This window comes from Rhamphochromis sp. 'chilingali' (genome assembly GCF_963969265.1).
Source record: "Rhamphochromis sp. 'chilingali' genome assembly, chromosome: 21".
Taxonomy (NCBI): domain Eukaryota; kingdom Metazoa; phylum Chordata; class Actinopteri; order Cichliformes; family Cichlidae; genus Rhamphochromis; species Rhamphochromis sp. 'chilingali'.
In genome coordinates this window covers 22327997-22440404 of record NC_137949.1, presented here as the reverse complement: position 1 = coordinate 22440404, position 112408 = coordinate 22327997, and the positions used below count along the sequence as shown (strand labels likewise).

At 38.0% G+C, this 112408-nt stretch overlaps 4 protein-coding genes, 1 long non-coding RNA gene and 11 gene segments (V, D, J or C); 10 read left to right on the top strand and 6 right to left on the bottom strand.

Moving 5' to 3' along the window:
* Positions 1-1969: 1969 nt before the first annotated feature.
* LOC308389453 (receptor expression-enhancing protein 5) lies at positions 1970-10160 on the bottom strand. 2 transcript variants are annotated; one of them, XM_080870871.1, is made up of 6 exons: positions 10033-10160; positions 9804-9936; positions 5649-5742; positions 3503-3641; positions 2819-3009; positions 1970-2613 (listed from the first exon to the last, which is right to left on the bottom strand). In XM_080870871.1, exons 2-6 carry the CDS (start codon positions 9916-9918, stop codon positions 2607-2609), a joined length of 546 nt encoding a protein of 181 aa, XP_080726997.1. In that variant the 5' UTR covers positions 9919-9936; positions 10033-10160; the 3' UTR covers positions 1970-2606. The 2 variants fall into 2 exon arrangements, with proteins under 2 accessions (XP_080726997.1, XP_080726996.1); XM_080870870.1 differs by having other exon boundaries at positions 2841-3009.
* A 5239-nt stretch (positions 10161-15399) lies between these two features.
* Positions 15400-15878, top strand: LOC308390098 (Ig kappa chain V region 3381-like). The segment is given in 2 exons: positions 15400-15448; positions 15568-15878.
* A 1850-nt stretch (positions 15879-17728) lies between these two features.
* On the bottom strand, positions 17729-19322 carry LOC308390097 (immunoglobulin lambda constant 6-like). The segment is given in 2 exons: positions 19286-19322; positions 17729-18051 (listed from the first exon to the last, which is right to left on the bottom strand).
* Positions 19321-19796, top strand: LOC308390096 (Ig kappa chain V-III region VH-like). The segment is given in 2 exons: positions 19321-19372; positions 19465-19796.
* Positions 19797-21469: 1673 nt separating this feature from the next.
* On the top strand, positions 21470-31906 carry slc1a8b (solute carrier family 1 member 8b; the record flags this gene model as incomplete). The annotated part of the gene is made up of 11 exons (XM_080870714.1): positions 21470-21634; positions 22940-23019; positions 23349-23564; positions 27529-27571; positions 27694-27907; positions 28831-28930; positions 29841-30074; positions 30227-30421; positions 30538-30672; positions 30767-30896; positions 31760-31906. The coding sequence occupies 11 exons, from the start codon at positions 21470-21472 to the stop codon at positions 31904-31906; spliced, it is 1659 nt and encodes a 552-aa protein (XP_080726840.1).
* Positions 31907-36132: 4226 nt separating this feature from the next.
* elavl1a (ELAV like RNA binding protein 1a) lies at positions 36133-43128 on the bottom strand. 6 transcript variants are annotated; one of them, XM_080870720.1, is made up of 8 exons: positions 42976-43060; positions 40974-41033; positions 40185-40232; positions 39281-39461; positions 38724-38827; positions 37977-38139; positions 37595-37820; positions 36133-37439 (listed from the first exon to the last, which is right to left on the bottom strand). In XM_080870720.1, the coding sequence occupies exons 4-8, from the start codon at positions 39447-39449 to the stop codon at positions 37115-37117; spliced, it is 987 nt and encodes a 328-aa protein (XP_080726846.1). In that variant the 5' UTR covers positions 39450-39461; positions 40185-40232; positions 40974-41033; positions 42976-43060; the 3' UTR covers positions 36133-37114. The 6 variants fall into 6 exon arrangements, with proteins under 6 accessions (XP_080726846.1, XP_080726841.1, XP_080726842.1 ...); XM_080870715.1 differs by lacking the exon at positions 40185-40232 and having other exon boundaries at positions 39281-39473; positions 42976-43128; XM_080870716.1 differs by lacking the exon at positions 40185-40232 and having other exon boundaries at positions 37986-38139; positions 39281-39473; positions 42976-43128.
* A 722-nt stretch (positions 43129-43850) lies between these two features.
* tspan37 (tetraspanin 37) lies at positions 43851-51356 on the bottom strand. The gene is made up of 7 exons (XM_080870721.1): positions 50963-51356; positions 47742-47933; positions 47579-47653; positions 47354-47452; positions 46719-46871; positions 46533-46616; positions 43851-45464 (listed from the first exon to the last, which is right to left on the bottom strand). The coding sequence occupies exons 1-7, from the start codon at positions 51023-51025 to the stop codon at positions 45387-45389; spliced, it is 744 nt and encodes a 247-aa protein (XP_080726847.1). The 5' UTR covers positions 51026-51356; the 3' UTR covers positions 43851-45386.
* A 1938-nt stretch (positions 51357-53294) lies between these two features.
* On the bottom strand, positions 53295-53770 carry LOC308390095 (immunoglobulin lambda variable 3-25-like). The segment is given in 2 exons: positions 53719-53770; positions 53295-53626 (listed from the first exon to the last, which is right to left on the bottom strand).
* LOC308390094 (immunoglobulin lambda constant 2-like) lies at positions 53769-55446 on the top strand. The segment is given in 2 exons: positions 53769-53805; positions 55124-55446.
* A 4497-nt stretch (positions 55447-59943) lies between these two features.
* On the top strand, positions 59944-61621 carry LOC308390093 (immunoglobulin lambda constant 2-like). The segment is given in 2 exons: positions 59944-59980; positions 61299-61621.
* Positions 61622-66026: 4405 nt separating this feature from the next.
* On the top strand, positions 66027-67704 carry LOC308390092 (Ig lambda chain C region-like). The segment is given in 2 exons: positions 66027-66063; positions 67382-67704.
* A 6093-nt stretch (positions 67705-73797) lies between these two features.
* LOC308390091 (putative non-functional immunoglobulin kappa variable 6D-41) lies at positions 73798-74282 on the bottom strand. The segment is given in 2 exons: positions 74231-74282; positions 73798-74138 (listed from the first exon to the last, which is right to left on the bottom strand).
* On the top strand, positions 74281-75958 carry LOC308390090 (Ig lambda chain C region-like). The segment is given in 2 exons: positions 74281-74317; positions 75636-75958.
* A 7971-nt stretch (positions 75959-83929) lies between these two features.
* Positions 83930-86132, top strand: LOC308390089 (immunoglobulin lambda constant 1-like). The segment is given in 2 exons: positions 83930-83987; positions 85810-86132.
* Positions 86133-96299: 10167 nt separating this feature from the next.
* LOC308389762 lies at positions 96300-102915 on the top strand. Its single transcript, XR_013970326.1, has 4 exons — positions 96300-96424; positions 98135-98167; positions 102209-102368; positions 102588-102915. It is a non-coding gene; the product is annotated as an uncharacterized lncRNA (long non-coding RNA).
* Positions 102916-105533: 2618 nt separating this feature from the next.
* LOC308390088 (Ig kappa chain C region, B allele-like) lies at positions 105534-105845 on the top strand. The segment is given in 1 exon: positions 105534-105845.
* Positions 105846-112408: the final 6563 nt, after the last annotated feature.

Genomic DNA, 112408 nt, shown 5'->3' with positions numbered 1-112408 from the left:
TGTGGCATTTCCCGTTGACTTGGGGCCGCATAAATGAAAAACTGCAGACTGCTGAAGTCCTGAGATGGAAATTGCAAGATGAAAAATGTCAGACTCGTTGGATTTATTAGGCCAGGGTTTTCATTTAATATTTGGCTGGCATCGACACAAAGAATCCTTAACATAAGCTAACATTTAACATAAGCTATGCAAAGATTACATCCAAATCAGTCCTGTATCACTTAGAGCAAAGGTATGTGAAGCTGGCATATTAAGTCAGTGATGTTATAGAGCTAGCTGTAATGGAATCAAATATATTTAAAGTGACACAGAAAGATTTTAATGAAAAAGAAAATCCTGCGTTCGATGCCGTTTCAGCACCACGGACAGAGACCCCTTTGTGTTTCAGCACCGTGGAGAGCGCCGTGAACGTATGAATGCAGTAGACTGGTGTGTATAATACAAAGCTAACCAGAGCGTGGAGAATGGAAAAATGAATGACGTGATGACAAACACGCATCGATATAACAGTAAGTCTAAATAAATCATCAACCCATGTCAATATCCGCTTGACAGTGTCAGGTAACATCACAGCTAAGTGTGAATAAGCATCTACTTCACGGTAATATAGGTCCAAGGCCAAGTCAGACCAAGCCTTGTTTTGAGCTGTGGTGTCTGTACGTGACGGTCTCGCTGTATGACTCACCAACTCCATCTGCAAGGTCTTGTCTTTGTCCCCCTCTGTCGGTAAGAAGGGGAACTACAGATGCTTTGGGAGAGCGGGGAGAAGCAGATCCATACGTGCGTGGTTCTTTCAAGCAGCATCGATTGGGGAGAGGAGATAATGAGGAAAACACCAGGGAGGAGGAGGAGGAGGTGGTTTAAACAGAAGACAAGACCAAACCAAAAAACTAAAACAAGACTTCAAAACAATCAGACCTGCCTACAAGTGTGTGAAGATGTTGACATTTATGGCACATTTTCATTAGTACTTTCTACCTGTATGCAGCAATGCAAACAGGAGTAAGTTAGTATAGCAGTAAGCGAAAGCTTTAACCTTCTAGTGGAGCTACGTGACAAATAATTCACATTTATGATTTTTTTGCGAAAACACAAAGGTGGTTGAGAAAGATTCGTGAATGTACAACACATGCTTTGTCTCCTTCCGTTTAGCTCTTCTTCCACTGTCCTAAGCCATTACAGCCCTCACACTCAATAAAAAGCCTTTTCTCAAACCACACAGCAACAAAGTGCAATAACCGGTGTCTGGGTCCCATTTCTGTTAAATCAATAACCCATCGGCTGAGGGACTACACAACAACAAAACACCCAACAGGCACATCTTCACAGGAGCCATTTCCAGATGGGTTCCTTCCTTTCTCCCTGAGGTGGAGTGTGGCCACCGCACTGGCTCCATCCACCATTTCCAAAGAATTATATCCAGCGCACAATCACAAAGGAACTCCCATTCAGAGCTCCTCAAGCGTGAATAAAAAGGAAAACACAAATTATTGCATGGGTGGTTTGGCTATCTGAAAGCTGGTAAATGTACTACAGGGGACAGGTCAAAAGATCAAGTAATAAAAAGACTGTGACAGTGGTATTTTCCCTGCAACAAACCCTAAAATAAAAACATTAAATAACATTTTATGTGACCTCTGATCTGAAATTACACTATAAGTTATTATACACAAATGAGAAACTGGTAAACATGTGTAAATCTTAGGTAGGTATACGCCAGTTTTAAAATTACTGCAGATAAAATTCTATATTAAAAAAAGATATATACTGCTGTAAAGACCAAAATCCTCACCGGGTACAGATCCAGTGGCACAATTTCCTTGATTCACTACCTCTGCTAAAAAAAATAAATAAAATAAAATTCACTGTTGCGTGAATGTTGCAATCCAGAACAAATAAAATCCCATTTGGCACTATGTGAAGTGATTGGAAAAGGGATTCTCAAAGAAACAGATAGTAAAGACAGACGCAGGGGTCCAGTTTTATTGCTTCATCATTACAAGGTGATAAATTAAGACATCAAAAAACATAGAAGTCAAGTTAAAGACTGAGAACCTTCATAACAAGCTTTAAATTCTGCTTTGCACAAACAAAAATAAAGCTTGTAAAAGCAAGAAGACATCAATGACCCAAGTGTTCCAGTTTTGATTGTGAATTTTAAAAAAAAAGAGAAAAAAAGAACACATCTTAGGGTAACCTGCTTTTATAACTATACTGTTATTCAACCTTGGTTTTCTGTCACTAGTGGCTCAGTTAGACAACACTGCCGACATGCCCACAGAGTACTTGAAGGTATAAAACTGTATTTTTCTTTTATGTTAACATATTTTGTCACACTAAAACAAACAAAAAGAAAAGCTCACAAAACAGGTCACAGTTTCACCGATTGCCTTAGCAGTACCAACAGGAGTAAACTGATGTAGAAGTAAAAACGGCTTTATTTATTTTAGAAGTGTGACACTTCCATGATGTGAAGAGAGGATGGAAACCAGTCACCAGAGTGTCATAGAAGGAGGAGTAGGACAATCCAATAGTGAAATCACATATTTCCTGTCACTCAGCTTTCCCATGTTTCTTACTGGTCCTTTTCGTGGTTGAGGGCCCGGTTAACAGCTGATGAAAAATACAGGGAAGGACAAAACAGAACAGAAAAAAAAAAAAACCAATAATATTTTATAGAAAATACATGAAAAATATAAGACTGCTGTATATGAGGATATATTCTGACAGTGTGAAACTGTGTGGTCATGCACAAGTTTGTCTGGTGTATTAATGTGTTGCTGCGATACATGCAGAGTATAAACGTGGCTGTACTTGCATGTACACTGTGAAGGGCTCACCCTCCTTTGTGACGGTCTCAGTTATGTTCTTAGCCTTGGCACTCAGATCGCTGACCATACTCTCCATGGTGGCCTGGTGTTTCAGAAAAAATGGTCTGATCACGCGCTTGTACAGGATTTCGGAGCCGTTCCACGTTACTGGAGCCATACACCATATGAGGAACAAACACTGTAAAAAGAGCAAATTTTCTGTTATAATAAAAGGGAGAGCTATACATTTTATGAATATAATATAATGAAATGATAATGAAGGGTTATACATTTGTTGATTGAAGTTCAATCAACAAATGTATACTGGGATTAAGGTTTTCAATATAAACATAGTGTTTTAATGAAGGTGAGCCAAAATCGTCATAACAATAAGACCACAGTGTTTCATCAGTATGGTGGCTTTTTGTTTCCATGATGTCATATTATTATTGTTATTATTTTTTTTGGTAAAAGCATTTCTGCATAGTGCAGTCTTTATTTAGCAGTTACACAAAATATCCACAAGAGGGTGGTGTTGGCTACTGTAAAAGAAAAGCCATCTGCCCTTATGTAATTCAAGACAGTATGACTATCTATGGCATGACAGTGTGAGCAGACTTGGGCCAGTGTCAGCTGCATACAGTGATAATGTCCAATATAACCACAAAAACCATATTAAAATGTCAGCCTACCTTGCCAGCATAGTAAAAGGGGAACCAGAAGAGGAAGATGTCAGAGAAGAACTCAACAACGCTGAAGAGTCCGTAAACAACCCAGTAGGTGAGCCACTGTGTGTCATCCTCCTTAATATTGCTCTCGATGGCCTTAATACTGAATGGAGAGGAGAACAAGAGACTGATGAGGTCATGACATCCATGGTACATTAACATTAAAAGTCTAAACTCTAAACCTGATAAGATGATATTATGCGAATGTGACAATTAGCAGCACTGTACAACAAGAAATTCACGAAAGGAGAGGGTCAATATTCTGCAAAGCTACATGAACTATAGGGGAAAAAACCCCAAAACATTTAGAGACACTGTCTCAAGTTGCCCTTTCCCAAACACAGAGCTGGAGATGAATTCACTACTGGAAGCAGCTTCATTTAGTCCAGAATGCTGCCAGAAGCAGAAGGTACATACGATGACCACTTGAAAACCACAAATTCAACTATTATCTGTGCTTCTCTCCCATCAGTGCAAATCACTGCACATCACTTTGTATTAGAGAGCTGATAAAGACTGTTTAACTCAAATCAAATCAAATCAAATCAAATCACTTTTATTGTCACATCACATGTGCAGGTACATTGGTACAGCACATGTGAGTGAACTCCATCAGACATTTACGTTCTTACATGCAGCTCTGTTAGTTTCTACAAACATTTGTGGCTGTAGTACAGGTGGTCTCATGGGGACATGCATGATGTGATTTGGTGAGCTGAAAGTTGGTCAACAGTATGAATATCAGAATTTATGCCAATATGTACACTGAATGAGTTACTGCCCACCGTATCATCCCACACCAAAATTCTTCTATGTAAAAATAAATTCTTTAGCAAAGTTAGACAAACCTATTTTCCAATGTAGCCTTTTTTAGTAAAGCTTTTTCTTTTCCCGCATTATTGTCTTATTGAGCTTCAGTTACACAAAGAAACAATCCTGTAGGAAAGAAAATCAGATAGAAAAACCTAATTTTACAGCCAGTAAGAAGTAAAGAAATTACAATGCCCCATACATGCTTCAACATAGACACAAGCATGCAAGCAATGCATGTTTACACTGATTTAATCTAACCCAGCCATCAGCGTCGCCTGCAGAACAGCAACCGGTGCCTTATGCGCTGGTCATGAATCAAACATTTCATTTGGGGTTTAAATGTTTGATTTTTGGGTGGGGGGAAATGTTACGATTCGATGTTGTCAGTGTTTTGTTGTAGGCGTGACTGTTATGTGTTTCCTGTTTTACTTTGAAGGTCTGTCTTATCTCAGTGTGTTCAGTTAACGCTTCCTTGTCTCGTCAGTTCTGATTTGCCCCAGCTGTGTTTCCCTCCTGTTGTCCATTCCCTGATTGCTCCCTCTATGTATTTAAGTAAAAAGTAAGTAAGTAAAATTTATTTATATAGCGCTTTTCACAGATAAAAATCACAAAGTGCTTTACGACACAGAAAATGGGAATATAAAAACAATATAACAGTAAATAAAACAATGTAAAACAATAAAACTATAAAAACAGCATAAGAAGAAATTAATCAAATGCTTTTCTAAATAAAAATTTAAGCCCTGTGTTTCAGTTTGTCAAGGTCGCGATCTCCCCCGTGTTGTAAATAGTTGTCGTATATAGATGTAAATAGTTGTCGATACTTTTTCTCACTGCAGCAGCTTAGTAGGCGTGAGAAGCCATTTTTCCTTGAGAGCAGGGAGTGTGGGGGCATTTCTCCTTATTTTTCTTTTTCTTATGTTGCACGCCAGTTTTCCCTGGGCTGGGGTGTAACACTTTTCATAATAACACTGAAAGAATAGGAAATGGTCAGCAATCTCTAAAAGTCTGTTAAATACAAGAGGCAAAATAGACTTTTGTCATGTTCTTTTTTTCATGTAACGGCAGGTAAAGCACTAGTCTTATCAAGGATATTTAATGATTAACAATGCAGCATGCCACTAAAACACATCAGTAACACAGATATAAACTGGTATTATCAGACTGACTACCTTGAAAAAGCCATAATTAGTATTAGTAATAGCAGTCTTGGGTTGGGCTGACATTGAACTTTGGATTCTAAAAGAAGTGTTCATATATTAGAGTGGACATTTTTTTGAACAGATGTCATACATACGAGAAATATGCTGGATAGACAAATCCAATCAGGTTGCAGAGTAGTGAGGCTCCATATCCAAACAGAAGATATATCGCAACAAAACTCAGGAATCCTGCAGAGAGAGAAACACGAGAGGCGGCAGTGAGCTGAGAGCAGACGGCGCGACAGGGAGGGGAGTGTGAGGTTATCCAGTTACTTTACAAACACTTCTAATGTCAAGCTACATTACTGTGTGTCTCACAGCAGGATATGAGGAAAACAGTACCAGGATCAGGAGGAGCACTGAACACACACCAAACACTGATATTAATGCAGCCAAAACAAGAGTGGATTTTTTTAAAATACATTTCAAAGCTCATTAAGCCACATGAAAGTATAAACTTCAAGCCTACACACCTCAGGCATGATAGACTCCACAACACCACAGGTTTTATGCAACTTAAAATAATATGTTTATGATAGTGTGTAGTATGTGAAACTACAATTCAATCACTATCTTAAAAACATGACTTCCCAATTCAGTGTGTATACTTTGTGTCTAAGGAAACAGACTGACTTTGAGTGGAAATGACTCAAGTTCCTTATTTATTGACTGGCACGAAATTACTCTCTGCCATGCTAAAAAGTAAATACGGTATATGGATAATATAATATGGTCTAGAACACAGCATTAAGGCATGATATAGCCATGAATAAAGATAATAAACATGTAACTGAAAAACCAGAAATACTACAGAACTGCCAACTGGTAACTTTGAATTCAATTAACAAACAGCAGATACACACTACAGTTTAGCATGCAAAGGTTTACCTACCAATTTCTGTCACATACTCAAGATTTTCCCAATAATATTTCTTCAGCTTTTTTAACACTGAGTTTTAAATAACATCTTATCAAAATTTCGTAGGAACTCTATTCATGTAAACCTGAAAAAACAAGCCAAGTGGGGTCACCTCTCATCCCTGTAACATATTTATATGTGCACTTGCAATATTTTTAATCATAAAAATATTTGCTACCACAAAATTGTCAAGAAAACAAACGAGGAATATTGGGACACTGCTTGTAGCCCAGTTACTGCTTACTAAATACATTAATAATACTATATCCCTGCTACGGATCTCTGCGGGGATGAACGGGTGGTAGCTTTCAGAGGCAGGTGGAGTTTCCAGCAATGCAGAGTTGATTAACACACAGAGAGTCAGTATAAAATGTAACTAAGGTGACTCCGTTGCGAGTTGATGTAAAACAGAACAAAAACAAATATTGTGTAATCTCCAAGGTACTGTAGATGTCAGTACTTCAATATACTATTAAAATTTATGCAAAACTCAACTGTTCATTTAAATTCAGCTAATATAAAAGGTCATATATTATCAAAAGCACTAAAAGCATATGATCCTGTTGTAACCATTGCCTGCTCTTTACATCTCATTTGTTTGTCACAGCTCATATACAAATATCTGTGCTGATCCCAGCCTATCCAGCTCACGCCCTGTCTCTCTCTCTCTCCCTAATGAAGACCAAACTGGAAGAACCGGTTGACAGCGAAGACCCCAGGCTAGGTTACAGACAATGGCCAGTGTAAATAAACACACCAGCTGCAGCACAAAGCACTAACAGCATATGGTAATTTTCAAACCAATGTGCCATCAATAAAGAAAATGCTTTTTTTCCCCACTAGATTTTGACAGCTTACATAGAGTCATTACTTCATAACCCTGAAATGTAGTAGTTAAGAAACTGGATAAATAATGAAACCACAACTGTTTGATTTTTATTATAGCAGTAAATAATAGGACGAAGAAACTCATGGATTTCTCTTAGACCATGATTGTGTATCTATATTCATTAACATCTTTGTTGTGGAACAACTGAAAATGTGCACAGAAGTCATTACATAGATGTGTGATCTTGTGATGAATGACTCAAAAGTCTTTTTTACATAATTTTTGAAGGTCAGCTAAAAATCCAGTTTGACTTAATTTCAAATGATGACAAAGACCCATTGTTATGAGTACAGTGGGTGAGGGGTGGAAGTTGACTTTAAAAATGTGACGTTTATGCACAACTACTAACACCCAGTCAACTGGCTGCACACAGCTGACTTGAGGCATCTCTACTCCAGTCAGCACATTAGTATTCACACTTCAGAGTGTTGCAGGAGTCAGCATGAACTTGAGATGTCTCTCAGCTAAACAGCACACAGTTGCAAAGCTTGGTTCTTGAACTAGCTCAGATCAAAGTGAAGTCCAGTACATTAAAGTGAGCAATCAGAAAAGAATTTATTGTACTCAAGTGTTTTTCAGTGTACAACACATTTTTACCCCAAAATGTGGACGTAATATCAAGTAAGCATTATAACGGCACTTACAAATTGGCCAGATGCTAAGCAGATATTTCTGCAAACAGGACAGGGCATGGTATAATTTGGCTGCTCTGTACGGTTCTATTAATTAATTATAGGGTAGAGACAGGTAGAAGTGTTTACATACAGTCCAGAGTATTTGTTTTGCAATTCAGTCTGCTGGAGGGTGTGGGAAAACAAAACAAAACATGGATGTACTTGCATGTAGATCTAAAACAGAAAGACTGACTGACAGCAACTGTCTGTGCAAGCGGTTGTTTTATCAATCTTTTGAGAGCAACTGTGTAACTGGAATCATTCTGAAGTACTTGAGATAGACGGTGTTCAACATCAAGTTGAGTACAAAATCGCCTTACTTATACTACTGGCTTTTTGCGCACACACACACACACACACACACATATATATATATTATATATATATATATATATATATATAATATATATATATATATATATATATATATATGAAAATATAAGCCCATACAACAACAGCAGGCATGCCCAACATGGTTCTTACTAAGGCTTACTGCCATGTGTTTAATGCTTAACCACTTCCAGTAAAACCCAAAAAAGTCTACAAAAAAAGCTTGTGCTTAATATCTCATTTGATTGCAACGTTTGGCTTTTCTATGCTACACGTGTGTATAGATGTGAAATGTTGCGTCTAATTTTTTTTTTTTTTTTACATTAATGAAAAAGTATGACATGTTTTGTTTTGTGTATACACATATATAAAAGCCATAGTTCTTTTGAAGGATCCTTCCCAAAATATGTAGTATTTGTTACATAAAAATAAATCTGCTGATGAAATATTGGTGATAGAGATTTTTAAACCTTCAATTATCAACATTAGTCACCAAATGTACTTTTTTAAAGTCATCTTTGTATTTTTACTTATGTTGGAGTACTGTTTGTTAGAACTTCTTATCTTTGCCTGTATTCAGGTTTTAGTATGTAGTATTCAAACAACGCACTTCACATACAGTACTAAAGATTCTCATCCTTTGCGACCTTGAAATTGGTTATCCTGAAGGCATGCCATTGTTCTGCCATGAACAGACAACCGTTTTTGATCAATTGAGAGTAAAGACAGTGAGTTTGAATGTAGGTCACCCTGGTGTTTCCTGTAGCTGAGTGGCATCCTAAGCACAACCTTGCCTGAGGTGTCTGACATTTATTGACTTTAACTGTGCAAACTGACTACAAAGTAGCGTCAAAACAAAACTGCTAAGGAGTATGGGGCGCTGTTTGCAATAAAGGAGTGGATCTGTTTGCAGCTGTATAACCAGTCACCCTAGAATCTCCCTCCATTTCTGACCCTGGATATTTCAGGACATGATAAAAATACCCCTGAGATCAGCTGGTGGTGGATCTCAAATATTAGAAGCAGTTCATTCAGCAGCAACGCTTCGAAATAGATTTGTGTGTGTACATATAGGTGTGTGTGTGTTTGTACTTTTAAACCAGGTCAAACGCAGTAGTGAAGCATTAGGGCCTGAGCTGGATGAACTTTGGTATTCTTGCATGAGAGAGAAATAAAATGAGCAAGCTAACAGAGAGAGGGAGGATATGAAACATCTACTACTCACGAACACTGCAACCACAACTGTGTGCCAGTTTCCGTTTGAGTGACAGCTTACCAGCTAAAAAGCTAACGTTGGCATACTTGTTTAACACGAATATTGTGCCAAGTATTGGAGGAGAGGGGTAACTCCTAAGCAAAAGTTAATAAACACCTCCAGTGTTTTAAAGTACATTTGTGTAGCTAGCTGTTCGTTTATTCTCGTGAGCTGTTAACATACCCAAGGCGATATACTCTCTCTTCACTCCCGTTTTTTGCTCCAGTGTTGCCAACTGATCAGTCACAAAGTTCTTCTCATGGAGCAGAGTCACGAAGCGCTCCTTAAAGTGACTCATTTTCGGGCCTTCCCGAGCCTGCGACCGAAACAAAACCGTACAGAAGACAAAACAAATGTTACATGACCCCAAATTCGAGGAGTTTACAAGAAAACGGGCGGTTTACTTACTAACCTTTGCTTGATAACTTGCCCAAAAACTTGCCGCTGTGAGGGTGTCCGATGACTCCACCGGGCTGTGGTGGCAGAGGGGAGGAGCCTGGATGTGTCTGACCAATCACAAAGCTCGACTGACAAAAGCTGGCCGCTACAGTTGATGAAATAAACGGTTTGTGCTGCCCACGTTTGAAGAAGCTCAGTCATTTGGAGGTCCAGGAAACATTGCTAGTCTGTTGGGCCGTTAGTGAGTTAATAATCTGTTAAATTATGTGACCCCATCTTTATATTTTCTTTTTCCTATGTATGAAAGTTGCTAATATGTAAGGAATGTTTATTCTCTGAATGTGTAATATATGGTGCATTTTGTTTAAATGTTAATTTTACTAATAAAAAAAAGAAGTCTGTTGAGCCGCTATCATCCTTAAAATGCTTTAATTTCCCCACACATCCACTTCTGCAGTTACACCGGATGAATTTAATATTTGACTTACAAGGCTTGACTGTTTACTAAGTTTTATCAGTGTGTATCCATGCACACTAATAAACAGTGTTGGGAAGGTTACTTTTAAAATGTATTCCACTACAGATTACAAAATACATGCCCCAAAATGTATTTTGTAACGTATTCCGTTACGTTACTCAATGAGAGAAACGTATTCTGAATACTTTAGATTACTTAATATATTATCATGCTTTTTACAACTACATGACTGTACTATTGCTGTGTGATTTATTACTATTACTGAAGGTCCGCGGCTCCGAACCGTAGTAAAGGGACCTCTGGCTAATATGTCAGGTTTGTGTCCGGCTCATAGCTGAAAACTAGCTTTACCTTGTTGTCTGGGTCAACTTTGCTAGCGAGAGACAGAGAGAGGCGTTGAAAGGCTGCTCCAACGGAACTTATTGTTTCGGAGGAAAACACAAACACGGTGTACAGTCGAGTCTTAATAGCTTACTTACAACTGGGCTCGTCAGGCACTCTTTTTGGCTGCAGTGGTTATTATTATATTTACATGGTTCCAGCTCCCGTTTCTGCTCAATGACAGCTCTACTTTTCCACTCTCCTTTTTCTCACAGACACATAACGGGTATGGCAGTCCATTCTCCCTGCAGCACGGACTACACTGCCCACATTCTTTAGGGCTATGCCTGTAGCATTCTGCCTATTAGCTTAGCACAACAACAACAACAACAACAACAACAACAACCACAAAAAGGCCTCTCTCACCCAGGAAACACACAGTTGCAGAGAGGGCAAGCGTCACCCTGTAACCATGGTAACCGTAACGCTGCCTCCTGGAACAACAGAACATCACAGCTGTCAAACAAAACCCAAACAGTCCTGACCCGCCACAACATGAAACAGGAAAAATACCGCTGTGTAATCCATTTATTTCAACAAAGTAACTGTATTCTAAATACCACCTTTTTAAACGGTAACTGTAACGGAGTACAGTTACTCATATTTTGTATTTTAAATACGTAACGGCGATACATGTATTCCGTTACTCCCCAACACTGCTAATAAACGTACTAATTCTCGATCGTAGCGGCCTATGACTTTAACTGTTGTTTGGACAGTACACTTGTCCAGGCAGGTAAGAATTTTTAAGAAAAACCTGGGAAATCTGCATGAGGTGTTTACATTTCTATCAGAAAACGTCTCTCTGTTTCTAACCAGAATATACTAAAAAGCTGTATACATGTATAAAAAGTTCTTGCAATGTAAGAAAGAGTAAGGCCAGTCACTGTCAGTGGTAGCAGTGAAGTTGCCCTTCAACTGAAAGCAAATACAAACACATTTTCTCAGAAGAGGTTTTATTGAAACAAAAAGAAACACATACTCTTGTGTCACCAGTGCACATTAAAGGAATGTTAATTACACATAAGCATATATTACATAGATGTGCACTCTTCAAACAATTTATTAGGTACATCTTGGTAATGCTGGGCTGGACCGCTTTTTGCCTTCAGCATTGCCTTAATTCTTTGTGAATTAGATTCAAAAAGGTGCTGGAAACATTCCTTAGAGATTTTTCTTCATATTGGCATGATAACATCACACAGTTGCGCTCACGTTTTCATTCAAACTTTGACCACGTGGCAAAGGTGCTCTTCTGGACTGAGATCTGGTGATTGGGGAGGTCATTTGAATACAGCCCCCCGCCCAGTCTCCTACTGCGCAATTTCTGTGAAAAATGTAGCCTCAGTTTAAAGTTCTTAGCTGAGAGGAGTGACACCCAGTGTGGTCATCTGACGCTGTAGCCCATCTGCATCAAGGTCTGATGTGTTTTTAGTTCAGAGATGCTCTTTTGCATACCTTGTTTATAACAAGTGGTCACTGTTTCCCTCTCAGCTCGAAGTACTCTGTTGTACCTAATAAAGTGGTTGCTGAATCTTGCTAGCATGACTTTACTGGACTACACAGTAATTGGTGCTATGTTCTCAGTTTGTATATTTTTTTTGTGTGTTTTCTGATGCATATAGTTGCATAATTGTGTCATTTCAAGGTTTTTATTCAGTAATCACAGAGATGAAGTGATGTACTAGCCTTTTGCAAGGATGAGTCAGTTAAAATGCCTTAACGGTTTTTAAAACTGCATTAAGAACAGTAAGAGTGATGCTCCTGATGTGAGAATTACACCAAAGTGATTGAGAACAACTTTAATATCTCAGTGTTGACTCTTGATTCCAGTAGCTTATGACAATAAAAGTTGTATGTAGAGTGTACTTGTCTAGGCAGGTCTTGATTCTTAGGAAAAAGGGTGTTTATGCAACATTGAAATCTTGTGATTTCAATGTTGGCAACCAAGATATATTAAAAACCTGCAATAAGCTGTTGAAGTGAAAGAAAACTTTTAAAAAGCGTTTGAAACTTTTATATAATAAAAACCAGTCGTGTTTTTTATAAAAGAAAATAATTATTGTAACAGTGGAAGTAGCCACTGCCTGCAGCCTCGCAGCTTTACATTTGTGTAACAAAAACCACCTCACCCATGGATTTCTGTGTGTTTACAAGGTGAGTCACAGCAATCTGAGTAGACAAAACCTTACAGCAAACAACCAAAGTACAAAACAAATATTGTTCAGGACATATAACTCAGATCTTTCTAAACTGCTCGTTAATCCAATACAGAGAATGGTCTGAAAAACAGAAAGTGTCAGTGAGCGGTAACGGGTGAAAATACCTTGTTCATCTCATGGTCATTGGAGAATGAGTACCTTGACCTGATAGGAAGGCAACAGCACCTCAAATAGGCATTTGTTACAAACAAGGTATGCAAAAGAAGACCTATGAACGCACATGGCACAGATGGGCTACAGCAGCAGAAGACCTAGCTCTTTATTAAGTCTGCCATTTGCCAGCTAATAAAGTCTGTCGGGCGAGTCCTGCATTTGGGTCCACTGCCTGGCACACAGTACTTCATGATACCTTCAGTCATCACATCTCAGTCGAGTAGAGCAACTTTGGGATGTGACTGAAGAGGAAATTTGAATGAGGAGCTTAAAAATCTGCATTACACTTTTGAGAACTGCTTTAAGTGAGAAACTGTAAAACAGTCATTAGATAATACAAATAACCAGCCAAAAATAATAACAGATTCATTACACACCATTTCAAATACTTCACAAAATGTAAATAAAAGAACAGTTTTCACAAATTGTAACACAGGTCTTTCCGAACTCTGCTTGTTTCAGTTCTACAAAAATAATAAAGATGTGGGGACCAACATATGCCAAGAAAATATCACTCGTATCATTATTGTACATCACTGGCACTGGTTGAACTGTTGATACAAGCCAGTGTGGAACTGTGCTTTCATGTGTGTATGTCAAATTCTGACCAAACTATCCGAATATCACAGGAGAAATCGAGACTTATTATACCAGCAAACATTTTCCAATCCTATTTTGTTTAGTTTTGGTGAATTATAGTTTGTTACCTGTTCTTACCTGACAGGAGATGCATCCTGTGTGGCCTTCCACTGCTGCAGTCTATCTGGTTCAAGGTTTGAAGGTTCGCTTCCGCATTACTTAGTTGTAATGAATGATTATTTGAATTATTGTTGCTTTCCTATCCTATTCTCCTTTGAACTCTGGTATCAAAAAACTCCCAAAAAAACATGCAAATAAAGAAAACAAACACATTGATACTGCCTTCCTTGGGCATTTTCTCTTTTTCAGATCATAAGATGATTGTCTGTAAACCCTAGAAATTTCTTTGTGGGAAACAGAACAAACAGCTGGCACAAACAACTGTGTCAAATTCAAAGTCACTTAAATCACCTGATTTAACTGCTGCTCAGTTTGAAGTTCAGCAGATCATCTTGAACATGACTACGTGCCTAAATACAGTGAGTAGCTGCCATCATTGTGTCTTGAGAGATTTGTGTTATGCTGTGGCATCCAGTGTACTTAATAAAATGGCCAGTGCTTTTTTGAATTCTGTTCATATGGGTTTTCATTGCATGTGCAAAAATATAGTCCAACATGGTTACAAAAATTTCATTTGAAATTGCTGTTCCTGATCTTTGTCTCCGTCTTCATCTTCATCATTTCTTTCAAATGGTTTCCATCTATTTCTGGATCCACCTTCAGCTCAGATTTGCCTTTACTCTGAACTCACTCACATTAGTTTCATCACATCAGTAGCAACAAAATGCAACAATTTTAGAGATGTTTGTTCAAGAAATAATGGTTATCAATAATGATTGATAAGCTGTGTTGAAATTCTGCCTTCAGTGGTTATCATTATACATCACAATGGGAAAACTACAAAAAATGTGTTTGGCTGCAAGAGAAGATGTTCAGAGTTTTGCAGAAAAGTTTTACCAACCAGTTTCTTGACTCATTAAATTTGGTTTATAGAATGAGATGTAATACTGGGATTTTGACATGATATTAATGACTAATGGTAATCTAGGAGCCACTGAAAACTCATACATGAACATTTAAAGCTTGGAACACTGTTGTTGCGATACAATCTTGGTCTCTGCAGTGTTTCTAACGTCACGGATGAAGCACCAAGATTAACTGATACACATGATCATGGACATTTACCAAGAGTTGTTGTGAATTTGGATTGTCAGCAGAGGGCAGTCTGCGACTATCTATGGTTGAAAAGACCTTCCTTGGCTTCCTTGGGTAATCTTGCAAAGATAAGAAAGCCACAGGCATGGAAGTGGGAAGTCACATTTCTGCATATTCAGTCCACAGGGATATGCGGAGTTATCTTACACCCCCCTCTCTCAGTTTCACAGGGACAGATGTGCCCAAATGCATTTTGCATGATTTTATGCATCACTGATCTTTGGAGTTTAAGTTCTCCTTTCAATGAGAGTCTGAACTGTTTTCATGCACTCACACTGAAAACTGCATCAAGATGATGTTGATAGCAACTCTGACTCTCGTGTTGGGTTTTCTAATGCAAGGTGAGAATTTCTAAACATTTATTAACTTTTTCATTTAAATGTTTTAGTTTTATCGTAATCTTCGCTGGTGATTATCAAGGTTTTTTTTAAATCAGATTTAATTTTGTTTATCATTTCAGATTCCTTGGCCAATAAATTTCTTACTCAGGCTGATAAATCCAAACCTGTCAGTCTTGGTGGGACTGTGACCATCAGCGCCACAGGAAGTTCAGATATTGGTGCTGATCTCAGTTGGTACCTTCAGAAACCTGGACAGCCTCCCAAACTTCTTATATATCAAGCATCAACTCGCTCCTCAGGAACTCCGTCTCGATTCAGTGGCAGTAGATCTGGTTCTCAGTACACTTTAACCATCAGTGGGTTTCAGGCTGAAGATGCTGGAGATTATTACTGTATGGGTGTGCATACTGGTGGAGTATGCGCACAGTGATTTAGAGCTGCACAAAAACCTCCTTCAGTCTGAGTGAAGGCTGCAGGTGCAGAGTGCAGTGAAGAGACTGTGATGAGAATAACCGGTCCACTGAACACAACAATAGAGTCATCAAACACATACACAAAATAAAAGTTTATAATAAGAAGTTTTAACATAAAAATGTATATCATTTAATCAAGCCCCGGCTTGGACAGTCTCGGTCGTTGTGTCCTTGGGCAAGACACTTCACCCGTTGCCTACTGGTGGTGGTCAGAGGGCCCGGTGGCGCCAGTGTCCGGCAGCCTCGCCTCTGTCAGTGCGCCCCAGGGTGGCTGTGGCTACATTGTAGCTTGCCATCACCAGTGTGTGAATGTGTGTGTGAATGGGTGGATGACAGGTTGTGTAAAGCGCTTTGGGGTCCTTAGGGACTAGAAAAGCGCTATACAAATACAGGCCATTTACCATTTACCATTTATCTTTTCTAAAACATGGCTGCTGCGATGGATGCATTGATAGAAAAAAATATTACATCCCCATAATTTTCCCCTACCGCTATTGTAAGTATAATATAATGAACATGTTAATCTTTATCTTTAACTCTGTTGCGCAAAAGTATGAGATTCACAATGCAGCATAAGGTTTAATAATTAAACATAAAAGCTCTATTGCAAAACTAACTAAATACAAACACAGTGTTTTATTGTACTTTTATTTCATGCTGTAAGTTACATTCTTTATTATCAGAGATGGGCAGTAACGCGTTACAAGTAACGCGTTACTATAATCCGATTACTTTTTTCAAGTAGCAAGTAAAGTAAGGGATTACTATTGCAAAAACCGTAATTAGATTACCGTTACTTTCCCGTAGGAACGCTGCGTTACTGCAACCGTGATTTTTTGCGAGAATGTCTCATGACAGTGAGTAAGCAAGTGCGACGTTCGTGACAACAGCTGTGTGCAGATCAACAATGGATCATATATGGAATGCAGGAGAGAGTATGAGCATGCAGCGTTTAAAGCGTGGAAGTACTGACCTTACTTTGAGTTTGATTCCATAAAAAGTGACAAAAACATTCGTGTCCGTTGTGCGTGGGAAGAAAACTTCTTTTTACAGCGAAAAAACCCCCTAAACTTCCAAGCAAGCACGTAATGGGAAACTCAGAGAAACTCGCGGATTCTTCCACTGACCGCTGCGGCACACCTGCACCAGGGTAAACCTCCGCCTACCGCAGTCCTGCTTTACAGGTGAAAATAGAGCAAAATGACCGCTGAGTATTTGACTTTATTTATTTTCTGCTGTGTTTTACTTGCATCTATTTGAAAGACTGAGTGTAAACACAAAAAAATATTTTATTTTATGTGCTGGAATGTGCAGAAAATAGGTTTAAATAGGTTTAAAACAAATTTCTTCCAGTCAGAGAATGTTGCATATAATTAAATTTTTGCTTGATGCATAAAGTTAAAAGATTAAAACTGATAAAACAAGTTTTAAAAAGAGACTTTTCCATTTGATTACATTTTGTATGATGGATTATGCAGAAAAAGTAGAATTGGGCTGAAAGATCTATCGCTTTATCACCTCTTCAGGTTGTAAATCGTGTTTTTAAAAAGTAACTAAGTAATTAATTACTTTTGAAAATAAGTAATCAGTAAAGTAACGGGATTACTTTTTTGGGGAGGTAATCAGTAATTAGTTACTGATTACTTTTTTCAAGTAACTTGACCAACACTGCTTATTATAGTGGGCAAGAAGCAGAACATGAATATGAACATTTCTCGAAAGATCAAACATAGTTTTACAGACACACTGGAACAGAGATCTGTAGATTCGAAAACATCATTTGTAGACAGGAAGTGTTGCTGAAGCTCTACTCTGAGCAGTGGTCAGGGTCCAGGGTTTGAGTGACGGGGCTCTGTCCACTCAGACTGGCCTCACAGCTAACTGAGCCCGCCTTCCTCCACTGGTCTGCAGAGAGGCTCAGGGTGCTGCTCCAGCTGTAACGACCATCTGTCCCCAAGACCTCCAGGCTGTTTGACAGCCCTGAAGATGGGCTACAGCCCCCCACCTTCCAGCCCAGCTTCCAACCTGAGGGGAACCCTCCAGTGGCCAGACACACCAGAGTGGCACTGCTTTTCTTCTCCTCCTCTTTAGAAGGAGGGAGGACAGTCAGGGTGGGCCTCAACACACCCACTGGAGGAGACAGCGCAGAGAGAGGAGAGAGTCAAAAAGGTGAAGAAACTTTGAAAGGCAGTTATATGGTAATCTATTCCTATATCTATTGAATAATACTTCAAAGTGAATAACTCATCTCTGTGATAATGTTCCTACATATAAATGAACCAAGCTGAAACACTCATGTGAACAGTCAAATCTTTGTCATCTGTTTCTTTCACTTCCTTTAAAACTACATTTAAAGTTAATGAGCCATGAACACCAAGATGATCTGCAGTTACTCTAAAAAAATCACTTTTTTAATTTGGCAAAACTACGGATCACATTTTAAATCTAAAAATAAGCAGATATTGAAATAATGAGCTAAAATATTACAGCTGCTCTTCTGCAGTGTTACATTTTTAATTTATTAGTTTATTTTGACTTTTCTAAATATTTTTAAAAAATATAAAGTATGATGAAAATAGATAATTGTTCATTGATTCAATGAATTTAACTGCAGCTTGGAAAGAATACGTTTTTTTCTCATTTTGTGACATCAGCATTTTTTCAATTTAACCTTAATTATTAGCAACATACAAAAATCTAAAGTTCATTAATTAGTATTATTATTAGTATATGTAGTATTATTAATACTACATGTTTTGCAAAGTAAAAGTTTTTGGTACTTACAGTTAACGATGAGTTTGGTTCCTCTGCCAAAAGTGTACCACAGTGATACAAACTCACTAAGTGGCCACACAAAAACCGCCTGCACTCAGAACAAGTATCTAAGCACTTAGAAAATGTCTGCTACCCCAATACTTAATCTAAACGGCTACATTTATGCTAGTTTTAATCTAAAATGCTTTAAAAAGAACAAAATAATTTTCCTACAAATAAAGATAATATCTTGACAATCTACAAACTGGAAATAGAAACAATTACTGTCTTTGTAACAGAGCATCTAACAAAATGCTTCTCAATACTGACTACTAACAAAGCAAATTTAAAGTAAAGTAAAAAAAAAATCACAATTTTCTATACTTTAGATTTCATACTAATCACACTCAAAATAAAACGTATCAATTGCAGCTATGGAACCTTAGTTGCAATCCCAATGTAAATATTTTCTTCAGTTGTTTCACGTTGCCTTCAGTGTGTTGAGAGCAGAGAAATCATTTCCATAGAGAGGAGGCTTTGCATCATCAGCTGATCCTCCAGAGAACTGAGAAGGTTTATAGTCCTGTGACTTCAACACTGCAGGACTCACATCTGTCAGTCAACACAGCAGAAAGCACAACCACCATGACTCTCATCACCATCCTCATCTGGACGCTGACCTGCTGCTGTTTTACAGGTTCATTCACTCAGCAACATTTCAAACATGATGTGCTGCTTTTTCTCTCATTGATTTCTGCTGATAAATGAATGATTTGTTTCTGTCTGCAGGATGCAGCGGTCAGGTGACTGTGACTCAACCTCCAGTACTGACATCTACTCCTGGATCCACTGTCACTCTGACCTGTAGGACCAGCCAAGCTGTTGCTAGCTGTCGTGATGGTCTGTGTATGTACTGGTATCAACAGAAATCTGGACAGACCACAAAGCTCCTAATTCGACATGTGAGCATAAGACATTCAGAAACACCAACTCGATTTAGTGGCAGTGGAAGCAGCTCTGACTTCTCTATGACCATCAGTGGAGTTCAGGCTGAAGATGCAGCAGTTTACTACTGTAAGAGTATCCATGTAATAAACAGTGCTGATGTGTTCACACAGTGATTTGTAGCTGTACAAAAACCTCCCTCAGTCAGACTGCAGAGACTGCAGCTGCTGAAGAGGAAGAAACTCTGACACAGACCCCTGAACACAGAGCTGGCAGTAACCTCACTAAGTATACATTTCTTATTTAAAGATACATTAAATTAAATATTTGATTCTGATCACCTGAAATATATATAAATATATATATATATAAAATAAAATTGTTTCTAGATGATACAGTGGTGACAGCTAACAAAGCAACAAATTCATACACAAACACTAGGGGTGGTTTGCTATTCGCTTCACTTATAAGAGGTTTTACACCCAAGCTGAGGTTTTAGCACTGATGGTTCTGTAAATATTTAAATAAAATTATATTTTTAATAAGAATAATAGTTATTGTTTGTTAATGTTTGTGTATGATGCATTTGAAAGTAATTTGGGGCTTTTGGCTGGAGGATTAAGATTTAAAAGCAGAGATAAATAGATAAGTAGTAAGTATTTGTTTGCTGTTTGTTCCATCCACTAATCTTACTGCGTGCATTGTCCAAGGATTAAATGCTATTGGACTGGTTAAAGGTAATGTAGGAAGACATTGTTAGAATGCTCAGTGTCAAATTTGGATCTCTTTCCAGGTCAGTGTGGACTAAAAGGATTAGCAGACATCAACAAAAAGCATTAAAACAGCATGCAAACAGCACACTACAACAGACAGCTGGTAGCTCAGAGTACTCAGCTGTATTGATCACTAGTTTCCCGCTGCATAAGACAATACTTTATATTTTTCCTTTAAATTCTTTATATGATCAATCTGGTGTCACTAGCTATAAATTTAATTCTGCTTGAATAACAGTGTAGATTGTAGTGTGTAAACCATGCTAGTGTGAGAGTGGTCATCTTTTCCTTCACAGCCTGCAGGGTTAAAGTTCATGCCTTCAACTACAAACTAATTTGAGCTTCTTTTTGTACCAAGATGGTATTATTTACTAGTTTAAGTGACAAATCATGACATTAAAGCTACCCAGTGTATGTCCAGACCTGTTAATCAGTTTTACGTCATAGCTGAATAGTGAGCGCTGATGCTGGCGTCATGCCTTTGGCCTTGCCTCTGGTAATCCTGCCAGGACAGGTCATTCCTCAGTCTAATAAAAAAGTTTCATGAGTAGAAATCTTTGCTGTATTATTTAAAAGAGACCTTGCGATTAATTTATAAAACCTTCCTGTAATTCTTACATTGTGCTTCTCAGCAAGTACAATATAACTAATTAATTACATACATGTGAGTAAACATGCACTCAAGAGCTTAAGTTGCAGATGACAAAGTGCATGAAGGTGCATTTGTGAATGGGATGACTTGGACACAGGTAGTAATAACTCATAATGAGCTTACCTTTAGCCTCTTTAATAAGCCTGAGTGTCTCTAAAGGAGACTTTGTTTGCATGGGATAGGGATAATCCTTTTAGACACTGCTTTACCAGGAACAAGTCAGCCAACGTTTCCTCCTTCAGACTGGATGAGCTCCTCAGAGTTAAACAGGACCCACATTTCTTCAGGTACACCTGCTCTCCTCTGCCGTGGATCTCGAGAGATACATACCGACAATTCTCACTCATCAAGAGATTCGGATATCTGCTGCCAGCGACGGGGGTGGGGGGGGATTTGCTGGGATACAGACTGAGCCTGAATCAGGATGGAATGTCTGCAGAAGTCATTAGAAAATATAGTGTCTCTGAAAGTCAGGGCGTACGTGAAGGACTACTGCAAGAGGAATGGTCTGCTGACACTCTCGGTCTTTGCGGTAGTGACCGGCTGTGTGCTTGGATTTATACTCCGGTCATTCAACCTCTCCACACAGGTATGAATTAATGGATGAATGTATGAATAGAGAGAAAATCAAACTAAGACAAAGTGACTCACTTAGGCTCTAACAGACATTCGTTACATTAGAATGTTGTCCAGAATATGTACAAATTAGTTAGGATAACTCCAGTTAGGATAAAAGGAATAGGCAATGAGTACTCCTGACATGTTGACATGTCTGCACTGAGGCTGTAGATAAGGTCCGTTATGCAATAATGAGAAAGAACACAGACACAGACAATCAGTTCAGAGGTAAGAGGAGAAGATAAGCATAAACAACTGAACAACTGTAAAAATTTTAAATATCAATACTGGATTATATGCAACTTTGTGTATGTGAAATAACCCAGGATTCAATCAGTTTTATGGAGTTTATGAAATGTTATTGGTTTGATTCACCAAAAGAAAGAAAAATTAATCTGTTTCCTTTCAAATACAGTGGTATAAAGAAATAACTTGTCCATTATTTGAGCCTCATAATATAAAATAAACAATAAACACAATTTCCAGATTCAATAAGTTTAGTTTGTTTCCCAGGAGTAGTTGAAAATGAATGAATTAGTCTGTCATTCCATACTGAATTTCTCTCAATGTTTTGTTTTTTTCCAGCCTGTATTTATGATTTTATTTCCATGTGTAGCAATGTCTCATTCAAGGTTACAGACTACAACCATGAAGTCACTGTGATGTAAGACGCTCTTAAACTGAGAAGCTTATGTGTCCAGTGTGGATCCTCAATGTAATCTTGTCTAGTAGCAGGAATGCTCTAAAAGTACATTTTTATTTCCATCCAATGATCAGTGAAAGAATCTGTGAAACACAAGCATAATACTAACTTTCTTTATTATTAAGAATTTAATATTAATCAAAATTACTACATGTGACTTATGCAAGAGCAGAGTTTGGATGTTCTCTCTGCTCAGAGAGTTACTCTGACCTCCTCCCACAGTCCAAAGCCATCCACGTTAGATTAACTAAATTAATTTTAAAACCTAAATGTAATTTATTGGTGATTCTAAGATTGGGTTAAGTCTGGATACGATAGTGTGTGGTTTCCTTTTTTCTGTGTGTTGACCATCTAATGAGGTAGCAACCTGTCCAGTGTCTACCCCTAACCTGACTACACTACACTACAACAGGTGACATATTCTGTACATACTTCTTGTAAATAATGATTTTTTTTAACTGTATTGAGCTCATTGCAGCCCCCCCCCCCAAACCCCCCCCCCCCCAAAAAAAAAAAAACAAACAAACAAAAAAAAAAACAAGTCCAAAGCTTAACTGTTCCTGTCTTTAACAGGCCAAGATCTACTTCTCATTCCCCGGAGAACTGCTGATGAGGATGTTGAAGATGTTGATTCTCCCACTTATCACCTCCAGGTAAACGATAGCTTTGATTTTTAAATCAAATATATATTTGAAGGAAATATTTTTACAGAATTTAGAGGTGTGGAATGTCCTGGTCACAAAGATTAATGGTACAGTCATTCAAGAGCTGAGATGCTGGCTTTGAATTTGGTCTGGGACATGTGTTGGATGTCATATTTCCTATTGCTCCACTTCAGTTTGAACACCACCAGTTAAATGTCACTACATCTATTGAAAATCTGCAGCCTTAGAAAAACAAACAACTAATTCAAATCTACTTCAGTTCCAGTCTTTCGTAAAGCCAACATCCATAATCACACCTCTTCTACTTTCCTATCCAGTCTTATGTCTGGCCTGTCAGCCATGGACACCAAGGCAAGCGGTCGTCTGGGAGTCCTGACCATCACTTATTACCTGTGGACGACCTTCATTGCTGTCATCGTTGGTATCGTGCTGGTTATCATCGTTCACCCAGGGACCGGCTCTGAAAAAGACAGTCACCATTCACATTCAGGGCCTGTTATGACCTCCGCTGATGCTCTGCTGGACCTCATCAGGTTAACATTCACACAGAAACAAAAGATTTCAGTCTTTCATCTATTCACACTACTATTCATAGCAAACCATGCCATATCTGGCGTTCAAACATATCATCTCTACAATGGCACCAGAGATTATCTAACGAATTATAAGATTTTTCACTGAATCAGGACATTTTAAAATGCTGATGCTGCTGGATGAAAGCTAGCAGTTGTGTCAGCAGGATGTGCTTGGCAAAAAATAAATAAATAAATAAATAAAAATAAAAAATGGCAAATTACTCAGCAGCAATCTGAATCTAAATTGTATATTGTTGCAGTGAACATTAACAGAGATGCAAACTCTGTATATAATTACTTTTTCAGCAAGCTTTCTCTCTTATATATATATATATATATATATATATATATATATATATATATATATAAAAACACCCAGCACGCCCCTGCGGGCGGTTTATCCTTCAAGCTCGGGTCCTCTACCAGAGGCCTGGGAGCTTGAGGGTCCTGCGCAGTATCTTAGCTGTTCCCAGGACTGCGCTCTTCTGGACAGAGATCTCCGATGTTGTTCCTGGGATCTGCTGGAGCCACTCGCCTAGCTTGGGAGTCACCGCACCTAGTGCTCCGATTACCACGGGGACCACCGTTACCTTCACCCTCCACATCCTCTCGAGCTCTTCTCTGAGCCCTTGGTATTTCTCCAGCTTCTCGTGTTCCTTCTTCCTGATATTGCTGTCATTCGGAACCGCTACATCGATCACTACGGCCGTCTTCTTCTGTTTGTCTACCACCACTATGTCCGGTTGGTTAGCCACCACCATTTTGTCTGTCTGTATCTGGAAGTCCCACAGGATCTTAGCTCGGTCATTCTCCACCACCCTTGGGGGCATCTCCCATTTTGACCTCGGGACTTCCAGGTTATACTCGGCACAGATGTTCCTGTACACTATGCCGGCCACTTGGTTATGGCGTTCCATGTATGCCTTGCCTGCTAGCATCTTGCACCCTGCTGTTATGTGCTGGATTGTCTCTGGGGCATCTTTACACAGCCTGCACCTGGGGTCTTGCCTGGTGTGATAGACCCCAGCCTCTATGGATCTTGTGCTCAGAGCTTGTTCTTGTGCTGCCATGATTAGTGCCTCTGTGCTGTCTTTCAGTCCAGCTTTGTCCAGCCACTGGTAGGATTTCTGGATATCAGCCACCTCCTCTATCTGCCGGTGGTACATACCGTGCAGGGGCCTGTCCTTCCATGATGGTTCCTCGTCTCCCTCCTCTTTCTTGGGTTTCTGCTGCCTGAGGTATTCACTGAGCACTCGGTCAGTTGGGGCCATCTTCCTAATGTATTCTTGGATGTTCCTTGTCTCATCCTGGACTGTGGTGCTGACACTCACCAGTCCCCGGCCCCCTTCCTTCCGCTTAGCGTACAGCCTCAGGGTGCTGGACTTGGGGTGAAACCCTCCATGCATGGTAAGGAGCTTTCTTGTCTTTATGTCAGTGGCTTCTATCTCCTCCTTTGGCCAGCCTATTACCCCAGCAGGGTACCTGATCACGGGCAGGGCGTACGTGTTGATGGCCCGGATCTTGTTCTTACCATTCAGCTGACTCCTCAGGACTTGCCTGACCCTCTGCAGGTACTTGGTGGTTGCAGCTTTTCTAGCGGCCTCTTCATGGTTCCCATTCGCCTGTGGGATCCCCAAGTACTTGTAACTGTCCTCTATGTCTGCAATGTTGCCTTCTGGTAGTTCAATCCCCTCAGTTCTGACTACCTTCCCTCTCTTTGTTACCATCCGACTACACTTCTCCAGTCCGAACGACATTCCAATGTCATTGCTGTATAGCCTGGTAGTGTGGGTCAGTGAATCGATGTCTCGTTCACTCTTGGCATACAGCTTGATGTCATCCATGTACAGGAGGTGGCTGACAACTGCTCCGTTCTGTAGTCGGTATCCGTAGCCAGTCTTGTTAATGATCTCACTGAGGGGGTTCAGGCCTATGCAGAACAGCAGTGGGGACAGAGCATCTCCTTGGTAGATCCCACACTTGATGGTGACTTGTGCTATGGGCTTGGAGTTGGCCTCTAGTGTTGTACGCCACATCCCCATTGAGTATATATATATATATATATATATATATATATATATATATATATATATATATATATATATATATATATATATATATATGTGTGTGTGTGTGTGTTTTAATAGAGCATTTCACAAGATCAGCTCTTAGAGCTCCCGGTAAAGTGATCTCTCTTATATCTGTTTCATATTCCTTAATTAATCTCAAACTAAAATAAATAAATACACAAATAAGTAGAAAACGACTTAATTTGGTATTATTTGGAAAATCATATTTCTCACAAGCAGTACTTTATTAATATGCAGAAAAACCCTCATTCAGGTTTGGTCAATCACAAAATCTCCTCAGATAGGTTAGATTTCCAGAAAGACATGAGAGCTTTGCAGAAATCTGTATTCATCAAAACATTAATTTACATTTGATATTAAACTGTTTCTGGCAACAGTGGAGGGATTTTTAACACAGAATTTAAATGATAAGCTTTAACATCATCCTTTAAAATCCTTGTAGCATTGTTGCAATGTCACTACCCTTGCAGCAGCTTGACTAAGAATAGGGAAAGAGTTAACTGTGACTCTTTAAGCTGACACTTTCTCAGAAGATCCTACTGCAGAGTCACTTTGTTAGATTGAACCTGTACTCCTGTACAGGCTCAGGCTTATTGAAGGGCCATTCATGTCAAAGATCCGCTTATTCTTAAATGAGATTAAACTGGAGAGCTGTGGTGAGGTGCGCATTTCAGTCGTCTTATGTGTTTGGTGCCAGTGTCACTGACGCAGGTTGAATAAAAACAGTCTGATGATGCTGGCTCTACCTGTTCAGCTTCCATCAACCTTAACATGTGAAACTCTCTGTGCTGTTATACTGTGTGAAAACGTAACCTGTGTTTTTCTCACTATTCTTATAAAAACTCATTAAATCTAGGAAACTATTTTACTTTAATGAGTTCGGCCACTGGAGACATTTACGGTATATGATGACATATGAGTACAAGTAGTGGGCTAAATAAATATCCGCTATGTAAAACTTATTATTGTAAGAATAAATGGAAGTATCAAAAGTTAACATACTCCAGAAGCAAGAGAATTGAGAAATGGCAGTACTGTTCAAGCCACTCGAGGTGCTTTTTATATTCTACTGGCTCATTTTAAAGTTGATCTATTTTACAAAATGATGCAAAATATGCAATTTCATTTTTAGTACTAGCAGTTAGATTCACCATCTACAAGAACTTCCTACTGTAAACAAAAGTGAGACTGTGTTTTATTTATAAGGTTTACAGTATAATTGCTGGTTAATCATTGATGTTATTATAACAAAGTCTAAATGTTCAATAACTGAACACCATGACACTTTTTAATTGATGATTTGAGCCTAATTATTTACATACCCATTGCATATTTTTACATTTTAAGCTTCTGAAGATTTCTACTGTGAAAAACTGTATTTGTGCATCCCAATAGTTATACTGAAAAAATACTAACAATTTGTTTTTAATATGTTTTTCACCCTCAAAACCATCACAAACAGTACATACTTTCTTCAAACATAAGATTAAAATATTTAAAAACTCAAAAAAGCTGTCTCACCACACACATTTAGTATCTAGCTTTTCATGCTATTTACCAGTAGATGCATAAATGAGGCCAGTTGTAAAAGAATTATAGAAAATCACCTGCGGCAAGCTTTTTTCTTTTACCCGAGCAATCCAAGCACTTCTCATCCGTGCTTATTTGGTGTCTAACACAACCCATTATTGTTTTTAAGGTCAACAATAAGTGCTGACCATCATTTCAGAATCTGTCACACACAAGTAAATGATCTAGCTGCCATCAGTTGAACTGTATATCATCCTACACATGTGATCATATGGCTTCTTTCTTTTTATTGTACATTGCAGGAACATGATCCCATCAAACCTGATTGAAGCAACTTTTCAGCAGGTGAGTCGACAACATGGAGTTACTGATTGAGAACTGCGCAATATTATTCAAATTTCAAATATTCAAATTTCAAGATGCCCGTAGTAAAAGATCTATATGGTTGTTCTTTCATTTCGTGCCAGTACCGGACAGATTTGGTACCCATTGTACAGAACAATGACGCAAAAGTGTCTCAGGCCAACTATGTATACGTCATGCCCGATTACCACAACCCTCGCCTGGGTCATCCAGTCTTCCTGGAGATCACCCCTGCACCTGACATCAAGTATAAGATTGTCCCAAGTACAAGCAAAGGCATGAATGTATTGGGGATTGTCATCTTCTCAGCTACAATGGGTAAGACAATCACCATTCAACTTTAATGTTTTATATAACAATAACCATGGGATTTTAAAATAAGCCAGCCTATTCAAGCTCATAAATAAGTTACATGCTGACCATGCAAATGCATAGATACATTATTGCATTGGTTATATTACAGGACATAACAACTTTTGCACTGGCAGGCTGTCTCATGCCATCTCTCCACATGTCTCCATTTCAAAAGTGATAAACTAATGACTTTTGATATCAGAAGCAATGTCTCTATTATCAGCATAATGTGCTTAAAGTTTCAAAAGTAAATGTGATGATGCATTGGCCGATGTCATATATGCAGAGAAAGTAAAATTACTTTACACAGTTCAGTTGTATAGTTCTCTCTATAAAGGAAAATAAGTTATGGGAAGTTTAATACAACAGTAAAAAAGAAATAAAAAAGGATGTGTTGAACAAGTAAATTATATCCACTAAGTGCATAATATTGGATCTGAACATCTGAAAGGGCACAAGAAGGTGTGGTTTTAAAAAAAATTCTTTATTTTGCAATGTGGCACAAGCAAAAGATTTTGTAGACTAGTTTTAATTTGCAGCAATGCATTGTGGTATTTATGTTTTTTACAACTTTGTCTGAAAAGTACTGAAGTTCTGATCATAATATTGAATACCTGAAGTGGAATTCAAAAGTACAGTATTTTCTAATTGAAATATTGTACTCTCACAGATCATGGAGACTCACTAAAAGGAGCTAAAAATTTGAGATTTATTAGCAATGTCAGCAAAGCAAGAGCTGCTCTGCCTTATAGCTTATTTATATGACTAACCAACTAACTACTATGCAGTTAGTTAAATTTTGTAAAGTCTTTTTTTCTTTATCGGGATAAGAAGGTTGCACCACAACTATTAACAAACAACTGTGCGACTGTGTTATCTGTTCTCAGGTCTGCTGCTGGGGAAAATGGGGGAACGTGGCACACCACTCGTCAATGTGTGCCAGTGCATCAACGAGTGTGTCATGAAGATCATCAATGCTGCTATGTGGTAAGGCTGCACTCTCTCTGTCTCCCTGTTTCTTTTTCTGTCACACACACAGATACACGCTACTGTATCACGCACATGCATCCAATAAAAGACAGACTACACAAAGTTCACACAGCAGAGCCAGATTAGATCCAAAAATAGATCTCATGGCGATTCGAGGAAAACTCAGTGGTGTATCTAAAGTGACCTCAAAGCTTCTCATTGGACATGAGTTGACACTTGAAATACAGTTATATGAATGGAGCAAAGAGGACTCTTTCTATGAGGGCCCGGTGGCGCCAGTGTCCGGCAGCCTCGCCTCTGTCAGTGCGCCCCAGGGTGGCTGTGGCTACGATGTAGCTTGCCATCACCAGTGTGTGAATGTGTGTGTGAATGGGTGGATGACTGGATGTGTAAAGCGCTTTGGGGTCCTTAGGGACTAGAAAAGCGCTATACAAATACAGGCCATTTACCATTTACCATTCTATATAAAATTAGTGCTACAAACTCATAGGTAAATACATCAGGCAACTCACAGGCACCATGCATGTACGTCAGAAAAAAACTTGGAACTTCAAAGACTGATTGTATCCATGTGTACAATATGTGATTTTGAACATGTAAAGTCACGTCTATGAGCTTCAGCCTGCTGCTATAACAGCTGGCACTCTTCTGATGCCTGGCAGCATACAACATGGGATTTACTCCCATTCAGACAGAAGAGCATTAGTGAGGTCAGCAAACTGATGCTGGATCACAGTTGATGTCTCAAATAATCCCAGTGGAGTTGTTTGGGGTTAAGGTCAGGATGGAAATCCTTTCCTGTAGGGACACACACTCAGAAAGAAACAAAAAAACTTTCATATATTTTCAGGAGTCAACGTGGTAAGAAAATGAATGTAATTCATGTTCTATCTTCTCTTCTTTGAAGGTATTTTCCCTTCGGCATTGTGTTCCTGGTGGCAGGAAAGATCCTGGACATGCACGACCCAGCCCATCTGGGGGAGAAGCTGGGCATGTACTTCATCACTGTCCTGTGTGGTCTCTTCGTGCATGGCCTCATCCTGCTGCCTCTCTTTTATTTCTTCTTTACCCGCAAAAATCCATTCACCTTCATCAGAGGGCTGCTGCAGGCTCTTGTCATTGCACTAGCTACATCTTCAAGGTAAGAGAAAACAGACATTTTTATGTGTTATATCCCACCAATGTAGATCTTTCTACATTTCTAACTAGGACATTTTACCAGTCCTTGGTTCAGATTGAAGTCTGCTGACTAACCTGACATCCTTTTATATCCTCTGATTTCTTTCGTTGCAGCTCAGCCACGCTGCCAATCACTATGAAGTGTCTCCTGGAGAACTGTGGAGTTGACCGGCAAATTGCTCGATTTGTGCTTCCAGTGGGAGCCACTATCAACATGGATGGAACAGCCCTGTATGAAGCAGTGGCAGCCATCTTCATAGCTCAAGTCAACGAGTATGACTTGGACTTTGGCCAGCTGGTCACTATCAGGTGAGAATAAATACTGAGAACAGATGCTCCCCTGAGAAGTTCCTTGTGTTGAAAATCTGTTTCCCTTTTTTTTTTTTTTTTCTGTTTCCCTAACATCTTTTCCTCTGTCTCATCAGTATAACAGCAACCGCAGCCAGCATTGGAGCAGCTGGGATACCTCAAGCGGGTTTGGTTACAATGGTGATTGTCCTGACCTCTGTGGGTTTACCACCTGCTGACATCTCCTTGATTGTAGCCATTGACTGGGTGCTGTAAGTCCCACAAAAGTTATTATCTTTAAGTAAGTCTTAGTATTTAGCTAAATTGGTCAATTTGTGATGAACTTTTCCCCTCTCATTTCATCAGTGATCGATTCAGGACAATGATCAATGTTCTGGGTGATGCCTTAGCTGCTGGGATTATGGCTCATATATGCAAGAAGGACTTTGATAAATCAGCAACCGCTGCTTCTACTGCTGTAGCCAATAAAGAACGGGTAAGGACTGTTTCTGTTAGTATATATCAAAGTTCACATAAATGAAAGATTTCAAAAATTCTCCCAAAATCCAATCCTGTATATAGTTAATGAACTAGAAACAAGAGTCTGCAACCTCAGTTTGCAGGTATTTATCCTTAAATAATAACAACAACAATTTGTATAGCACTTTTAAAAACACAGAGTTACAAAGTGCAGTTTAAATAAAGCCACATATTGATGATATGTGTACATGTTTAAACATACATACAGACACATAATCAGCCATACTGACATACATTCATTCCAACATACACACATACATGCAAATAGTTGCAAACTATGGCCAACAATGAAGGGGGAAAGATTAAGCAAACAAAAAAATCGAGTTTTCAGCAATCGTTTGAAAGAAATAACAGAGTCAGCTGATCTGATTGACTGAGAAATCTGGTTCAGTTTGGACGGAATAAACAATGATCACCTCTGGTTTTAAAATCAGAGCCTGGAACAGTTAGGAGACCCCGTTAGACAATTGGAGAGGCCGGCCACATGATAAGGTCTTAGAAGCTCTGGTATATAAGCAGTTCTGCTGAGGACAGAAGGCCCACCCACCTGCTGTTCATCCCTTTGTTTATGAGGGGCAGCCAATTAAGAGAAAGTGAGCTTTAAAGAGCTGGAGAAGCGGCTGGTGCTAAACCACCTGCCCTTCAGTAGAGAAACCTTGGTCCATAAGTACCTAGGTAAGGTACATGCTGTAATTATTTTGAACTACAAATCAAATATAATGTCAAACTTGGCAATGGGAAATGAAAACACATCAGTCCTCCCCAACACCTCCTACCTTTGAACTAACTGTAGACCTACCGCTGTCATCTTCCCTACAGAGAGACACAGTAATCTCCTTTGGCAATCAGAGCGTGGCACTGTCTGATGCTCCGCTGATCACACATCGCTGCGATTATGTGTTTGAAGTGGATGGAGACAACGTGCTGGAGAAACCCGTGCCCTGCTACAACCTCTGTCAAGTCTGAGACACTTTTACACGATGCCTTCTACAGCACGTAGATGCACCTACAAAGGCACTAACGGAGGCTCTAAAAGTTCACTCAAAGCCTGTGCCATGCAGAAACCTGTACTACTTGATACAATGTACAAAACAGCATGTCTCTATTCAGCTTTGCATGTAGAGAGATGTGAGGAGATGCATTTTATTAAATCTTGAATGCCACATTGTCTGAATGCACTTGCAGACAGGAACATACGTCACGATGACATGCATTGGATGGAGATCAGTGTTTATCAGTTCCAGGGGGACAATTAAAATCCACAGTAGACCCGTCATAATGAAACATGACTGCAGTTTTAACTTAAGTCTAGGTTTTGAAATGCCTTAACGTTGCCTCATTTTTGACAATAATGCTGAGACCTTGAAAGACTTGAATGTTATAAGGAGCTAATAGACAAAGAGCAACAGAACAGGGGCTTTCTCTCTGTTAGACAAGGTGTTTATGCATAAATATTAAAGCAAAATTAAGAAATATACCAACATATCCCTAGCAAATGAAAATTATAGCATAATCTGTGTTTTTATACCACTGCTTTTAATTTTGTGTTCATTTCTAATAAAAACCTGCTACATACCAGTGCTGTGAAAGTTTTTATTTTAATAATTAACCTCAGAGACTATTGAGCTTAAGTATATGCAGTGCTCATGATACATGCTGGATTATACTTGGCAAGGTAAAAAGAAAGTATAGCATCTGTCAGTTATAAGGTTTTTACATAATCTGGTCCTTCAGGAGATCTTAAAATTCTTTGAATACAACCTCTGATGAACAACAACATGGCATATTACAGTGTTATTAAACCAAAATTAAACCAAAATGCAGAAGCAGTGTGTGAAAAACTAAGTGCACCCAGTGATTCAACAGCTTGCATAACCACCTTAAGTAGCAATGACTTAAAAAAATTGTTATGTATGAATTTATGTGCTCAACTTTCCTTTTTTCCCCTTTTTCCTAAGACAAATAAATAAATTCTGTACACTTAGCTTGAAATTTAGTTGGATTTTATAGAATATTTCATGCAAGAAAGTTGACAAGCACAAAATAATTGATCAAAGCTGTCATGATATTTAGGGCAAGATTTAGTAAGTTTCTAGAAAACCTCTGTTGTCTACAAAAAGGCCAATTGTTAGTTTTGTGACTGAAAGCTCCCTCTGGGGTAATTAGCATTGAATGATCCAACAGTGCACTGATTTATGTACAAAGATGCAGTCACTTGAAAAAATTACTGGTACAGGGCAGCAAAAATTAGTGGCTCAGGAGCACAACTTAGGTCTTAAAAATAAAAAAGTATAATCAAAGGCCAGGGATTAATCCCACACTCTAAACACATTAACAGTTGGATTTTGACAGACATCCCCACATTGATGGGCAGCAACAATTGCTTCTAAGATCATTGTAAGATCATTGCTGAGGTCTTTCCTCTGTGGCAACATGAATACCCCAAGACCAGCAATTTGTCAAAACTTTGTACAGAGCTGCTTACCGTCTTAGTTCCTGTGGAAGCAGTAAGGATGCGCTTTCAATTTTCCACAAACACCATTTCAGCATTTTGGTTTAATTTTTATTATTTAAATAACAAAAAGACAAAGACAATGCTTTACGTTTTGGTAATTCGAATTCAAAATGGACCATATCCATCCAAACCAAGGCCTGGGGAGTAAAAACGTAAAATAAAACCACCATTTCTGGCATTCTTCTAGCTGGTTGTTGTTCAGGATGAGCCCATGCACTGTCTTGTATGCTGGTCATCCTGTACCATATTTCACTGCCAAGAAAAGTTTTCACTTCAAGCTTTCAAACATCATCGCTCACAAGTGCGAGTTCTTCTGAAAAGGATGCGAGTCTCAAAACAGAAAAAGGGTCCTGCTTGAAATGACAATTTGCTACAACTTAGCTATTTATATCTGAATAAAAGAGTTTTTAGCATTCCAAAGTCACTAAAAACAGAATAGCCAGACTGGTTTCAATTTTCTCTTTCCTTTCCAAGCCATTTTGAAGAAGCTGTTTTTTTTTGTTTGTTTTTTTTTGTTTTAAATATGTGTAGGTGTCTGAAATTGTATATTCATATTCTACTTTAGAAAACTCAATTTTTGGCTTTAATTTTAAAGTTGAAGGAAAACTGAGACAAAGAGCTGCAGAAAAAATAAGCTTCAGGATAGACTCTGCTCACTGTCCCCACCATCTGGTTGCAGAAGGTTCCAACTCCGATCTACATGTCAAGTCTACTATTAAATCACATCTCCAGATTTCCAAGAATGTGCAACAATACTGTCATATCACAGCAACACTAACTTCAGTAACATGTACATAAAAGTGCAAGTGCACATCTACTCATCTTTTTTCAAGAGAATCACGTAGATCAAATCCACAACAAGCTTCTAAATACACATTTAATTTTCCTTTAATTTTTTTTTTTTTTAAAGCCACCATGTTTTTATTGAAATGTTAGAAGACATTTAACGGACTTCAGCTTAGTGTCAAAAGTGTTCAAAACCAAGAAAACAAAACAATCCATTAAAAACACTGCAATAAGTATCAAGTATGACCACAAACACTGTCAAATAAATAAATGCGCCTCCTCTGATGTAAAATACACTATTTCCTCTTATAAATTAAGGCGGAATGCAGTTTATTTTCACTGCCCCTTAAACGCACTTGCACCTTTCATGCAAACCAAACTAGACTGCCAACATAACTACACAGTAACGTCAATAGAAAATTTTAATATATTTTTAAAAAAAAACCCAAAATGACAGTCGATGACTATAACAAATGTCTATTACCTGCACTGAGCAAGTCATGAAATATTGCACAAAGTTAAGGATCCTGACACAATAATAACAACATGGAGATACTAAATCAAGATGCACAATAAGACCAAAGTTTCAAGCTCACAATGTGAGCATTCCTTTATGATGGGCCAGACAATTTTAACTATATTCTCAAGTGTCAGCTGAATTATTGCTGGGGAGGGAGAAAAACAGTTTTAAAACAGAATCTGAAAAATTTTGAACAAGTTTTGTAGCCAAGTATATTCTTAGAAATACATCTCCAAGTGTTATGCTTTTTAACTCCTGCTGAGCTTGAATCAGAACAACTGCAGCACCGATGCTAACGGCATTTTTAAAGAAACATACACAAAGGTGGACATAGTTCTTTTCTAACTGGGTGAGTCTTTTACTAATAGGTGAACAAAGCCATGTGGTAAAAAGTAATCTCCATTAAAGATCAAAGCAGTGCGTTTGGTTTTAAAAGCCTAAATCTTTGACACTTCTAGTTAAAATATGGAAACTAGCTTGTGTACAATCACTAGTTTCATTAGATACCTACACTGACAAGTGGACAATTTAGTGTGAATACAAAACTAACAGCCAGATATTAAAAGCAGCTTCATACAGCCAGATGTCTATTGATGATACTGAAATCGGATTAACTACAGGCAGCAAAACTATCAGCAGTGCCAACAGACTGATTCAGTTTGCTGTTCTTCTGCAGTTAAACTTGTGTCATGTTTCAAAAATCATTGTGGAAAACATCTAACAGATGCTTACTTGCCTTAAAATATCGGTTTTGTTTAAGTAGCATCAAATCCTCTCAACCTACATTGGTCCATAAGTTGTTAACATCTCAAAAGTGTAAAAGCTTCCAGTGAAGAAACTTTTGCTTGATAAGTGTTAGGAGCGCTCTAAATTTGCTACCGAGGGAAATAAAACAAAACTGAAAAACAATTCTAAAAGGGTAAATAAAATAAAAAAATCAAACAAACAAACCAAACAAAACTTGCAGCAAAACAAAATAAAATTTAATGGTTTATGTTCAAAGGGAAACAAGCAAAACAAAAGAAAGGAAGAAAATTAAATCTAAACTGAAATCCATAACAAAGGCCATTCGAGATAAGCACTCGTTAAAACAAGTTTGTAACTTAATACGGTAACAAAACTGTATGAATCTACAAAGAAATATAATCAAAAGAAAATAAACTCAAAAGGAAAAGGAAAAAAACAAAACAAAAATCAACAGATCAGCAAACAGCTAGTGGCATTGCTCTCAGTAAGAATCAGTATTATGTGTAAATAATTAGTACCTCATCAAAAGAACAAAAGAAAAAAATTAATAACTAGAGCTCAGCTGATACCTGTAAATCTCAGCTTAATCACAGAGGTTTTAAGTATCTGCAGATTATGGTGAACAAAAAAAAAAAAAAAACCCAAACATTGGCCAATGAGAATCCAGTATCAGTTGGGCTCCAAAATATTTATCTTGAACATCTGCTTAGAAAAACTCTTGCGAGGTTATCAGTATCTCTCCCTGCCTTTGGTCCATTTTAATTTGTGACTCACTGACTGGGGTTCATTTGCAACTCGCATCAAACAACTTATAATTAAAGACACTTTACATATGGATAACAAAACAAACATTTCCCTTCTAGGGCTCACTGTTTCTTTTAAGAACTCTTAAACCTGCCTGGAAGGTATACAGAAGTAATAGATTACCATCAAAAAGACTGATATACAGAGCAACCTAAAGCTGGCTGGCTAAAAGTGCTATGCTCTTAGACTGACTTGTAGTAGTGAGTAGTTAAAAGGTCTACTGGATGTCCACTGTATGATCGTTTAAGGCATCTATTTCTACTTGTGATGAGGAACCAGGACAGAGCACTGCTCTTCCGCAGTAAAACTGTCTCATTAAAAGGGGGAGGGCAGTCTTTAACCCTATCTTTACACCAAATCATTCATTGAAAAGTTCACACTTGGGATCTTTTACAATGTTCTGATTTGTTTGTTTTTAGTGCACTGCTAAGAATCATTGGTTTGCCTCCTTTATGCAGTTCCTACAGCTTTACATGCAACACATATAGACAGGATTTTAGTTTTTGAGATAAGTTTCACAAAAAAATGTTGGTGGTAATTTGGGATTTTAGCCTCTCCATCCACTCCAAATTAAAATTGAGTGTCCTTGAACCCCAAACAAACAACAATGGAGAAAAGAAAAGAAAACCTTAGACACTTTTGAGACAATTACAAAGGTGCAGAAGAGTGAACATGTCACTTAACTCTGAATATGATGAAACTGAAACTGGTGTGTCTAACATTGAAAACTTAAGCTTTCTGCAATAAAAGCCTGACATGGGTTACTTCCCGCTTTCTTCTACACCTGATTGTCCGGCTTATTCTACTTGTGGCCCTTGCTGGTCTTAAAGGACACTTGCAGTATCTTGTCTCCAAGCCGGTAGCCATTCAGGCTGGCGATGGCCATGGCGGCCTCCTCGTAGTTTGTCATGGTAACGAAGCCGAAGCCTTTGCACTTGTTGGTGTTGAAATCTCGGATGACCTTGACATTCGTCACGGCACCAAAGGGACCGAACATCTGCCACAGGATGCTCTCGTCTGCGTCCTGGCCTAGGTTGTATATAAAGATGCACCAGCCAGAGGTGGAGTTTCCAGGGACACTGACGCCTCCCATGCTGCTCATGTGATCGACACCCATGGGAGAAAACCTGAAAGTGAGAGTATTTAGCATACTTGCTGTTACTAAGAATGATAACGTGACTGATTATTGTTTTTTTTTCTTAGATAATCAATGAAATATAAAAATGGTAGCATTTCAAGCATCAGCACCATTCAGTTTATATGTATGTAGCTCTTCCCTCACCTAAACCGCTGTGCCTGGTGGTGTAAGGGTCCTCCAAAGCGTCGGGATTGGTTGTGGTAGAGCTGAGAGAGGAGCTGTGTGTTCTTCACCTGGTTTGGGTTGGCTGCAAATTTTACTGTGATTGGCTCCGAGGCTCCTGGTGGCTTTTGACCATTTAGGTTTTTGACAGCCTCCTCCGCTTCTGCACGCTTGTCAAAACGGATAAAAGCAACTCCACGGGATGAACCTAGGTTTGAGAGAGCAGCTGTAACCACCTACTCCGATACAAGCCGCATGAACTGCATTTAGCTACGTAGCAGTAACTGATATCACTTTGTAAAAACAAACTGTTTATTTAATTTCAACAAAATTTTTGGAAAAAAAAAGCAAGGAAGCCATTCACCTTGCGTACCTGTACCTTGATCAACAAGTACCCGGGAATTTATGATATGCCCGTAACGTGAGAACATGTCCTCCACGTCCTTCTGGGCCATGTTCTTGGGAAGTCCGCTGATGTACAGGTTAGCATCCTTTATTGTGTCCGAGCTGGGCCGTGCATATGACACCTGACGACAGGAAGCAACAAACGCCTGATTAAAACTCTGATATGCATGCAGAAATTGAAAAAGAATTGCCAAAGTAAAACATCTAAACAGTAGTTTGATTGAACAGAGATTAATATAGCAGTGGTTTGGTCATATTTATACATCTTTTTATTCAGCTGAACACTGCTGTGTCTGTCCATCAGAAAGCAACATTTTGGATTAAAAAACTACAAAATAATCTGGTTGTTTTAGACATCAAGTTTTTGGTCTGAGTAAAAAAAAAAAATAAAACAAAAATGGGTGAGGGGGAGGATCAGAAGCAACAGAACATTACAGTGATAAAAAAAGAAATCAAATTGATCATTTTGAAAATTAAATACATTTAATACACTTACTGTGACAGAATGTGTCAAATAAAATAAGTTGAATTAAAGTCAAACACCAGAGACTTATAAGATAGGGCAGTAAGTGAGCGTTAAAAGCAGTATTTCTTTCCTCGGGCTGATATGTACTAGCTAGATAGCGGACAGCACAAGAGCCACAGCAAAGTTAAATGACATAACATCTTTGCTTTGAGAATTGTAGAACACCTTATTGCACGTTACCTTGATAGTTTTGGACTGTAGCCTTAGTCCATTCAGTGTACTGATAGCTCTTTCTGCATCACTAGGGTTAAGATAGTTAACAAATCCGTACCCTAAACTGTGGCCTAGAGAAAAAAAAGGAAAACAATAAAATAAAACAAAAAAACGTTTTATAGTTCAAAAAAATCTGCAAACAAATAAATATTAAAAATAAAAACAAATCTCAAACATTGCATGCTAGAATAAACAATTAAACAGGGCTGGGCTGGTTGGAATCAATAAAACAAGGCTATGATAATCAAAAATGTTCAGGAAACTACTTCCCAGCGTGGGCAGGAAATAAATTTGGGAGATCTCTCAAATAAAAGTTACAGAATCACTGAGGGCAGAAAACAGGCCATTAATAAACAGCGTCCAAATAAATAAAATTATTATAAGACAAATCTCCACCTCGACATGGTCTGGCAATGCCACAGCATGTATTTTTGGCCAAGTCTAACAGGAATCCTTTTCTATTTAATCCAAGATCTTGTTTGGATCTGATCTGACATGATTTATTGCTTCAAAACTTTGCATACCTGCAACTTTGTCTCTTATTAGCTTGGCAGACTCCACCTCCCCAATGCTGCTGAAGAGGCTCCGCAGCTCATCCTGCGTCATGTTCTGAGGGAGGTAGTTCACGATCAGGTTGGTCTTGGCATCCTTCCCCTCATCCCCTCCCATGTGGTCTTCATAACCGTTCGACATGTCATACACCTCCTGCAAGTCAGCCAGGTGGGCCGAAAACACAAAACAAGGTAAGCACGTTGGGTAGAACAGAACTGCTGCTGAAACCGATTTAATTACTTACAGAAGACGGTCATTTGGAAGTTTACCCCAGGCCGTTAACTGCAAGTACGTGACCTGTAGTAACCTTTAGATTTTGAACTATTTATTAAACAAAATGATGTAGTAAAAATTAGTAATAATAGTGGGCATACTGGACAGTTTTGATAGTTACTAGAATTAAAGAAAAAAAAAAGGTTTGCACCAAATGAACAAAAAGCTCCTGTACAAGATCCAGATGCCTCCTTTTCAACTATACGGTTAATAAGAAAAGGAGGTCATGCCAAGTAAAATCTGATTATTGTAGTCAACACGGTAATCTTAGTTATCCATCACTTATCCATCTACCGGACTTAAAACATGTGTCTTTTTCAGAAGATTTATTTGAAGTTTAATTATCCATCATTCAAAGTCCATGACTCTTATAACGTGGCAATTTTTGACCATAAAGCCTGTCACCTAAAGAGAAATAGTGGTCCCTGTTTGCCTAAAGCAAACTTGTCTCAGGTGATCTGCATGGCAGCCACAGGCTGAGTGACAGCACACAGCAGACCAGGTTCCCACAAGAGAGTATGAAAAGAAATGTGATTTTTCTTGTTTGTTTCTGTAATCATCGGAAGCCGAAACTGTAATAGAAAGCAAATGCCAAATACCTACCAAACAACTTTTCAACTTTCCTGTGTGTGATTCACTTTATATCCCAGTCTGTCAAGTACAGTAGAGACACCAATTGTTAGGTGCAAAAGAGACTTTGAATTCACACTTTAGTTCCCTTAACTTCATTAATCCTGGGACTTTCTGGTCAAAAAGGCCAAGACCATTCATACTGCTTGTAAGTGTCTAGAAAGGATAGTAAATACTGGAATACAATTAAGTCATAATCCCAAATATATTAGACAAAGATGTGAATGGATGTAAACTTTACCTATGTCAAAGCAGTGATTTACACTAAGCTAACATGAATATGCACATTTTAAAAACATAACAAAGCTGGTACCTAACGTTAATCCTCATGATTATGTCTAACACGAATTATCTGCAATGTGGTCTTATGACACATTTGATAGGACTAACATTATTTTAGATGACTAGAAAATGTCTTAAAATTATTTTTTTAAAATACCAATTCAATTGTTGTTTTCACAGCCCGCACTACAGAATACACTAGTTGAAGACTGAAATGCGATTGGGCCAAGAGTCAATATTTCAGCTACATAATATTGTTTGTGTGTCTGGCTGATAACTTTTGATTATTTGCTTGAATTGCAGTGTGCCTTTTGGATTTTTATTATCTTTTACAAACTTGTTACGCTGTTACTATATAACAGCCAACTTGCTTTAAGTTGTAATTGATGCCATTAATATGTTGTACACTGACCATACTGCCAAACAATATGGTCAGATACTACAGTACTCACTGAAATGAAAGCTGACATTCGTACTCACTTTCATATACTTAATGTGTCCTCGACGAACTGCCATGAAGACACTTCACTGCTCCTGAAGCTACGCGGAGAAAAAACAAATATCAAACAACGTCAGGGCAACTCAACAAGCAAATAACATGCAATAATAATACTAAGTACAATAATCCTTTCTGTCATCGTTGTATTTTTACTCAGTTGTATATAGTATTTGTATTCTATTTTTTATCTTATTGTATATTTATTTTATTTTATTCTACTGTATATAGTATTTTATTTTATTCTATTCTGTACAGTTGTGTACTGTATTTATTCTTATTGTATTCTAATTTTTGCCTCATAACTTTTGCACTGTCCACTTCCTGCTGTGACAAAACAAATTTCCCACGTGTGGGACTAATAAAGGTTATCTTATCTTATCTTAAACCTACAATCTGATCAAGATGACATTAAGATGCAGCACATCTTATAATACAGAACCTTGTATTGGACATTAAAGCTCTACAAATTCCTTGAAAAATCATGCTACCAGATTGTCTATAATGCTTTAAAGGAGGCAGCTCTCCCAGCTTAAATGCTCTCCTGTTTACTTTGTTTCTCACATGGGGCGCCTATGAATGAAGTCACAAACTGGACTGGTATGCACATTGTGTAAAGAGACCATAAAAAGTGCAATTAATTTTACATTAAATGCATCTCTCTCTCTCATATCTATCTATCTATATGATAGATATAGTTTAGCAGTAAAGTTATTCTTAGTTAGTGTATTGTCTGTCTTGTCTTAATGTTGGTTTAAAATGGAGCACTGTAACAAAAAATAATTTCCCCCAGGGATCAATAAAGTATTCTGATTCTGATTCTGATTGATTAAACATTGGGTCTCACAAAATGGGCATACATGGAGGTCACCAGCCAATCCCACTCTTATCTCCTGTGAAACACATCTTTTATAGGAAACGGATAGATAACTTTTGGATCAAATTTTATTTTCCTAACATAACCTCCAAATAAAACCAAACTATTGTGAGAACAGAAATGGTTTGTTGACTCTGCAAAGACAGGGGTAAGGGAATACAACCCCCCCCCCCCCCCCCCCCCCAAAAAAAAACCAACTATTCACCACATAACAACTTAAAGAGTCCAGACAAGCCGAACTGCCGTGCAAGATAAATCGTTTTAGAGCAGTTGCTGAATATTAACTGTTAAAGCATGGAAAGTTTCAATTAAAGACGCTCTTACATCTTTTCAATGAACACAAGTAATCCTGATGAAAAACTGGGCTAGCGCACTAGTATTTTTTTTTCCATATTATCCAGTCGGATATGGAGCGGAGCTGATGTAGCAGCAGCGTTAGATCAGAATTTGAATGTGCAATATTTGAATGAACAGCTTCCAAGAACAAGGGAACTGCGAGCTACTGTGCTCACTATTTAACGCGGCTAAAATAAAATAAAAAAAGCACTATTGAGAAATCTTAGATTAATTTCTACAGTGACTCCGCTTTAATACTGCACTTTTGTTTTAAACACACGGGTGAACAACACATCGACTCGCGAGCTCAAAATCTAAATCGGAAACGTGCACGGGCCCGGCTAGCAAAATTTTATAGCATTAGCAAACTAGTGAGCTGCATACTCCACGCTTTTCTGTGCTTACAATGATTACGATGACAAATGTGTACATCGGGATTAGCAAACAGAAGGTAAATTTCTTATTCTAACTTAAATGTTATAAGGGTCCGTAATAGGTCGCAATGTGAAAAGTAAAGTGACACCGACGCCGGATAGCTAACACAAAGCACCGCTGCCCCATTTTTGAGAGCGTCACATGAATGCTTTTCTGTCCCTGTGCCGAAACCCCAGCGGCCTGCTAACAGGCCACAGAGGCTAACGCTAGCCAACAGCTATACAGGCCGCGAAAGCGGCATGGCAGTCATTTGCCTTTGACAAACCTTTGCACGTCGAAATATCGAAGCAAAGGCTAGACGACTCCGTGGAAGCATTTGTTACCATGAAAGCTCTTACCAGCTTTTAAGTGGTGCTTTTTGCTGTTTCTGCTCCCTTCGCCTATTTCTTTTCTTCTTGGCAACGTCCACTTCCCTCCAAGTCGGCCTCACGTAACGAAGGAACCCAGAACGAAGCTAAGTGACGGAAACAGCCACGCCCCCTCACGGATCTGAAAGACGAGCTGTTAAATCGGCACGCCTCTGCAGGAGACGACGGCGGGATCCGCATCCAGTATGGCTAGTTCGATCAAAGCTAAAAATATTTCCTCTGTAGATATGATTAATTTGAATAAACTCCGGACCCCATGAAAGGCATGCTGCAACACATAAAAACACAAATACTCTAGAGATGAAGAGATTACCGAGGAGTATGCGAAAAAAGAAATATTATATTACTATTTTGAAAATAAACTAAAATAATTTAGATTTTTTTCCTATACTATTTGAGATTTAATCTCAAAATAATATTTCACGATTTATCTCGAAATTTCGACTTAATTCTAAATTCAGCAATAATTATAACAACAACAACATCAACAATGATAATAAACATCAATCCTTCCAATTTTGTAATTATATTTATCTATGTTTTTTATTATTTATTATATTTTTATTAATAATATTATCATTAAAACATCTTTGTAAGGAGGTAACGTGTATTTTTATTTTCCATTTTTAACCCTTTAAAATAAATACTTGACATTAGGGAGTCTTATTGGCTTATAAACCTTATAACCTTCCCACAAAAACTGACCCCAAGCCGTAATGAAAAATTGCTACAGGCAGATATTTTCTTGGGCCCTAAAACACAGCATCTCATATTCTCTCTCTCTCTCTCTCTCTCTCTCTCTCACACACACACACACACACACACACACACACACACACACACACACACACACACACACACACACACACACACACACACACACACAAACTATTACAGTATGAGTACAAAAACACAAGCTACTCATCCATCAGAACTTCATGTTTTGTGCTAATTTCCAGCGCTGCTCACATCCAAAGTCCTAGCACTACACTCACACTGCCCTCTCCTCCCCTTCTTTTTTTGAGCATTTTGAGCATTTTTCTTTGCTTGCTTAACATAATTTAAAATGACTCTCACCTGGCTTACTATACTGGAAAACCAAATTGTTTATTTTGACAGGTTCGGACATTTCAGACAAATGACTGGGAGTATAGGATTAAGAAGTACAAGTAACTAAATTCCCAGCATGCAAATCCAACATAAAAACTTTTCAGAAAAGTTGCCCTTTTTTACTTAGTGGAGTTTGAAATAGCTAATCATTTGCAGCAAAAAGTAAATTAGTAAGGAAAATCTATACAGTATTAAAAAAAAAATACATGACATTACATTCCTGTGTCAGGTGACCTCAATAGATCACATGATAGGATCTCACAGTGGTTCAGCCGAAACATCTGGTGGTAATGATCCACACCTTTTTTCACACCTTGGCTCACATGATGAGGCACTTGATAAATAAGGGATAACCAAGCTTCTTTGATCAGAGGGCATTATTGTTAAAGGCACGTCTATATAAAATAGAAAATAAAATAATAATTTGGCTTTCCAACAATGGCATCATTAGGTTTATTTTTCATCTACATCAAATGGACAAACCCCAGGTTTTGGCAAAGGGTGAATATTTCTCTGGGTCTTAAGGAAAACGAAAAATAGTTTGTTGGTTGACTTGTTGAAAAATATTATTATATCTTAAAAGTCCATGTCACAATTTAGTGACCATAGGGATAGGGATCACATGTGAATATCAGTGCAGAGAAGCTTAAATTGCTAAATGCAATGTAAAGTATACAATTAGTTTCCACTTCATTTATATTTCTTTTATAAAGTAATTCTGTATGCACCACTTTCAGTCTAATAACAAAACATTATTACACAGGCAGTGATGGAATTCTCCACATACAGTAATGCACTGACAATCAAGATACAAACTTACCACAATTCAACCACACACACTCAACACAAATATTGCTTGAGAGAGCTATAGCAGAAATGTGCCAGCCCTCTGTAGGCCAAAAAAAGTCTGACAGTAACTCATATTGATCAAACCTAATTTAGGATATATCTCTAAGCCCTTTGCCCCATCTTTGCCTACATTTTGTCAGGCCAGAAGTCCACACAGGCCAGTTCTGCAGTATGTTTACATAATTACATAAGTTCTTTAGGGATTATTAAAGTATTCTGATTCTAATGTTTATTGCAAAAAACTGTCAGTCTTTTGGTGACAGACAATCCAGTGATAACAATAGACATCTGTACATGTATTACACAAAACGACTTTCTCCAGTTTTACATGTTTCATAGTGTACCGGCAAATGACTCAATAGTTTTGACATTTGAACTATATCTATTCAAAGTGTAGTGATCTTCCATCCATTAGAGCATCTTTAGTTTTTCTCCAGTACTTGGTACCTCGTAGATCTATTTGTTCTCATGAGCTGTTTCACCATCACAAACAACCCAATCTGCAGGAGAAGAAAGAAAAAGAGCAGGATTTTGGTTATTGGCAAATAATCACCTTCTGCAGCCTGTGTTAAACATGTGTAAGAATTTATGATTAAAAGCTCAATCTAACACCACTAAATGAAGTAAAACCATTTATAAATTGCATGATGCAGAAGATGTTTAGGTGGATTCATCATTGTAACAGATGAGCTTTTATGTTGTTAACCACCTTAGTTAACATGATGTAGAGAAAATGGAGTGTGAAAAGTTTAAATATTCATTAAAATGTGACACATTTTAAAGATTTTAATAAAAAACTATCAAATTATTGTTCATGTTTTTAACGACTGCTTTAAACAACATTTTTATTTTGCCAATGGAATAAATAACACTATATGTCAAATGGACTTCCACACAGGCAGTGATAATGGTGCGCAGTGAAATGTTATTTCCAATGTCACAAGCTTAGGACCTGAAAGTTGTTGAGCTTTACTCGGCATCCAGCTGGCAGCACATCTTTGTAAACAGTCCTTAATGTTAAAAGGTTGCTACTAATTGAGTTGGATTTTAGATTTTTTTGTTTGACAAAATAGGTCAATTCAATATGTCAGTCCAGGCTTTGGAAATTTTGTTGTGCATTTGTCTATTTTCTGACATCATACTGGTTATTAATCTCTTTTTCTCTTCCAAGGCATGTGGAAGAAAGATGGCCACCCTTCCCTGAGCCTGGCCTGCTGGAGGTTTCTTCCTGTTAAAAGGGAGTCTTTCCTTCCCACTGTCGCCAAAGTACTTGCTCATAGGGGGTCATATGATTGTTCGGTTTTTCTCTGTATGTATTATTATAGTGTCTCCCTTACAATATAAACCACCTTGAGGTGACTGTTGTTGTGATTTGGCGCTGTATAAATAAAATTGAATTTACATATTAGATATTGTGCTAAATATTTGGCCAAACTAAAATTAAAGATAAGATTAAAGCTTGCTCTCATGATAACAGTCTCCCAGTGTTTCATTTTTCTTTCAGGTGTGCATTTTATATGCAATGTATACACAATATGCAGTTCAGAAATGTTTAAAGTCTTTCAAACCTCCACCACATAAACTAATAGGGAGCTCCACATGTCCATTTTCAGCGCAAACTGTATGACCTTCGACAGCTCCTCTTGGCAGCCCTGAAAGATTGAGTCAATGAACAAGAAAATCAGAGAATCATATGGGTCTAATCAAACCTTCATGAAGAAGCTTGATGAATTTATCAGGATGCACATGTCTACCTGTGTGTAAATTTGCCATGGCTGGTAAACAGTGCCATTACAAGTGGGGAAAGTAACGTTGCAGCAACTGTAAGGAAACCTGAGCCCTCCACTTTTATTAAACCAGGTGGTTTCCAGCCAGTCCGTGTAGTTCTTCACACCACAACATTTGAGCTAACGGAGACCAAAAAAAATCACCACAAGTTAGTAAAAGACAGTGGAAACTGTCAAAATGTACATATATTATATTTGATTGACATGAGTATGAACAGGATTTGTTTTTTATTAGAATTTCTTAATATATCATGTATTATATCTGACCATAATACATTTGTCCATGTATTATGGACAACTTACTTTAAGCCTGATTTTTCTGGATGAGGTAAAGCAGATCAGGGCTGAAAATTATAGCACTTTATAGGCATCTTATGGGACGCTTTCAGTCAATACCTAAATATCCTCTTGAGTGAAAATTTCCATTAAGGAAAGATTATATATTTTGATTTTTAAAACATCATCTATTTAGAAGATATAGCTGTTGTTTTAGTATTACTGCTGCACAAGCTACACAAGTTTTACAACAACAACAACAACAACAAAAAAAAGCTTTTGTAGGGATTCATAGTCATGTCCATGTGACATATTAAAGTACAAACCTCCTCTTGCATAGCATCCACAGATCGAGAATTGGAGTCCTCGCTGCTGCCGGTGTAGTTCTCAAACACTCCACTGAAGGGAGCCATCTCTGTATCCAGCTAAAGAAAAAGTTGGAAGAGACAAGGAGCAAAAACACATATGCCTCTTTATCCCAAGAATAATCTTCTTTTATCATGAAAGCACAATTGTCCAATGCTTATTAATTTTTAAGTAATCTTACATACCGTCACTGAGTGGAAATAAGCCAGTGCTGAAGCCGTACTTTTCACACAAAAGACCACAACTAGGAGGTAAACAAACTGGAGAAGAAAACACTTTTTTATGTAAACTCCAAACACTACATACACATAGAGATAATCACAGTCACAAACAGACTGACAGCCTCACCAGTCCCTGTAGACAGATGGAATCCTTGAGGCTCACCCAGGAGCCGAGGCATCCGGTGACCAATAGCAACGCAGCACTAGTGACTATGACCAAAACTGTCAGGGTCATGTAGGACTCTGAAAAAAAGCGGCTATTCTCTCCATACTTTATCAGCAGGTAAACTCCATTCAGCCACACCAGTATCCCCACTGCCTGATAAATTAGAATAAGAAATTATAAAAGTTATATTTACACATGCTATATACAGCTTCATGGGTTATCACCACAGATAACCACACATCTTTTCTTTATGACAATAACTTAGTAAGAGGTCTCCTGTTTTGCCAAGCCATCTTTGCTAAGCTCAATATCTGCCAACTCTTCTGGTTTCATCGTACACACAACAACGTGTCCAAAGAGAATAACTCTTTCTTTTACAAGATACTTTGTTCAAACCTATTTTCACCTGGAAGCTTTCTAACCTAGCAGCTACAGAAGTGTTACTACACCAGTTGGGCTACATGCCTCACATCATAGTTCTTGGAATTCAGCTGGCAACCTTCCACCCACTGATGCATTGCTGTTGGCTTACCCTAGCTGTTATAACTGTGCGTTAATTTAATTCAACACTGTTTCAAGAAAATCACAGAGGTATGATCAAATTTAAAAAATAACTCACAGCAGTTATACATGTTCCTTATTCTTTTGTCCAGGAAATTCAGAGGAAAATTCAAATATGAATGGCTTAAAATGAATTATTTGAAGAACGAGGAGAGCATTGGTTCTTTCTTCACTGAAAAAATCCAAAAAATTAGACAAGCAATTGGTACATCAACAGCAGATCCAGGATATGTACTGTGTCCACCAAAAAACTGTTTAAACACCATGAAACAGTTTCAACCTATTAACAGCAAAGACCTGGAGGACATCTTAGGTCAACTGAACTCCTCCTCCTGCTGTTTAGATGTCCTGCCAACAAGTTTTTTCAAAAAGGTCTCAAAGACTTTAGAGTCAGACCTGTTACAGATCGTCAACTTTTCCTTAATGTCAGGTGTGTTTCCAGAACCACTAAAAACTGCTGTAATCAAACCTATACTGAAAAAGGACAATCTTGACAAGACACAAATGAACAACTACAGGCCGATCTCAAATCTCCCGTTTTTAAGTAAGATCATTGAAAAAGCAGTTTCTCAACAGCTCAGTTACTTCTTAAAACAGAATAACTGCTACGATGCCTTCCAGTCAGGTTTTAGACAGAATCACAGCACTGAAACCGCTCTGACCAAAGTGTTCAATGACATATGTCTGAATACAGACAGTGGAAAAATGTCAGTCTTAGTTTTACTGGATCTCAGTGCAGCATTTGATACAGTTGACCACAACATATTACTCAAACGACTGGAGAACTGGACAGGTCTTTCAGGAACTGTACTAAACTGGTTCAAAACATACATAGAAAACAGGAAATACTTTGTATCAATAGGTAACTTCACATCTGAGCAGACAAGTATCACATGTGGAGTTCCCCAAGGTTCCATCTTGGGACCCCTTCTGTTTAACATCTACATGCTCCCACTGGCACAGATTATAAACAACAACAAAATAAACTATCACAGCTATGCAGATGACACACAAATATATATCACAATGTCACCAGGAGACCGAGGCCCTGTACAGGCTCTTGGTAAATGCATTGAGGAAATCAATGACTGGTTGTGCCACAATTTTCTCCAGCTAAACAAAAACAAAACTGAGGTAATAGTCTTTGGCGCCAAAGAAAAACGATTACAGGTCACCAGAGAACTTCAATCTATACATCTAAAAACCACAAACCAGGCGAGAAATTTGGGTGTAGTGATGGATGCAGACCTAAACTTAGAAAAACACATTAAGACAATAACAAAGTCAGCTTACTATCACCTCAAGAATATATCAAGGATAAAAGATCTGATGTCTCAACAGGACCTGGAAAAACTAGTCCATGCATTCATCTTTAGTAGGCTTGATTACTGTAACAGCATCTTTACAGGTCTACCTAAAAAATCAGTCAGACAACTACAGCTCATTCAGAACTCTGCTGCTCGAGTCCTCACTAAGACCAAAAAAGTGGACCACATCAGTCCAGCTCTGAGGTCCTTACACTGGCTGCCTGTCCGTCAGAGGATAGACTTTAAAGTTCTGATGCTGGCCTATAAAGCTCTGAATGGTTTAGGACCAAAATACATCAATGACCTCCTGACCCAGTATGAACCATCCAGATCCCTCAGGTCATCTGGATCCGGTCTTTTATCAGTTCCCAGAGTCAGAACCAGACACGGAGAAGCTGCATTCAGCTTTTATGCTCCTTATATCTGGAACAAACTCCCAGAAAGCCTCAGATCAGCTGAAACACTCAGTTTATTTAAATCCAGGTTGAAGACTCACCTGTTCTCAGCTGCATTTGAATAAAGCACCAAATCCACACTTTAAGCTTAAATTTCAAAACTTACATTTAACTACTGATTTTATCTACTGTTCTGATTTTATCTGTTTTGATTTTATATACTGTTGTTTGTTTGTTTGTTTGTTTGTTTGTTTGTTTGTTAATTAGTTAGTTAGTTTATTTGCTTGTTTTAATCAATTTTAAATCATGCTTTTTATTTGTTCTTGTTTCTAATGTCTCTGTAAAGCACTTTGAATCACCTTGTTGTTGAATTGTGCTATACAAATAAACTTGCCTTGCCTTGCCTTGCCTTCTACTGTTCTCAGGTGTGTAGCTTGTTTTTTATGTTACTAACTTTGTTAAAAAAACTCATACAGTTACCACAGAACTAATCATAGGTTTGCACTGTGTAACAATAAAATAAAATAAAGGGAAGTAAACATGGACTGTTAAAATGTACAAATACGTTTTTTAACAGGCATGATTATAAAAAGAAATATAATAATAAATCTTCCACTCTCCCTTACTCTGATTTTTCTGTAGTTCCTGTTTCTCACATGACCTTCTCTGTCGCGTGACATGTGACTCCGCACTAAGGTTTACATGTAAAATCGCAAACAACATCTTTTATATCAGTAGCTTTTTTTTTTAAAAAAAAATACTGTATTTACTATTTTAAACAGAAGTAAGAATCAACACTTGGCAAAAGTAAAAACCCCCATTAATCACCCTAATAAAGTTAATTTTGGTAATATGATTGGAAGGAGAATACAAGATAATACAGTAAAAACTGTAGCAAAGCTGAAAAAGTCTCACCTACCAACATTAGTTGAGAAGTCAACTGAAGTGCTGTTTTTAAACAGTTTGTTCTCGGATCACTCATTTTCAGAGTAGCCTATATAAGCCGAGAGAAGAGAGTGCGCAGTAATCGATGCCAAGTGCGGATGCGTTAAAGCAAAGATGACATAATGATAAATGAATCGCGAAGCCTCTGTGGGTCTATGCAAAGTAAGGACAATCTATCTGATAAAACGACGTGCGCCTGGAAGCACCTTAGTTAGAACGTAGACTAGTTAAACTTCCCTTCCGCACTGACCAAAGATCAACTTCCCGTAAGAACGCGGAAACCTCTTTATTGTAAAAACGTAATAGAAGCTCCACTAAGCCTCCAGCAAATATTTTGTGGTTGTTTAACTTCTGGTGGAATCACCAGTTCAGTCACACACTCCAAGTAAGAAATCCTGCACAAGACCTCACACGCTGTGCATTTGCTTTTGTAACGCTCGGTGTATTTCACCTCCGTATATCTGCACTCACCTGTGTCGCAAATGGAAAACGTTACTTTTTCGAGCAGACCCCTACCTTCCCTTTGCAATCCTATCTTACGTCAACACTGCCCTCTTGTGAATTTAAGCGAAATTACGACAAAGTGAGAGTTAATTTTTGATTGTGCCACAGTGCACGATCAGTGATTGGTGAGTAGGTCTAACTCAAACAACTAGTAAAAATTGTAAAAGTATTTTTTACAGCTACAAATGCAGGCATATTCTGCAAACATTTCCTCACCACCCTGGATTGGAAAAGAAAATAGATGCACTTGTATCTGCATACAATTTCATTTTATGCACTTACATTTTTGCCTCAAATTTGTAAAATTAAATTTTGACTGAACATTGTGATGAATGATAATGCACTATGTCTTTATTTAACGCCAAAAATATGCTTATATCTGCAAGACTAACATAGTGCCTGCAAATTTATGAATTTATATGAGCGCTAATCTGGGTTTTTGGTGATGAAATTATTTTCTGTGTTTAAAGTATTTCTGATCTATTAAACAGTTGTAAGTCAGAGTGTGAATGAGGATGGTGATGGGAGTCATGGTGGAACTGCTGGAACATGTTGGACATGCTTTTAGCATGATCAGCAATCTTACAGGTCATGTTACATTATAAACGTAACATGACCTTTAATATTATTATTACTATTATCATTATTATATTTAAACAGCCACCTTTGTCAGGAAATGTGAACAGAACATAACTTGGTGTAAGAATTTTTAAAATCCCTATTTCAAAATTCAGACAAAATTCATGTAATACAATCAATCAACCTAAATCTGTAATTTGTACTTAGTGAGGTTAGAGTCAGCAAAACACTCTCCAGTATCTACAGCCTGTATATCACTGATGATTAAAGATGAACTTTTCTTAAAATGGTAAAACTGGCAATCATTCAAAACAAAACCCATACAGTCAAACCAATATCGTGTTTGCACGAGAGAAAATTTGTGTGTGAAATGCAAAGTGAAATAATTATTCAGCTTTGTTACATTAGTGACCTGATGAACCTGTTAAAAACCAAAATCACAGAAAACTCTTATAACATCAGACTGTTCACACCCTACATAAGATCAGTGATACTTGAGTTTTTGTTGCATCTTAATAAGAAATAACTTTGAATTGAAAGCACACAAGCATTATGCTTTGAAATGGGTCAAATATTATTAGATCATCCAAGTTATTCCAAGGATTTTTACTGTATTTCCTAACATAGAAAATTAATTTGTTATTGTAATTTTTTTCTTAAATTTTTAGAAACCTCACAGAAAAAGATTTATCAGATTCACTAAGTCTAGATTTTGATGGTTATAACTGTATTGCTTGTAAATCTTTCACAAGCATTAAAAAGAAATGTCTGAGTCTTCTGTGTGAGGCTGTGGAGTTTTATTTATTTATTTTTATTATTTTATTGGGAATCCTAAACCAATCAGTGAAAAGAAATAGTGTGACATTTAGATTGCCACATCTTTTATATCTGTTGATATTTGATAGTGGAAAATGTTTTTGTTTTCAGTTATAATAACTGAAATGTGTACTCGAGTAAGAATTGTTTAATTTTGTACTGATTAAATGGGAACATAAAATTAGTTATGTGGTGTCTTTAATTCTTCAAAATATCTTTATATAAATTACACTTCAGAAATATAGTAAATAATGATTATTATTGCTTGCTTAAAGTCTTTGAGCACTCATCAGCTCTGTGTTCAGTGGTCTGTGTCAGAGTTTCTTTCAGCAGCTGCAGTCAGTTCCTGCTGCAACAGCTTAGTATATTCGCAGTTTAACTGAAGGAGGTTTTTGTATGACTACAAATCACTGTGTGAACACCCCACCGCTGTGGTAACTCTGACAGTAGTAAACTGCTGCATCTTCAGCCTGAACTTCGCTGATGGTCAGAGCAGCATCAATACCATTCCCTTTTCCGCTGAATCGAGCTGGAACTCCACCACTGGATGGTTTGTTTATACCATTGTAAATAAGAAGTTTTGGTGCTTGTCCAGGTTTTTGTTGATACCAGTGTACTCTGCTACCTCCATCTGTCCAGGTATGAACTTTTGGATTGGTGTTGCAGGTCAGAGTGACAGTGTTTCCAGGAGTAAATGTTTCTACTGGAGGTTGAGTCACAGTCACCTGACCGCTGCATCCTGCAGACAAAAACAAATCATTCATTTATCAGCAGAAATCAATGAGAGAAAAAGCAGCACATCATGGTTGAAATGTTGCTGAGTGAATGAACCTGTAAAACAGCAGCAGGTCAGCGTCCAGATGAGGATGGTGATGAGAGTCATGGTGGTTGTGCTTTCTGCTGTGTTGACTGACAGATGTGAGTCCTGCAGTGTTGAAGTCACAGGACTATAAACCTTCTCAGTTCTCTGGAGGATCAGCTGATGATGCAAAGCCTCCTCTCTATGGAAATGATTTCTCTGCTCTCAACACACTGAAGGCAACGTAGGCACAAAGTCAGAAGAATAATTGATTGAATTAATACCATTAATAATTTTATGCCATAGAGAAAAACATATTTGGAAACATATTTACGTATTTTTAACACCTGGATTAAAATGGCACTCTGGTCTGTATGCTCATTTTTGATTTTGATATCATAAATACAATATACCTGTATAACGTTCTTAAGTATATTGTCATAGTTTCACAATTCATGCTTTTTTGAGGCATTTCTGGTTGCTGTTTTAAACAGTGTTTTGTGTGTTTTAAAAAATTTATATGTGTAATGTGAAAATTCCGTTTTGTCGTTCAGTTCTTAATACTCAAAATACAGTAATGACAATTATGATTTAAATTCATTAAATAATTTTTAGTCACTTTAGTCAAATCATCTTCTGCATTTAATCAGGTGTACTGTGATGTTTTACTTGAAAAAAAGGTTCATTTTCAGTGGTTAGAGGTTTGTTCAGAGTGCAGGAGGTTTTTGTACGGCCACTTAATGAGTTTGTATCACCGTGGTACACTTTTGGTGGAGGAACCAAACTCATCGTTGGCTGTAAGTACCAGAAATTTGTCATTTTTGATAAACATAGTATTTATTAAGCATTTAAATCAATCTATTAAACAGAACTTCGATTAAATTCAGTGATTATTATTAATGTCATGGCAACATTTTGGAAGAAACTTTTCTTTAATCAATATTCATTCGGTCTTTTAAGGAACTGAACTTACAGAAAACAAATTTTGATGGTTTTTTGGGTTCATTTCACTTTAAATATTATCCGGTTACAATAATAAAATCTGTGATAGTGACGTTTTAGCTGACTTTGATTTAAAATGTATTTTTACTCAGGAATTATAAAATAAAAACAAATATTGAATTATGTTTTGTCGACTTATATTAGAAAAAGGAAATTAACTCAGTATATTTAGATCAATTTTGTGTTCATGGTTGATCAATTTTAAATGAAGTTTAAAGGAAGTGAAAGAAACAGATGTGAAGTTTTAACTGTATTCTCATGAGTGCTTTAGCTTTGTCAGTTTCAAATAAGAAAATTATCACAGGGTCAAGTTATTAACTGTAAAACATCATGAAATAATAAAGGTTTGATCAATAATCACTAAATATATATTTATTCCTATGTTTGTACATTTGTATCTCTTTTTTCGGTTATCTTCAACCTTTTCTCCTCCAGCGGGTGTGGTGAGGCCCACCCTCACTGTCCTCCCTCCATCCAAAGAGGAAGACAAACAGAGTAGTGCCACTGTGGTGTGTTTGGCCACCGGGGGCTTCCCCTCAAACTGGAATTTGGGCTGGAAGGTGGGGAGCACCAGCACATCCTCAGGGGTGTCAACCAGCCTGGAAGTCTTGGGGACAGACGGCCGCTACAGCTGGAGCAGCACCCTGAGCCTCTCTGCAGACCAGTGGAAGAAGGCGGGCTCAGTGAGCTGTGAGGCCAGTCTGAGTGGACAGAGCCCCGTCACTCAAACCCTGGACCCTGACCACTGCTCAGAGTAGAGCTTCAGCAACACTTCCTGTCTGCATATGATGTGTTTTATATGTTTCTGCTGTTGCGATATTTCTGCAAACATTTGACTTTCTAATGATGTGCATGCTAAGTTTATCAGCTAATATTATCCATGTCGACTTTAAAAAAGGGTGTAATAAAAGTAAAAATCACAAAATAAAATCACAGCTTAAGAAAAATCACTTTTGTTTTGTTCTTGGGGAGAAGCTTTTAAAGGCTTATTTGTGTGCAAAGTCAGCGATTGCTGTTGACCTTTGAAACAAAAGATAAAGATACCAACTAAAATCCAGCTTTATACTGGTGAAGAGTTGGAAAATTTTCCATCACGAATGTAATATGGTCTTATATGTTGCAAAATGTAAAGTCGCTGCTGCCCTGCTACAGCTGAACTTTCCACCTCCCAAATCCAACTTTAACACCTGATTCCAACCCTGTGGTAGGAAACTGAAAAAACAAATACAAACAACATTTTCATGTATGGAATGCAATCATTGTTAAGTTCAAATCAAAGTAGCTGATTAAGTTAAAAACTGTGTACAGGGTCTGGGTTCAATATTTGGTTTTGATGACTAGATGAATTTTCTGTGCAAGTTTTTTGACTAAGACTTGGATTTTGAGCCTCTAAGCCCATCCAGTCTGGTTTTCTCAAGGAATTAATACTGCAAAAATCTGACTCAAAGTATCATCAAAGAACAACACATGTTCTCTTGCTTCCCTTCGTGGCCTTCTGGCAAACTGTAGAATTAATATTAAAATTTTACTAATCAAATTAATAAAATTAACCAAATACATTTTTCTGCAATTTTTGCTAGTTTTCGTTATCCCGATCATGTGGCGGTTTAATTTTGACCTTGTTGTCACCAATTAGTTTTAAATATGTATTTATGTATGCTGTGATATAAAAAAGTATTTCTTATAATTTGATTTTATTTAAAATGTGAAGCACCCTATAACTTTGTGATTTAAAATGTACTGTATAAACAAAATTATTTTCATATTACCTTATTATCCACAGCAAATTAGAAGTAATACAAAATGTAGTGAGATAAGCATAATATGTTGCAGATTCTAAACAGTGTTACTTAATTTAAAATCTTCTTAATGATGTGATCAGGAATGAATACATATTTTAGTTTCCACCTCTGAAAGTGGACTCAGTGAACCAGTGATGCATGTCAGAGTCTGTATCAGAAGCTCACAGCTGCAACACTGCAAATAGTAACTGAGGGAGGTTTTTGTACGACTCTGTAACACTGTGTGCGCTGTCCTACATATGCTCCCATACAGTAGTAATCTCCTGCATCTGCAGCCTGAACTCCATTGATTGTGAGAGTGAACTCAGGCTCAGATCCACTGCTGCTGAAATGACTCGGAGTACCAGATTCACGGCTGCTGATTTGGTAAAACAGCAGTTTGGGAGGCTGTCCAGGTTTCTGTAGATACCAGCTGAGATCATCATCAACTCCTTTACTGGCTGTACAGCTCAGAGAGACCGTCTCCCCCAAAGCAGCAGCTTTAAACACAGGAGACTGAGTCACAGATGAACTGGCATCTGATCCTGGAAATTAAAATATGTTACTTTGTTAAAATGACAGTGTGATGTAAAGTACAACATAACAGAGAATATAACAGAACCACATCACTCATCACCTTGAAGTCTGAGCATGATTGTGATCAGCAGTGAAGTCAGTAACATCATCATCATTATGAAAAATCTCACTGTCAGAGACTCTGCACAGATGTTTCCCGCTGGTTCTTCTTAAACTGGTTTAGGATCAGTGAAGCGCAGCAAGCATTCAAAACAGAACCTACAAACAAATACCTGTTTGTGTGTGTGTGTTTGTGTGTGTGTGTGCATGTGTGTGTGTGTGTGTGCGTGTGTGCATGTGTGCGTGTGCATGTGTGTGTGTGAGTGAGAGAGAGAGAGAGAGACTAGTTATTCTCATTGCAGTTAAAAAACTCTACACCTGCAGCCTTCAGCCAAAGTGAAGAAATTTTTTATGCAGCCATGAATCATTGTGTAAACACTTCACTACCATGGTAACCCACAGTAATAATCTGCAGCATCTACTGCCTGAAGATCACTGGTGGATAAAGTGTACTGAGAACCAGATCTACTGCCTTGGAGTCAAGATGGAGTTCCTGAGTTTGGGAGGCTGTCCAGGTTTCTAAAGGTACTAAGTCCAGCAACTCCCTGTGGTGCTGACGGTCACAGTCCCTTACAGGCTTGGCTTAACAGAGTTAGAAAACTTTTGGCAAATGACTTTGAAATGAGGACTAAAATGATGTGAATCTTGAGGAAAAAACAACAGAAAATGTATCAGGTTAAATCAGAGAAAGATGAGCAGCACAAACAGAATTAAAAACAAACAAATAAAAAAACTCTCACCTTGACTCAGAAAGCCAAACATTATAACCTGAGTTACTGGAAACATCACTTGACCCTGACCACTGCTCAGAGTAGAGCTTCAGCAGTTACACTGCGACCCAGTGTTTTCTGTTTTTGTTTTAAGTTTTATTCTGGGAATTGTGGCTTTCTGTCTTGTATTTCCTCTTTTACCTCTTTTAAAACACCCACGTCCAGTGTTCAGTGTTTTGGGTTTTGCATCACTGTTGTCTTGTCTAATTAGGGTCAGCTGTGTCTCCCTCCTGTCTGCCATTTTCTTGTTACTTTTGTGTGTATACAAACCGTAGCTTGCCTCCACCAGTGTGTGAATGCGAGAGTGAATGAATAGTGGCATTGTAAAGCGCTTTGGGTGCCTTGAAAAGCGCTATATAAATCCAATCCATTATCATTATTATTATTATATTTAGTGCGTGGTTACCTCTGTTCTTCGTTGCCGGTACATGTATTCCGTTACTCCCCAACACTGGAGGCTATAAGCAGATTCTGTTTCTGTGCTGTGATGAGCTCTGAAACATGACTGAAACTCTTCAAATAAGCCATTCCTCTGCAGATGATCTGTTAGCTGTTTGACAACTACTCTTTCAAGAATGTTTGACATGAAAGAAAGCTAAGACTAACTGGCAAAGACTGCTGGGTCAAGAGAAGGCTTTTTAAGTAACTGTTTAACTACTGCCAGCTTGAAGGCCTGTGGTACATAGCCGATTACTAGAGACAGGTTGATCATGTTTAAGATTGAAGCATTAATTAATGGCAGGACTTCTTTGCGCAGTCTTGTAGGAATGGGGTCTAAAAGACACGTTGATGGTTTGAGGAAGCAGTTACTGAAGTTAACTCAGAAAGACCAACTGGAGAAAAAGACTCTATATGAATATTAATGGCACTGAAAGTTGCTGTAGATAATGTTACATCTGTGAGACGATTATGAGTATTTTCTCTCTCTAATGGTTCAAATTTTATTTGTGAAGAAGTTCATGAAGTCATTACTAGTTAACATTAAAGGAACGGTTGAGTCAAAAGAGCTCTGATTTTTTGTCAACCTGGCTACAGTGCTGAAGAGAAACCTTGGGTTGTTCTTATTTTCTTTAATCAGTGATGAATAGAAAGATGTTCTAGCTTGACAGAGGGCTTTCTTATAATGCAGCAAACTAAAGCAAAAAGATGATCTTCTAACTTTGTTTTACGCCATTTTGTTTCCAGCTTATAAGTTATCTGCTTTAAGGTGCGTGTTTGAGAGTTATACCACAGAGTCAAGTACTTTTGATTTGAGGATCTCTTTTTCTCATGAGCTACAGTAACCAGAGTCATACTTAGTGAGGAGGCAAAATTATTAACAAGATGATCGACCTCTGTTGGAGCAGTGTTCAGATAGCTGCCCTGCTCTATGTTGGTACAGGGCATTGAAGATGATAAAAGGGAGTGGATATTTCAGAATTCCCCAAAAGAAGTGTAGATGAGTATTTAGTGCTTGGTGAGGTTACTGTCAGCTCTGTGTTCACTGGTCTGTGTCAGAGTTTCTTCCTCTTCAGCAGCTGCAGTCAGTTCCTGCTGTAACAGCTCAGTTTCTCTGCAGTCTGACTGAGGGAGGTTTTTGTACAACTACAAAACACTGTGTGAACACATAAGCACTGTTTATTTCATGGAAACTCTGACAGTAGTAAACTGCTGCATCTTCAGCCTGAACTCCACTGATGGTCATAGAGAAGTCAGAGCTGCTTCCACTGCCACTAAATCGAGTTGGTGTTCCTGACTGAAGCTTTTTCGCATATCTTATCAGGAGCTTTGGAGTCTGTCCAGACTTCTGTTGATACCAGTACATACCCTCATCACCATCAGACCATCTGTAAACAGCTGGGTTGGTCCTACAGGTCAGAGTGACAGTGTTTCCAGGAGTAAATGTCACTACTGGAGGTTGAGTCACAGTCACCTGACCGCTGCATCCTGCAGACAAAAACAAATCATTCATTTATCAGCAGAAATCAATGAGAGAAAAAGCAGCACATCATGTTGGAAATGTTGCTGAGTGAATGAACCTGTAAAACAGCAGCAGGTCAGCGTCCAGATGAGGATGGTGATGAGAGTCATGGTGGTTGTGCTTTCTGCTGTGTTGACTGACAGATGTGAGTCCTGCAGTGTTGAAGTCACAGGACTATAAACCTTCTCAGTTCTCTGGAGGATCAGCTGATGATGCAAAGCCTCCTCTCTATGGAAATGATTTCTCTGCTCTCAACACACTGAGGGCAACGTAGGCACAAAGTCAGAAGAATAATTGATTGAATTAATACCATTAATAATTTTATGCCATAGAGAAAAACATATTTGGAAACATATTTACGTATTTTTAACACCTGGATTAAAATGGCACTCTGGTCTGTATGCTCATTTTTGATTTTGATATCATAAATACAATATACCTGTATAACGTTCTTAAGTATATTGTCATAGTTTCACAATTCATGCTTTTTTGAGGCATTTCTGGTTGCTGTTTTAAACAGTGTTTTGTGTGTTTTAAAAAATTTATATGTGTAATGTGAAAATTCCGTTTTGTCGTTCAGTTCTTAATACTCAAAATACAGTAATGACAATTATGATTTAAATTCATTAAATAATTTTAAGTCACTTTAGTCAAATCATCTTCTGCATTTAATCAGGTGTACTGTGATGTTTTACTTGAAAAAAAGGTTCATTTTCAGTGGTTAGAGGTTTGTTCAGAGTGCAGGAGGTTTTTGTACGGCCACTTAATGAGTTTGTATCACTGTGGTGGACTTTTGGTGGAGGAACCAAACTCATCGTTGGCTGTAAGTACCAGAAATTCGTAATTTTTGATAAACATAGTATTTATTAAGCATTTAAATCAATCTATTAAACAGAACTTCGATTAAATTCAGTGATTATTATTAATGTCATGGCAACATTTTGGAAGAAACTTTTCTTTAATCAATATTCATTCGGTCTTTTAAGGAACTGAACTTACAGAAAACAAATTTTGATGGTTTTTTGGGTTCATTTCACTTTAAATATTATCCGGTTACAATAATAAAATCTGTGATAGTGACGTTTTAGCTGACTTTGATTTAAAATGTATTTTTACTCAGGAATTATAAAATAAAAACAAATATTGAATTATGTTTTGTCGACTTATATTAGAAAAAGGAAATTAACTCAGTATATTTAGATCAATTTTGTGTTCATGGTTGATCAATTTTAAATGAAGTTTAAAGGAAGTGAAAGAAACAGATGTGAAGTTTTAACTGTATTCTCATGAGTGCTTTAGCTTTGTCAGTTTCAAATAAGAAAATTATCACAGGGTCAAGTTATTAACTGTAAAACATACTGAAATAATAAAGGTTTGATCAATAATCACTAAATATATATTTATTCCTATGTTTGTACATTTGTATCTCTTTTTTCGGTTGTCTTCAACCTTTTCTCCTCCAGCGGGTGTGGTGAGGCCCACCCTCACTGTCCTCCCTCCCTCCAAAGAGGAAGACAAACAGAGTAGTGCCACTGTGGTGTGTTTGGCCACCGGGGGCTTCCCCTCAAACTGGAATTTGGGCTGGAAGGTGGGGAGCACCAGCACATCCTCAGGGGTTTCAACCAGCCTGGAGGTCTTGGGGACAGATGGCCGCTACAGCTGGAGCAGCACCCTGAGCCTCTCCGCAGACCAGTGGAAGAAGGCGGGCTCAGTGAGCTGTGAGGCCAGCCTGAGTGGACAGAGTCCCGTCACTCAAACCCTGGACCCTGACCACTGCTCAGAGTAGAGCTTCAGCAACACTTCCTGTCTGCATATGATGTGTTTTATATTTTGATGAAGCTACATGTTTCTGCTGTTGCGATATTTCTGCAAACATTTGACTTTCTAATGATGTGCATGCTAAGTTTATCAGCTAATATTATCCATGTTGACTTTAAAAAAGGGTGTAATAAAAGTAAAAATCACAAAATAAAATCACAGCTTAAGAAAAATCACTTTTGTTTTGTTCTTGGGGAGAAGCTTTTAAAGGCTTATTTGTGTGCAAAGTCAGCGATTGCTGTTGACCTTTGAAACAAAAGATAAAGATACCAACTAAAATCCAGCTTTATACTGGTGAAGAGTTGGAAAATTTTCCATCACGAATGTAATATGGTCTTATATGTTGCAAAATGTAAAGTCGCTGCTGCCCTGCTACAGCTGAACTTTCCACCTCCCAAATCCAACTTTAACACCTGATTCCAACCCTGTGGTAGGAAACTGAAAAAACAAATACAAACAACATTTTCATGTATGGAATGCAATCATTGTTTAGTTCAAATCAAAGTAGCTGATTAAGTTAAAAACTGTGTACAGGGTCTGGGTTCAATATTTGGTTTTGATGACTAGATGAATTTTCTGTGCAAGTTTTTTGACTAAGACTTGGATTTTGAGCCTCTAAGCCAATCCAGTCTGGTTTTCTCAAGGAATTAATACTGCAAAAATCTGACTCAAAGTATCATCAAAGAACAACACATGTTCTCTTGCTTCCCTTCGTGGCCTTCTGGCAAACTGTAGAATTAATATTAAAATTTTACTAATCAAATTAATAAAATTAACCAAATACATTTTTCTGCAATTTTTGCTAGTTTTCGTTATCCCGATCATGTGGCGGTTTAATTTTGACCTTGTTGTCACCAATTAGTTTTAAATATGTATTTATGTATGCTGTGATATAAAAAAGTATTTCTTATAAGTTGATTTTATTTAAAATGTGAAGCACCCTATAACTTTGTGATTTAAAATGTACTGTATAAACAAAATTATTTTCATATTACCTTATTATCCACAGCAAATTAGAAGTAATACAAAATGTAGTGAGATAAGCATAATATGTTGCAGATTCTAAACAGTGTTACTTAATTTAAAATCTTCTTAATGATGTGATCAGGAATGAATACATATTTTAGTTTCCACCTCTGAAAGTGGACTCAGTGAACCAATGATGCATGTCAGAGTCTGTATCAGAAGCTCACAGCTGCAACACTGCAAATAGTAACTGAGGGAGGTTTTTGTACGACTCTGTATCACTGTGTGAACTCTGGGCCTGTATATGCTCCCATACAGTAGTAATCTCCTGCATCTGCAGCCTGAACTCCATTGATTGTCAAAGTGAACTCAGGCTCAGATCCACTGCTGCTGAAATGACTCGGAGTATCAGATTCACGGCTGCTGATTTGGTAAAACAGCAGTTTGGGAGGCTGTCCAGGTTTCTGTAGATACCAGCTGAGATCATTATCAACTCCTTCACTGGCTGTACAGCTCAGAGAGACCGTCTCCCCCAAAGCAGCAGCTTTAAACACAGGAGACTGAGTCACAGATGAACTGGCATCTGATCCTGGAAATTAAAATATGTTACTTTGTTAAAATGACAGTGTGATGTAAAGTACAACATAACAGAGAATATAACAGAACCACATCACTCATCACCTTGAAGTCTGAGCATGATTGTGATCAGCAGTGAAGTCAGTAACATCATCATCATTATGATAAATCTCACTGTCAGAGACTCTGCACAGATGTTTCCCGCTGGTTCTTCTTAAACTGGTTTAGGATCAGTGAAGCACAGCAAGCATTCAAAACAGAACCTACAAACAAATACCTGTTTGTGTGTGTGTGTGTGTGTGTGTGTGTGTGTGTGTGTGTGTGTGTGTGTGTGTGTGAGAGAGAGAGAGAGAGAAAGAGAGAGAGAGAGAGAGAGAGAGAGAGAGAGAGAGAGAGAGAGAGAGAGAGAGAGACTAGTTATTCTCATTGCAGTTGAAAACTCTACACCTGCAGCCTTCAGCCAAAGTGAAGAAATTTTTTATGCAGCCATGAATCATTGTGTAAACACTTCACTACCATGGTAACCCACAGTAATAATCTGCAGCATCTACTGCCTGAAGATCACTGGTGGATAAAGTGTACTGAGAACCAGACCTACTGCCTTGGAGTCAAGACGGAGTTCCTGAGTTTGGGAGGCTGTCCAGGTTTCTAAAGGTACTAAGTCCAGCAACTCCCTGTGGTGCTGATGGTCACAGTCCCTTACAGGCTTGGCTTAACAGAGTCAGAAAACTTTTGGCAAATGACTTTGAAATGAGGACTAAAATGATGTGAATCTTGAGGAAAAAACAACAGAAAATGTATCAGGTTAAATCAGAGAAACATGAGCAGCACAAACAGAATTAAAAACAAACAAATAAAAAAACTCTCACCTTGACTCAGAAAGCCAAACATTATAACCTGAGTTACTGGAAACATCACTTGACCCTGACCACTGCTCAGAGTAGAGCTTCAGCAGTTACACTGCGACCCAGTGTTTTCTGTTTTTGTTTTAAGTTTTATTCTGGGAATTGTGGCTTTCTGTCTTGTATTTCCTCTTTTACCTCTTTTAAAACACCCACGTCCAGTGTTCAGTGTTTTGGGTTTTGCATCACTGTTGTCTTGTCTAATTAGGTTCAGCTGTGTCTCCCTCCTGTCTGCCATTTTCTTGTTACTTTTGTGTGTATATTTAGTGCGTGGTTACCTCTGTTCTTCGTTGCCGGTACATGTATTCCGTTACTCCCCAACACTGGAGGCTATAAGCAGATTCTGTTTCTGTGCTGTGATGAGCTCTGAAACATGACTGAAACTCTTCAAATAAGCCATTCCTCTGCAGATGATCTGTTAGCTGTTTGACAACTACTCTTTCAAGAATGTTTGACATGAAAGAAAGCTAAGACTAATTAGCTAAGACTGCTGGGTCAAGAGAAGGCTTTTTAAGTAACTGTTTAACTACTGCCAGCTTGAAGGCCTGTGGTACATAGCCGATTACTAGAGACAGGTTGATCATGTTTAAGATTGAAGCATTAATTAATGGCAGGACTTCTTTGCGCAGTCTTGTAGGAATGGGGTCTAAAAGACACGTTGATGGTTTGAGGAAGCAGTTACTGAAGTTAACTCAGAAAGACCAACTGGAGAAAAAGACTCTATATGAATATTAATGGCACTGAAAGTTGCTGTAGATAATGTTACATCTGTGAGACAATTATGAGTATTTTTTCTCTAATGGTTCAAATTTTATTTGTGAAGAAGTTCATGAAGTCATTTCTAGTTAACATTAAAGGAACGGTTGAGTCAAAAGAGCTCTGATTTTTTGTCAGCCTGGCTACAGTGCTGAAGAGAAACCTTGGGTTGTTCTTATTTTCTTTAATCAGTGATGAATAGAAAGATGTTCTAGCTTTACAGAGGGCTTTCTTATAATGCAGCAAACTAAAGCAAAAAGATGATCTTCTAACTTTGTTTTACGCCATTTCGTCTCCAGCTTATAAGTTATCTGCTTTAAGGTGCGTGTTTGAGAGTTATACCACAGAGTCAAGTACTTTTGATTTGAGGATCTCTTTTTCTCATGAGCTACAGTAACCAGAGTCATACTTAGTGAGGAGGCAAAATTGTTAACAAGATGATCGACCTCTGTTGGAGCAGTGTTCAGGTAGCTGCCCTGCTCTATGTTGGTACAGGGCATTGAAGATGATAAAAGAGAGTGAATATTTCAGAATTCCCCAAAAGAAGTGTAGATGAGTATTTAGTGCTTGGTGAGGTTACTGTGTTCACTGGTCTGTGTCAGAGTTTCTTCCTCTTCAGCAGCTGCAGTCAGTTTCTGCTGTAACAGCTCAGTGTCTCTGCAGTCTGACTGAGGGAGGTTTTTGTACGAGTACAAATCACTGTGTGAACACATCAGCACTGTTTATTTCATGGGCACTCTGACAGTAGTAAACTGCTGCATCTTCAGCATGAACTCCACTGATGGTCATAGAGAAGTCAGAGCTGCTTCCACTGCCACTAAATCGAGTTGGTGTTCCTGACTCAAGTGTTTTTGCCCATTTTATTAGGAGCTTTGGAGCCTGTCCAGATTTCTGCTGATACCAGTACATAGCATCATCACCATCATCAAATCTGTAAACAGCTTGGCTGGTCCTACAGGTCAGAGTGACAGTGTTTCCAGGAGTAGATGTCACTACTGGAGGTTGAGTCACAGTCACCTGACCGCTGCTTCCTGCAGACAAAAACAAATCATTCATTTATCAGCAGAAATCAATGAGAGAAAAAGCAGCACATCATGTTGGAAATGTTGCTGAGTGAATGAACCTGTAAAACAGCAGCAGGTCAGCGTCCAGATGAGGATGGTGATGAGAGTCATGGTGGTTGTGCTTTCTGCTGTGTTGACTGACAGATGTGAGTCCTGCAGTGTTGAAGTCACAGGACTATAAACCTTCTCAGTTCTCTGGAGGATCAGCTGATGATGCAAAGCCTCCTCTCTATGGAAATCATTTCTCTGCTCTCAACACACTGAAGGCAACGTAGGCACAAAGTCAGAAGAATAATTGATTGAATTAATACCATTAATAATTTTATGCCATAGAGAAAAACATATTTGGAAACATATTTACGTATTTTTAACACCTGGATTAAAATGGCACTCTGGTCTGTATGCTCATTTTTGATTTTGATATCATAAATACAATATACCTGTATAACGTTCTTAAGTATATTGTCATAGTTTCACAATTCATGCTTTTTTGAGGCATTTCTGGTTGCTGTTTTAAACAGTGTTTTGTGTGATTTAAAAAATTTATATGTGTAATGTGAAAATTCCGTTTTGTCGTTCAGTTCTTAATACTCAAAATACAGTAATGACAATTATGATTTAAATTCATTAAATAATTTTAAGTCACTTTAGTCAAATCATCTTCTGCATTTAATCAGGTGTACTGTGATGTTTTACTTGAAAAAAAGGTTCATTTTCAGTGGTTAGAGGTTTGTTCAGAGTGCAGGAGGTTTTTGTACGGCCACTTAATGAGTTTGTATCACCGTGGTACACTTTTGGTGGAGGAACCAAACTCATCGTTGGCTGTAAGTACCAGAAATTCGTAATTTTTGATAAACATAGTATTTATTAAGCATTTAAATCAATCTATTAAACAGAACTTTGATTAAATTCAATGATTATTATTAATGTCATGGCAACATTTTGAAAGAAACTTTTCTTAAATCAATATTCATTCGGTCTTTTAAGGAACTGAACTTACAGAAAACAAATTTTGATGGTTTTTTGGGTTCATTTCACTTTAAATATTATCCGGTTACAATAATAAAATCTGTGATAGTGACGTTTTAGCTGACTTTGATTTAAAATGTATTTTTACTCATGAATTATAAAATAAAAACAAATATTGAATTATGTTTTGTCGACTTATATTAGAAAAAAGAAATTAACTCAGTATATTTAGATCAATTTTGTGTTCATGGTTGATCAATTTCAAATGAAGTTTAAAGGAAGTGAAAGAAACAGATGTGAAGTTTTAACTGTATTCTCATGAGTGCTTTAGCTTTGTCAGTTTCAAATAAGAAAATTATCACAGGGTCAAGTTATTAACTGTAAAACATCATGAAATAATAAAGGTTTGATCAATAATCACTAAATATATATTTATTCCTATGTTTGTACATTTGTATCTCTTTTTTCGGTTATCTTCAACCTTTTCTCCTCCAGCGGGTGTGGTGAGGCCCACCCTTACTGTCCTCCCTCCATCCAAAGAGGAAGACAAACAGAGTAGTGCCACTGTGGTGTGTTTGGCCACCGGGGGCTTCCCCTCAAACTGGAATTTGGGCTGGAAGGTGGGGAGCACCAGCACATCCTCAGGGGTTTCAACCAGCCTGGAGGTCTTGGGGACAGATGGCCGCTACAGCTGGAGCAGCACCCTGAGTCTCTCTGCAGACCAGTGGAAGAAGGCGGGCTCAGTGAGCTGTGAGGCCAGCCTGAGTGGACAGAGCCCCGTCATTCAAAGCCTGGACCCTGACCACTGCTCAGAGTAGAGCTTCAGCAACACTTCCTGTCTGCATATGATGTGTTTTATATTTTGATGAAGCTACATGTTTCTGCTGTTGCGATATTTCTGCAAACATTTGACTTTCTAATGATGTGCATGCTAAGTTTATCAGCTAATATTATCCATGTTGACTTTAAAAAAGGGTGTAATAAAAGTAAAAATCACAAAATAAAATCACAGCTTAAGAAAAATCACTTTTGTTTTGTTCTTGGGGAGAAGCTTTTAAAGGCTTATTTGTGTGCAAAGTCAGCGATTGCTGTTGACCTTTGAAACAAAAGATAAAGATACCAACTAAAATCCAGCTTTGTACTGGTGAAGAGTTGGAAAATTTTCCATCACGAATGTAATATGGTCTTATATGTTGCAAAATGTAAAGTCGCTGCTGCCCTGCTACAGCTGAACTTTCCACCTCCCAAATCCAACTTTAACACCTGATTCCAACCCTGTGGTAGGAAACTGAAAAAACAAATACAAACCACATTTTCATGTATGGAATGCAATCATTGTTTAGTTCAAATCAAAGTAGCTGATTAAGTTAAAAACTGTGTACAGGGTCTGGGTTCAATATTTGGTTTTGATGACTAGATGAATTTTCTGTGCAAGTTTTTTGACTAAGACTTGGATTTTGAGCCTCTAAGCCAATCCAGTCTGGTTTTCTCAAGGAATTAATACTGCAAAAATCTGACTCAAAGTATCATCAAAGAACAACACATGTTCTCTTGCTTCCCTTCGTGGCCTTCTGGCAAACTGTAGAATTAATATTAAAATTTTACTAATCAAATTAATAAAATTAACCAAATACATTTTTCTATTGTACTGCTGTCCCTTGTTTCCCTGTGTAGTGGTGTGTGTGTGTGTGTGTGTGTGTGTGTGTGTGTGTGTGTGTGTGTGTGTGTGTGTGTGTGTGTGTGCGCGCGCATGTGTGTGCGTGCGTGTGTGTGTGTGTGTGTGTGTGTGTGTGTGAGAGAGAGAGAGAGAGAGAGAGAGAGACTAGTTATTCTCATTGCAGTTAAAAAACTCTACACCCGCAGCCTTCAGCCAAAGTGAAGAAATTTTTTATGCAGCCATGAATCATTGTGTAAACACTTCACTACCATGGTAACCCACAGTAATAATCTGCAGCATCTACTGCCTGAAGATCACTGGTGGATAAAGTGTACTGAGAACCAGATCTACTGCCTTGGAGTCAAGATGGAGTTCCTGAGTTTGGGAGGCTGTCCAGGTTTCTAAAGGTAGTAAGTCCAGCAACTCCCTGTGGTGCTGATGGTCACAGTCCCTTACAGGCTTGGCTTAACAGAGTTAGAAAACTTTTGGCAAATGACTTTGAAATGAGGACTAAAATGATGTGAATCTTGAGGAAAAAACAACAGAAAATGTATCAGGTTAAATCAGAGAAACATGAGCAGCACAAACAGAATTAAAAACAAACAAATAAAAAAACTCTCACCTTGACTCAGAAAGCCAAACATTATAACCTGATTTACTGGAAACATCACTTGACCCTGACCACTGCTCAGAGTAGAGCTTCAGCAGTTACACTGCGACCCAGTGTTTTCTGTTTTTGTTTTAAGTTTTATTCTGGGAATTGTGGCTTTCTGTCTTGTATTTCCTCTTTTACCTCTTTTAAAACACCCACGTCCAGTGTTCAGTGTTTTGGGTTTTGCATCACTGTTGTCTTGTCTAATTAGGTTCAGCTGTGTCTCCCTCCTGTCTGCCATTTTCTTGTTACCTTGTGTGTATATTTAGTGCGTGGTTACCTCTGTTCTTCGTTGCCGGTACATGTATTGCATTACTCCCCAACACTGGAGGCTATAAGCAGATTCTGTTTCTGTGCTGTGATGAGCTCTGAGACATGACTGAAACTCTTCAAATAAGCCATTCCTCTGCAGATGATCTGTTAGCTGTTTGACAACTACTCTTTCAAGAATGTTTGACATGAAAGAAAGCTAAGACTAATTAGCAAAGATTGCTGGGTCAAGAGAAGGCTTTTTAAGTAACTGTTTAACTACTGCCAGCTTGAAGGCCTGTGGTACATAGCCGATTACTAGAGACAGGTTGATCATGTTTAAGATTGAAGCATTAATTAATGGCAGGACTTCTTTGTGCAGTCTTGTAGGAATGGGGTCTAAAAGACACGTTGATGGTTTGAGGAAGCAGTTACTGAAGTTAACTCAGAAAGACCAACTGGAGAAAAAGACTCTATATGAATATTAATGGCACTGAAAGTTGCTGTAGATAATGTTACATCTGTGAGATGATTATGAGTATTTTTTCTCTCTAATGGTTCAAATTTTATTTGTGAAGAAGTTCATGAAGTCATTACTAGTTAACATTAAAGGAACGGTTGAGTCAACAGCGCTCTGATTTTTTGTCAGCCTGGCTACAGTGCTGAAGAGAAACCTTGGGTTGTTCTTATTTTCTTTAATCAGTGATGAATAGAAAGATGTTCTAGCTTTACAGAGGGCTTTCTTATAATGCAGCAAACTAAAGCAAAAAGATGATCTTCTAACTTTGTTTTACACCATTTCGTCTCCAGCTTATAAGTTATCTGCTTTAAGGTGCGTGTTTGAGAGTTATACCACAGAGTCAAGTACTTTTGATTTGAGGATCTCTTTTTCTCATGAGCTACAGTAACCAGAGTCATACTTAGTGAGGAGGCAAAATTGTTAACAAGATGATCGACCTCTGTTGGAGCAGTGTTCAGGTAGCTGCCCTGCTCTATGTTGGTACAGGGCATTGAAGATGATAACAGTGAGTGAATTATATTCTTAAATTTAGTTACAGCACTTTCAGAAAGACATCTACTGTGATGAAGTCTACTCTCCACTGCTGTGTAATCAATTATTGTACTTAGAACAGGATTAGACCAGATAAGGTTTTCAGGAAACACTGTTAAATGTTCAGTTTCTATGCCACATGTTAAAACAAGATCTAGAGTGTGATTAAAGTGGTGGGTGGGTTCTTTTACATTTTGAGAGAAGCCAATTGAGTCTAATGACAGATTAAATGCCTTGTTGAGTTTGTCATTTTTAGCTTCTACATGGATGTTAAAATCACCGACAATAATTATTTTATCTGAGCTGAGCACTAAATCAGATAAAAAGTCTGAGAAATCAGACAGAAACTCTGTGTAAGGCCCAGGTGGATGATAGATGTGAACAAATAAGACTGTTTTTGGGGGGTTTTCCAGCCTGGGTGAATCAGAATCAGAATCAGAATCAGAAACTTTATTGTCATTGTCACGAGAACAACGAAATGAAGAATGGTCCCCGATCATTGCATCATCCCTAGCAATATCAAAATATAAATAAAACAATAAAATTCAATAAATAAAACATGTTTAAGCATCAGGCTTTGAAATGAATTAAAACTCTGTCTTGGTCTGTGGTTGGTTAATAAGCTGGTGTGATAAATTGCTGGCACACCTCCGCCTTCGAGGTTTCTTGGAGGTGTTGATTCATTTAAACTAACATAATCATCCTGCTGTAACTCAGACTTATTCTTCCTGCCCTTTAATAGAGACCTGGAATTGTCTTCAGCAGGACTACATCAATCAGGAAAAAAACCTATCTGCTATTTGTTGGTCTCATTTTAGCTGCTAAAACAGCCCTGAACAGTTGAAACATGGACTCCATTAGATCTCTGAAAGTTTCCTGCTGTATCATTCAATTCCTGTAAGTTGTAAGGTGGGGCATCCATGGATCAGAATTGTTTGTGCAGCGCATCTCACACATGTTTAGATGGGATTGAAATCTGTGGGATTTGGAGACAAAGTCAACACTGCAAACTCATTGTTGTGCTCCTCAAACCATTTCTGAACCACTTTTGCTTGGCAGGAGAACACATTATCCTGCTGAAAGAGGCCACAGCGAATAAATATAATTTCTACGAAAAGCCTGCAACAACGCTTCGGTAGGAGGTAAGTGCCAAAGTAGAATCCACATGGATGGCAGGACCCAAGGTTTCCCAAACAGATCACACTTCCTCCTACAGTGCATCCTGGTACCTGGTGTTCTTCAGTTAAGCAATGCACACACATGTTATTTAAAAGAACATGTGATTAATCAGACGACATTCGCATGCCCATTGTTGGCGCTTTTAGTGGTGGGCACCCTGACTGGTCTGTGACTATGCAGCCACACACACAACAAACTGTGAGATAAGATAAGGAGAAATAATCAGTGTTATTCACTCGCGGCTCTCCAACGGGAGATTGAGAGACCAGTGTTGGACTGTAGAACTGCTTTGAAATTAATATGAGCTGTTCGCACTAAAGTAAAAACCACCATCACTTATGCGGATACCCCTTTGGCGCCAGCTGCGGTCTCAAGGCTGGAGCTGAACAACAACACCCTGATAACGACTGTTTTTAGTCTGTTTCTTCCCATTCCATGCAAGGCCACCTGGGTTGGCTGGAAGACTGTTTACTTAGCCTACCAGGGCGAAGGACACTGTCTCAGCTGAACTCTGGACACGCACACACATACATATACACTGATATGCACACACTCATCCCCCCTCCCTTTCCAAACGCCTTCGACGCTTATTCCCTTCCGATGCTGACGGTGGATCAAAGAGACCAGCGCACGCAGGCCCGGATGTACTGTCTAATTTGGCTGTCTCTCACCCTTTACCCACCCCTGTTGCTTGTCTTGTTTCTTTGGTGTATTAAGAGTTTTTTCATGTGCTATGTGCAGAGGTGTTTTTTTCTGTTCTCAAACTGATCTCCCTGTTGGAGCTCAGTCTGGGGGGAGTTATTTTTTTCTCCTTATCTTTCCTCATGTGGTGCATTTTCCATTGTTATACCTCTCTGACCTGTCTTCCCCATGTGATGTTTTGTGTAATGTATGTATGGTCTGAGGGTAAGATGGCGCCGCCATTGCGTGCAATAGTTCGGCAGCCTTGTGAAATTTCCCCTTGTGGGACTAATAAAGGTATATCAATCAATCAATCAATCAATCAATCAATCAATCAATCAATCAATCAATCAATCAATCAATCACTTCCCCTGTCATTGGTTATAATGATATGCCTGATTGGTGTATACAGAATACAGAACTTCTTACAGTCCTTTTGCATAGCAAGTAAATAATGTCTGCCTGTGTGTGTGATGGCTGCAAATGCAGTCACACTAAATGAAAAAAAAAATATATATATATGGAAAAGAAAAAAGTGACATTACAGTGTTTTCATCTGCTGAAAATCAAAATTTTTTAGAAAAAAAAACAGGAACATGGCTTTGGTGTGCTGGCAAAACATACTACCTAAACTTGTTATGATCTATTAAACGTCTTTTTTTTTTTTGTCACATGCACATGTTTTTATCCACCTGATGTAACCCAAAAAACCAAAGAAGGAACCTGATGTCCAGTGCAGGAAAGGTTATTAAGTCCAATCTCATCATGATCTGATGATGAGATCATGATTCCTTATATATGACAGACTCACACCCACGATAGTCAACATGAGCTTATTGCGATAACCACAGCTTGTCCTTTTGGTACTTTAGGTTTTGTACTGACAGAACTACTGATACAGCAGCACTCCAAGGCTTAGCCAAGAGAATTGGTTGAAAGTAGATCTGTGGTAATGCAAAGATCAGAGAAGCTGGGCATGAACTCGCAGTGGGAAAAGTGAAACGAACAATATGATCAATATGATTTTTGAAGAAAACTTTGTGTGAGAGAGATCACTGCTAAAAAGTGCAGACAACAACAAGTTAAACCTTCGATCAGGCTTTAATGATTTTCATGGGACGATATTGGGAATATAAAGCTTAAAAAATATAAACAAACAAACAAACAAACAAACAAACAACAAAGTCTTAATGCAATGTGACTATTAGGGGAATGTAAAAAAGAAACAAGAAAAGTGTGAATCGGTGGAACCAGATGTTTAAAAAAAATCCTTATTTCAAAATTCCCCCAAAGAAGTGTCGATGAGTATTTAGTGCTTGGTGAAGTTACTGTGTTCACTGGTCTGTGTCAGTTTCTTCCTCTTCTTAGCTGCAGTCAGTTCTTGCTGTAACAGCTCAGTGTCTCTGCAGTCTGACTGAGGGAGGTTTTTGTACGAGTACAAATCACTGTGTGAACACATCAGCACTGTTTATTTCATGGTAACTCTGACAGTAGTAAACTGCTGCATCTTCAGCCTGAACTCCACTGATGGTCATAGAGAAGTCAGAGCTGCTTCCACTGCCACTAAATCGAGATGGTGTTCCTGACTCAAGTGTTTTTGCCCATTTTATTAAGAGCTTTGGAGTCTGTTCAGACTTCTGCTGATACCAGAATACATAATCATCATCATCATCATCAGAATCTCTGTAAACATCTTGGCTGGTCCTACAGGTCAGAGTGACAGTGGATCCAGGAGTAGATGTCACTACTGGAGGTTGAGTCACAGTCACCTGACCGCTGCATCCTGCAGACAAAAACAAATCATTCATTTATCAGCAGAAATCAATGAGAGAAAAAGCAGCACATCATGTTGGAAATGTTGCTGAGTGAATGAACCTGTAAAACAGCAGCAGGTCAGCGTCCAGATGAGGATGGTGATGAGAGTCATGGTGGTTGTGCTTTCTGCTGTGTTGACTGACAGATGTGAGTCCTGCAGTGTTGAAGTCACAGGACTATAAACCTTCTCAGTTCTCTGGAGGATCAGCTGATGATGCAAAGCCTCCTCTCTATGGAAATCATTTCTCTGCTCTCAACACACTGAGGGCAACGTAGGCACAAAGTCAGAAGAATAATTGATTGAATTAATACCATTAATAATTTTATGCCATAGAGAAAAACATATTTGGAAACATATTTACGTATTTTTAACACCTGGATTAAAATGGCACTCTGGTCTGTATGCTCATTTTTGATTTTGATATCATAAATACAATATACCTGTATAACGTTCTTAAGTATATTGTCATAGTTTCACAATTCATGCTTTTTTGAGGCATTTCTGGTTGCTGTTTTAAACAGTGTTTTGTGTGTTTTAAAAAATTTATATGTGTAATGTGAAAATTCCGTTTTGTCGTTCAGTTCTTAATACTCAAAATACAGTAATGACAATTATGATTTAAATTCATTAAATAATTTTTAGTCACTTTAGTCAAATCATCTTCTGCATTTAATCAGGTGTACTGTGATGTTTTACTTGAAAAAAAGGTTCATTTTCAGTGGTTAGAGGTTTGTTCAGAGTGCAGGAGGTTTTTGTACGGCCACTTAATGAGTTTGTATCACCGTGGTACACTTTTGGTGGAGGAACCAAACTCATCGTTGGCTGTAAGTACCAGAAATTTGTCATTTTTGATAAACATAGTATTTATTAAGCATTTAAATCAATCTATTAAACAGAACTTCGATTAAATTCAGTGATTATTATTAATGTCATGGCAACATTTTGGAAGAAACTTTTCTTTAATCAATATTCATTCGGTCTTTTAAGGAACTGAACTTACAGAAAACAAATTTTGATGGTTTTTTGGGTTCATTTCACTTTAAATATTATCCGGTTACAATAATAAAATCTGTGATAGTGACGTTTTAGCTGACTTTGATTTAAAATGTATTTTTACTCAGGAATTATAAAATAAAAACAAATATTGAATTATGTTTTGTCGACTTATATTAGAAAAAGGAAATTAACTCAGTATATTTAGATCAATTTTGTGTTCATGGTTGATCAATTTTAAATGACGTTTAAAGGAAGTGAAAGAAACAGATGTGAAGTTTTAACTGTATTCTCATGAGTGCTTTAGCTTTGTCAGTTTCAAATAAGAAAATTATCACAGGGTCAAGTTATTAACTGTAAAACATCATGAAATAATAAAGGTTTGATCAATAATCACTAAATATATATTTATTCCTATGTTTGTACATTTGTATCTCTTTTTTCGGTTATCTTCAACCTTTTCTCCTCCAGCGGGTGTGGTGAGGCCCACCCTCACTGTCCTCCCTCCATCCAAAGAGGAAGACAAACAGAGTAGTGCCACTGTGGTGTGTTTGGCCACCGGGGGCTTCCCCTCAAACTGGAATTTGGGCTGGAAGGTGGGGAGCACCAGCACATCCTCAGGGGTTTCAACCAGCCTGGAGGTCTTGGGGACAGATGGCCGCTACAGCTGGAGCAGCACCCTGAACCTCTCTGCAGACCAGTGGAAGAAGGCGGGCTCAGTGAGCTGTGAGGCCAGTCTGAGTGGACAGAGCCCCGTCACTCAAACCCTGGACCCTGACCACTGCTCAGAGTAGAGCTTCAGCAACACTTCCTGTCTGCATATGATGTGTTTTATATGTTTCTGCTGTTGCGATATTTCTGCAAACATTTGACTTTCTAATGATGTGCATGCTAAGTTTATCAGCTAATATTATCCATGTCGACTTTAAAAAAGGGTGTAATAAAAGTAAAAATCACAAAATAAAATCACAGCTTAAGAAAAATCACTTTTGTTTTGTTCTTGGGGAGAAGCTTTTAAAGGCTTATTTGTGTGCAAAGTCAGCGATTGCTGTTGACCTTTGAAACAAAAGATAAAGATACCAACTAAAATCCAGCTTTATACTGGTGAAGAGTTGGAAAATTTTCCATCACGAATGTAATATGGTCTTATATGTTGCAAAATGTAAAGTCGCTGCTGCCCTGCTACAGCTGAACTTTCCACCTCCCAAATCCAACTTTAACACCTGATTCCAACCCTGTGGTAGGAAACTGAAAAAACAAATACAAACAACATGTTCATGTATGGAATGCAATCATTGTTAAGTTCAAATCAAAGTAGCTGATTAAGTTAAAAACTGTGTACAGGGTCTGGGTTCAATATTTGGTTTTGATGACTAGATGAATTTTCTGTGCAAGTTTTTTGACTAAGACTTGGATTTTGAGCCTCTAAGCCCATCCAGTCTGGTTTTCTCAAGGAATTAATACTGCAAAAATCTGACTCAAAGTATCATCAAAGAACAACACATGTTCTCTTGCATCCCTTCGTGGCCTTCTGGCAAACTGTAGAATTAATATTAAAATTTTACTAATCAAATTAATAAAATTAACCAAATACATTTTTCTGCAATTTTTGCTAGTTTTCGTTATCCCGATCATGTGGCGGTTTAGTTTTGACCTTGTTGTCACCAATTAGTTTTCAATATGTATTTATGTATGCTGTGATATAAAAAAGTATTTCTTATAATTTGATTTTATTTAAAATGTGAAGCACCCTATAACTTTGTGATTTAAAATGTACTGTATAAACAAAATTATTTTCATATTACCTTATTATCAACAGCAAATTAGAATTAATACAAAATGTAGTGGAATAAGGATAATATGTTGCAGATTCTAAACAGTGTTACTTAATTTAAAATCTTCTTAATGATGTGATCAGGAATGAATACATATTTTAGTTTCCACCTCTGAAAGTGAACTCAGTGAACCAGTGATGCATGTCAGAGTCTGTATCAGAAGCTCACAGCTGCAACACTGCAAATAGTAACTGAGGGAGGTTTTTGTACGACTCTGTATCACTGTGTGCACTGTCCTACATATGCTCCCATACAGTAGTAATCTCCTGCATCTGCAGCCTGAACTCCATTGATTGTGAGAGTGAACTCAGGCTCAGATCCACTGCTGCTGAAATGACTCGGAGTACCAGATTGGCGTCTGCTGATTTTGTAAAACAGCAGTTTGGGAGGCTGTCCAGGTTTCTGTAGATACCAGCTGAGATCATCATCAACTCCTTTACTGGCTGTACAGCTCAGAGAGACCGTCTCCCCCAAAGCAGCAGCTTTAAACACAGGAGACTGAGTCACAGATGAACTGGCATCTGATCCTGGAAATTAAAATATGTTACTTTGTTAAAATGACAGTGTGATGTAAAGTACAACATAACAGAGAATATAACAGAACCACATCACTCATCACCTTGAAGTCTGAGCATGATTGTGATGAGCAGTGAAGTCAGTAACATCATCATCATTATGATAAATCTCACTGTCAGAGACTCTGCACAGATGTTTCCCGCTGGTTCTTCTTAAACTGGTTTAGGATCAGTGAAGCGCAGCAAGCATTCAAAACAGAACCTACAAACAAATACCTGTTTGTGTGTGTGTGTTTGTGTGTGTGTGTGCATGTGTGTGTGTGTGTGTGCGTGTGTGCATGTGTGCGTGTGCATGTGTGTGTGTGAGAGAGAGAGAGAGAGACTAGTTATTCTCATTGCAGTTAAAAAACTCTACACCTGCAGCCTTCAGCCAAAGTGAAGAAATTTTTTATGCAGCCATGAATCATTGTGTAAACACTTCACTACCATGGTAACCCACAGTAATAATCTGCAGCATCTACTGCCTGAAGATCACTGGTGGATAAAGTGTACTGAGAACCAGATCTACTGCCTTGGAGTCAAGATGGAGTTCCTGAGTTTGGGAGGCTGTCCAGGTTTCTAAAGGTACTAAGTCCAGCAACTCCCTGTGGTGCTGACGGTCACAGTCCCTTACAGGCTTGGCTTAACAGAGTTAGAAAACTTTTGGCAAATGACTTTGAAATGAGGACTAAAATGATGTGAATCTTGAGGAAAAAACAACAGAAAATGTATCAGGTTAAATCAGAGAAACATGAGCAGCACAAACAGAATTAAAAACAAACAAATAAAAAAACTCTCACCTTGACTCAGAAAGCCAAACATTATAACCTGAGTTACTGGAAACATCACTTGACCCTGACCACTGCTCAGAGTAGAGCTTCAGCAGTTACACTGCGACCCAGTGTTTTCTGTTTTTGTTTTAAGTTTTATTCTGGGAATTGTGGCTTTCTGTCTTGTATTTCCTCTTTTACCTCTTTTAAAACACCCACGTCCAGTGTTCAGTGTTTTGGGTTTTGCATCACTGTTGTCTTGTCTAATTAGGGTCAGCTGTGTCTCCCTCCTGTCTGCCATTTTCTTGTTACTTTTGTGTGTATACAAACCGTAGCTTGCCTCCACCAGTGTGTGAATGCGAGAGTGAATGAATAGTGGCATTGTAAAGCGCTTTGGGTGCCTTGAAAAGCGCTATATAAATCCAATCCATTATCATTATTATTATTATATTTAGTGCGTGGTTACCTCTGTTCTTCGTTGCCGGTACATGTATTCCGTTACTCCCCAACACTGGAGGCTATAAGCAGATTCTGTTTCTGTGCTGTGATGAGCTCTGAAACATGACTGAAACTCTTCAAATAAGCCATTCCTCTGCAGATGATCTGTTAGCTGTTTGACAACTACTCTTTCAAGAATGTTTGACATGAAAGAAAGCTAAGACTAACTGGCAAAGACTGCTGGGTCAAGAGAAGGCTTTTTAAGTAACTGTTTAACTACTGCCAGCTTGAAGGCCTGTGGTACATAGCCGATTACTAGAGACAGGTTGATCATGTTTAAGATTGAAGCATTAATTAATGGCAGGACTTCTTTGCGCAGTCTTGTAGGAATGGGGTCTAAAAGACACGTTGATGGTTTGAGGAAGCAGTTACTGAAGTTAACTCAAAAAGACCAACTGCAGAAAAAGACTCTATATGAATATTAATGGCACTGAAAGTTGCTGTAGATAATGTTACATCTGTGAGATGATTATGAGTATTTTCTCTCTCTAATGGTTCAAATTTTATTTGTGAAGAAGTTCATGAAGTCATTACTAGTTAACATTAAAGGAACGGTTGAGTCAAAAGAGCTCTGATTTTTTGTCAACCTGGCTACAGTGCTGAAGAGAAACCTTGGGTTGTTCTTATTTTCTTTAATCAGTGATGAATAGAAAGATGTTCTAGCTTTACAGAGGGCTTTCTTATAATGCAGCAAACTAAAGCAAAAAGATGATCTTCTAACTTTGTTTTACGCCATTTTGTTTCCAGCTTATAAGTTATCTGCTTTAAGGTGCGTGTTTGAGAGTTATACCACAGAGTCAAGTACTTTTGATTTGAGGATCTCTTTTTCTCATGAGCTACAGTAACCAGAGTCATACTTAGTGAGGAGGCAAAATTATTAACAAGATGATCGACCTCTGTTGGAGCAGTGTTCAGATAGCTGCCCTGCTCTATGTTGGTACAGGGCATTGAAGATGATAAAAGGGAGTGGATATTTCAGAATTCCCCAAAAGAAGTGTAGATGAGTATTTAGTGCTTGGTGAGGTTACTGTCAGCTCTGTGTTCACTGGTCTGTGTCAGAGTTTCTTCCTCTTCAGCAGCTGCAGTCAGTTCCTGCTGTAACAGCTCAGTTTCTCTGCAGTCTGACTGAGGGAGGTTTTTGTACAACTACAAATCACTGTGTGAACACATCAGCACTGTTTATTTCATGGTAACTCTGACAGTAGTAAACTGCTGCATCTTCAGCATGAACTCCACTGATGGTCATAAAGAAGTCAGAGCTGCTTCCACTGCCACTAAATCGAGTTGGTGTTCCTGACTGAAGCGTTTTTGCATATTTTATTAGGAGCTTTGGAGCCTGTCCAGATTTCTGCTGATACCAGTACATAGCATCATCACCATCATTAAATCTGTAAACAGCTCGGTTGGTCCTACAGGTCAGAGTGACAGTGTTTCCAGGAGTAAATGTCACTACTGGAGGTTGAGTCACAGTCACCTGACCGCTGCCTCCTGCAGACAAAAACAAATCATTCATTTATCAGCAGAAATCAATGAGAGAAAAAGCAGCACATCATGTTTGAAATGTTGCTGAGTGAATGAACCTGTAAAACAGCAGCAGGTCAGCGTCCAGATGAGGATGGTGATGAGAATCATGGTGGTTGTGCTTTCTGCTGTGTTGACTGACAGATGTGAGTCCTGCAGTGTTGAAGTCACAGGACTATAAACCTTCTCAGTTCTCTGGAGGATCAGCTGATGATGCAAAGCCTCCTCTCTATGGAAATCATTTCTCTGCTCTCAACACACAACAAAACAATGTGAGAAGGAATTTTTTTCTGGGTGTTTTACATGATGTATATATGATTGGGTTTAGTAGTAGCTGTTATTGAAAACTTGGTATTAGAAAGTGTGAATATATAATACAGTATCATGACTGAATGGTTATACAGTACTGAAAATTTAAATAATTTTTTGAGTTAATCCAGTTTCACTGAAATGTTTGGCACCATGTTGGATATAACATTTTATGCTGTTGACTAAATGAATTAGTTTTCATACAGATGCAGTTCGTTAGTCTGATGTGATGAAAAGGAAGTGAAACCCTTTCCTGTACACATTTCAATTATATCATCAAGAAAACAAATACAGCAGCATATTCACCAATTATTTATTCTTTGTTAAAGCCTAATATCCACCGATTTCTCGGTTTCTGTGCTCTGTTTTATCAAAATATCATCATACAGTTAATCCACAGGCCTGTTAATCTCTGTCATGTATCATAACTATGTCGTGTCAGCTATCTGTCCTACAGTAGAAGTTAATCTACTTCTTCTCCAAAGGTCGATTCTGTTCATCTGGACGTAGCGTTTTCAGTAGGAGAAACGTTTCGTCACTCATTCAAGTGACTTCTTCCGTCTCAGCAGGTTTCCCCAATCTTATACACAGTATATTTGCATAATGACTGAAACCATCTACATCTTTTGTGTCTGTGATCTTCCCTCCAGCTGGCCCCATGGTCAGACCCTCAGTCTCTCTGCTTCAACCCTCCTCTGAGAAGCTCTTTGGAGGCCCAGTCACACTGGCCTGCCTGCTGACCGGCTCAGAATAATCTTGATGTACATCACATTTCCACCGGATGCCTGGCTGCTTTCCTGCTGGGTGATTGTCATCAACTCATTTTTGCTCATCATTTCTCCAACCCTCTTCACCAAAGATAAGAACAAACTGACCATTAGTTCAGAGTAGATTAGTTAGATAAGTGTAATTTAAGTTACTGTTTAATTGTTTAAGCGATTATTGTTTTGTGATCATTAATACATGATTTTGATTTTATGTTTCTCCTGCTAAATCGCCGTAATAAAATTTCCTGCACTTAAAGTCTAAGTTTATGACATTTGCTTTTTAACCTTTAATGAAACAGTAAAGATAAATGTCTGAGCTTTATTCTTTATTAGTGAAAATTGCTCTTGCTGGTTTCCCTAGCCTTATTAAAAAAATCCTTCCTTGGAGCCTGCTGTCCAGGCTCCCAGAAACAAGAAGTGCCACGATCTAGAGGGGAGCTGCCATAACAGGTGTGACGATGGTGTTAAGATTTGACCTTCAAAGATACTCAGGTTTCTTCATATCAGAGCAAACAGGAAAGACACTGGGGCGAATCCCCTCATCCACATCCTGACCTCTGCACTACCTACTGAGTAAGACTTATAGGATCAGAGGTTAGAACTTTTTTAACAGAGAGCAGAAGTTCAACTATTGTCTCATCAGTCAACAGAATATTTTCCCAACAGTTTTAAAAGGGTATCATAAAAGTGTTTTTTTGGTAAAGATGAGCTGTTGAATTCTTTTTGGCGGCCTTTTGCCTAGGAACTCTCCCATGGATGCCAGTCTCCTTCTTATTGTTGAATCATGAACTCTGAGGCAAGCGAGGCATGCAGTTCTTTTTTCGCTTTCTTTTTAACCTTCTGACTGAATCATTAATGCACTATGGTAGTAATTTTGGTAGGCCATTCCTTAAAAATTGCTCACGCAATTTCACTCAAGCATTTGTGCATAATTTCAATAGCCTGTGTCTGCAGAACTCAGCAGCCACATGTACAAAGAAGCCAATAAATTTACACAGGGAATTTTCTTAACCTGTCCAGCAGAATTATGGTCTGAATGCTTTGTTGTGCTAATCATATTTGCTGCCCCAAGTGGGCCACCATAGACTCGCCGTAGGCTCATTTTGTTAATGTTTTTGTTTTACTTATTTACTTTGTATTGTTTAATCATATCATTGTCTTGTGGATATTAGACCAGACACAGGGTAAAGCAAAAGATTGGCAAAAGATAAGAGAAGAAACTGGAGAAATAGCAAAAGGAAAGGGGGAGAGAAAAGATTCAAGAAGACTCAATGAACCAGGCATCCATGTCACAGCTGCAGCACTGACAGTAACTAAGGGAGGTTTTTGTATGGCTCTCTATCAATATGCGCATGATAAAGGGTTGTCATACACTCCATACAGCAGTAATCTCCTGCATCATCAGCCTGAAGGCTCAGATCCACTGCTGCTGAAATGACTCAGAGTATCAGATTCACGGCTGCTGATTTTGAAAAAGCAGTTTGGGAGGCTGTCCAGGTTTCTGGAGATACCATCTGAGATAATCGTCAATTGGAGCTAGGTGGGCAAAACAATTACATGAGTGCTGCTGTTTTACTGAGGAAGAATAAAGTAGTACTACTAAACCAATCACGTGACCACTTCAAGATGACAAAGCAACAAGGTACTATATACCAGTGCCCTGTAAAACCAGCGTCACGATAACAATATATTCGCGGTGTTTTTTCCTAAATACTTTCGTCACGTTTAATCTCCAAGGGCAGCGCTAGCAAGCACTCTCTGCTTATGACCAAAAAACAAAAAAAACAAAAAAACACCACTTTCATGTTGGTGGAAAAATGTACAATGTCAACCAATCAAAAAAAATGATATGGCAACATGACATTTGCTTGTTTAGGAAGAGGGGGAAATTTTAGGAGTGGTGGTGAGATAGAGAGAGAGAGAAAGAAAGAGCAGAAAAAAGAGACAGCGTGAGCGAGTTTTGAGATGTGAGAGATTTGTGACATTTAGTGTGTTTGTGGTTGTTACAGTAAAAAATATAACTTTTCTACTCAGAGTTTATGTTTTTTGTCTGATTTTAGATTAGTTGTGCTAATACAGTACGTCAATGAAAACATAACTGTAAATTCAGACACGTGAGGTTGTGCTGAAAAGAATGATACCAAACAAGGCAAAGTAAATAGTTTTTAGAGGTGAAATGTGGAGGTAAAATTAAAAGTAGTCAAAAACGGCCAGTTATACCCTGGAACCCAGAGGGTTAAACATTTTTTTTATAAGTAACACAATAGTTACTTTTCCTAGTAATTAATTACTTTTAGAATCTTGTAACTTTTTTGAAGAAGTAATTAGTACCAAAATTAATAACTTTTTCAAAGTAACTTGCCCAACACTAGTCTTGTACATACAAATACTAATAACTGAAATGTTCCCTCAGATATATCAGTGGTCACTGAAATAGCAAAAACATTGAGTTATATTAGGTTTTGGCTGACTTCTAAATAATCCTGACTTCTGACACAGGCCAGCGTCCAGATGAGGATGGTGATGAGAGTCATGGTGTTTGTGCTTTCTGCTGTGTTGACTGACAGATGTGAGTCCTGCAGTGTTGAACTCACAGGACTATAAACCTTCTCAGTTCTCTGGAGGATCAGCTGAAGATGCAAACCTTCCCCTCTATAGAAACTATTTTTTCTAGTCTCAGCACACAGAAGACAAGTTACAAATAATGAGAAGAAACTCTTCATAGATTTACACTAAATATGATGATAATGGATTATAACAAAAGATTAGAGCAAAAGAAGAGCAGGTAAAGTTTTGTTCCATTCTGTATTTTATAAATTTTTTCCCCTGGATTTAAGTTGCTTACAGGACATATTGAAGATTAATAGGATTTTATGGCATGATGTTAATTTTATTTCAACAATTGTTTGTGTTTCAATTTACTTAGACGTGAGAATATGACACTTTTCAATTGCAGTTCAGTCATTTTCAGCTGTAGAAATGTAGAACTAACAAAATTGGTAAATACATAAAAAAATAAAAAAAATAATTTCTAAACCATGTCATTAAAAACTTTAATATAACATAAGGTATGCATTTTGGTCATTTATAAGAAAGTATTGAGTGATTCTGAACATGAAAGTGATTTTGAGCAATGAGTTTCATGTTCAGGAGGTTTTTGTACGGCCACTTAATGAGTTTGTATCACTGTGGTACACTTTTGGCGGAGGGACCAAACTAATCGTTGACTGTAAGTACTATAAATTTTTACTTTGCACAGATAGAACCATTTAAAACGTGTTTCATAAAATGCTGAAGAGACATATGATAAGTTCAGTGATTGTTGTTGATCATTTTTATGATTTATAAAACAAAGTTAATTTCTGAACTTGACTGAGCTCAACGCTCATTCATTGCTACCAGTATTTTAATTTACTGAAAATGTAATTACATTCTCTTTCTTTTCATATTCTGGATAAGAGAAAGAGAACGAATGGATAGATTGTATATATTGTCTATATTTTTACATTTCTCTTTAATATGACCTAATTTTGTTTTAGCATTTTCTTATGAAAATGTTCATAGGAATTACAACTCTTTCAAACTGTAACACCAAAGAATAATATTTAACGTAACATCTTTTTTTTAAATTTTGAAAGTAACTGTTACTTGAAAAGTGTATTTATAGACTTCTAAAAATATAAACTGAATTCATCAGTAAATGCAGATCATCTTTGTGTTTATGGTTCATTTATTTCAAAAGTAGTTTAAAGGAAGTGAAAGAAACAGATGGCAATGTTTTTACCGTAGTCACCCAAGTGTCTTAATTTTGTCACTTTAACTTAAAGAAATTGTCACAGGGTTGTCTTGATGCATGCTCAATTATCTAGGTAGGGAAATCCAAGAAAGTTAATTCTGTTCATCTGGACGTAGAGTTTTCAGTGGGGGAAATATTTTGTCACGAATCCATTTTCATAATGACCAGCAACACTGACTAACAATGGGCCATGAGGTCAGTTTCACAAACATTAATATACAACTTGTCATTGCCATTGATCAGTGCCATGAGAATCATTTGCAGAAAGTAGGGGAATAATTGCAATAACAGTATTGTAAGATGCTTTAAGCAAATGTACTGTTTCTAAGGTTGGGGAAACCTGCAATAAACTGAAGAAATCATTTGGATGAATGAATGATGAAATGCTTCTCACACTGAAAATGCTACATCCAGATGAACAGAATAACATTTCTGGGATAAGACGGGGATGAGTTGTTAACTGTAAAACATTATGAAAATAATTTAAAGATTTTACTTTTACTATTTTAGCTTCATCTACTTGTTTTTACCTGCTTTAATTGTAACTTTTTTGTAAACGCCTTTCCCCTCTCTACTTCCCATTTCTCTTCTCCAGTGGGTGTGGTGCAGCCCACCTTGACCATCCTCCCTCCATCCAAAGAGGAGGAGAAGAAGAGTAGTGCCACTGTGGTGTGTCTGGCCACCGGGGGTTTCCCCTCAAACTGGACACTGGACTGGAAGATGGGGGGCACCAGGATGTCCTCAGGTGTGTCAACCAGCATGGAGGTCCTGGAAACAAATGGCCACTACAGCTGGAGCAGCACCCTGAGCCTCTCTGTAGACCAGTGGAAGAAGGCGGGCTCAGTGAGCTGTGAGGCCAGTCTGAGTGGACAGAGCCCCGTCACTCAAACCTTGAACACTGACCAGTGCTCAGAGTAGAGCTTCAGCAACACTTCCTGTCTGCAAATGATGTGTTTTATAATTTGATGAAGCTACATGTTTCCTCTGTTGTGATATTTCTGCAGATGTTTGACTCTTGTTGATGTGCATGCAGATTTCATCAGCTAATCTTTTCCACATTGTGCTTTAAAATCATGCTGTAAAGAAAAAAAAGTCTTCATCACAAAATAAAATCACAGCTCATGAAAAATCATTTTTGTTTTTTGTTTCATATTAAAAAATAGCAAGCTAATTTTGGCTGAAGTATGTAAGAAAATTACAGGTTATTGCACAAGGTTGTCATTGCAATATATATTTCTTGCACAATAATTCTTATGAGATAAATGTAAGTTAATCCTTCATGTAAAAACCATGAGTTTCACTTTTTATTATTCTTTGTGCTTCTGCTTGATGACTCTTTTTGTGTTGTGTTTAATGGACATTCTCATCACAGTCTCTTCATCGACACTCTGGACCTACAGCCTTCAGTGAAAGACTGAAAGACATTTTTGTTTTTTTAAAACTATCATCTCCAATTCAGAAAAGCCAACATGGTTCCCAGCCAAGAAGAAAATAAACATATTCAGTATCATTTAACCTGCCACATGAATTTCCCTCTCATAGGCCAATAGTTTGATACTAATGATAGCCAATCGTGATTGTTGTGATAACCACAACTTTTCCTGCCTTGGGTTTTGTACTGTCTTAGATACACATAAACAACAATCTGAACTTTGAATCTTCCTATGGCTTACTGTTTTTGCACCGAAGGTCGGCAAACTTTTTACTTGTTTCCAGTTTAACTGTTCCAACAGGGTCCCATTGTGTCTCTGATATATCCACATCCAAACATCTCTATTTGGCTCAGATAATGCTGGAGTTTGCATGTTCTCCCCGTGTTTGCGTGGGTTCCCTCTGGGTACTCCGGCTTCCTCCCACTGTCCAAAGACATGCAGCTTGTGGGGATAGGTTAATTGGATAATCCAAATTGCCACTAGGTGTGAATGTGCGAGTGAATGTGAGTGCGAATGGTTGTCTGTCCCTGTGTGTTGGCCCTGCGACAGACTGGCGACCTGTCCAGGGTGTACCCTGCCTCTCGCCCTATGACAGCTGGGATAGGCTCCAGCGCCCCCCGCGACCCTGAAAAGGATAAGCGGAAGCGAATAGATGGATGGATGCTGGCATTTATTTTGTTGTATACCAAAAGGACAGACAATTACAGATATTTTAAAACTTCTAAACTCCTCTTCTTGGAGGACTGACATTAGAAATGTAGAAAATATAAAAATACTGACATTTTTGGTGTGTTTTTAAAAAAGAAGAGGGCAATGCACAACCTAATTCCTTCAAGTCTAAACTTAAAACTCAGGTAATCAGGTTATCATGCAACTTTGATTCTGTCATAGTCCTGGGTCAGTTTACTCATCATCCCCCAGAATCTCAGCAAGAGCCAGTGTGCACAGTGGAGGGGCTTTCTGAAGTCCAGGACAGGAGCTCACAGTGTGGAGAGCATGAGCAATAATAGGTTTAAAGTCTGTCAAAGAAACCAAAGCTTTTGTGTGAGAGTGCTGACAACATTAACTTAGAGACTGATATATCGATTTCATCTCAGCAGCTGGTTGTGAAAAGTGCTTAACACCATGTGTCTTGATGCATGCTCTCCATCAGCCAGGTAAGTAAATCTTAATGATCATTAATGATCAAGGAACTGACCTCACAGCCCATAGTTCATTCAGTGGCCTAGTTTCAGTCATTGTGCGAATGTACTGTTTTACAAGGTTGGGGAAACTTTCAGTCAGCTGAGACTGAATAAGTCACTTGGATGAGTGATGAAACGTTTCTCCCACTGAAAATGTTACGTCCAGATGAACAGAATCAACCTTTTGGGACTTAACACCATGTCTATGATAGGAGTTCTACAATGAACTACCCAAAAGGGTCCATTCATATTTAAAATCCCCAGCTTCCCTTGGATTATTGTCAAGATCTTACTGACTGAGGTCTCTGCCAGACAGCACACCCTCAGTATATGGGCATACCAAGCCTGTACACCATCCTTCTCTTGCCATCAGTATTAATGTTTCAACATTGAAATGAATTGATTATGTTGTTTTTTATTTTCCTTCCTCTCAGTATTCAAGACAATATTATTAAAGTGTTTTGGATTTTGGATTTCATAGAACTGTGTACACATTAATGCCACTGGCCACAAGTAGGAGCAGCCCTAAATAGACTCTTAAAAAAATTTCCAAAAATAATTGGTGAAAATATAATACTTTTAAAAATGATCAGATCTGCACTCATAATACAGGTGGCATTACATAGTGGTAAAGAAAATTAGAAGTGGAAGGGTTTTTTGTGTGCATATTTTATGCAGAGCTTTGCAGCCTCTCTAGATTTCTGCTGGTGCCTCCATCTGAATAATCATGAACAGCATCAAATAGATTGATTGATTCGCTAACTCAGACTTCATGTACATTGTACAAAGGGTCTGAGATCAATATTCATTTTTAAAAGTATTTTCTGTTGATGTTTTGTGAACAGTTCCAGCAATTGTGTTTTTTATGTAATTCGTTTTTTGAAATTCAAACTTAAAGTATCATCCAGTAAATTCAGAAATTATCACTTCAACCATTTTCTGATTGGTTTATTTATCCAGAACATTTGACCTTTGTTGTCACTACTGTGTTAATGTACTGTATGTGTTGTGCATTTTGAGGTGGGGGGATGCTTGTGTTGTGTTTAGTGGACCAGTCATTCTCATTGCAGTCCAACACTCTGCACCTGCATCTTTCAGGCAGAATGAAGGAGGTTTTTGTACAGCTATAATTCACTGTGTGAACGTGCCATCATAATGGTAGCCCACACAGTAATAATCTCCAACATCTTCCGCCTGAATATCACTGATGGATAAAGTGTACTGAGAACCAGATCTACTGCCACTGAAACGAGACGGAGTTCCTGAGAAGCGATTTGATGCCCAGTATATAAGAAGTTTGGGAGGCTTTCCAGGTTTCTGAAGGTACCAACTGAGATCAGCACCAATATCTGAACTCCCTGTGGCACTGATGGTCACGGTCCCCTCAAGACGGACAGACTTGGCTTTATCTGTTTGAGTCAGAAAATTATTGGCAAACGACTCTGAAATGAAAAATAAAGTGATTTTAGTCTTGAGAAATGAAAAACAACAAATTGATCTTTTTAAATCAGAGAAACATGAACAGCACAGACAGAATTAAAAAATAAAACAAAAATAAAAATCTCTCACCCTGACTCAGAAAACCGAACATAATAATCAGAGTTATTGGAAAAATCATCCTGATGCAGTTTTCAGTGTGAGTGAACGAACGGTTCAGACCCTCAGTAGCAGAAGAACTTAAACTCTGAGGAGCAGTGAGGCATAAAATCATGCAAAACACATTTAAGGAGGCAAACACACATCTGTTCATGTGAAGCAGAAAAGGTAGAGTTGGCACGACAGTTTATCACCTGCTCACAATCACTGAGCTTTAGCTAGAAAAAAAATGTTAGTCTTCACAATATCAATCACTTTTGGGGGTTTTCCCCCGATGGCCCGGAAAAGCAGGAACATTGTGTCCCCAAGAAGACTTGACTTGAATTTCGCGGTGACCTGCAATGTTTGATCTTTGTGCATTACTCTGGTTTTTAAGTCGCCTTTTTTATAATAGTGTTTGAGACGTATATGGTTTATATGAAAGCCTGTTATGTCCCTCTGCAGGCAGGCAGACAGGCTTTCCAGAAGCTCACTTGTCTTTGTCCTGGTGGACAGTACTAATAAATAGGTCAACTGCTCTAAACTGAGGATTTAATTTATTTGGTGTCTGCATGTTTGATTTCTGATACATGATTGATTTGTCAATTCTTAATTTTGTTTCACCACTGGAAGGAGGCCCTGTTATTAGCTGCAGATCACCAATGTATTTCTGCAGTAGGGTTAACTCAAGGGCGTGTATTTGATTGTTTTCTTGTGGGTTTTTTTCAGAAGCTGAAGGCCTAACGTGTGTGTGTGTGTGTGTGTGTGTGTGTGTGTGTGTGTGTGTGTGTGTGTGTGTGTGTGTGTGTGTGTGTGTGTGTGTGTGTGTGTGTGTGTGTGTACGTATGAACTGGTGATTCTCTGGACTGTTGAAATCTCCCAATTCTTTGAATCTTTGGGCTGAAGGAAGGACAATACTCGGTGTATATATGCTCAATCAACAATCATTTATTTCCATACAATTCAACAATACAGAGCATTCAAACGTCCGGACGGGAGAGATGCCGGTCAGAGGTTCGGCCGCATGTCTCAAAATGGTAGCAACTTTCACAGACTTTTATAGCTTCTGACAGACCCCACCGAGTCATAAAAGCTGCATCTTCACACGTTTTTCTAATTCTTAGCGAGACTGGCTCCTGACCTTGGCTCCCTGTTTCTTTCTGCCCTACCAAAGGTGGGGGTCTGGAATGTGCTCTATCTCCCTTCTCCCAGACACAAAGTCTCCTTTCTCTTCATGATTCAGCAATAAAACAATGTCAATAACACAGTGTGAGACATTGACAGTAAATCAAGGATACAGAGTGATGCACACTTGTCTAATAAACTAATAAGTGAATATGTTCTTCTAACTCAAAAGTATTATGAGAACTAAACTACATACACAGCACACCATCTAAACTAAAGGATAATATATGACCTACAGCTGTTAACATAATTCAACTACATTGACTATGGTCATAAAATAACATATGTTTTACTACTAGTCTCAACAGGACTCATCTTCAATTGGAATCCCATTCGTCCACTGGTAAGCACAATCACTGAATCACTTAACAGTATGTGTGGAATTAAATTGGTTCTTCTATTTAAAGTCCGTTTTGTATACCCGTCAATAACTAGTTTGTTTTACACTCTGGGTGACATGTCTGTTTCCAGTGTAATGGACCGAAGTGCCATCATGGTAATTTGCATGGTTTTGAACTAGATATTCTCTGGATGAAATCAAATTATTTCAACTGAAATCCATCCATCCATCCATTTGCTTCTGCTTATCCTTTTCAGGGTCGCGGGGGGCGCTGGAGCCTATCCCAGCTGTCATAGGGCGAGAGGCAGGGTACACCCTGGACAGGTCGCCAGTCTGTCACAGGGCCAACACACAGGGACAGACTCAACTGAAATCTTTCTGGATTAATTCCACAAATATAAAAATATATATATATTTTCATATTCAGATATGAATCTGAATGCCTTGTGCAGGATAGGTGTCCAGTAGTAATCCTGACCATTAATGCAGCAATCCAGCACCTATGAGGATGGTGAAGAGTCAAGGTGGTTGTGGTTTCTGCTATAAACCTTCTCAGTTCTCTGGAGGATCAGCTGATGTTGCAAAGCCTCCTCTCTATGGAAATGTTTTCTCTGCTCTCAACAAACAACAAAGCAATGTGAGAAGCAATACTTTTTGATATCTAAATGAATTATTATGAGATGATTTTGATCCTAACAAAATACTGGAAAATACATCAAAACTTTCAACATCTAGATTAAAATGGCAGATTGGTTGGTAAGTGTATATTTTACTTTTTAGATCAATAAAAATTATGAAAATGATCATAAATTATTTTTTTAAAAAGCAATTTGAACACAAACACTTTTATGCCAAATATTTTCTAAACTGTGAAGTTTACTGAGGAGAAAAAACATCATTTTCAGTGGTTAGATGCTTGATCAGAGTGGGAGGTTTTTGTACGGCCACTTAATGAGTTTGTGTCACTGTGGTGGACTTTTGGTGGAGGAACCAAACTCATCATTCACTGTAAGTATCTAAATCTCCTCATTACTACAAAATATTATACTATTACTATTTGAAATATGTCCTGAGAATATAAACAAGATTTTATTCTGGGTGTTTTAAATAATGTGTGTATTTGATTGGGTTTGGTCATAGTGGCTGATATTGAAAACTTGGTATCGGTAGAGTTTAAATGTATAATACAGTATCATGACTGAATGTTTATATAGTACTGAAAATGTAGATAATGCTTTGATTTGATCAATTTTATTTAACGTTTTTGTATTTATCTAATTCAATTCAATTCAATTTTATTTATATAGCGCCAAATCACAACAAAAGTTGCCTCAAGGCGACAGATGTTATTATCTGTGAATAAATATTTTTTTCACAAAATCTGAGACTGAAAATATAGCACAAGGAATTTTAAATTAAATATATGCAATGTTTGGTTTTCTTCCTGAATACTATCGTTGTTTATATTTACTGCAGGAAGAAACGGTAAAAACGGCCTTTTATAAGGAAAGCCTCAAAAGTACTCTCCGCCTGTGAGCAAAAACAAGACCAAAAAAACCCCAGCCTTTCCTCTTGGTGGAAAAATGTACCATGTCGCCCAATCAAAAAATGATATGGCAAAATGGCATTTAGCTGTTTAGGAAGAGGGAAGTTTTAGGAGTGACGGCGGTGTTTTGAGATGTGAGAGATTTGCGACATTTAGCGCAAATCTTGTGTAGTTAGTGTGTAGTGCAGTCAATAGTTTTGTTGTGTGTTAGAACAATGAGGTGACTGCTGAATGTTACAGGTGTTACAGGAGGGATACACCTCCTGTTGTCAGGCCTGCAGGTATCAGGCTGTTGTTCTCCTTTATCTCATAGTGGACAGAAATAATTTTTTGGAGTGGCACAAACAATTTGTGTGGCATCAAATTTGATGCAGAACAGCTGATTGTTCTGTAAATAGTTTGAAATGTTTATTTAAAAAAACGTCTTGGCTGCATTTGTAGGTAAACAGCTGCAAAAATCTTGTTGTTTGCAAAACTCTGTTACTTTTTTGAAGTAGTAACTATATAATTAATTGCCCAGCATTGGTCATTATATACTGTATTTTGCAGACAGAGAGTTACAGGACTCTCTCCCAGACCACAGACTCATAATACAAGTCAGAGCTTTATGAAAAAAAAAAAAGTTCTGTTTTCTGTTTGTTTTCTCATTCTGCTTTTTTTGGGGGAAAAAAACAAAACAATTTTTTTTCCATGAAAGCAACTAGCTTTTTTTTCTGTTTTCTCGTGGGAGGATCAGCTGATGATGCAAAACCTCCTCTCTGTGGAAATGATTTCTCTGCTCTCAACATACAACAAAACAATGCGAGAAGGAATACGTTTGGTATCTAAATGAATTATTATGACATAATTATGATTCTAACAGAATACAGACAAATAGTTTAGGAAAGATGAGAGCAGTTTTTTTAACATCTGGTTTAAAATGCCACATTTGTTGGTAAGTATATATTTTACTTTCTTGGATCAACCAGCAGAGGAAAAATGATGAAAATGATCATAATTTTTTTTTAAAAATATATATAGTTACATGTATTTGATGGCAAATGCTTTTGCCTTGTAAACTTTGAAGTTTACTGGGGGAAAAGAGCAGATTTTCAAGGGTTAGATGTTTGATCAGAGTGCAGGAGGTTTTTGTACGGCCACTTAATGAGTTTGTATCACTGCCCAGCCAACATGTATATATGGGCCCCACCTGGTTTTTGCTCGGGCTGGATGGGTACCATGTGGGCATGGGCTCAAACTGGGCTTTTTGTATGGGGCCTACTTGGGTTCTTCACATTAAACCCATATGGGCCATCCCAAGTGAGCACTTTTAGTAGGTCCTAGCTGGGTCAAACATGGGAAACACTTAACTTGGTCCAAAATGGGAAACACATGTAGGACCCACTTGGGTTTTCCACCTGGGATAGACATGGGCAAACACAGTCATTTAAGGATAGGCTGTTGTTGTGTGCCCCAGGTGGGGCAAAGTTAGGTAATCAATATATGTTTTAGTATCGATGACACAGGTGGGCCCCACCTGGTCAAACTAAATGGGTCGCACATGGGCAAATGCAAGTCAGACCCTGAAAACATGTCTATGTGGGCCCCAGGTGGGGCAAAGTGAGGTAATCAATATATTTTTTTAGCACTGATTACATAGGTGGGGCCCACCTGGTCAAACTATATGGGTCGCACATGGGCAAATGCAAGTCAGACCCTGAAACATGTCTATGTGGGCCCCAGGTGGGGCAAAGTTAGGTAATCAATATATTTTTTTTAGCACTGATGACATAGGTGGGGCCCACCTGGTCAAACTATATGGGTCACACATGGGCAAATGCAAGTTAGACCCTGAAAACATGTCTATGTAGGCCCCATATGGGTTATGTTAAGTTAATATGGGCACATATTTTATGTGGGCTCAAGATTGTTTAGTATATATGGGACCCACTTGGGTTTCTCACATGAAAGCCATATGGGCAAAACCAAGTGGGAGCATATAGTAGGTCCTGGCTGGGTCAAACATGGGAAACACTTCACTTGTTTCAAAATGGGAAACACACGTAGGACCCACTTGGGTTTTTCACCTGGGTTAGACATGGGCAAACACAGTCATTTAAAGAAAAGCATTTGCTGTGTGCCCCAGGTGGGGCAAAGTGAGGTAATCGGTATATATTTTTTGGTACTGATGACATAGGTGGGGCCCACCTGGTCAAACTATATGTGTCACACATGGGCAAATGCAAGTCAGACCCTGAAAACATGTCTATGTGGGCCCCAAATGGGTTGTGTTAAATTAATATGGGCATATATTTTACATGGGCTCAAGATTGTTTAGTATATATGGGACCCACTTGTGTTTCTAACATCAAATCCATATGGGTGGGCATCCAATGTAGGTCCTAGTTGGGTTAGTGATGGTAAATGTGTACATTGGTTCAAAATGGTAGCACATGCTTATGTGAGGATTCTTCTTCTGTGAAGAGCCTGAGAAAGTGTTATTTGAATAAAGGAGGATTTATTCCAAACAAGCCCATCACAGATTGCGCACAACCCAGGGAGTTCTGAAAGTCAAATTGTAAAAATAATCTCAAAAGAAAGTATGAACATAACTCTCTTTTATAACCTGCAGACGGCACCCATGTGGTACCATTCTCTAAGAAATCACCCTAACTTTAACATATTTGGCACAACCTCAGTCTATCACTTTTGCTATCCTTACGTACAGTCAGATGTTCTTGACCCTTCATTTTTGACCCTCTCAGTATTTAGCCTTGGCTAGCAAATGTACTCAAAGTCCACATTGAGACCTCAAGATGTTATGTGTTATCAGACACTACAACCCAGCTGTCAAGTGAGACCATAGGAACTTTGGTGTTTTTGAACATTCAATGTTACTCAAAACACTCTGCACACTATTCCAAATAACTGGTTTGAAACTGGTTACTTTTTAATTTTAGATTTCATTTTATGTACTTAATGTGAACTCTGCATGGTAGGCTGCATGGTGAGGCATAAGATAAAATAAGGACTTCATGATTCTTCTTAGGTAAATTCACTTGTCACAGCAGCAATAATAAGTGATTAAAACGGACACAAGAGTAGAAAAAAAGAAAAGCAAAAAATACGAATAAAAAACCTAAGATAAAAGTGAATTACACAGACAAAATCAAGATTTGGCATTTGCAAATTAAGGATTACTGGTTGTTCAAACAATTAAGACTATTTACTTGAGCAAACATGCAGTTGAGGATTTTTAGTAGATCAGACACACTCTACTGTATTAGAGAAAAGACAGTTAGTTACATGGAAGATGGAAGTTTTGGTTAATCAGATCCAGTAAAGCTCCTGAAGTATATTACCGATCTGTTAAAATGTTACTCTTCAAACTTGTGCCCTCAAATTATATAACCAGAAATAATTTATATTTTCTTTGAACTAGTGGAAAGGAGAGGGAATGGGGTCTTTCAAGCAGTCACACTTCAACTGTGAAACTCCCTTGTCCTTATGGTGTATTGACACTATTGAAACTTTTCAAAACCAGTCTAATGTTAGAAGAGCTTTTAGGTAAACTGTTATTCTTCTTCTTATCATTATTATATTTTTATTAATTATATTTTTATTATGATGTTGATTTGGGTGACACTTTTTGATAAATATTATATATTACTTTTTAAAACATATTAACCATCCCTATGCTTAAAAAACTTTTAAAAATAAAATTGTTCTTTTAAACTTGTGCATTGTTTGACTTTTAAAATTTTTGTATCAGGTGTAAAACGACTTTTTAAATAAAGTTGTTTTTAATGTGAGCAGCTCCTATTGGCTCGTTTAAAAAGAGGGAGGAGCAGATTGCACCGCCTAGCGTCTAGTCTTCGCGGTCTTTCGTCTGTTGCGCCTTTTCTCTCCCTGGTGTTTAAGAACGTGGAGGACAAAAGGATACCAAAGAATCGAAAACTATGACAAAGGTAAATACTTAAAGTTTGATACGTTTTCATCAATGGTTATTTTAGTAACTTTCTATAGTCGTCCTAAACGGTATAAGGGGGAGAAGCATAACATCTTTAGCTAGCAGGTATGTTTGCATTGTCTTTGGCAAACATAATTTAAAGTTAATTAAAAAACTCTTACTGCCTATATTCTACTCAATAAAGTTCATCTTATCTTATTCTGTTTTCATTGCACCATTCTCTCTATACAGTTTTTGAATTTACACACTATAACGTACACGGCAGTTTTTTTCTGTGCTTCTGCAACTGTTTCTTGGGTTTTCCTATAAGGTTTTTGTAATTAATTTAAAAAATTTATATTATTTTTTTGGCTTTAGTGGATTCCTGCTCAGCTAACTCGGCCATTATGCACTACCCAGTAAACAAAATGGCTGAACAGTATCTTAAATGTCTGAACATGAGCTAGTCATACCATGTTACGTAATATTCATGTGCAGTGTAGCAAGGTGATTGTTTAAATTACAGGAGTAGATGCCTGCAGCTGAAACGGTTTTCTGATCTGAATACGGTAATGTTACCAGATATGCATTGTACTATGGGAAAACGGTGGTGGATCAGTGTGTAAAAAGCCCCCAAAAGAAACACACAGCATCTTTAGCTCAAACACTGTCTGATCACTCTCTTAGATACTGTGCTGTTCCATCTAGTTATTGGTTACTGAGAAATGTTAGGTCATTAATTAATTAAGAGAGTGCAGCTGTTCAGATCAGATGGTGAAGTAGGAAAATGCAGAACATGTTATTATAGCTGAATGCTGTGTAAAATACTAGTAATAAATCTAACTCCCATTTATGGCTTTTACTACTGTGGGGCTAAATAAAAAATTACAGACATAATGAAATCTGCTACAATTACAAAGCTTAAGTTTAAAACAATTATTATATATTAAGCATTTTTTTGCTCTTTTTTTTTAAAATTCTTTTTGCTAATAATGGACTCAATTTTATTATCAACTTCAAAGACCTATTAAACTTTTAAACCATTAAATCCAGGAAATTAGATGCCCGTAAATGTACGAGACCCTCTTTATGTCTAGTATCCCCAAATATTTAATAATCCTTTCTAAAAGTACACAAATTTTGTTCTTTTCAATTAAATATTGCATGTTCAATGTATTCTTGAGCAGGTAAAAATTCCACTAAATTAGTTTTTGCATATTTTTAAGTATAATCAAATTTTTATAGTTTGCGAGTACTTTTAATTTGGAGATTTTGCCACTTGATTTGAAGTTTGGATAGTGCTTTATAGTAATTTGTAAATGTTTTGAACTCATCTGGCTTCTTAATAATTTAATAAAAAATTAACAAGCCATGTAATAATTTGAAAACCACTAGGGACCACTTATAAAAAAGTAATTCCTTTTTTACTTAAAGGAATTTAGGATTTATGTCTGTCAAGTCATTTGTTCTGGCATAAGTCACCATTTTGATATATCTTCCTGTGACTTTAAAGTCTGTCAGCTAGTTAGATACATTTTTGCACTGCTAGTGTTTGCTGCTTGAATTAGTCAGTTTATCATATAAACACATGCAGTGCCTTTCAAACTTTTAATTACACTGTTCATTTTGTGCATTAGTAAGAGAATCTTTTATATTGAATTATCCTGGGAAAAAACAAAAATGTTTGTATTTTCTCATGCACTTTCTTTCATTTCCTTATCACGTTTAGATTCTTCAAGATCACAAGCACCATCTTTGACATGTAAGTAACTTTCATATTATTTGTATTACTTATTATTATTATTATTTTTGAAAAGTGATGGTCTTTGGGGCATCCTTTTTTTTTATTGGTATTAAGTATATATATTTATTTAGGCACAGGAGGCAATGATCTATTTTAAAATTTAACATTTATTTAATTTTCATCTTTTATGCTAACAATAATGCCAACAGTGTTCTCTTCACTTGACCCACAACTCTGACAGTTTTGGTCCTCTGCTCTCCTCACAATTGGCTGATTTCCATCTGAGCTGCTACTGTCAACTGCATTAAACTGATTTTACATTGCCTTGTTATTCTAATCTTTATCTGCGTTTTGGACTCCAAACATTCACACCTGCTGTTAGTAACCAGAGCTCACAAGAGTGTAAGGCGTGTAGTTCAATAAAGTGATCGATGTGTTCACTAGCTGATTTCAATAAACCGGTAACTTATCAAATCCATATTTTATAGGAAGTACATTACTGATAAAAGTGGTAATAAACACGGTAACCAATAAAAATTAAAATTTCCTGTTATAAAAAAAAATACTGCTGTGAGCTCGGTTTTCTAACACCAGGTGTGAACATCTACAGTCTTTAAGCGCTGGTAAAGATTTAAAAATAAAAGCATTCAATAACATAACATTAAACACTAAATTAGTTTGATGGTGTTGACTGCAGCAGCTCAATGTTAATCAGCTGATGGTGATGGAAGCAGATGAGCGTTTTTCATCATGGTTGTTAGTGATGTGTTGGTCAAAACGAAACGGCTCTTTGAAGTGAACGACACAAGCGTGTTTTTTCTCTCTCTCTCACCCTCTCTCTCGCACTTTTTTTCCGCTTCACTCTGCACGCGAGCCTTGTGCTTTGCGCTGGGAAGAGGGGGGAGGGGCGGTTGTTACACACGCAGTAGCACAGTAACAGAGCAGGAGGGAGAGAGAGAGAAAGAGAGCCAGGGACAACAACGTCACATTACAAAGGTATAGTAATCATCCACAACTATTTTCAATTGCGGATGATAAAGGATTCAGAAAGTTTATTCATGCAGGCCCATATGACAGAGAATGTGCATCTTCTGTTTGTTTTCATATTATAATTTATATTTAATTGTGTTGTGGTTTGCAGTGTTTTGTGTTGTTTCACTTTAAATTTGTTTAAAAGGAAAAAGCTGAAAATTTAAATAGTTAAAAGTTGAAATGTAAATAGTTGTTTTTTTTGTATTATATGATTTATTTATTACATTTTATGTGGAGAGAATAAATAAAAGTATATTTACGGTGGCTGCTAGAGACAAAGCACGTACAAACCCCAAAACACGTAAAAACTCCATAGCACGTACAAACTCCAAAGCACGTACAAAACACAACAGAAGTGCTCCAGGATGCTAGGCACAGTGTTGAGATTTTGTTACCTAGTGGCTACACAAGCCAGGAAGTACCAACGACCGGATTTGGTGTGTGGTAGTAACAGGTAAATGAACAGCTTTTGGAATTTTTTATGAATATATATGAGTGCTTGTGTATAAATACACAAAAAATACACATATGATTTCAATTGTGTAAATTAAGTGATCTAGATAGCTTTGTTTTGGAAGTTCAGTTGACGCTAGGAATGGGTTTTGGAGTTTGTACATGCTTTGTCTCTAGGGGCCACCATATATATTTATATATAAACATATATAAATAAAACCACGTTTCTTTTTTTTACATTAGTAATTCCTTTTGTTCATAATTTTATATTGTTGTTAATAATAAATTAATTAAAGCAACAAAACAACCTGAAGAGCCGGTTGGGAGCCGAAAGAGCCGGCTTTCTAAAAAGAGACGAAAATCCCATAGTTGTGTAATATGCTGGTATTGATATGATCAAAAATGAACTGAGTTGTTTCGTATTCTATAGAAATTGTACATCTAATTAATAACAAGGCTTTCTGCTGCTGATGTTATTAATTAAAAATTTATTGTTTTATTTTTAAGCAACAACTTTTTAGCATGCAATCAGTCCATGCTGTACAGGACAGATTTGTAAACTGTGCATACAAAAATAGACTATTTTACAAAATTGCTCTTTTAACAAATGTAAATCACAGCAGATTTTTTTTGTTGTAGGTGCACTGTCACAACTAGAAATGTGGGGGGAAGTCCTCAAAGTTGAAGGCAGAACAGGAAAATACATGGAAATAACAATTTTCCTTTAAATGGTAAATGGCCTGCATTTTTATAGCGCTTTTCTAGTCCCTAAGGACCCCAAAGCGCTTCACACTACATTCAGTCATTCACCCATTCACACACACAATCACACACTGGCGATGGCAAGCTACATTGTAGCCACAGCTGCCCTGGGGCGCACTGACAGAGCACATCAGTAAAGGTCGATCTGGATACTTGATAACTGTTGGTATAGGTATGACATGAATTTGAATCTCCATTATCACAGGTTTTAATTGGGAGGGAACATGCAGATATACAGGAGGACTATAAACAGCAATTCCTATTGCATACAACTGTTTTAGAAAATACCAACAACACTGTTAATTTATCACTTGCTGGTCTATAGACTTTACAGTGTGGATGGATGGAAAATCCATCTGGCTCCACTCTGGCTGAATTGGTGCTACAAACAACTCTGCGCTCGGCTTTCCTGGCTGTGTGTGGATTTATACTTACACATCCAAATTTTGACCCTATTTTTCTTCCTTTCAGCTGATTGGTCAATTTCATGTCAATCACCAATTAAACAATCCAATCAGAGAACATCTCCAGAAGTTGATTCTGTTCATCTGGACGTAGCATTTTCAGTGGGAGAAAATGCTGCAAGCGCTACGTCCAGATGAACAGAATCAACTTTTGGAGATTTACTTACCTGGATGATTGAGCATGCATCAAGACAATCAGAGAACAGATAGGTTTGGCTGTTGGAGGGCTGCATTACGGAGCTTCAGGTCCTGGAAGAATAAATTCCCTTTTACATACCAGACCAGCATTTTTCTTCATTAGCACGAAGGAAAACAGTCTGTGCGTGTCAGAGTTCTGTGGTTTTTGTGTCACAGGGCTTATAATATGTGTAAAAATCTGGCCAGGGACCATCACATCACACTGCTATCATATTTTTCTGTTGCTATCATGTTTCTTTTCTGAGATGTTGTTACTTTTATGACAGATGTAACGAGAAATCTTCCAGAAAGTTAAATTTTTTATTCTAATCAAATATTTGATTCTGATAACAGATAAAGATTTTTTTTTTTTACTTTTGTTCTGCTATTTCATAGTTTATACAAATTTTGGCCAATTCCTATTTATTTTAACCCTTTAGCCCCCAAAAAGTCGCCAGCGACAGGTTTTTCCAAACCTGTCTCGTCAAACCTGAGCTCTGCCAGGGGCCCAACACGCCTGGACTTTTAGAAGAAAAGAGATGTCCGAAAATAAACCACAGGGTCAAATACTTAATTTTGTTCAGTGTTTTAGAGTTATTAATTTGAATTGACTAATTTAAATATTTTATTCATGTACATTTTGATTGCCTTTAGTAAAAATGGCAAAATTTCAATTTCTTTTTTCTTTCTGTTATTAATCCTTGATTACATTCATATAGTATACAGTAGAGGAAAAAACCTACCAGACCTACCAGTTATCCTGCGTAACATTATTGGGGATAAAGGGTTAAGGAAGCGCAATTAATTTTTTTAGTTTAGCTTGTGTTTACTACCATTTTTTTTTTTATCACCACACAGTAAACATTAAGTAATATGTAAAGTGTCCATTTATCCTCCATTCCGGTCCATTATCTTAAGCTTAGGCTGCTGCCCCTCGACCCAATCCGGTACTAAGTAGAGAGGCCCAGACTTCGCTCTCTCCAGGCACTTGGCCCAGCTCTTCCGGGGGAATCCCAAGGCATTCCCAGGCCAGCCGAAAAACATAGTCCCTCCAGCATGTCCTGGGTGTTCTGGGTCTCTTCCTGGTGGGACGTGCCCAAAACACCTCACCAGGGAGGCATCCTAACCAGATGCCAGTATCTAATCTGTCCTTTTTGTATGTTCCCCTCAGGTTGCCATGGTAGCAGATACAGGGGAAACAAGTGTAGACGATGCCACAAGAAGGATGATGAAATTCCTCATATCACCTGAGCTGGCTGTGGAGTACAACATGCTTGGCCGACATGGGGAAAAAAAGTTCAGAGATTTGCGTCTTTTTAATGTTGTGTATGGTAAGTTAGTTTCACTTGAGACATTTGAACTTTAGAAAACTAAACTTTTTTAATAAAGTGTTTGAAAGTGTAACTGAGATTGGTTATCATGCAATTTGTATATATTTTTTGAGGCAATAAAGTGAAATAAACATTGTTCTTTGAAAATCATCACCAAATGAAGTAAGCTAAGATTAACTTTACTTTGGCTTGCCCGTTTTTCTTCTTCTTCATTTGCAGAGGCACTGAAGAATTATTTAACATCAAAAGTCAACTTGCAAGAAGCAGAGAAGGCTCTGTCCAAGTGGTTCAGTGGAGCTAAAGACAGAGGAGGACCGAGGGCTGCAAGGGTACAAAATAGACTTACGGCTCTGTAAAAAAACAAACCCTGCTGATTCAAGATAAGCTTTTGAGTTTTCCATCTGACTTTTTCCCCATGTTGCTACAGTTCCAAATATCTAAGGAATTTTGCTGTAGTTTGACATTTCTAGTTTTTAAACGTTTACGCACTTTGGAATACAGTTACGTAAAATCACAGTTGTTGGACAAAATAAATGTGAAAAATGTTGTTTTGTGTACCCTCGTGATTTTTGAAATGGTTTTATTTACAAACTAGATTTTGTTTGCGGTCAGCTTTAATATATTTGGTGTCTTTGTGTCACAGAACCCGTATTAGCCGTCTGAAAAATTGATTTTGTGACTGTTTTACTACATGGGGCCCACTCAGTGCCAGAACTTAGTCAATTCAAACTAGAAATAAGATGCAAATACAGAACCCACTGCTAATGCCATTCCAACTTTTTAGCTCATGTTTTCCTCATGTTGTACCCACTAAGAACTTGAAAAATGGGGCCTAGGTGGGTTTCAGTGTACTTTGCCCAGTTGGGGTCCATTTAGTTCCCAGATTTTACCTATATAACACCGAGATGGGCTTATAAAATGGGGCCATTATGGAACCCGCGGACAATCCCACTTAAAACCCACTTTTTAGCCTATGTGGTACTCACATGGTACCCACAAAACAACTTGAAAGGTGGGGCCTGGGTGGGTTTCTTTGTACTTTGCCCAGTTGGGGTCCATTTAGTTCCCAGATTATACCAATATAACACCGAGATGGGCTTACAAAATGGGGCCATTATGGAACCCGCGGACAATCCCACTTAAAACCCACTTTTTAGCCTATGTGGTACTCACATGGTACCCACAAAACAACTTGAAAGGTGGGGCCCGGGTGGGTTTATGTGTACTTTGCCCAGTTGGGGCCCATTTAGTTCCCAGATTTTACCAATATAACACCGAGATGGGCTTATAAAATGGGGCCATTACGGAACCCGCGGACAATCCCACTTAAAACCCACTTTTTAGCCTATGTGGTGCCCACATGGTACCCACAAAAACTTGAAAGATGGGGCCCGGGTGGGTTTCTGTGTACTTTGCCCAGTTGGGGTCCATCTAGTTCCCAGATTTTACCAATATAATACCGAGATGGGCTTATTAAATGGGGCCATTATGGAACCCGCGGACAATCCCACTTAAAACCCACTTTTTAGCCTATGTGGTGCCCACATGGTACCCACAAAAAACTTGAAAGATGGGGCCCAGGTGGGTTTCTGTGTACTTTGCCCAGTTGGGGCACATTTAGTTCCCAGATTTTACCAATATAACACCGAGATGGGCTTATAAAATGGGGCCATTATGGAACCTGCGGACAATCCCACTTAAAACCCACTTTTTAGCCTATGTGGTGCCTACATGGTACCCACAAAAACTTGAAAGATGGGGCCCAGGTGGGTTTCTGTGTACTTTTCCCAGTTGGGGCCCATTTAGTTCCCAGATTTTCCTAACATAACACCTATATGGGCATTTAATATGGGGCCATTACGGAACCCGCGGACAATCCTATATGGGGCCCATTTTTCAGCCCATTTCCAAACCATATGGGCCCCACATATAAATGTTGGCTGGGTGTGGTGGACTTTTGGTGGAGGAACCAAACTCATCATTCACTGTAAGTATCTAAATCTCCTCATTACTACAAAATATTATACTATTACATATTACTTATATTATAAGTGTAATATGTCATCAGAATGTTTTAAACAAAATTTTATTCTGGGTGTTTTACATGATGTGATTGGGTTTGGTCATAGTGGCTGATACTGAAAACTTGGTATCAGAAGAGTTTAAATATATAATACAGTATTATCATATCAGTATACAGTATATCATGTTTATATATCGTGTTTATATAGTACTGAAAATTGAAATGTATTGAGTTAATCTGCTTTAAGTAAAGGTTTTTTTGTATTTATCTGTGAATAAATATTTCTTTCACAAAATCTGAGACTGAAAATATAGCAAAAGGAATCTTTGATTTTATTTATTTATACAAACAGCAGCATAATATCGTTCATGTCTTAAAGATCATTTGATTATTTGCAGATTAATGATTTCATCGCTGAGTTTATAGTTTATTGGTCTGATGTAGTAAAAAGGAAGTGAAACAAACAGATGACAAAGTCCAGCTCTGTTTGTTTTCCATCAAGAATATAACTGTAACAACAAGACATTTACTCTAAATTATTGTAACGTTTACAAAGATTTTAATTGAGTGTGAAAACACAATTTAATTAAAGTGTTAGGTTCTCCTATTTATTACCTCCTCTCCTCTGATCACAGTGTCATGCGCACAGTTAATCCACAGTGCTGTTAATGTCTGTCATGTATCATAACTGTGTAAAGCTGTTAGTGAAAATATGATATGATGACTTCCACTGAAATGTTTGGCACCATGTTGGATATAACATTTTATGCTGTTGACTAAATGAATTAGTTTTCATACAGATGCACTTTAACGGTTGAGTTTACAGTTCGTTAGTCTGATGTGATGAAAAGGAAGTGAAACAAACAGATGACAAACTTTAATATTTCCTGTACACATTTCAATTTTATCATCATGACAACAAATACAGCGGTACATTCACTAATTATTTATACTTTTTAAAAACCTTTTATCCTCCAATTTCTAAGTTTCTCTCCTCTATTATATCACAATATCATCATACAGTTAATCCACAGGCCTGTTAATCTCTGTCATGGATCATAACTGTCTCGTGTCAGCTATCTGTCCTACAGTAGAGGTTAATCTATCGTTGTGTGTCTGTGATCTTTCCTCCAGCTGGCCCCATGGTCAGACCCTCAGTCTCTCTGCTTCAACCCTCCTCTGAGAAGCTCTCTGGAGGCCCAGTCACACTGGCCTGCCTGCTGACCGGCTACTCTCCAGAGGGAGCTGAAGTGAGATGGGAAATAGATGGCACAGAGGTGACAGAGGGGGTCCTGAAGAGCTTAGAAGAAGAGAAGAGTAGTCACTACAGCAGCAGCAGCACCCTGATGCTGAGCCAAGAGAACTGGATGAACGCAGAGGTGTTCTCCTGCAGGGTGAACCATCATGACTACTGGCAGTCCAAGTCCTTCCGCAAGAACCGGTGTGAGGGCTAGAGTGGCTGTTGAAGTCCAAGACAGGAGCTTAGTGTGGGGGAGCAGGAGATACATCCCTGCTGCTCTGATCAATATGAGTTTGAAAGTTTGCAGATGAAATTATTTGATAACAGTAACTTACACAGTGACATGTGTAGCAGCTGGATGTGCTTGTGTCTAATAACTGCCATATTAATGATTCATACTTTTGCCAATAAAGCTTGCAGTGATCCATATTATTAAGCATTCTGTCTTATTTTTAAATATAATTGTTCTATAATGTCAGTGTTGTGTACTATAAATTAACCTGTTTGCCTAACACATGAAAAATCAAGTCTGGGAGGAGATGAAAATGGCAGGGCTACATCTGGCCTGAACATCTGGGACAAATCAAATATGTGTTCATCTTTTGAAATTAATGGAAAAGCTGAAAGAAGCTTGTGGTCATGTATTTATATCTTTTAGCAGGATGACAATATCTCCAAATTTTACTCTTGCGGAAAAATAAATAACTTGAGTTTGATTCAGTAAATAAATGTTTTACTTGAAATTAAAACCATGAAGAGATCTAGAAAATAAAAGCTCAAAATGTGAGTGTAGAATGTATCTTAGTGTGCTCATAATCAAATATGTAAATCAGCAACTTCTATCCAATTATTCCAAATGTTTTATTTCTCATTATAACAATGTGATTAATTCAATATACTCTACAAAATAATTGTATTTTTATATTACCTCATTATGTACAGTGATGTTATGAGGTAAATATTGTTATGGAAATTTTAACAATAACCTGCAACACACCCAGTGAGCATTTTGAAATGGTTCAATAAACACATTGCAATGTGGAGAGAAGCATCGCAGCCAGAGCACTAGGATCATCTCTGAATTCTGGCCGTCGTCCTTGCACCTTTATACACAGAGACAGACAAAGACATTCCACAAACTCTTACATGTTAGCTCATCTCACAGGGGGGCTATACCATCAGCCCCATCCTTAAACCCCCTCCCTCACATGGAGAATTATGACCTTGTTTTCTACTTAGCCGTCACCTCCTTAAGACCAGGACGTCTGGAGATCTTCAAGTCTACGATGGACCCTCTGTGAAGGTGCAATAAAACCTGAGGCCCACATATGAAAACATTCCATATGCATGCATACTGGTGACAGGAGTGATCTTGCTATACTAAAGTGATATGATCTAAAATATTTTGATTAATACAGGAGAAAAGAAATCTGCCATCACAATATCAAATGATACAGACCCTAAATAGAACCACTTCATTTTAAGTATTCTTAATAACTGAAAAGAAGAAAAGATATGCTTTAGCTTCCATGACTTGATATCGGTGTGTGCATGCTGGGTCAGAATACACTCCCATACAGTAGTAATCTCCGCCATCTGGAGCCTGAACTCTGTTTATATTTTTTTTTCCACAGTGCTATGGTGTCCTCCTCCTCTGGGCAGAGTCATCTTCATTATACCCAGCTTTATACTGGTGAGGAGTTGGAAAACTGCCATTATGAATGTAACATGGTCTTATAAATTGCAACATGTAGCTGAGTCTCTGCTGCCCCACTACAGCTGAACTTCCCACCTCCCAAATACAACTTTAACACCAGATTACAACCCTGTGGTAGGAAACTGATAAAACAACATTTTCATGCATGAAATGCAATCATTGTTTGATTCAAATCAAAGTATGTGATTTTTATTTAAGTTAAAAACTGTGTACAGGGTCTGGGTTCAATATTTGGTTTTGACTAAGACTTGAACTTTGAACCTCCAAGTCCATCCAGTCTTGTTTTCTCAAGTAATTAATACTGCAAAAATCTGACTCAAAGTATTATCAAAGAACACCACATGTTCTCTTGCCTCCCTTTGTGGCTTTTTGGCGAACTGTAGAATTAACATTAACATTTTATTAATCAAATTTAAAGCCTTTTCATGAAATGTTGTGAGACAAGCATTATATGTTACAGATTCTAAACAGTGTTACTTCATTTAAAATCTTCTCAATAATGTGATCAGGAATGCGTAAATATTTTAGTTTCCACCTCTGAAAGTGGACTCAGTGAACCAGTGATGCATGTCAGAGTCTGTATCAGAAGCTCACAGCTGCAACACTGCAAATAGTAACTGAGGGAGGTTTTTGTACGACTCTGAATCACTGTGTGAATGCTGCAGAATACACTCCCATACAGTAGTAATCTCCTGCATCTGCAGCCTGAACTCCATTGATTGTGAGAGTGAACTCAGGCTCAGATCCACTGCTGCTGAAATGACTCGGAGTATCAGATTCACGGCTGCTGATTTTGTAAAACAGCAGTTTGGGAGGCTGTCCAGGTTTCTGTAGATACCAGCTGAGATCATCATCAACTCCTTCACTGGCTGTACAGCTCAGAGAGACCGTCTCCCCCAAAGCAGCAGCTTTAAACACAGGAGACTGAGTCACAGATGAACTGGCATCTGATCCTGGAAATTAAAATATGTTACTTTGTTAAAATGACAGTGTGATGTAAAGTACAACATAACAGAGAATATAACAGAACCACATCACTCATCACCTTGAAGTCTGAGCACGATTGTGATGAGCAGTGAAGTCAGTAACATCATCATCATTATGATAAATCTCACTCTGCACAGACGTGCCTCACTGGTTCTTCTTAAACATTTTTAGGATCAGTGAAGCGCAGCAAGCATTCAAAACACAACCTGCAAACAAATACCTATATTCTCATGTCAGTTGAAAGCTCTGCACCTGCAGCCTTCAGCCAGACTGAACTGTAAATTACAGTGTGAACTCTCCACTATCAGACAGTAATAGTCTCCAGCATCGCTGATGGATAAAGTCTATTGAGAACCAGATCTACAGCCTCTAAACTGAAACAGAGTTCCTGAGTAGAAATGTATCGTCTAGTATATTAGAAGTTTGGGAGGCTGTCCAGGTTTCTGAAGGTATCAGCTTAGAATAGCACTAATATTTGAACTCCTTGTGCAGTGATGGTCACAGTCCCTCCAAGACTGACAGATTTAGTTTATCAGTTTGAGTAAGAACATTGCTGGCAAATGACTCTGAAATGAAAATTTAATTGATTTCAATCTTAAGAAAAAAACATCCCAAAATACGTCATTTTAAACCAGAAAAACTCTGACAGCATAACAGAATAAAAAAATGAGTCAGAAACCCAACATCACAATCAGAGTTATTGAAAACATCGACTTAATGCAGTTTTCAGTGTGAGTGAATGAACAGTTCAGAACAGTGACAGAAGAACTTAAACTCTGAGAAGCAGTGAGGCATAAAAATCATGCAAAACACATTTAGGCGGCAACCACACATCTGTTCTTGTAATTCAGAAAAGTAGATATTATTGATAATTACGTGATTGAGCTGATATATTCTTTTTGGAAAAGTGTTTTTTCTTCATGGCAGAATTTCACTTTCGTTTTCTTCCTAATGGCAAAACAAGCAGCAACATGGCAAAGCATACTGTCCAAAGCCTTGAGAAAAAAAATTCTCCTCTTTGTCACATATAGATTTAGATTGAATGCTGGAATAATGGGTTTCACAAAGGAATATAAATTCCCGAGTTAAACTTAGACTGTACTTAGTGGCATTTGACCCATTGCCTGAATTTTTTCTTCACATGCTAGGTTGACACTCATATTTATCAAAATATCATGGACTTATTTTAAAAAGGACTTCTCTTTTTATATCTTAATTTTTTTTCTTCCACTTCCACTTTACAGCAAAATAGCCAATATCTTAATACCACTGCACTTTAACTCTTTGTGTGGTTGGATTTTATTACTCTAGTGAAAGGTTGTGTGGGTGTGCCCAGTCTCTTCCAGGAGCTCAGCTGCTACCCATTTCTCCTGAGGAGCCTGTGCGCAACTGCATTCATTTAGCAATCAGCCACCAGAAGTATAAAGGCAGTGAAGTGCCACTGACTCAGTGAATGGGCTAGCCTTGGGTGATGAGTGTTAGTGGTGTAGTCTGCCTGTATTAATGGAGAGATGTGTTGAGCTCCCAGTGAGTATCTGGTATTTGCTGGCAGCTAATTGCAGGTTGTGGTTGTTTTTTGGTTTTCAGTTCAAACAGTGGTCTAGCCCTTTCTTTGAGTTAGTATCTTTTTAAAGAAAACTTTGATTTTCTCAGTTTACTCTGTTTCTCTGCTCTAAACACTAGCAGGGGTTGTGGGCCAGTTGATGTGATAGAGGGGTTCCTCTTGATCACTTAAGTCTTAAGAGAAGAAGACATACGGTACTACTAAAGCAGCAGCACCCGGAGGCTATGCTGGGAGAGTAGTTACAGGGTCATCTCTCATGACCTTAGGCAGTCCCAGTCTATCTACAAGAGCCAGTGTGCAGGGTACAACACTGCTGTAAACTTGGAGTCATAGATGTCTTCATGTATGCTCAATCATCCAGTTAAGGAAATCCCAAAAGTTCATTCTGTTCATCTGGGCGTAGCATTTACAGTGGGAGCAACGTTTCGTCACCCATACCAGTGACTACTTCTATGTAGGCTGACTGCAGGTTTCCCCAACCTTTATAAGGAGTATGTGCAGAGATATTTAAAGGGGCGGGTGCTTAAAGTTAAAAGGGACCAGGCTGAGAAAACACACATTTATCAAGCATCTAACATGGAATTGCATCATACTATATCACTGTCATCAGGTGGGGACAATGCAAAGCAAACATAGCCTATGTTTTACTTGATGGGGTACAATGTTGCTGTTGATGGGTTGCTGCTGCTCCTGCTGCTGATAGTGCTGGTGGGAAGGGCTGTGTTGATTTGAGACTGCAGACATAAAAAAGTCCATAGGAGAGATGGTAGCTGATAAAACAAGTGTTATGAGATGATAATAAAATGTAAAGATTGGTGACAGCGCTTGGAACCACAAGGCAACGGATTGAAAAAAGAGTGGGAAATAAACTAGGCTCTGCCTGTGAATCACTCTTTGCCTCTCTTCCTCCTTCCACCTCATCTTCATCTGATCTATCACTCTCCACTTGCTCTCCATCTGAAAACAAAGCACAATTTTCTGTTGCTTAATCTATTATTTAAGTATCTGCAATTAACAGCTTTTGCACCTAATCCATAATAATTTAATGATAGAAAAATGTAGAACCAAATCATTGCAATTGTGTTTATTATTGTGTTTATATTTGAATACCTCTGCAATGTAACAACTGGTACATGTGTTATTGTTGCCTGTACTCTTTTTCATCCAGCTGTTGCCTTTAGCAGCCTCACATGGCTCCTTTTGTTGCAGTTTTTGCCATATTTGAAATAAAAATCTAATCTAATTTGTTTCTTAATGTATTTTCTTTACAATACAGTGTGTTTTTTGTGAATATCATAATTATAATAATCCACAATTATGTGGATATGCATATTAGATAGATTTTAACAAAATAAAAGCCCTCCAGGAAGGTCAAAGTCCTGTAACTTACTTTAAAAAGAAATATTTAGTTCCCTAAAACAGTGGAAAGAGCTAAAGTCCCATGACAGCTTTACCCAAATAGCTAGCGGCTAATGACCACCACTTCTTGTGCAGTTAATAAAGGACAGGTAATGTTTTGTCGTGCTGTTGCACAGTGCAAACAAAGCATGCTCATTTGTTTCAAGTCATCGGTTGCCAGAAGACAACTTAACAACATGTACATAATAACCTAATACTCCTGTGTGCTATAGACTATTTTCAGATCCCTTCAGAGATATTCAATCAGGTTCAAGTCTGGGCTCTGGCTAATTTAACTGGTGGTGAAACCTTTAGTTCTCATCTAAAGCAATCTTTAGGTGACACCGTAAGAGGAGATAAGGTTGTAACCCCCCCCCCCCCCCCCCCCCCTTTTGTAGAGTCAAAATGAAAAAGTGGTCACTGAGTTAATATTGTCAACTGAGACAAATTACATTTTCAAACACAATGTATAACAATGCTGTATTTTGTTCCAGAAAAAGGACAAAATACCAATGAGTCCCTGAAACGAGACCCAGGATGTGGTTACAGGAAGAGGGTGATAGATTGTCTGAAGCAGTTAGAACAAGGCAATGCTATTGATTGGACCTTATATCACAGGATGACACCTGGGTGAAAATCAAATTGCAGGACGCACCAGAATTCACGGATCACATTAACTCGTTGGACCAATACATCAAGTTTACAAGGGAGGATATCAAAAATGACAGGTTGGCCTTCTTAGAGTGTAAGATTTCCATAAGTAATGGGAGACATTTAGAAGCTGATGTGTACTGTAAACCAACGCATACGGATGAAGATGTACACATCTTGAACAGGGATGAATGCTGGTTTGAGCGTGGAGTCACAGAATCCATTTACATGAAAGGGAAAAGCCATCTCTGGATTGAGGAGGGAGCCTAAGGGTACATCTTTCACCATTTTACAGTGCTGTGATTGCAGCCATTCCCCAATTCTCTGTGTATGGTACTCATGGCCATAGAGCAGTGGTCATTGATCATGGATTTATGGTCTTTGATCACTGGCTGTTGATCAATGGTCATGACAATTTGCATATTAATGATCAATAAACTGACCTCACAGCACATTGTTC

Coding starts and splice junctions, on each gene's coding strand:
- LOC308389453 (XM_080870870.1), bottom strand. CDS start 9,918: ATGAGTCACTTTAAGGAGCGCTTCGTGACTCTGCTCCATGAGAAGAAC. Junction 5,743..9,803: donor GAGAGAGTATATCGCCTTGG/GTATGTTAACAG, acceptor CTCTCTCTGCAG/GATTCCTGAGTTTTGTTGCG. Junction 3,642..5,648: donor GTCTATCCAGCATATTTCTC/GTATGTATGACA, acceptor CTCTCCATTCAG/TATTAAGGCCATCGAGAGCA.
- elavl1a (XM_080870715.1), bottom strand. CDS start 41,009: ATGGCAGTTCGTCGAGGACACATTAAGTATATGAAA. Junction 39,474..40,973: donor GACACATTAAGTATATGAAA/GTGAGTACGAAT, acceptor TCGGCCCACCTG/GCTGACTTGCAGGAGGTGTA. Junction 38,828..39,280: donor AATAAGAGACAAAGTTGCAG/GTATGCAAAGTT, acceptor TTTTTTCTCTAG/GCCACAGTTTAGGGTACGGA.
- tspan37 (XM_080870721.1), bottom strand. CDS start 51,025: ATGAGTGATCCGAGAACAAACTGTTTAAAAACAGCACTTCAGTTGACT. Junction 47,453..47,578: donor CTTATTTCCACTCAGTGACG/GTATGTAAGATT, acceptor CTTTTTCTTTAG/CTGGATACAGAGATGGCTCC. Junction 46,617..46,718: donor CATGGCAAATTTACACACAG/GTAGACATGTGC, acceptor TCAATCTTTCAG/GGCTGCCAAGAGGAGCTGTC.